At 56.4% G+C, this 124,707-nt stretch overlaps 7 protein-coding genes across 10 annotated transcripts; 3 read left to right on the top strand and 4 right to left on the bottom strand.

The window, feature by feature from the left end:
* Window positions 1–944: 944 nt before the first annotated feature.
* Window positions 945–11,814, top strand: LOC119099766 (B-cell lymphoma/leukemia 11B). The gene is made up of 4 exons (XM_037222831.1): window positions 945–1,360; window positions 9,491–9,735; window positions 9,992–10,579; window positions 10,815–11,814. The coding sequence occupies exons 1-4, from the start codon at window positions 964–966 to the stop codon at window positions 11,469–11,471; spliced, it is 1,887 nt and encodes a 628-aa protein (XP_037078726.1). The 5' UTR covers window positions 945–963; the 3' UTR covers window positions 11,472–11,814.
* A 9,789-nt stretch (window positions 11,815–21,603) lies between these two features.
* On the top strand, window positions 21,604–33,921 carry LOC119103680 (lysophosphatidylserine lipase ABHD12). Of its 2 annotated transcripts, none has more exons than XM_037227300.1 (10): window positions 21,604–21,689; window positions 23,059–23,163; window positions 27,254–27,372; window positions 28,122–28,227; window positions 28,554–28,756; window positions 29,174–29,306; window positions 29,746–29,863; window positions 30,241–30,402; window positions 31,276–31,397; window positions 32,896–33,921. In XM_037227300.1, exons 2-10 carry the CDS (start codon window positions 23,123–23,125, stop codon window positions 32,933–32,935), a joined length of 1,044 nt encoding a protein of 347 aa, XP_037083195.1. In that variant the 5' UTR covers window positions 21,604–21,689; window positions 23,059–23,122; the 3' UTR covers window positions 32,936–33,921. The 2 variants fall into 2 exon arrangements, with proteins under 2 accessions (XP_037083195.1, XP_037083204.1); XM_037227309.1 differs by lacking the exon at window positions 21,604–21,689 and adding an exon at window positions 22,498–22,528.
* Window positions 33,922–34,489: 568 nt separating this feature from the next.
* On the top strand, window positions 34,490–46,737 carry LOC119103660 (acetyl-coenzyme A synthetase 2-like, mitochondrial). Its single transcript, XM_037227281.1, is given in 14 exon segments — window positions 34,490–34,846; window positions 35,272–35,401; window positions 36,242–36,538; window positions 36,947–37,122; window positions 37,710–37,862; window positions 40,221–40,368; window positions 41,678–41,780; window positions 42,396–42,523; window positions 42,772–42,794; window positions 42,796–42,885; window positions 43,376–43,533; window positions 44,962–45,058; window positions 45,542–45,727; window positions 46,554–46,737. Coding segments are annotated over 14 exon segments (1,983 nt in total). The 5' UTR covers window positions 34,490–34,717; the 3' UTR covers window positions 46,719–46,737.
* A 3,590-nt stretch (window positions 46,738–50,327) lies between these two features.
* Window positions 50,328–80,243, bottom strand: LOC119103635 (cryptochrome DASH). Of its 3 annotated transcripts, none has more exons than XM_037227251.1 (11): window positions 80,219–80,243; window positions 79,845–79,957; window positions 79,149–79,321; window positions 78,393–78,617; window positions 77,733–78,053; window positions 77,124–77,249; window positions 76,703–76,806; window positions 53,059–53,216; window positions 52,322–52,441; window positions 51,681–51,836; window positions 50,328–51,080 (listed from the first exon to the last, which is right to left on the bottom strand). In XM_037227251.1, the coding sequence occupies exons 2-11, from the start codon at window positions 79,905–79,907 to the stop codon at window positions 50,973–50,975; spliced, it is 1,554 nt and encodes a 517-aa protein (XP_037083146.1). In that variant the 5' UTR covers window positions 79,908–79,957; window positions 80,219–80,243; the 3' UTR covers window positions 50,328–50,972. The 3 variants fall into 3 exon arrangements, with proteins under 3 accessions (XP_037083146.1, XP_037083138.1, XP_037083155.1); XM_037227243.1 differs by having other exon boundaries at window positions 80,194–80,234; XM_037227260.1 differs by lacking the exon at window positions 80,219–80,243 and adding an exon at window positions 80,144–80,168.
* Window positions 80,244–84,731: 4,488 nt separating this feature from the next.
* Window positions 84,732–87,382, bottom strand: LOC119099754 (uncharacterized). The gene is made up of 6 exons (XM_037222822.1): window positions 87,331–87,382; window positions 86,773–86,956; window positions 86,114–86,265; window positions 85,623–85,807; window positions 85,138–85,296; window positions 84,732–84,825 (listed from the first exon to the last, which is right to left on the bottom strand). Exons 1-6 carry the CDS (start codon window positions 87,367–87,369, stop codon window positions 84,732–84,734), a joined length of 813 nt encoding a protein of 270 aa, XP_037078717.1. The 5' UTR covers window positions 87,370–87,382.
* Window positions 87,383–88,823: 1,441 nt separating this feature from the next.
* On the bottom strand, window positions 88,824–91,364 carry LOC119099746 (uncharacterized). The gene is made up of 5 exons (XM_037222810.1): window positions 91,218–91,364; window positions 90,685–90,799; window positions 90,215–90,468; window positions 89,754–89,891; window positions 88,824–88,832 (listed from the first exon to the last, which is right to left on the bottom strand). The coding sequence occupies exons 2-5, from the start codon at window positions 90,755–90,757 to the stop codon at window positions 88,824–88,826; spliced, it is 474 nt and encodes a 157-aa protein (XP_037078705.1). The 5' UTR covers window positions 90,758–90,799; window positions 91,218–91,364.
* Window positions 91,365–91,878: 514 nt separating this feature from the next.
* Window positions 91,879–101,014, bottom strand: LOC119103653 (phosphatidylinositol N-acetylglucosaminyltransferase subunit H). The gene is made up of 4 exons (XM_037227270.1): window positions 101,002–101,014; window positions 95,937–95,961; window positions 93,959–94,174; window positions 91,879–92,380 (listed from the first exon to the last, which is right to left on the bottom strand). The coding sequence occupies exons 3-4, from the start codon at window positions 94,163–94,165 to the stop codon at window positions 92,072–92,074; spliced, it is 516 nt and encodes a 171-aa protein (XP_037083165.1). The 5' UTR covers window positions 94,166–94,174; window positions 95,937–95,961; window positions 101,002–101,014; the 3' UTR covers window positions 91,879–92,071.
* Between the last annotated feature and the right edge of the window lie 23,693 nt (window positions 101,015–124,707).

The following is a 124,707-nucleotide window of genomic DNA, read 5'->3' as shown; positions in this document are numbered from 1 at the left end:
GAGATGATTAGTATGCCCTGTATTATCACAAGAATTATCACCTATCACCGGCCGGAGATCACTAATATTATCGCCTTCATGCATGCGTTTATATGAGCAATATATGCCTCCACATGTTCACAGAACACCATGTCTCGAAAAGCTCGTCTGATACAGAGGTGCACTAGGTGTCTATCTGGAAGTGCGGGATCTCTCCCCCCCCCCCTCCTACTCTCTATCTCTCTCTCTCTCTCTCTCTCTCTCTCTCTCTCTCTTCTCTCTCTCTATCTCTCTCTCTCTCTCTCTCTCTCTCTCTCTCTCTTCTCCCTCCTCTCTATCTTCTCTCTCTCTCTCTATCCTCTCTCTCTCTCTCTCTCTCTCTCTCTCTCTCTCTCTCTCTTCTTCTCTCTCCTCTCTCTCTCTCTCTCTCTCTCTCTCTTTCTCTCTTTCTCTTGTGCTCCCTGCAATTTTGATCTTAACCAGTTGTGAAAATTTGCACGAATCAATCGAATCACGCGATCCGGAAACAGCTGCGCCCACTCGTTGCATTCCAGTGGTGTTTCCCTGGAATGCCGACCGCGCTTGTCAGCAGGGGATTGCCAGGCGTTGCTGGTCCTTGAGCGGCCGAGACCTACGCAGCGTGCAGTCAAGAAGAAAAATAGGCGCTACGGCGACTGGCTCTTCGAAATGGCCGGAGCGGTCTATCGTAGTCTGTCATTTTGAGAAGGTGTGTAGGACGCGTGCGTGCTGGCAGCTGTATGACTCACAGCTGCAAACTTGCACCTTACCTAAAGCGAGGTGTTTCTGATGAGCACTGCCCGCATTGCAGCTGTTTTCTGATCGGACAGCGCTGCGAGGCACACATGTTTAGCTGCAGCGCCAAAGCTCCTGTAACCTCCAATTGTGATTTTGAGAACGTCGCTCCATCTCCCGTATTAAGTGGATTCTGTGCTGTTTCCAGATTCGGGGCCGGTGGGCGAGGCGATGACGTGTCGAATCTGCCAGCGCGACTTTGACCTGGCCGACTTCATCCGCTTCATTCACCACTGGGCACTGAACTGTTCCGGCGAGCAGGCGGGGGGCGTACACGGCCATTCTGCGACCCACCTAACGCCTTCCGGCGAGAGCGACGACGAGTTCAGCCTTAACGGCGACGCACAGCGCCGCCTAGCGGCTAGCTTTCTGCGACAGCTGGCGCCCTCTTCCCGCGACCGCGAGAACCTCGAGTGCAACGGACTGTCACCAGCTCCCTCCAGCATGTCCAGTGGCTCTTCGGTTGTTAAGAAGGAGGACATACCGAAAAGATACAAGGACGAAGACACCGATCGGGAAAAGCGGAAACATCTTCTTGTCAACGCGGGTGCAAATACTGCCGAGTCAGGTGAGAACGGCGGTTTCGTGAGAACTGATTGACAGCGCACGAATTTCAAATGTGTGTAGGATATTTGGATGCTGTGCGATCATCCAAAAGCTTCATAAGGAGGGGAGGGTTTTTTGAAAAGCACGCACCGTCCGCCAGCTGAAACTGCGCAGTCGCCTCCTTTGTCACTGAGAATCCCATTTTCACTTGCGGATTGCATCGGAAGTCGACGAAACACCAACAGGGCTCGAACCTTTGTGCATGAGGTCCAAGGCTTCCAATTTTGCCATACATATTCCAGATGCCAGGTCCCATTGCTTATGGATTAGCACACTGACTGATTCCACAAGCCTCGGTGGTATAGCCACTAGGGCAGTTGCCTATCCACCATTTCCCCCGGAGTGCGCTGTTAAAAGCAGTTGTCCCACGAAGTCAGGAGAGACGGTTTACTCGGAGCGATAGCGCATTTGATTTCTTGAGGGCCTGTTGTATCCAGCATCTGTGGTTAACAGAGTCTCCACGCTGAGCCTCCAGAGCATCCACGCTCTACGCTGATATGGCGGTGCTGAACGGGAAACCCCCGGCTTATGTTCAGCTGCAGCGCCACCGCGGGCATCCGTCTTCGTGTCAGCTCCCAGCCGAAGTTCCAGAGAGAACATTTTCATTTTTTAAAATCTGGACAAGCAGTCGGCCTGGCACTGGACCGTGGGAGCGCCGCGGGCGGCGCAGTCGGCCCATCGGGCGACCTTACCCGTCCGCGAGCGCGCGTCATGACCGGCCCGACCGCGCCAGTCATGCCGGGCGGTCCGGCACCGCGCCGCTTCCGCCCCGTGACGTCACCGGCGGTCACTTCCGGCGCCGGTCAGTCGGTACCGGCGCGCCAATAGCCTCGCTTCCGGCGTGCTCCGCCAGAGCGGAAGCCGCCGGCTTCAACTGAACACTCGGTCGCGGAATCACTTCCGGCGGCGAGCGGCGGCGCAGCGTGCGCAGAGCGGTGGCGCGGCTCCGCCGGCCGCACGCCTCCTGGCCGGACTCAAGGTCATGTCATGTTTTGGCGCCCGATTTGAGGTTATGCCATCTGTTGGCGACTCTGGTAACTGAGCGGCTCGTGCGACGAGGATCCCCAGCATTGCGTTGTGGTTAACACACCACGCAGTTGGACTGTTTGATGATGCTGCATTTACGCAATTCTGTCCCGTTGGCAGGAGCATACAACTGAAATGTTTGATATGAAAACGATTCGCGAACATTTGGTCTGTGTAACCTTGCATACAGATCTCGGATAGGACCTGTCAACGTTCCGCGATGGGTTCTGGTATGCTCCATGATTAAGGGCGTGGGAACGTCCCCAGAGGAAAGGGGCAGCCGTAATCTCAAGTCCATGTTTACCGCGCATCCCCATATTCTGAATAATGCTCAGGTAACCGCCTGTGTTTATCGCCCACGACGCTTAAAACTACGGTTGATGCAAAAATGTCACTCTTAGGGGCAACGTAAGCAGGTGCGTTGGGACCAAAGCATCAGCGCACACAGCTCCGACACGTGCACCGTAGCCACTCACAGCTCCGGCCCGTGCACCGTAGCCAGGTGCGAGGATTATCTGGCAGAAGGAGAGAAGACAGAGAGAGAGAGAGAGAGGGAGGAGGAGAGAGACGGAGAGAGAGAGAGAGGAGGAGAGGAGAGAGAGAGAGGAGAGGAGAGAGGAGAGAGAGAGAGAGAGAGAGAGAAAGAGAGACGAGAGGGAGAGAGAGAGAGAGAGAGGAGAGAGAGAGGAGAGAGAGAGAAGAGGATGAATGAGAGAGAGAGAGGAGGAGGAGAGAGAGAGGAGAGAGGAGAGAGAGAGAGAGAGAGAGAGAGAGGAGAGAGAGAGAGGCTGGAGGGAGGAGAGAGAGAGGCGAGAGGGAGGAGAGAGAGGAGAGAGAGAGAGAGGGAGAGAGAGGAGAGAGAAGGAGAGAGGGAGGAGAGAGAGAGGAGAGAGAGAGAGAGAGAGAGAGGGAAGGGGGGGGGGACAGCGCCTGCATGACTATGCGACGACATCAGAGAGGGATAGGAACGCTCCGACTAGTGACCACTCCCTCTCCTCCCCTCGTTCCGCGCCGCCGTGCGCCTGGTGTGCTGGGGCGCCCCAGCCGCCAAGGTCCCGGTATTCTGTGCAGCAGCAGGAAGCCCCGTCTGTTGGCTGATTGATGACCCCGACACGACCCTGTGTGACCATCGTGGGCCGCCGCCGTGGGAGCGCCCATTCATCACTGTCATTTTCTGGCTTAATGTTTTGTGTACATATGAGGGCATTCCCGAGGCACCCGGCGAATATGGAAATGCATTCAGTTCGAAAGCGACAGGAAAAAACGACCTTAACACGTGACGATCTCAACCCACGGCTGGCCGGTGTTCCGTCACGTGACCTCAGGTCTAGCACCGTGCAGTGTCGGGTGCCCGACGACCCGGCCTGGCCCGCGGCCGGAGGCGGCCGGCTGCCTGTCCAGACGGCGCCCGGCGCCGCCGCCACACGCCGCTGGCCGGGGCTGATCGCGCGGACCGCTCGCCGCTACGACACAGAGCGGCTCGGCAGCAGGCGCCGCCGGTCGGGCTTGCGCTGCTGGTCTTAGCAAGCCGCTGCCGTCATCACACCACTGTGGTGTAATGACGCATCGCGGTGTCGGTGAACTGTCTCCGCGTCTCCTGGAACGGGGATGAAAAGGTGTCTTGTCTGTCACCGACGGAATTTAGAGCAGTCTAAATTGTCACCTAGTGCCAAATTTGTCACACACCGTTGCAAAATGACGCTAACTGCACTAGACCGCAAAAACAGAGATAAATGAAATGCAATGAGGCATTACCATCGAGCATCTTTGTTTCGGGAGTTTCATTTGCACTTTCATTTGCAGTTTCATTTGCTGGCCATGCCAAAAGTCGCAATGATTAGAACACAGGTCTTTGTGCACAAATGGCCGGAGCAGCGGGCTTGAGGCCGATGAGCACGTCAGTTTTGCAGGGTTTAGTCTGTTTACGAAAATCACTTCATCGCTTTGCTGTCCGCTCGCTGGGGCGTCGGTATCTCGAACACAACGGGCTGACGAATTTCATTCGACGGGCTGTCGAATGCCCGTCACAGGAGCGGCCGGGTGTCCGGCGAAGGAGGGGCCGCGTGTCCGATATGGGTGTAACTACGCAGACAGACACGCGTCAAGGAAACGCCGGCAGGTGTTCATGGTTGAGGCTTCTTTCAAAATCGTCAATGTCAGGTTCCATGGTAAAGGATTCTCCCAAAATCATCACCATCTGTTTGGGTTTTGTTTCAGGGCAGCTGCTGGGCTGGATGACTTTAAGCAATCCATCAGACACTGAATGATGGCTAAGACTAATCTAATAAAAATGAGAAATGAAGGCATACTTAGCATAACTAGCCCTAGAGGAGTGATGTTTCCTTTTCAGTTAGTGGGGATTATGTTTCCTAACCAGGGATGTACTTTCCTATTTTACTTATCACACTTTAAGGCGTCATTGTCATGAATCATTTTTTTGTGTTACGCCCCCCCCCCCCCTCCCTCAGCTTATTTCGAGATACTACGCCCCTGCTCCCAACCCTAAAAAGGAAGTGCGTCAAATCTGGGGACAAAATGGTTTTAATTGCATTTCGAAGGCATGGCTTGTAATTTGCAAAACTGGATCCCCGTAGCCCCACATCAAATCGCTGGCATAATCGGGGCAGTTCCCGCATTTCCTAACAAAGTCTCAATCAATTAGTGAAAAACTCATGCAATATTAATACCAGCAGATGAAAACGACATTTTTGAGCACTTCTAGTACTGCCATTTAGCCCTATATACAACATAATGACAATTAATAACGTTTTATCTCACGCCTGTCCATCGGTTAGTACGCGAAGTCCGAGATGCGGCGAGCAGTGAAAGACCCACACCAGCGATGCTCGGTTTCTTATCTCAAAGAGGCTGTGCCTCACAGTAGCAGGAAACCCCGAATGAATCCTTGACATGTGTTGCTCCAACGTCCACCGTGATCTCTGAGGCTGCAGTTCAGGTATGCACAGACATTTTTACGCTATTATCAGGGACGCCATCCAGTGCTTTCAGGGCTTTTTACGCTATTATCAGGGGCGCCATCCACGGCAGATCCTTAGGCAAGCCGCACAGCGCCTTTAAATAAAAACAGAAGTTTGGCTAAGGTCTTCAACGCAGTCAGCCTCTCACGACACTAACGAAATCAATGGCAGCCCACAGCCTCGCACTGAACCAATTCATTGCCGCGCAGTGGGCGTTCGAGCCCATCTATCTCAAATGGCACGACGCTATAAAACGCCGCATAGCAAGCTGATCACGTTCGTCGCGGGATGCTGTGGCCAGCCGCGATTCTAATGACTAGTTATCAGCAATTATTTCGCATCTTATTCTGTTAAGTTTGTGAAATGAATCCTGGCTAAAAATATGTGAAAAGCACTGATGTGAGATGCGTTGGAAAAACACTGTCGCCACTGATCTGTGCCGTCAGCATTGATATAGTATAGTTCGTAGTATATCTATGTCACCTGCTAAAAATATCCTGAGTTTGGCAGCAGCTTGTGGCTCAACTTGCCCACGTAGCGAAACGTCAACGCTTCAACATGTGCTCGACACAAGCTCATGTTGCAAGTGTTAGCGAGAACAGGCCAATACTAAGTTTTGATTTTCGTCGAACTGGAATGGTCTGTTGTAATATGGCTTGGTCTGTTGTAATTTGTTTCCATTTCAATTTTGCCACCAATTGGCTCACAAGTGTCCGTTTTTTGTCAACGATCATATCTGGGAAACCGGACGTTTTTCGCCCCTGCCTAGCAAACTGATGGAGCTGACTGACAGCAGCGCCCTGATGCGGCGATAAACTAATGAGTCTAGAATCTGCTCATGCCTATTGAATACACCTTGATAAGGTAGTATATATATATATATATATATATATATATATATATATATATATATATATATATATATATATATATATATATATATATATATATATATATATCATATTTATGTATATACGTTATATGTATAATATGCAACACACATATATATATAAATATATATATATATATATATATATATATCTATATATATATATATAATATTATATGTGGTGTTGGTGGGGTGTGTGTGTGTGGTGTGGTGTGTGTGTGTGTGTGTGTGTTGGTGTGTGGTGTGTGTGGTGTGTGTGTGTGGTGTGGGTGTGGTGTGGTGTGGGTGTGTGGTGTGGGTGTGTGTGGTGTGTGGTGTGTGTGTGGTGTGTGTGTTGTGTGTGTGTGTGGGTGGTGTGTGTGGGTGTGGGTGTGTGTGGTGTGTGTGTGTGTGTGTGTGGGTGTGGGTGTGACGAAGTAAGGACCATATTCCCAAATCCTAAAAATGAACTGATTTCTGCAGCCGTTTCAATTCCAGTGCCTGCAGAAAGCGGGTCCGGGCCTCAAATTGTTTCATCTGTGGCTCGGGCATTTTGGCAGTTCCATTCACTACTGAAGAATATTTATGGGAGGCGGAGGACGCCTCGCATATCATTCCCAGGTCTCCTGACGCTTTCGAGAACTGATGGCGAAACATTTGCATCGCGGCGAATACCGCATGGGAAAGAACGTCCGGCGCGCGGTTTAGCCGGGGCCCAGCCACGCATGCGCTGCGTAATACATGTTCGTGATGGGAGCCGGCAACACACATGCAATCTCTCTGGCCCCGCAGTCATTACGAGACTGTCGTTTCTATGGAGATCAGTCCATCGATAAAACGGAGGGGGGTCCGGCGGCGGGCCGGCAGGAGCAGACCGGCGATGTGACACAGGTCCGGGCCACGAGCGTGCGCCGGCACGAGCTCGCGTGTCCACGTGCCACGACATGGCCGCGTTTGATCGCGGCCCGCGCATCCCGCCGACCGCTCTGGCGTTTGATCAATTGCACGTGACGGGTCGCTGACGTGTACCGTCGGGGGGGGGGGGGGGGGGGGGGGGAGGGCAGGGGAAGTGGTCCAGACAGGGAGACCGTGGGACCTCCGCTAGCGCCCTGGGGCGCCTGCCGGCTACGGGGCGGAGCAGGGAGCGTCTCCCGGAGCAGCGGTGGGGTGGATACCGTCTCCCGGAGCAGCGGGTGGGGTGAGTACCGTCTCCCGGAGCAGCAGGGCGGGGTGGTTACCGTCTCTCGGGGCAGCGATGGGGTGAGTACGTCTCCCGGAGCAGCGGGTGGGGTGAGTACCGTCTCCCGGAGCAGCAGGGCGGGGTGGTTACCGTCTCTGGGGCAGCGCGATGGGGTGAGTATCGTCTCCCGGAGCAGCGGGTGGGGTGAGTACCGTCTCCCGGAGCAGCAGGGCGGGGGGGTGGTTACCGTCTCTCGGGGCAGCGATGGGGTGAGTACCGTCTCCCGGAGCAGCGGGTGGGGTGAGTACCGTCTCCCGGAGCAGCAGGGCGGGGTGGTTACCGTCTCCCGGAGCAGCAGGGCGGGGTGGTTACCGTCTCCCGGAGCAGCGATGGGGTGAGTATCGTCTCCCGGAGCAGCGGGTGGGGCGAGTACCGTCTCCCGGAGCAGCAGGGCGGGGTGGTTACCGTCTCTCGGGGCAGCGATGGGGTGAGTACCGTCTCCCGGAGCAGCGGGTGGGGTGAGTACCGTCTCCCGAAGCAGCGGTGGGGTGCGCGCCGCTCGCGGTAGTGCTCAGTCATCACCCAGAGCGCGCAGGCTCCGGCCGAGGTCACACCAGCCGAACTCGTGACAACCGTGGGTGCGAACAACAGAAAAAGTGAAATGGTGCTGAAAGAATATGTCTAAGAAAACGCAGCTGTAAAAGGACTTGAAAAAATGCTGTGCGAACCTCAGGCGTGAAACTTTCCAAAATAAACATGGCTAATTCTACCATCACCTCTCTCGCAAGTCTGTGCTACATGTTAGAGACACTGATCTGCCTCAGAACCGCTGTTGAGTGACGAATCAGCAACGAGGCGTCTTCACAAATACCAGCGTTGTGGTGCTCCTCAGCATAAAGGGGTGGGGGATGCCGTCATCATATGCGCCATCAAGTCCTGGTGTCTGGTATCCAAACCAATTCAGAGGAGCCATGGACACGATCCTTAACCCCAATCTAGCCCGCTGCAGCGAGCCCCAGACCTGCTCCTCAGCCCCAGACGGACTCTTCAGCCAACATCTGCTCCCCAGCCACAGACGGACTCCTCAGCCAAGACCTGCTCCCCAGCCCTAGACCTCCTCCTTAGCTCCAGACCTGCTCCTCAGCCTCAGCTCCAGACCTGCTCCTCAGCCTCAGACCTGTTCCTCAGCTCCAGACCTGCACCTTAGCTCCAGACCTGCTCCTCAGCCTCAGTCAAAGACCTGCTCCTCAGCCAGAGACCTGCTCCTCGGCCCCAGACCTGCTCCTCAGCTCCAGACCTGCTCCTCAGCCAGAGACCCTACAGACCTGCACCTTAGCTCCAGACCTGCTCCTCAGCCTCAGACCCAGACCTGCTCCTCAGTCCCATGCCGACTCCTCATCAAGACCTGCTCCTCAGCCCAGACCTGCTCCTCAGCCCCAGACCTGCTCCCCACCCCCAGACCTGCTCCCCGGAGCCGGCCGGTCCAGCGCCGGTCGGGGCCGGCGAGGCGGCCGCTCTGCTTCAGTTGGGCCTGGCTCGGTTGCGGCGGCGGCGGCGGCGGCCGGCAGCCATTATTAATGCGTGCCGGCAGCGGCGGCGACTGGAGCGCGGAAACAGAGCCACCGACGGACGGCTTCAATTGAATTAGCCGAGCCGTGGCGGCGGGCGGTGCTAGCCGGCGGCCGGCCGGCTGCAAAGCTCCCGGCCGCCCTGGCCCGGGAGCCGCCGCAGCTCGCCGCGTGGTGCTGCTCAGGCGGACTGCGGCACGGCGACGCCCTCAAGGCCGACACGCGCCGGCCATTCTAACGGCCTTCCACTGGGGAGAAGCGTTTGGAAGAGTGAAATGATCATGTTGCTTCAATCGAGCCACCTTATGTGACGAGTTTAACACTACTACGTGTCTCCGACGACTTCTGTCTTCTTCTGGTGTAACTGCACCGTAGGTTGAGGACGTTCCAACGTGTTTCACATTCACATGTCTACTGTGCTAAAATAAAATATATCAGCAGGTTTCTCACCGTTTCTTTTGTGCTTTTTCAGGACCCTGGAACTACGTTTGCTTCACATGCAAGGACAGCTTTCATTCGGCGTGGGCTCTGGTGCGGCACGTTCAGGAGCGGCACCAGGTCAAGATCTACGTGGAAGAATTGGCTGACTCTCGGCGCTCCCTGACTCCCTCCCCAAGGCCCGGCTCGACCTCGCCCCGAGCCGCGTCCTCCCCGCCGCCGGCGTCACCGTCGTCCCCGCAGCGGGGCTCCTCCTCGCCTCTCCGCAGTCCGCCAACGGCCGGGCCGCAGCGGTCGCCCCTCGCCGGCGGCGCCACCCCCGCCGCCGGCCGGACGCGGTTCGCCCCCGCCGCCGAGATTGGGCGGTGAGCGGCCACCGCCGGCCGGTCTCCGCTCGCCCGACGCCGGCCCGGTCAGCCGCGACTTCCGCGTGGAGACCATCCTCTCGGAGCGGTTCCGCCTGAGCCCGCCGGCGCCGAGCGGCGGCGGCGGGCGCGCGCCGCCCCCGAGCGACCTCTCGCCGCACCTGCGGCAGCCGGCCGACGCCGAAGAGTCGGCCGCTCAGGGGGCGCGCCAGCCGGTCTCCTGCAGCCCGGGGCTGGCGACGCGTCGTGAGCGGCCTCGCGCCTGCGAGTACTGTCACAAGGTGTTCCGCTTCCAGAGCAACCTGATCGTGCACCGGCGCATCCACACGGGCGAGAAGCCGTACAAGTGTCACATCTGCAACCACGCCTGCACACAGAGCTCTAAGCTCAAGCGGCACATGAAAACCCATCTGCACGACCTGGGCGGTGGCGCGGCAGGCAGCGCCGCCGCTGCCGCCGCCGCCTCCGCAGCCGCGGATGACATGTATGCCCGAGGTGACGACTCCAGCGCGCTCGACGACGACGACGACGAGCCGGACGAGGAGGACGAGATGGAGACGGCCGATGACGACGGCCCGGAAGACCTGTCGACGAGGTCGGCGGCCAGAGAGGCGAGCCCAGCTACCGACCGCACGTCGCTGGTGGGCGAGCTGATGGACAAGTTCGGCCTCTCCAGCATTAACGCCTACCGGGACGCCTATCGACAGGCTCTGAGCGAGTCGGGCAAGGAGAACACGTCGGGAGGGGTGGCCGAGCGCGCCTGCGGGCGGCGCGAGCCACCGTCGCCGCCGGCCGCGCCGCGCACGGCGTCCCGCCAGGCGGCGAACGAGCCCGAGTCTGCGCCGCCGCCGGGCCTCTGGCTGCCGCCGCTGCCGCTGCCGCTGCCGCTGCCCGGCCACCTGGGCCTCTCGTCCGCGCTGCCGTCCGGCTTCCTGCGCCACGCCAAGCTGGCGGCAGGTGGCGCGCCCCAAGCATCGCCGGAGGGGGCGCTAGGCGCTCACCGCCGACCAGTGTCGACTGACCGCCCCAGCGGACGTCTACAAGCTGCCCGCCGGACTCGACTCGTATAAGCTTCCAGGAGGGATGGATGCGTACAGGCTGGCGGGTGGTCTGGACTCGTTTAAGCTCCCCGGAGCGCTAGACGCCTACAAGCTCCCAGCCGGCCTCGAGTCGTACAAGCCTCCCGGAGGGATGGACCCCTACAAGCTTCCCGGCGGACTGGAGTCGTACAAGTTCCCGGCCAAGCTGGACCCGTACAAGCCCCCGAGCCGAGAGGAGGCCTTCGGGCTGAAGTCGTCGGCTGAACTAACCAGTGCACCGTCGTCGCCGTTGTCACGGCGTCAGCGGCGCGACACGTGCGAATACTGCGGCAAGGTGTTCAAGAACGGCTCCAACCTGACCGTACACAAGCGGTCCCACACGGGAGAGAAGCCCTACCGATGTCGCATGTGCAACTACGCCTGCGCGCAGAGCAGCAAGCTGACGCGCCACATGAAGACGCACGGCCGCATGGGCAAGGACGTGTTCCAGTGCCGCTTCTGCGGCATGCCCTTCTCCGTGGCGTCCACGCTGGAGAAGCACATGAGGAAGTGTGTGGTCAGCAAGAGTAACAAGTCCGGCTTCCGGCCGACGGTGTTGCCCAGCCACTGACCGCCACGAACTGGTGACGTCACGTTAATGCCCTGAAAACTATCCCGTGACGTCACTAAAATAGTCGTGCTGGTGAGATTGCGGTGTCTGGTGGGTTTGTGTGCCGAAGAAGTACAACTTTCTACGCAGTATTAGCGACCGGCAGCCTTAAGGTCACTTTACCAAAAACCAAAAAATGTATGCCTGCAGGCGGGTGCGTGGGACGCGAGACAAGTACCTTCATTTTTGAGTCCTGGGATGGTAGTAAACCACTTGAGTGTTCTCGTAATGTATCAGAGAGCAATTTGTGAATATCTCACCGCGTGTAGCGTTCCATTCACATATATTCGTGATCTAAATAGAACAACAGAAATCAAAGCGTTTGAGAATTGACCTCAGCTTGGTTTGAGCCCAGCGAAACCTAATGCATCACGCCGAATGACGAGACGCCAGCTGTGACTGAGAGGCTCTCCGACATACCCTGACAGAAAGCGAGTAAACAGGCGTCAGAAGGTACGAACGAACAGAAAGGTCCGAATCAACTACGGAAACACCTCTATAACAGAGCGTCCAAGCCAGGCCGCCATCCGTCGGAGGCGGGGATGGGCGTGCTGCTTGGCTGGGCACGTCGGTCTGCTGTCTTAAAACCCACCTCACACAGCATGTCAGGGTTAACACGGCGATCACCCGAAAGGTGTCTAGAACTGATCCAGATGGCCATTGTCTGTCGGGGGCAAGACAGTTGCGGTCAGTTGTCCTCAAGCTCCTGTGCAGCTGTGCAAATGCGGATTGTGTCAGGTCTGTCGTGCCCGTCGAGAGCAGGCAGCTTACACACTGACACTGTGGGACCGTCAAGACCACGGCCATGGCCTCGAGATAGCGGAGGTATCCACAGATAGGTGGCAGCACAAAGTATACGTGAAGGCGGCAGCACCATGCTTAAACGGCACGGATCTTCGCAGGGAAGAATACGAACACCTAGGAGTCAGATGGGAGTAGACCATGACACAGCTTTTGCTAATAATCAATTAACAACTCAAGTGCACTTCGAGCCTCACCTCTGAGCAGCCATCCAAAGATTGGTCGTTCCATTCCGGTAAGCATTTTAAAGGATTTCCGAGCATCAGCCATTGCCTAAACCGCAAATTGAAGTGCATATTTGCGCAATGTGCTTATGGTTGGAAACTGTGACATACTGCCCAGCGTTTCATGCCTTTGCTATGCAGGCCTCTCCCCAAATCGAACCATTAAAAAGCCGGGCAACCAATGGAGCTCACGCACGCAGTGTATGTACGCAGCGTGACCGCCGGGGGGCCGGAACAATGACGGCAGGGTCAGGAGTCCTGCTCGCCCAGGCTGCCACACCCCCTGGTACGGCCCGCTGAAAATCCGTGCCAGCGGCCTTGCTAGCCCCAGAAATCCATCTAATCAAATGTGGGAGCTAAATATTTTTACATTGATTGGCATTGCTGGCCGATAGTGCTGCCACAATGACATCGTGAGCGCAAGCCTATAGTGAGCCACCGTTGCCGCCGGCCGCGCCGCGTACCGCGTCCCGCCAGGTGGCGAACGAGCCCGAGCCTGCGCCGCCGCCGAGCCTCTGTTCTAAGCCTTCCGCGCATTGGTCAGTCACTTCAAATTGGACGCCGTATCTGTGCAAATCACCACACCTCACGGTTCACAAGCATTGAGCTGTACGCTAGTGCAAGTTGACCGAAAAAGACAGACACTAAAATCTGACGAAAATGTTGTATCAGCGGCTGAACAATGCAAACAGTCGGAATCGTTCGGTTGGATCATGCGTGTTGTTCTCTTGTCGCTGTACGATGGTCATCATTCCACGCACAATGCAGCCGCAGTTAGCGGTACGTCGCCAGGAAGTGTTTTGAACAAAAAAGGTCACGTCGATCGATGAGAGTTTTACAATGCCGGTCGCTCGTGCTCCCACAATGACGTCGTGTGCGCAAGATTGCACCTTCCGCAAACAACTCAATTATCTTAAATTGAACGCTGAATCTGTCCAAATCTCCGCTTCAGCAAGCTCCGAAACAATGAGCGACACGCTGTCGCAGGGTCGAACGATGAAACTCAAAGCCAAAATCCGAGTGCTTGTACTGGCAACTAGCAACCTTATACCAGTGCTATAGAATACACAAAGTCGCAGTCTTTAGATTCGATACTGCGCATTTCTCCCGGTCTGCCGTATTATGGTCACCACTCGATAGGTAAGCTGAACAGCAGCCATCATGCTTGGGTCGTCAGGAGGTGATCGGAACGAAAAGGGTCTTGTCGGCGGGTGAAGGATTTACCTTACCAGCCGATAGTACTTCCCCAATGTTGCTGTCAGCGCAAGCTTGCATTTGCCGCACAAAAGCAAAAACATTCTGAATCGGACGTCCGTGTCAGTGCAAAGAAGAAGGTCCCCAAGCATGCAGTGATATGATGTAGGTTAGCCAACTGAATAAAGTTGCAATCGAAATTCGACGGGTGTGTTGTACTGCCATCTGATATCCCATTGGCAGTGCCACTGAATACAGATAGTCGCATTCTTCGGACTCGAACAAAGGTATTTTTCAATCGCCGCCGCATTGTGGGCATAACTCTACGGTGGGACAAGCAGCAGGAAGCTACGCCCCGTCACAGAATGATTTTAACTGACAGGGTGATGTCGACTGCTGGGAAATTCCCGACGCTGGTTGAAAGCACTCCTAAGTGACATTGTGTGCATGGGGTTGCACCTTCCGCGTACAGCTAAAGATATTCCAAATAAGACGCTATATTTGTGTAAATCGCCTCCCCGTCCGGCCCCAGGCGTTGCGTGATACCATGCTGGTTGGTTAGCCGAATCAAACTGAGTTAGAAATTAGACGAGTGTGTAGTCCCGCTAAGTGATGTCCCTTTTCTAGCGCTATCGAATACACGCAGTTCTAATCTTTTCGTTCGAATAAAGCATTTTTTCCAGTCCACCGTATTATGGCCATAACTGTACAGGCCGGCCGGCAGCAGTTAGCGGTGGGCCTTCTAGGGTTGTTTTAAGTAAATATGTCTTGGCGGCCGATGATGGGTTGACATTGCCGGCCGATAGTGCTCACATAATGATATCTGTGAACGTGGTTGCGCCTTCCACGCCAAGTGCGGCATTTCAAGTTGGACGCCGTTCCTGCGAAAATGACAGGTTCGGCCTGCACCCAGTATCGAGTGATACACTCTCCGGGGTCGACAAAATGAAATCGAAACCAACATCGTGAAGCGTTTTGTACTAAGAACTGATAGCTGTCTACCAGCGCTACCGAATGCGCAAACTCGCAAACATACGAGTTCGACCATAAGTATCTTTCTTGGTCGCAGTATCATGGCGATCGCTCAACGGACATCCCGGCTGCAGTTAACTATGCGCTTAGTTGATATGCGCTCCATGAATTGTGATAGGTAGCTTTCCGCGCACATCTTAAAGTATGTTTAAGGGAACTCGTTCACATTTACAATGGGATTTGAACTGAAATAGCAGAGGATTGTATCAAAGGCTACATAATTGAATGTGGCGAAATAAATATTTCCTTAACCTCGGGATTACTGACACAGGAATAAGAACACAGATATAATTCAGTAGCGTCATTCTTTGTATGGCATAAGTTGGTAACCATTGTCAATCCGATTGGCGAGTGGTATGACGTCATTACTGCTACGCCATACGAGTTGACAGATGGACCAACCGTGCGCATCGCTCGGTGCGCTGAGTCCCGTGGAAACCGTGGCGCAGCTAGACAGCACGGCGTATCTGTGAAAACCGCCACTTCTGCCAGCCTCAAGTCTAAAATGATACGCTGTCGGCGGCCGACCGAACAAAATCGGAAGCCAAATCCGACCAGTATGTTGTACTGGTAGCTGATACCCACTGACCAGCGCAGCCGAATAAACACAGTTGCAATCTTCAAGGATGTTAAAAATATTGTTCACAGACTGCCGTATTAAGTCTTACGGGCTTCAGTATACGGCTGGCCGGTTAGCTATCCTACGTACAACGGTGATTTGAACATAGAAAGGTCATGCAGGCCAATGGGAGATTTACACTGCCGTCCAATAGTGCTCGCACAATGGCATGGCATGCACAAGTTTGCAGCACCTGGGCGCAAGCAAAACCTTTCCCAAATTGGACGCCAATATTTGTGGAAGTCCCCGATCTGGTCGGCCCACAAGCAGTTCGTCATACGCTCTAAGAGGAATAGCTAAGTCAAATGGATCCAAAAAACTGACGAGCGTGTTGTACTAGCAGCTGATAGCCCTATACCAGTACTATCGAATGGTCAAAGTAGAAATTACCCCAGAGGGACAGTTTTCGGTTCTGATATTCGCATTTTCCTCGCGTCACCGTATTATGGCAAAAGCTCTCCGTGCAGGCCCAATGCAGCCAGCAATGCGCCGTCAAGCGGGAATTTGAGCATAAAAGTCACGCCGTCTAATGAGATGAGGGATCATGAAAGATCGAGAGAGTGAAACGATGTAGGGGGGAACCGAATACAACTGAAATCGAAATCCGAAGAATGTGTTGTATCGGCCATAACTCTAATCATGGCCATAGCTCAGCGCGCATGCCTGCGACAGTTAGTGTAGCGAATGGTAATGCCCCGTACCGTCTATGACCCAACAAGCGGGGTTTTGATAATAGAAGTCACATCCGCCAGTGGGAGATTCTCATTGCCGGTCGATAGTGCTCCCACACTGATATCGTGTTAGCGATGTTGCACCTTCAGCTCACAAGTAAGCTTAGTTTAACTTAGACGCCGTATCTGTGGAAATCGTCGCTCCAGTTGACCCCCAAGCATTGAGTGGGGAGGGGGATGCGCTGTCTGGGGGGGGGGAGGGGAGGGGGTGGTTGCGGGGGAGGGGGCAACCAAATAAAATCGAAATGAAAATCCGACCAGTGTGCTGAGAAACCTATACGAGTGCTATAGAATGCAACCAGTGAAAATCTTCAGGGTCGAATATACCTTTCTGCAAAGGGCAGCCGCATTTAGCTATGCGACTTCAACGGGCGACGGTCAAAAGTCACGTGGATCGATGATAGATTCACATTGCCAGCCGATGGCGGCGACAAAATGTGCGTAAGATTCCAAATTCCTCTCACAAGCAAACCTCTTTTAACTTGCACGACGTATCTGTGCAATGCATCGCTCCCGCCGTCACAAAAGCGTTTGAAAAGGTGCTTGACCCCAGCCGAAAATATGATCCGCCGCCACTACATTGGGTTTGCCACTGCTGATGGAAAGTGGGTCACCCGGGCTTGCTGCTGCGCCACGTGCACATGCCGCTGCTGACGGAGCGAAACACGACACTCGGTCCCCCAAGAGCTCGGGAGTGACCGCTCGATTACCGGACCGGCCATGCCTCCTAGAGTAGTTCTACCTCGCCATGCGTCTGAGAGAGAGGACTGTTGTGAGGCTGTAGCCACGACTGCGCTGGGTCCGGGCGCCGGCGGCCTGCGGCTTTTGCGGCTGACCGGGTGGCTTATTTAGCCTGGAGCGGTGGTCGAGTCTTGAGGAGCGGTGACTGAGCCTGGAGAAGCGATTGGAGTGCCTGACATGCGCAAACGGTCCCCTGGAGCTGCGCGTCACGTGCAGTTTTCCGCCCACCCACTCAAATGTTGTTCCGTCACTGGCTACAGAGGGCCGTGCCGACACACCACCGGGCTCATACTGACATATGACAACGGACGTATAATGCATGCGACCGGACGGCAGAAGAGGTCCAGCCTAATCACAGTCGAGCACTACAACGCTAGCGCCGGTCCGCTCAGTCCCCTCTGTACTGGACGGTGCATCCTCGTGTGGGACTCCATGCCGGGCTTGTGGGAACGCACTATGGGCCAGATTGCCTTCAAAAGTGGGATTAATTCAAAAATCAGAAGTCGTCGGAATATAATTTTCGGGATGCAGACATGCTGCAAATTGAATGAAAAGTTGTGCACGAACCAATATATTTGAATATCCCTGCGCATTTACCCTCGCCAATCTGTCAAATCCGCAAAACAGGCATGCGCCGTTCACATGCAAGAAAACGGGGCGACGAGTCACTCAAGTTTAGTCAGCCGCTGTGCCTATTCCAGTGTACCTTCCTGTTCAAAAAGCAAATCGTTAGATTACTGAGGCGATTTGGAATATATCTGCGCAAAGAATAAACGCTTCAGCGGATATAACAGTTTTTGTGAGCCTGATTATTCGATGTGCATAGGGGCGATACCGTTTCACAGAAATCAAATATAGATGAAAAGATATGAAAAATGTTCCACCGAGTACCGCGATAAGTTCTATTTTGGTGTTGAGATAGAAGCATTGACTTTCGATCTCGACAATAAAAAGTTGCGCAAACTTGCGCGAAAAAACGTTATCTAGCGACAACCGAACTATGTTTCGGTGGCCTGTCATCTAGCGGGGAGAATAGTAGCTACGGCCAGGCATGCTCCTTGGGGCTTGGAAAGCACAAACGGCTTACTCTTGTCACTTAACAAAGCTAACTGTGATAGAATTAATGACTTTCCAAGCACTTGTATACGAAATTCCCTGGGGTATCGAGGTGTACACTGCGTATGAAAGCAAACACCGTCAACGCCACTTGATTTCCGCAATCGCTTCTCTCTCTCTCTCTCTCTCTCTCTCTCTCTCTCTCTCTCTCTCTCTCTCTCTCTCTCTCTCTCTCTCTCTCTCTCTCTCCTGTTGTGCCATGTGTGGCTGACCATTCCTTCCGGTGTTGTCGGAGTAGGAGTCGACCAGGAGTCATATAACATCTGAGGCTCACTTCGCTGCCTGCGAATTGCGGGATCAGATCACCTTGGGGTTACCTTACAGCAAGGCGCACGATTGGCGGTTAGTTCGCGCGTATATCCGGATCAGTGAGTGATACTACCTTTGCTACGATGTCACGGAGGTGCCTTTTTGATTTCACCCAGCTGAAGAGTGGATTGAGCGCTGTGACAGCCGGAAAGGTAAAAGCCTAATTCGAAGGCCTTGGTGTCAGTGCCACAAAGCTGGAACAATGCACACAGCTACTAAAAACATCTATAACAAAGTTGAAAGAAAGATAGGTGAAATCGAGCAGGCACACGGCAAGGTTTCTGTCGGAAGACGAGGGGTGGTTGGGGACAGAAGTCTTGGCAGAGGAGCTCTCAGCTTCCTCTTCCCGTGGTCGGGGCACGGGTGGATGGAGACCCCCTCAACGCAACGATGTTTACTCTGCAAGGCAGCGCCAAAAGTGATGAGCAATCTCCAGCATGTCCGGCAACTTGGAGTTAATACAAACCACTTGCAACTGGGTCTCAGCACTCTGCACGCCTGGATCCGGGTTTTCGAGTGCATATTCCACATCAGCTATTTTCTTGACCTACAGAAGTGGCCGATCAGGTCAGAAGGCGAAAAGGAACGTATGCAAGAGAAGAAGAAAGCAGTGCAAACAACATTTTGGGAGGGGCTTCATCTTCATGTATGCCAGCCGAGAGCTGAAGGAAGCGACTCGTCAAACGACGGCAACACAGCCGGCGGGCCCGCGCAGAGGAAGCGACCCTCGCTGAGATCACCGGGGTCGATGAGAACCTAATCCGGCACCTTTATGCTGTACTGGAAGCCGCGGTATCCGGATATGAAATAGACCCTGAGAAGTTCGGTACCTTCCGCCAGGAAACAGCCGAACTATATGTGAATATGTATCCGCGGTACATGTGCGCATACAGTTCCGATGCCAGTGGCTGTACACTGAGTACTTCTCCATGGAGCGGCCGTCATTGACGTACTGCTTCTGCCACTCGGACACTTCAGTGAAGAGGCACAAGAGTCTAGCAATACAGATTTACGATCGTACTGTGTGGACCATGCTAGGAAAGACTCCCGTCTGCATAACATCGCCGACCAGATCGGGCACCCACTGGCCAGCAGTGACGGAATTAAAAGTCATTAACCACTGTAAAGTTTTATGTTGTCTCGATTACAAACACGCTATTTCAGTAATTTCCATTGCATTTTAGCTCATCTCATAGAGATTGCTAGAGCGTGCTATGTTAAAAGTTTCGTCGGTGTTAATCTTATAACGATTGCTAGAGCGTGTTAAGTTATAACCTTTGTTGGTGTTTATCTCACAGCGATTGCTAGAGCGTGTTATGTTATAACATTCGTTGGTGTTAATATTTGTGAAGGCGTTTTATTTCATTTGTTCTAAGGAACTTATTTTATCGAACCGTTCAGACCATGCTAACGCAGTTTAGGCCAGCAGAGCTTCGGAACATTTGCACTTGACATGAAATATTAACTTCCTTCTCTGTTCTCACAATAACCTGTAAATTCTTTCGCGAAAGTCTGCATTGCTGAAATTTGAAATCTGCGTACCTTCTGGGTGCGCCGCGTGCCTGATTTTGAGTAGTAGCCCCGAAGGTGTTCACGGATATGCAGAAAGAGTTGTCCATACATGTCACATTAATCAGTTTGATTCGGGCTCAAGGTCACGCCAGGGCGAACATTGTCACGCCATATTAGGCCACAAAGCCGTTGGGAATTTGAAACAACATGGCTTGGCCGCGTAAGATCCTGCCATTGAGCCACTGCAGGTCGACATTACGTTAGGCCTGACAAGGGTGCTGCACGATTTATTTTGTCGGCATCGTCGCACAGGAAAATAGAAGTGTCGGGTAATCCAAGGTCATGGAATGATGCAGTGACATCACGTCAAAAAATTGAAATCATGGTGGGGGTTTCATTCATTCCAGAGGTATACAACGGCCTCATAACGTAACGCTCGTTGTATGAGGGGTCTATGATGAAAGCCCCCTGACGTTCTCCTGGAAGAATTTGTGAGCCAATAGGGTTAATCCGATCTTGCACCTGCACCTAATCCGACGCCTGCATGCTGTACTGGAAGCCATGGCATCCGGGTATGAAGTAAACCCTGAGAAGTTCGGTGCCTACTGCCAGGAAACAGCCGAACTATATGTGAATATGTACCCGCGGTACATGTGCACATATAGTTCCAATGCCAGTGTCTGTACACCGAGTACTTATCCATGGAGCGGCTGTCATTGACCCATTGCTACTGCCACTCGAACACTTCAGTGAAGAGGCACACGAGTCTCGCAATAAGGATTTACGAGCGTATTGTGTGGAACACGCTAGAAAAGACTCTCGTCTGCATAACACCGCCGGCCAGATCGGGCACCCACTGGCCAGCAGTGAACCTGTGATCAGCTCGTCGGCGATCAGTGTGCGGAGTCAGAGGACTGCCAGGGGCAAGAGAGCGCTGTCACAAGGGGCCCTCACCCTTCTACGAGACCCTCCCTGAGCCTCGTCATGTATACCTGAAAGCGATACTAGCGACACTGACTCCGACTAGACAAGCAAGAATCAGCGTGCATATCTGATTGATTTATTACGCCCAGTAGACACGGACCATGTGATGCTTCTGATTGTCAGTAGTTTGAAGATAATGCTTAGCTCGAATTCAGCGCGTAAAAATACCATACACACGCAATTTATTCAAAGTAAACTAGCAGAGATATCGTTTGAGATCAGTGACCTCAACTTGACCTAGAAAAAAGTCGGTAGTTTGACGGTTATGATACAAGTTGAGTGCAAATTCAAATTCTGCATAAGAAACTGGGGTGGGACAAAGGATTCTAACAAGTTATCTTCACTCACTGAATTAATCCCACTTTTGGGGGCGATCTGGCTAGTAGTGGAATGGTCAAAGAGGGGGGGGGGGGGGGTCATCGCGGGTATCGGCAGGAGGCGAAATCACCTGTCACACTTTCTCAAAGGACGCCTGTACTGGTGCGAGCGCCGGGATCTGCAGCTCTTGCGACCGCTTTTGACGGTCTCGCAGATTAGCAGCAGCGGTCGAGATAGGGTAACGGAGACCGCCTTGTCTCCGGTGGCCGAGTTGACCCTGGATTTCCGACCCGTACTCGGCATGCAGAACGATATGTGCCCCTTAAAATCGTGGTTTAGCCCAAGGCCTCCGGAGACCGAGATTTTGACCGCCTATTGGGTGCCAGCTGCGGGCCGCCGACGGGCTGAATTCCAGTGACGTCATGCGGCGGCTCGCGCAGAGTGAGAAGTGTAAGAAGATCACTTGGTGACTTTGTGCTTGAGGGGCCTGACTGGGCCTGCCCGCAGCGAAACGGCAGTCGGCTGGTGGAGAGCGCGGTGGCGCGTGGTCCGTGCGATCTCCCATAGGCTGGCTTAAGTCTCACTGGTTGTACTCAAGGTTCGCTGATTGTGGAAACACGGCTTTTTAAGTGTCTAATCCATTCGCGGCGCTCTCTGGAGCTAACGTGGTTATCCGGTTTTGTTAGAAGTTTTTTATCTTCCTCTGTAAACAAAGGATACGTCATTCCGGCTTTGTTTGGGAGGGGGCTGTCGTAATTTTTGCGCGTACTTTTCACGCTTTATTGTAGTTCAAAGTTGTATGCATGAGTTAAAATATCAGCTTCACCTATGCATAGACTGCAAGGTCTAGGAATCCTAGATAATAAGGGACTGTAATTCAAGTCATATTCAGGAAGTAACTACTGACAAGGCATGACATTACACAAGTCTGCATCAACTGCAGCATATAAATATGATATAGCTTATTGCAGTATAATCTGTTGCTGTTTGAGCATTGCTTATTGACCAATCTGGAAAAATATGACTGTGCCCAATGTCTGTATAGGCATTGATTAGTAAGCAGTCTACAAAAATATGCCTGTGCCTAATGTGTAAGTGATAATAATACACTGGTGACAATCAGGCACATGTTTGCACTAAACTTAATTTAGGTGGAATTGTGCTGATTTTTTTCTGCTGGAAGCATTTGTTGGGTTCTTGGCTCCCCATGGCCATTATACTCCATAAAACAGTGCTTTTCTATTTCTTGAACTTGGTGGTGAGTGTGCTGAGTGCCCCAGGTTCTGGGCAGAGACACTCAGGTTCACAATGTATATGCATTTAAACTGTTGCCATAATCCTTTGACCATATTTGGCATGTTTCTGTATTTTTTTTGCAGCCTAGGTTGTAGATAATTGGGCCAGAGAAAATCCAAGACACCGGAGTGAGGGGAAAAGGTGACAGCGAATGTTTGTTTCCCTACAAAAACATGAGATGATGGCATGCTTTGGGGTGGGCTTGGAGCCCTTGGTGTTAATACCAATGTTACAGAAATGTGTCATGTCTGCATCATGCCCACCACCACATTCACCCAGAGAAGAGGGTATTGTATGCTCTGGTCATGAATGTGCATCAGTATAACAAGCACTCAAGTCACTGTTCTCATGCATTATAAGCCTGAATTCCCTCTACAGGTGTAAGCCTGATGGTAGTCTTTGGGTCCTCTTGTGTCAAACTGTCAAGTAAAGGGAAGCAGACCATTCCCTTCCACCCAAAGACCAAAGTTAAGTTCTCCAACTGCGGGAATATGTCTGCAGAGCAGAGGGCAATGCTTTTAAACATATATGGGCTGCACTGTCTTGAAACATGCTTGCTACTTGCCAGTTTTGGTGAATAAATATATGCATGCTGCACAACTGCCCCCAGTTAGCATGGTATATAGAAGTTAAAATGTGTGGTCTTACCACTTTGTTTCTTCTGATTTCAGGTGAACAGGGTGCAAATAACCCATTCTTGTCATCTGGCCATCATTCTCAACTGTTAATTCTCACATGATTCCACTCCTTAGTCGTAGAAGATTTGCCGGCAAAAGGTGGGAGAACACAACATGTAACACTTAAATGCTGTGTTGTGTTCTGGGCTGCCTCACTTGTGTACCAATGTTGCTGTGATGTGAAAGATCAGAGCTGACCATAACACCTTGCCAATACTGGATGAGCAGTTAGCACCTTTGGCCCCCACACGGGGGTCTGGGTTCGAGTCCTGGATGTGCCACGGCCCCTGAGCACTAATATAGTCTCCACAGGTGTCAGTGCTCCTTAACAGGGTGTGCATCAACATGCACAACATTTTCTTTAAAAAAATAGCCTTTTGTGTTAACAGAGTGACATCTGTCCATGCCGTTCTTTTCAGTTTTGAATGCTGCTCAGGTGGCTCTTGTATTAGCACAGCCTGTGGATAGATAACCAGGATTGTCTCCTCATGTTTCCCTGCAGCCTGGCACATGTTATGTATGAGCATCATGTGTATCAACATCGTATGAAGCACGTGACGGGAAAAGCCTCTTCACTCTCAGCTGGATGTGAGACAACAAAACATGAATGCATGGGGGGTCAAACACCCTCAAATTTGTTTCATCATATGCTTGTGTTTCCTCCAGCATTGAATCAATAGCATCAGCATGGGTAATTCCATTCCTTAAAGTGGTACAAAGACCAAACACCCAAAATGCTAAAACCAAAACACGGGAGAGACCTTTAAGCCCGGTGGACATTGAGCATAGTGCAAAATGTGACCACTATGTATAGGACATTGTTAATATTCCCTCATCTCCTACACTGCATCCCCATTTTATTTGGGTGACATCATGCTTCTACTTTATTTGATGCGGGTTGCATCATACTTCTACTTAATTCGACGCACATTCATGTTTTTATGCTATCATGCATAGTGAATGGACAGTTCAGCAGGACTCTGTCTTTGCCATGCTGCCCCATGCAGGGCATGTCATGCGCCAAGTCTGCCTCTGCTAGCTGACGTACAGTTCTACACTTCCGCCCATAGGCAGAGGAACCTTTGAGAAAATGGGTGTGCCGAAATCAATTTTGGAGCCGATTCTCTTCATGCGTGATCATAGGGTTAATGGTTAGGATTGTCGGAAAGTGGGGCTGCCATGACACCCATGGACCGCCTCCTCCATTATTACGCCCATGCGACTCCGCCCGTTACGGTTACGCCTTCTGTTTGGGTGCTACATGGGAGGAAAGCTTATGGGGGGTGGGTGGGGGTGAACGCATTAGCTGTCCGCTACGATCGTCGTGCGACCCTCCCTTGGAACGATGGACGGCATTCCCGGGCGGGTTTTTGACGGTGTCCGTCACTCAGTATTATAGCATTGTTGTATCTAAGGTTGGGCAATATATTTGGTTTCAGCTGTACTGAATCCGCACTTTTTGGGAGTACGGACATCGCAGACGTCAAGGGACTTGACCGGGGTCCCCGTGGGGTTCCGGTGGCGCTCTTGGGATTCTAAGATTCTGCCGCTGTACATTGAGGAGGTTTGCTAAGCAAAACAGCCTCGCGCATCTCGAGAACGGCCACTATGCCGGCACAGCACGGTACCGCCGACGCCGCTGCTGCGGCCGGCGCACGCGCTCAGTTTTTGCGCGCCTGGTCTGATGTCTGATGCGCGCCATCCGGCCGGGCGGCACGCGCGCGCATGCTCAGGCCCGCTGGTGACTGGGCCGTCTCTGTTCGCAGGCTCTGAGCGGCCACCATGATCAAACGGTCGGGGGGTACTTGCTTGTCCTGGTCTTTGTCCACCTAGTGTTCGGCGTGTAAGTACCGTGCCGGGCGGCTGTGGGATGCTTACGAGGGGGGGGGGGGAAGGGCTGGAATCCCGCGGGGTGGCCAGAATCATGCGGGTTTTGACGTTTTTTGGGATTCATTATGGTTGCCGTGTGCCACGTCCAGTGGTGGTGCTCATGGTTTCTCCAAATAGCTTTGAGGGGGGGGGGGGGGGGACACCGGGTTTTGCCCCAACCCGTTATGATTTCGGCTCTAAATTTGATGGAAGGTTCTACTGTGCAGCCTGCAATGCGCTCATTGTAATTGCTAGCACGTGTGAATAGCCTTTTAGAATTTGGGGCGGATGTCATCTTTCCCATGTATAATATTTTGAGCGACATATTCGCACGCAATAGCTCTCAGTGAGATTGGTTCTGAAGTTTGGTTGGGGTTTTTGTCCTTTTGTAGGGTTCTGGCTCCCTCCCAGTTTGCCTGTACCTCGTGCACTCATCTCACTAAAGAATTGCGGGAAAACTCCTAACAGTAAACAGCATGTGTTTATCGAGCATATAATTTCAGCCCTATTTACATTTCGCGTGGTCCGGTTGGGCCAGACTTATTTGGTCTGGCGCGCTGAAATAGCTTCCCATCTTAATGACATTTTGTAGCTGTAAAGCTGCAAAATACAACGACAAGTTTCCGATCAGAGAAAAGCTTCCAGCCACAGAAGTCGCGCCAAATAGAACCGACAGCGACATTTTCATCGCAGTACTTGGCTCGACTCACTGTTCTCCATGTGTACCGTGCATGTGTGAAGAATCACCCGCGGCATTCGTATACGCTAGTGAAAACAAATTACCGTAGGCTCCTTTTTTGCAATGTTTGGATAATTTTCATTGCTATTCAGCTGACAACCCTGGTCCTGTTCAAACGATTCCTCACGCATTGTATATCTTGCGTGTGGAGATCTATTTCATCAATGACATATCATAAAAGGAATGCCTTCGGATATGCCGTATAAAACAACAGTTGTAGATCGACGGCGCCAGAAACGCTGCTCGGTGCCAAGATGTCTGGTACGGCTTTGCTCCTGCTCAGATGCCTGCTTGTGCTGGAGAGCACGCGGATTGCCTACTGAACGCGTCGAGGGCTTGGAGTTCTGGTCTACAGAGTGCCTACCAGCTTTGTGCGTCTCGTAAACAGTGTGGCGCAGTTACATTTGCGCCCTGCTGTTGACGCAGTTGGAAGGGCAAGAGAACCAGCTGCGGTGAACGTACTTCTGTGTAGTTTCAGCGTCATTTTTCTCGCCGTTCAGCGGCAATTCCACATGCGCGTGCCCACGTGGGTCGCTCAAGCTCAGGGATCATGAGAATTGAGCTGTGGAATTCGGAAGGCATTGGAGGCGCGCTGTTTCTACCCAAAGTCCGTGTGTGCGTCGATCAATAGTGTAGCAGCTGTGATGGCCCGAATGTTTTTGACATTGGCACACAAAAATCTCTTATGAAGTCGACCATTGTGTAGATTTTGCATGCGTGGTCTGCGCATATGGCACGCAAATGTTCAACGCAGAGTTGTACGGAGTGGAAAGAGCGAATCTGCCCACGCAAGATGTGGTGACAAGTATAACTATTCAGTTGATGTGGTTCCAACACGAACCCGTAAACACAGCCGGTAACAAGCCACACGTCTCCTTTTACGTGTCTAATCGACCGGTCTTCGTTGAAATCGCTCCATCGTATGTGGACCGTCGGGACATTGCATCTACAGCGGGCGTGGAATGGGGTGGTAAGAGCGGGGGGGGGGGGGGAGGGGGACTGTGACTCACCACCGGCTTGTGATCCGTCTGCACAGCTATATCGTGTGCTCGGTGTATGAGTAAGACGCTGCTTCTGTTATGCATGTTGAGCGAAAAGCTCCGATGAACATGGGGGGAGGGCGGGGGGGGGGGGGGCGCTTTGCCTTGCAGTCTGGACTTGTGTGTGATTCACTGCACATTTGGGTGGTGACATGCTACTGGCACTCGTCACTGACGTAACGCAGCATGCAGTTTTTGGTGCATAGGTGTGGTAATGGTGTGGTATTTTAGGGTGTGTCGGCGTGGGGGCCACTTGGCGTCCATTATGGTACATGATGTGGATTGTATGCTCCGTTTGCCATTCGAAAAGCTCAGCCGTCGGCCAGTGCCACAACGCCAGTGTGCAGTGTCTGCGTGTGCCTGGCGGCCGGTCTGCAGTGTCTGTGTCTGTGTGTCTGGCGGCCGGTCTGCAGTGCCTGTGTATGTGCTCGGCGGCCGGTCTGCAGTGTCCGTGTGTGTGTGTCTGGCGGCCGGTCTGCGGTGCCTGCGTGTGTGTCTGACGGCCGGAGGGGGTCGGACAGTGACCTGAGCCTGTCGGCAGGTCCTGGCTGACACTGCTCAAGGTCAGCCTGGCCATCGTGCTCGTGTTCTACATCGCGCTGCCGCTGGTCTACCACTTCTTCCCGACGGTGCCGCGCCACCTGGTGTTCCTGCCGTTCTGTGAGTCGCTGCCGCCGCCGCCGCCGCCGCCGCCGCCGCCGCCGCTGCCGCCGCTGCCGCCGCTGCCGCTGCCGCTGGCGGAACGCTTGGGCTTTTGTCTGATGTGCCATGAACCACGCTTTTGCGCCAGCTTGTACGCCACATGTGCTCCGAAGTGTACACAAGCTCACACTTGTATACACACAATCGAGTGTGCTGTGTGCGCCCCAAACCCAACAGAGCTGACTATGTGGCGGGGCTCCTGCTGGGGTGCCGGTAGTGTAGTGTTTAACGCACGCGTTAACCACTGCGTGCGTGAAACCAGAGGTACGGGGTTCGATTCCCCGCGGTGCCCGCCTTCCCTGCCAGGGCGAGAGGCAGGCGACACCATTTAGCCTCAGCAGCTGAGTGCGTCGTAAAGCCCCAATGACATGACACACGGGCTCCTGCTGCGGCGCTTCTTGAGTAGTACGTGGCGCCGGAAGCCCACATCCGTCGAACGTTTCGTTGCGTGCATAGACGCGCGCGTAGCCCTTGATGTCGCCTTGCGGCCATGGCCCGGAGCCTGCGACGCCGTGATGACCGACGATGATCACACCCTGTCCCAGTGACGGCAGCAGTGGCCTCCGGCCGGGCCGACTGACCTCCGGCCCGCTTAACCCCAGTCCGTGACCCGTGTCGTGTGGCCGACAGTGCGATGGCCCCGGGGCGCGAGCTTCACCCAGCCCGCACCTAACCCCAGTCCGTGACCCGTGTCGTGTGGCCGACAGTGCGATGGCCCCGCGGCGTGAGCTTCACCCAGCCAGAGCTCTCCGGCCTGGCGGCCGCGCGCAACTTCTACGTCACCACCACGGACGGGGTGCGGCTGGGCGTCTGGTGAGTGGCGAGGCTCCGCTCCCCGCCCCGCCCGCCGGACACGCTCGGGGGCCAGCTCTGCACGCCGCAGGACCTCAGCGCGCGGGACGCTTGACACGCCCCGGGCTGTCGCCGCCGCCGTCACTGTGATGTGGAGCGGGCCTGGTGGCCGTCGTGTTCTCGTTTCTGTCCGATCGGTGCATGCCATCCGCACTGACGACTGCTTGGTGCCGGGGCTGGTCTGCAGTAGTCCCCACCGCGGCCGGCCGGTGGCGACTCCCGACACGGCCGGACCGGACTGGACCTAAGCTGACCTGACCTGACCTGACCGGTGACCCGGCCGGCAGGCACATCCTGCCGGGTCGGTACGCCTCCTCAGTGTCGGCCGACATCACTGACCCGGCCGTGTTCGAGAGTCAGCTTAGCTCGGGCGTGCCCATCATCTTCTACAACCACGGCAACTCGGGCTCGCGCGCCGGCCCGCACCGCGTCGAGCTGTACAAGGTGCTGCGCCGCATCGGCTACCACGTGGTCTGCTTCGACTACCGCGGTGAGCGGGAGGCAGGGGTCTTGCAGCGCGGATGGCGCCGCCCACCGACCGGGAACAGTCCCGCACGGGGTCGGTGGAGGTTCAGAACGGGCATTGTATAGTCCACGTGGCTTGCTGCTCAGTCGCATGGTACGCCGACCCGCGCTCTGACGGCGCCGTCGGTTTGCAGGGTACACCGACCCGCGGCCTGACAGCGCTGCCCAGGTGCGGGGTACGCCGACCCGCGCTTTGACGGCGCCGTCCGTTGGCAGGGTACGCCGACCCGCGCTCTGACGGCGCCGTCCGTTTTGCAGGGTACGCCGACCCGCGCTCTGACGGCGCCGTCCGTTTGCAGGGTACGCCGACCCGCGCTCTGACGGCGCCGTCCTTTGGCAGGGTGCGCCGACCCGCGCTCTGACGGCGCCGTCTGCTTTGCAGGGTACGCCGATTCGTCGCCGGTGCCGCCCAGCGAGACGGGCGTGGTCGCTGACAGCCGGTTCATGTACAGCTGGCTGCGTCAGCGGGCCGGCCGCTCGCCCATCATCGTCTGGGGCCACTCGCTCGGCACCGGGTGAGGGGAGGCGACGCACGCTCAGCTGCCACCCGGCCTCGTCCTGCCGATCAAGGCCGCCGCGCTACTATGCGAGGGTTGTCGTTACACTGAAGTGTAGGGATCCCTGGTATGGATGCGCTTTCCCCGTATACTGTGATTTAACTCGCATGTTTCCTTCCCTCTTGATGCTGATCGGTGGGCAGGCAAAACTGTGATTTGTTTTCGCCGCGTAAAGCATTCACGAGTCGAAAACAGAATCGTGTGCGGGCACTACGTGCTCACCGCTGGGATGACCTGCTCTTTAGCTGAGGGCGTACGCGAGTGCTGAATGCTCCTGAGTGTATAGGGCCGTGCTAGCTGGCGGCACTGGACGGGTCATCCAGTGCCGGCCTGTGACGGGATGCGCGGCAGTGCGGGACGACTCGGCGCCGGCCGCTGACCCGGCCCGCCACCACAGGGTGACGTCACACATGGTGGCTGACCTGTGTCGGGAAGGCGACCCGCCCACGGCGCTCGTGCTCGAGTCGCCCTTCAACAACATCCAGGAGGAGGTGTCCAACCACAAGTTGGCCTCCGTGAGTTGATCCAGCCGGGCTCTGTCGGCTCTGTTTTGCCGCCGCGATTCGTGGTGCGTGGACGTCTGGTTTGTCCACACACGTTTGGTGCGTGGAGCTGCTATTGTTGTTTGGTTTTGAAAAGGTTCGTATCCATGGACACGAATCATTATACGTGGGGAAGGCATAATCGTTACGTTATGCATGCACGTTATGAGTACAAGCGTTCTATTTTGGTGTTACCAGAGCACCTGAATGGTGGTTAACATCAGTGTTATCTCGCACGAGGAATCTCTACATGCTCAACCCTTAAGGATAGCCGCCCTTTTCCGCCCGCCGTTCGCCGTCTGCCGCTGACGTGCTGCGTGGTGACGCTGTGGCGTCGGCCGCGCGCGCAGATCTACCGCAAGATGCCCGGCTTCCGCTGGCTGATCCTGGACCCGCTGATCGCTCACGACATGGCGTTCGAGAGCGACCGTCACATCGCTAACGTGACGGTGCCGATCCTCATCATGCACGCCGAGGACGACCTCATCATCCCGTACGAGCTGGCCGTCAAGGTGAGAGCACCGGTGACGGCCGCCGCGCCGGCTGGGCGGAGCGCCGCCTGCTTCGGCAAGCTCTCAAAGGTCGGAAGAAGTTTAGCCCACGGCCGTCCCACTCGGCAGCAGCACGTTGTCTTTCAGCTGGTCATGTTAACGTGGCCGTGGCTTTGGGCGTTGTGAACATGGTAGTGCCGGTGGCAGCGATTGTGGTCGTGCCGGTTTCTGCCCGTACTCCGGGCCGTGGCGGCAGCTGCGCGCGCGTCCGTGACTGTGATTGGGACCTCGGCCGTCGCTGGACTGCTACATCGACTGTGATAGGCGTGTGTCCTCCATGTGAACATGACTCTGGCCGCGACTGTATCTGACCGTGGCCTTGATCGTAGTCGGGATCGTGATCGTGCTTGGGCGTGACTGTGGCCGTAACTGTTGCTGGGACCGTAGCATGACTGTGAATTTGGCTGTCACTGTGACGGTGACCATGGCCATGGCCGTGGCCGTGGCCGTGGCTATGGCTATGGACGTAGCCATCACGGATCATGGCCATGACCGTGACGGTGACGGTGACCGTGACAGTGATTGTGACCGTGGCCATGGCCGTGGCCGTGACCGCGACCTGTTACCGTGACCATGACCGTGACGTTGACCGTGACCGTGACAGTGATTGTGACCGTGGCCGTGGCCGTGGCCGTGGCCGTGACGGTGACGGTGACGGTGACCTTGGCCGTGGCCGTGGCCGTGGCCGTGACCGTGACCGTGACCGTGACCGTGACCGTGACCGTGACCGTGACCGTGACCGTGACCGTGACCGTGACGGTGACTGTGACTGTGACTGTGACTGTGACTGTGACTGTGACTGTGACCGCGACCGTATCTGTGGTCGTGTTGCAGCTGCACCGGGCGGCGCTGCACCACCACCCGGCGGATCGGATCACGTTTGAGACGTTCGAAGCGCGTTACCACTACGGGCACAAGTACATCTGCCGCAGTCCTCGCCTGCCGGATATCGTCAGGTCAGTAGAGGCAGGTCGCCGACCCGGCCGCGGGTCAGAGCGGTCCGGCGCGGCACGCCACGCCGGCGCAGAAGCCCACACAGGGTACTGCGTGTAATGGAGAGGAGGGGAGGGGGGGGGGGGGGCAGCAAACAGTGTTGTCTGGTAGCCATGGGGACTGTCACCAATACCAAATCAGGAACTTGATAGGAAGGAGTAGTATACAGATGTCACCCTGCTTCTTATGTGCAATAAATTGGTTTCGCATGTTTATGTGGCGTAAACGGTTCAAATCTAACTGTTTTGTCGGACGGCATTTTCTTCCAGATCTGCATCATCTGTTGCGCATAACAATCACCTTATCACGCACCTTGGATCCCAGCATGGAGGCCAGTTTGATGGATGCCCTTTGTCGGCAAAACACAGTAACTTTACTGTATTAAATGTCATATATGTACACACTTGGGATAGTAATGATGTAGAGGTGTTAACAAAGCTAGCTCAGGTTACTGAATGCACAGTTGAATGCCGTGGCTATCATGGTGCGTGTGCATCGACTGCCACGTTTTCCGTACGTAGCATCAGCGTCGTTGCGGAACAGGCGGGTTGTTTTCCACCGTGCCCCGAATATAAACGCGCAGGCAGTATGACAGGCTTCAGCTATGATCGGCATTGCACCCGGTCCTGACTCTACCTTCGGAAGCAGAGAGTTGATCGTCGTATTGTCCCCTGGCTGACACGTGACAAAGTTGACAAGACAAAGTTGACAAGACGACAAAGTTGCACGCGAGGCGAGACCGCTGCTGAGCCTGCGTTAGCCTAATTTTAATGCGGGATCATTAATGCAAGATTACTAATAGATATAATAATATATTATATAATAATATAATAATATAGTATAATAATATAATATAATAAAAAAATAAAATTAGCCTAATTTTGATGCGAGATCATTAATGCGAGACCTGCGTCAGCCTAATTTTACAGTCTGCCATTCACAAACGCACAAGACAAGAATGCAAAGGGTCAGGCCAGGTCAGCAGAGATGCGTCTCCTGCGCAGGTGGGGGTGCTGGTCATGCTCACTCTGTCCAGAGGGGAACCCCACCGTCCCCCCTTGGTCCGGGCTTCGCGCTTCCTCTTATCTCTCTCTGACTCCCCATCCAGCAAATGAATGGCCAGGTACAGAGTGGGGTGACACGAAACACTACGCCGCCATCACGTGAAGGTACAAGACAGAATGCGCCGTCACCAGGCGCCAGCCCGCACCGATGGGCGGTCTGTGTGACGGCGCCTTCCCATGCACACCGTAGATGGCAGCACGTATTGTACCTCGTTCATTTGTATATTTAGAAGATCGGGGTCGCCCAACACTTTTTTAAGGCAGTCATGTAGCATATTATGGCAGCTCTAATTCGTGTGATTGCTTCTTTTAATAATGATGCTGGTAAGTTGTGTTTGCTCCTTGAAATGGAGTTCGGAAAAAGCAATGGCTCTGACAAACCTGTCTTCTCTTTCAGGGACTTCGTCAACAAGAGCATTCTTTGGCATAATCAATGAAGAGGCCAACAAATAGTCATCAGTTTTATTCCAGTTCACGGGCCTGATCAACATTTAACGGTCTTGGTTCCGACCTCCTGCTAGTATTCCACGATGCCTCGGTTTAACGGCATCGTACGCCTACTCTTGCCTTGTCAAACCCCCGCACACTGCATAGACTCGTGTATTGCCTAATCCTAACACGGATCCCGCGAGCGCACAGTTCCCGTACGGCGGAGACCAAAAGGCTTCTCGGCGCTCCGCTCCGGCACAGCACAACGAACCGGCGCACGCGCCCCGCTCGCCCGCTGGACAGGGGTGGGGGGTGGGGCCGATGAGTGCGACACGCGACCGCGGTAGGTGCCGCCGCCAGATGGTGACCGGTGACCGGTTGTCCCCGTGACGTCATCATGATACTGCTGTCATATCGGAGACGCCCGCGTTACCTGGGAGCCGGGTGTTTCCTTTCAGCGCTAATCGCGTGTAGCTGTGTCCCGGAGCGATAGCCACCTTCAAATTGGGGACGGACGCCTGCTGAGTCCATGTGCATAGTCATCGGCTCGACCATGCACACAATGTATGCGAATTCGGTTGCATGAGTGTTTGATAACAGTTGCCGTTCTTTCATTTTGGGTGGGAGACGTGCTTTTAGCGGCGGCGCGTCATTGATGACCGCGTGCTCAGTGATACCGCGATTTCCATGACCGGAGACGATACTGCCGCTGGCCGATGACGGCCGGGGTCCTCATCGCGGCGGCTCCCGCCTGGCGGAAGCCACCGCGTACCGCTCCACATCCCGGCCGTGTCGGCACAGCCGGCCGACCCCGACGCCTGGCGAACAGCGCGGGATACTCTGTCTCGCTGTGATGTGCCTCAGTGTTAGTCAGTTTGCTGGCTTGCCTCGTGTGGCTGCAAGCAGTGATGAATGATAGCATAATGTTCCTGATTATCTCGCGGGTGGCGCTGTTTTATTTTTAGGGCTTTAATAAAGTATCAGCAGTGCTAAAGTTTCTGTTTGAAGGGAGCCGCCGCGTGGATGGTCTGTGTACAGAGCTCAGCTCTGTCAGACTTATCTCTCTGAGGAATATGGCGACTCGTTTGGAGGTAAATGGGAACCGGTGAGACTCGGCTCGATGTAAGTAGGAGTCCGCGCCTTCTGCCAGCGCAGGTTTAACCAATCTCTTTAAAACAGTTGATATCTGCCAGAACCGATGCCACGCGATACGGTCTGGCATGATGTTCTCGGCGGTGGAATGCTGTGTCTTGAGGAAGGGTGTGCTACAGGTCGATCCGTGCTACGTGCCTCCGGATTAACGCTGGACTACCATCAGTCAGCTGTGGGGGTGAAGTTTTTCTGTGGGTGGGCAATTGCGATGAAGCTCTCCGGCGTGTGAGAGCAAATGTAAATACACTTCTCTGACGCTCACATTGCATTCGGGAAATGTGCCATGGTGCACTCATGCACGAATTACTTTTTTAACCGTATCGCGGCCCCTGCCATCCCCGCGGTACCGACGTCACTTTCACGTCACCGGAGGCGCTTTCACCCGCCGCCGTCCTGTCGTCCGCGTCGGCTTTCGGGTCAAGGCCGTTTATCGCTCACAACCCCGCAGTCGCCGGAGAGCGGGTGTCGTGCTGGGGCGTGCGCGGTGTTGTCGGGGTGGGCTCCGGTCAGGAGTTGTCCAGGAAAAGGTTCTAAATATTTGGGAGCTTAAACTGAGGTATACTTAAAATGCTGAACAATTGTCGCAAGGTCGCCTGTGGGCTACAGTGGACTAAATTACACCAGACCGTGCTTAGGCAATGCGCCCGAGGTTGAGCATATCGGTTGGAAGAAGAGGGGAAGCTGCCTCAACGCCTTTGCCTGAGATCACTGAAAAGTATCCTCATCTTAAAACGCACAAAGACCTGTATGAATTTAGCCTACAAAATGTAAGTTGAAATTGTCATTGTTAAGCACCATTATGTGAAATGGTACATGTACTGTGTTCTGAAAGAAATAGGATTGGCTTTGCACTCAACTCAGCCCTTCATATGTATGTTGTGGTTGTGCTTATGCATTTGACACAATTTTGTGATGAATAGATGTGTTCAGGCAATGTGTACTTCTTTTCCTGCCAGGCTCTCTGTTTAAATTGACCTCAGTTGTGATCCACACTATATCGCATGCCCACATGCTAAATTGGAAGGCCGCAGGTGATGTGCAATCTGGCCAAGGCGCAATGTTGTACATTACATGGTTAATCATATCTCATCAACCATTAAGTCATAATGCATGAATAGTTAGTGCTGATCAGGGTCCAATATTTTAATGCTTTTCAGCCCTAGATGCATTAGGTAACACTGCTCTTCCACAGCCCACAGAATTTTGGGGTGAGATTGCCAAGTCATATTTGGAGTGGATTGAACCTTTCCACACTGTCTCAAACTGTGATCTTCCAAATGGGAAGATATCATGGTTTGAAGGAGGAAAACTCAATGCATCAGGCAAGTAAATAGGCTTTCTTTATGAGGTTTGACACAGACCCGCTTGCAGCTCTACCACCTAATGTCTGCAATATTCTATGGATACAGAAAGCATCACAGTGTGTGCTGCAAATAATGTGAATTGTCAATTTTTAACAAATCTTATTCAAACCTTTTGAAGGGATGGATTTCAGGAATCAGAGATCATACTAAGCAGTGCTTGCTATGTGCGCCCTGGCCCACACCACCCAATCACGCAATTCCATGTCAAGGGCAAAATTTGGTGGAGAAAGCTTAATGTTAACTGACCTTTAGGGCAGCCTATGCAAGACAACTTAATATCAAGGGACCTTTAGCAGTGGGGGGGCTGATCAGAAGGCAGATGCTCAAACCAACTGAGCCACAGGGATGGACAAAGCTGCTTTCGATCTGCTGGCTCATCACCTGCCAGTGCATATACTACCCTCTACTCACCTCAGCCATCAGTAAAATGTTGGCCATGGAGCTGTCCACCTCAGTCCACAGTGAAACAGTGAACTCTATGGGTCTATGGTTATAGCACACCCAACTCTCCACTCAACCATGTAGACTAGTAAAGGTGATTAGCGACATCCATAACTGATCTGTTTGGTATTCAACATACCGCACTAGTGCAGTTGGCTGTGCCAGCTATGAATACAGGTCATATGCACAGATCGTGGTCAATGACACATCTTGCAGTGTTTCAGTGTTCAACATCATCTGAATTACACTTACAAATGTATGGCAGGTGGCAGTCTCATGCTTTCCTCACTGTGCATAAAGTGCACTGGGGCACAGTGACTCATCCTGCACACGCGTGACCACCGCGCCTGTCCACAGTCAACTGCGTGGACCGGCACATGCGCACAGTGCCCGACCAGACGGCGCTCATCTGGGAGCGAGATGAGCCGGGCACCGAGCTGCGCGTCACCTACCGCCAGCTGTACGAGCAGGTCAGCCGGCTGGCCTCGGCGCTCCTCCAGCACGGCGTGCGCCGCGGCGACCGCGTGGCCATCTACATGCCCACCTCGCCGGCGGCGGCCGTGGCCATGCTGGCGTGCGCGCGCATCGGCGCCGTCCACTCGGTGGTGTTCGCCGGCTTCAGCGCGCAGGCACTGGCCAGCCGCGTGCAGGACGGTGAGCGCGGCGCGGCCAGGCAGCCTCGCCCCTGGCGGCGGCGGGCCACCGCTGCGGCGCGATGCGTTGCTTTCGAATGGTGCTTTGTCTTGCTTGTTTTGACTGGGTGCTGTGGCCAGGGCAAGAATCATTCGTTGAATCGTCCTCACTAAGAACAAAGTGTGTATTCAGAGAAGAATGCGATGGATTTAGTCTTTTCATGCTGGTGTGTGAGCCAGCTGTAACATGGAAACCCACAGCAGGGATGAAGCGCGACCAAAGGCACACACCACCTCCACCTGTCTCCTCCGGATCCCATGCACATAGACATCTGGTAGGCAAAAGCTCGTCACCAGCGGCCTCCGCGCTCCCCCCCCCCCCCCCCCACCCCTCCCCCGATGCTCACCGGACGCCGCCGCCGCCCTGCAGCGGAAGCCGAGACCATCATCACCAGCGACCAGGCCGTACGCGGCGGCAAGGTGATCGAGCTCAAGAGGATCGTCGACGACGCGGTGGCCCAGTGTCCGGGCGTCAAGCGCGTGCTGGTGTCCACTCGCACGGGCGCCGACGTGCCCATGGGCGCCATCGACATACCGATGGAGAAGGTGCGTGCACGGACCGTGACGCAGTGGCGGCCGCTTGGCTGCGGTGGTGGCGAGTTAAAATGGATGCTGCATCTCAGACACAGCGGGATAGGTATGCGGTTTGAGACCAAAAACACCCTCGGTGACCAGTTGTTGAAAGCGTTGCTTTACAGCTTGAAACGGGCTTCATGGTAGTGCTATTGCGAGGACACGAATCATGGTATGTGTGATCGTGTCTAGTGCGGAAATTCAAAACGGCAGATGGGACTTGCACGTTTATTCTTTAGGATGGCGGGACTACCTTTTTCGGAGCCAGGTTTCAGATATTCAATGCTCTTTTCCTCCCAAGATCCAAATGCACACCAACTTCTGCACTTCACCCCAAATATGGATCTATCGTGTCAGTTGCACACTGGCTTGCAACCTTGTGACCCTCGATCCGTTGCTGACTGGTGACCTGATGACCCCCAGCCCGGTTTTGACCACTGACGTGGTGACCTTGGCCCGACGCGAATTGGTGACCCTCGCCCCACTGCTGACTGGTGACCCGGGCCAGGTGTCTGCGGACCCCCTGGGCCGTCTTCTCCTCACTGGTCCCCTCCGGCCAGGCGATGGAGGCGGCTCGGGCCGAGTGTGAACCGGCCGCTATGGACTCCGAGGACTTCCTCTACATGCTCTACACGTCGGGCAGCACCGGCAAGCCCAAGGGGCTCACCCACAGCGTGGCCGGCTACTTGCTGTACTGCATGTTCACACAGAAGGTGAGCGGACCGCCCACACAGCGGGACGGCAGGAGAACGGGGGCTGCATGGCCAGATCACGTTGGTACCAGGGCTTGAGGCCGACCGTTGGTTAGCTGCTTGGCGGCTATACAGTATAGATGTTTCAGTGACTGCATGGCGATTTTACCGATTAATGCCAAATATGTTATGATCAAGTCCGTTACGATGAGTTGCAGTATGGCGATTGAAATTTGATGCGCTCAAAAACGGCAGGTTTTGCTGCAGGCGGCTTCACATCCATGGGTTTGTATGACAGTCAGTGCAGCGGGGCGGTTGGATTCAGAGCCGATCACGCCGTGGAGCCAGCGTGTCGCTAGCCACAGTGGCCGCTGCCGGCCGGTTGACATGTTGGTACAGGCGAGATTGGCGTCCCCCCCCCCCCCCGCCAGTGACCGGTGGGTGTGACGGAAGCCCGGGGACATCGAAGAGCGGTGACAGGGAAGAGAGCAGGGAGGGGACGTCGATGCCGCACCGAGCACTCTCTTGAGCGGGACTCTGCGTCCCCTCACCAGAAGAGCGCCGTCTCTCGGGCGGTATCCTGAGAAGCGGAAACGGCACTTAACTCCCAGGTCGGCTGCGAATAGACCTCGTGGGAATACCGTGTCCACGCATCCACCAGGACCGCAAAGCCCACCACAACAGACCAATACCACCTAACTATGATCTGTCTCGGTTTTTAGCGTCGGTACCACTGTCGCCGGGCTCGTGGGCTGAATTCGGTACCGGCCGGGTTCCCCAGCCGGTGCTCCCTAGTTGGACCGGATCGAGCTGACGTTTACGACGGCCGGCTGGGCCGTGCACTGATACAGCCATGTAGTATCTGACGGCTCGAACGCCACCGACGGAAAATCATTCACGCAATTCAGCGTACTGAGTTGACGGACTTGTGGTTTTGCAGCACCCAATCCTGCACGCGTAGTCGGATCTCAATCAGTGAAAAAGACGAAACTATAAAACTGCAAAAAAGCAATACCAAAACAAAACAAGTGAACATTGATTCGGTAGCACCATCATTGGGTTCATCTGGATATGGCCCAGTGTTGCCCCCCCGCCGGGGCTGTGGGCCATCTGCGCGTGCTCGTCTAAATGACACGCGGTGCCCGCGTGGGACTGTTACTTATATTTGCGTTTGCCGAGTGCGGTGCCGTGTTTCTGTAGATTGCGCCGGCCCATTTGCGATTCAGCCGGTATCTCGGGACGATAGCCGCCTCGGCCGTCTGATCACCTGCCCCTGGCCTGTGCGTTTTTATATGCGCACAGCATGGCTACCACTCCCTCCCCCCCCCCCCCCCCCCCCCCCCCCCCTGAAGTCGAGTGTACGTGAGCGGCGTTGGCAACGGCTGCCGAGCAGTTGACATGTGCTGCGTTACATGCGTTTCATTTCATTTTTAGTTCATGTCAGCGACCGAGGGGATGCGCACGCAGTTCACACGGCTGACGCAGTGTACAGGGCGGTCCATTCACACGGGTTCACGTTGGGCTTGCGGGAATGGTTTGTCTTCTTTACGTTAACCGCATTGTGGGCTTAGTCATTGTTTTGGAGTACGCTGGGAAGGTCTATAGCCGCCAACACCGAAGCCATGCAAGGCGTCACCTCTGTGGCACAAACACGCGCATCACGCATTTTGTGTTCTGATTCTGTTTGTGAGCACTACTGTGGTGTTCACGCCCACCAAAGACCAAAAAGATCCTTCGTTTGATAATTTTCCACGCACACAGCAGTTGGTCGAGTCTCGATGATGAACGGTTCGCGTGGCTGTAGATCGTGAAATATTTCCATCTGCATCGTCGCGATAGGCCGTCTGTTTACATGTCACTGTGTGCCAGCGTTTCAACGAACCATTACTGTAAGCAGTGACTGGGGATCCCGTGCGATATGTGGGCTAAGACCCTGACGTTCGACGCTCGACCCGCGTGTACACAACACGTGCTGGAGCCGGCGAGGCCGCGGGCGCCCTGCTCGGAGGAACTGTTTCTACCAATCGCTGTGGACGCGCTGCGCACACGCTGGGATTTCGCGATTCGCCCCGCTAAGCAGTTCTGCCGCATCTTTGCACGTTTGGCTGAGGCGTTATGCCACTTGGGGGTTCGCGACGCATCTGGACCTCCAAACATACACGAATGATTCCTCTGGCAAGCCCCCTCCTCTCCTGGCGGCTTAGTTTAACAGACGTTTGATATGGCTCGCTCCCTTTCAGCGCGCCCTTCACTCGAACCCTGCTTCAACACACTTGAATGTGAACTTTTCCGGCGCGTTTTGCCTGTGCCTTGTTTCCGCACGCGTGTGGCCAAGGTCCGTGTTTCGGCACGTTCTTGACCTGTGGTGTCTCGTTTCAGCACGCGTTCGACCTGCGGCCGGGTGACGTGTTCTCGTGCGTGGCCGACGTGGGCTGGATCACGGGGCACAGTCACGTGGTGTACGGCCCGCTGGCGGCTGGCAGCACGGCCATCCTGTTCGAGAGCACGCCCGTCTACCCGGACCCAGGTCAGTGGACCGGCCGACGCGGCACGGACGGGCCCGTCTACCCGGACCCAGGTCAGTGGACGGGCCGACGCGGCACGGACGGGCCCGTCTACCCGGACCCAGGTCAGTGGACCGGCCGACGCGGCATGGGACACCCGTCTTGGACCGGCTGACTTGGCCCGGACGCCCGTCTACCCGAGCCCGTCTACCCTGACCTAGGTCAGTGGACGGGCCGATGCGGCCCATGCACCCGTCTACCGGGACCCAGGTCAGCAGACCGGCTGACGTGGTCCGGACACCCGTCTACCCGGACCCAGGTCAGTGGACCGGCTGACGTGGTCCGGACACCCGTCTACCCGGACTCAGGTCAGTGGACGGGCCGACGCGGCACGGACAGGCCTGTCCACCCGGACCCAGGTCAGTGCACCGGCTGACGCAGCCTAGACGCCCGTCTACCCGGACCCGTCTACCCGGACCTAGGCCAGTAGACCAGCTGACCCGAACGCAGGGCCAGCTGTGTGCGAATCTGTTACCAGGCTGGCGGGCCTTGTACATTGTGCCCAAATATAGCGTATTGGTCTGCCCACCGACGGCGGTCTGAGCGAAGCGTTCGGAGTAGCAGATACCAGGCCTGTGCAGTGTAGCCGACACGGTATTTACATTGAGCGAGGCCACTGGCCGGGCGGCTTATCGCTAAGATCTGCAATACACTGAGCGCTCGAGCTCGAGCTCGCGTGTGCTGCGCTCGGCGACCGCCTTGCGTGCAGGGTCAGAGTGGCTGCTGTCACGAACCCGGCCGGCTGGAGCCGCCCCCCTCCGGACTGACCCAACGGCCGTCATGGATGCCTGATGGTAGCCATGTGCGCTGGACTGATGCATTGGGCGGTCATTGCCGCTGCAGCGTGAGCGGGACGCCTGCTGAGCGGACGTCTGAGCGGAGCGGTCCGGCCGCCCAGACATCGGTGACGGTCGTGTGATGGATGGCGACCGTTCCGCCACCCCCTGCCGCGGCGTACCCTGATGACATGGCCGGCGTTGAGTTGCACAGGCGCCTCGGAAGTGGGCTGGTCGTGTGGTCGTGCCAGATCGTTCCAGCGCCGCTGGAGTGACAAGTTCTATACCAGCGCGTGTGCATGCGTTGCGTGAGAGCTGACACCACTAGTGACCCGGAGAGCTCACTGTGCAGCGTTTGTAATGCTGTGCGAGCCCGTCACCAGACCCCCACGGTGCTGTTCCTGACGCTGCCGGAGCGATTCGTGTGCTCTCGCCAGCCGATACTGGGGGTAGTGCGGCCCTCCCAGTCAGTGGATACGTGCGCGCCTGCCGTCAGGCCGGTACTGGGAGATGGTGCAGCGGCTGCGGCCGACGCAGTTCTACGGCGCTCCCACCGCGCTCCGCCTGCTGCTGAAACACGGCGACAGCTGGGTCACCAAGTGAGTGCCGTGCTGGGCTCCGCTCCGCTCCCCTCGCCTCGCCTCCCCTCGTCTCCCTTGGCGCCCGAGTCCGCACCTGGCGCCGAACGCAGCACCGTCGCCCGGCTGGTTTCCGGCGCAGAGGACCTCCACACGGTGTCCTGATCGTGATCGACCCAACAGATGTGCCACGGGAATCGTGTTGACCGTGTCCTGAATAGATCCGGCCCGTTGTTACCTCCCACTGGGCGGCTGGGTTAGTGCTGCTGGCGGCTGGGTTAGTACTGCTGGTGGCTGGGTTAGTGCTGCTGGGATGTTGTACCGCACGACTCCGCGTCAATTTTGTTTGAGATTCCGAGACTCAGTCCAACCAAATACCTCCAGTTCTGCCGCCAACACAACTTCCTGTCTAAAACGAAATACTTTTGTCACGTTCTTGGACAGTGGGTCGTGCTTGGTTTCATCTTTGCGCAGCACAGTAACTTCAGGCCATCACGCCTAAAGGAACACCTCACCCCGATAGCTCGCCGCAAAGCGATTTAAGGTATGAATGTGTGTTCCGGTGCTGGAGGTGCGCGCAACAACCGTTGGCCGGTTGTGTGGCCGCTGACTGGGCCGCCGCCGTCGCCGCCACAGGTACGACCGCTCGTCGCTGCGCGTGCTGGCCTGCGTGGGCGAGCCGCTCAACAACGAGGCGTGGCACTGGTACCACGAGGTGGTCGGCGACAAGCGCTGCGACGTCGTCGATACCTGGTGGCAGACAGGTGAGTGCCGGACGTGCCGCGGCCCGGGCCCGAGGGGACCGAACACGTGACGGCGGCAGGGCACCGCGCACACCGGCCGCCGCGCCGATGGTGGGGCGCACAAGACGATCGAGGCGCGCACAGCGACGGACTTGCCTGGTGTCGCCTGGCGGCGGAACGTGGACGCTGTGACGGTATGTCGGCGATGTCGGCGATGTCGGCGAGCTTGGCGCCGCCTGCGGTGACCGGCTCTGCGGCGCTGTCGGCAGAGACGGGCGGCGTCTGTCTGGCAGCCGAGGCCGTCGGAGGCCGGCGCCGAGATTGTCCCCGGCATGCCCATGCGGCCCATGTACGGCATCGAGCCCGTGCTGCTCGACGAGAAGGTACGCCGCCGCCGACCGCCGCTGACGCGCCGCACCCAGCAGCCCCTGCCGTGCACATGAGCAACATTACTCGATGATTTTTTTTTTGGGGGGGGGGGGCGGGGGGAGGAGGAACGGAATGAGTTAGTCGGAGCGCCTTACGACCCTTATCCAGCAGCACGCGATGGGATGGGCGCGGGGTTTTGCCAGCAGCTGGGGATCACAAGCGGCGATAGGTGGGGCCCGTTTCGCGTCACGCTCTCTTCGTGCATGATGATCACGGGGGACATCCGCGTCACGTCCGTGTGACGTGCAGTTTCCTGGCGTTCGTGTCTGCTGTAGAATCGGGCGGTGTTCTGCACGTGCTTCATGACCAGCCGTTACTGGCATAACTGAGCGTCCCATTGTGCAGCGTCCGGCCTTCCGACGAATGGCTGAGTGCTGGAGTGGAGCCCGGCGACCGGCTGCGGGCTAATCCGACTGACCTGACCTGACCCGCGCCACGCTCCAGAGCAACGAGATCGCGGGCGACGACGCGTCGGGTGCGCTCTGCCTGAAGCGACCCTGGCCGGGCATGGCGCGCACCATCTACGGCTCGCACCAGCGCTACGTGGAGACCTACTTGAAGCCGACGCCCGGCTACTACTACACAGGCGACGGCGCGCACAGGTGGGGCACCGCTCCGGCCGCCGTGGGACCGGGCTGGTGGGAGCCGCGTGTGTCGGGGTGTGACGTCCGCCTGTCTGTTTTAACATGGTGGGCGTTTGTAGAGAACGCTCTGCCTGTCGGCGTAACGCCGTGGGGTGTGCGGGCGTGTGCGTGTGTGACTGAACCACCCTGTGAACGTTGGCATGGTGGCGTGCCATGTCACTGACCTGGCGCCCATAACACTGCGGCCCTCGTCCTCCCCAACCTGCCCGTCTGTGTGGCCGCTGCCGGCGTGTCCGCGCATGCGCACACGCCAATCACTGTGGGGTCGCCTTGGCATGCCTGCGACGTATGGGAGCTGCACCAGCGGCGAGCGTTTCGGTGGGCGTCCCACCTGACGGACGGCCAATGTGCGGCGGCGGGTGGAGCGCCGAGCCACGGCGTCGGTGGCTGCTGGTCGGTTCTCCCGAGCCGGGGCGTCGCGTCCAGCCAGGGGTTTCGCTCAGCGCCGTGAGCACGGGACGACAATGGAGACGGGCGCGCGGTTCTCCGGCGACCGGTTGGCGTCCGCCGCTAGCTGCCGGGGTGCTGCTTGTAGGAGGCGGTCCTGATGACGCCAGCAAGGAACAGATGGATTAACAGCTCATCCGACGCCGTGAATATTTTTGACGCTGGACTGAGCCTCGGGGCGGTAGTGTTTGTCGTGAGCAGTGTGACTGGTTGATCCATTGTTCACATACAAACGTGACGCATTTCCGGTGCAAAAATTCAAACACAGTCGCATTCTAATTCGTGAGAGAAGTCTGAAGGTAGACTCGGATACCCCCTGTTACCGTTGTCAGTTGCGATGAGTCGGCTGTCACAGTTAAGCGATGATGACCCGTCGACCGTCACAGTGCTGACGGGAGTCAACGGGATGTAGAGGCGTCAATAGCTGCCGCTCTGGCCTAGTTCATAGCGATGCTCGTTTGTCGTGACATTGACAGTTCACCGTAACCGCGGCATTGACATCCGAACTAGTCAAGGGATTTGCATTTCGAAGCACATGAAATACGCCGTTCAGGTTTGCCGTTTTTGCCCTGGTGGGGCACCACTGATGTGTTCCTTGAAGTTCACGCGGGTGAAAACGTCGTTCAGAAGCCTCACAGGGGAGGGGGGGGGGGGGGGGGGAGAGGGCGTCAGGTTCGTCCCTTGTCGAGCGAGGGTTGAGGTATTCTGTGACGCCGCGCTTGTAGCCGGTTAACCCCTCACTTTCGTCACGGGTCACGTGAGCGGACCACGTGACTTCAAACGTTGCAACTAAATAACCGCCGTTCCCAATGCCCCAGACCGGGTTATTCCGCCCACTCCATAGCCTCGCCCCCCTCTAAGCCCGCGCGAGCGTAGTGCGGTGGCGTATGTGTCGGTCCGGCGTCGCCGCTCAGTCCGTGTCGTCCGCTGCCCGTCCAGACACCCGGGCGGCTACTACCAGATCACCGGCCGCATGGACGACGTCATCAACGTGACGGGCCACCGGCTGGGCACCGCCGAGGTCGAGGATGTCATGGTCAGTGCGCCTCGGCCGGACCGGTGACGTGGACGGGAGCGGTGCTCAGACATGCTGGCGGAAACCCGTTGCACGAGGGCTGTTTGTGCTGACTGTAATGGGAGTGGCTGGCTGGTGTTTGCGTTGTCCGCACGTGCATGCAGTGTCAACTCTATCGCGCGGGAAGTGAAAGCCCTTTGCAACCGATTGCCTGCGTCTATCAGCGCTTTACAACATGCCGTGATAGTTAATATGAGTCGGGACTTCGTAGGCTTCGATCAAGTATCTTTTGTTATCCCCATATGTACCTATGGTGTGTTCCCTTACACCCTGCCGCAACGCGCGTATGATCTGCCTGTTGGTGGTTATGGTGGTGCGTGCCGTCCCAGGCTTTGTTTCTGTCCACCCCCTACCCCTTCCGCGTGCGCATCTACCCAGCGCCCGGCTGTCGACCGAACAGCCGGCCCGCAGCGGCGCGTGACGAGCCGTCCCGCGGCGCCGCAGGACGAGTACGAGCCGGTGGCCGAGACGGCCGTGGTCGGCTTCCCGCACGAGCTGAAGGGAGAGGGCCTGTACGCCTTCATCATCCTGAAGGAGGGCGTCGCGGAGACGGACGAGCACATCAAGCAGGTGCTGCGCGCCGACGTGCGGAAGAAGATCGCCGGCTACGCCGTGCCAGACCACATGCTGGTCAGTATAGCGCCCCATCGAGTGTAATGTGTTGGCGGGGCCGGGCTGCAGGCGTGCTGTATCGACGGGGCTGGACATTATATGTGCTGTTTCGGTGGGACCAGATATGCTGTATCGGCGGGACCAGATATGCTGTATTGACGGGACCATATGTGCTGTATCGGCGGGACCAGATGTGCTGTATTGACGGGACCACATGTGCTGTATCGGCGGGACCAGGTGTGCTGTATTGACGGGACCACATGTGCTGTATCGGCGGGACCAGGTGTGCTGTATTGACGGGACCAGATGTGCTGTATCGGCGGGACCATGTGCTGTATTGACGGGACCAGTGCTGTATGACGGGACCAGGTGTGTTGTATTGACGGGACCAATGTGCTGTATCGGCGGGACCAGGTGTGCTGTATTGACGGGACCATATGAACTGTATCGGCGGGACCAGGTGTGCTGTATTGACGGGACCATATGTACTGTATCGGCGGGACCAGATGTGATGTATTGACGGGACCAGATATGTTGTACCGGCGGCACCAGATGTGCTGTATCGGCATGACCAGATGTGCTGTATCGGCGAGGCCGGATGTGCTGTGCCGACGGAGCCGGGTATCAGGTGCAATTATCAGTAGTGCCGGCCACCAGGTATGTGTCAGTGGTGCAGGGCTGGGATGTACGGCTCTACATGCAATGTGACCATTCTGGTCTCAACCGCAGCGCATCAGGTGTATGTGGTGTAGCGCGGCAGGGATGAGGTTGACATTAGGCCCCCGCACGTTCGTGCGCCCGCACGTGCATGCACTGACCGGCCGGCGCGACCGCCACACCGCAGATCGTGCCCGGCCTGCCGAAGACGCGCTCCGGCAAGATCATGCGCCGCATCCTGCGCAAGATCGCGGCCAACCAGCCGGACGAGCTGGGCGACATATCCACCCTGCAGGACCCGACCGTGGTGGAGCAGATCCTGGACCTCCACCGCCGGCAGACGGCCCAGTGAGCGCGGCCGGCGCCGCCGCCCGCCGACCGACCCGGCGGCGGCCGGCTGGCGGCTGGCGGCGGCCGGCTGCGGCGGACGCGGCGCAGGGCGCCTGCCGCTGCCGCTGTGGCCCGTCCGTGGCGGCGGGTTCGGGTGACTACGCACGCGCCGCTGTGGAGGCTTGTGTCGCGCGGCCGCGGATCGTCGACGGACTGGTGAGCTGCGTAACCTTCCAGCACTTACCACACAATCAAACTCCTCCAGGAGCTGGGAAGAGCGGCACCGTCTAGCACTGTCTTCCCGCCCGTTTTGCTCGGAATAGGGTCGCTTCGTAATTCGGAGCGGACACGTACGTTATGTCAAAAGGCTGGAATGAGGCCACACGGGGTGGCAGTGTGTCGCGAATGTTTGCGTTCGTATTGACGTGGGCTGTGCACGTTTTGTGCTGACGCGCGCTTGAGTGAAGCGGTGATACACCTGGGCGGCGTCATCGGAGCATTCCCTGCGGTGATACCAGCGATGGGGTCGTTTTGAAATTAGAGCTAGTTGATTCGTTGAGTCGATTTGTACCTCGTGGTGCATGTTGTGGTTTGATGGATTATTTTCCGCCAAACACCCTCCCGGAGCCGGTTTGCCGTGAAGGACGCGCATCTCCCCAATTAACTGCAACTTCTTAAAGTACCTTATAACGTTGTACAAAATGCTACTCGCCCGAACTTTGCTACCTCCTCGTTACCTGTACTGACTTCAAGATCGTCCGGACGCAATGGCGTTGACAGTAGTATCCTCATCTCTATCACTTGGATTAATTGCTGCCATTCCTGGTGATTTTCTGACGTCAGGAACACGGAGCTTGCCGGCTGCTGCACTAGCTGTGTTCCGCAAAGATTGTTGCGCGTGATTTCCTTATCAGCAAGGTTCGACCGAGCCCAAATACGTGGTTGAACTCCAGACAAACCTTTGATGGTCACGCGCAGCATCAATGCCGCTGACTTTGTGGATTCATTCAGCCGTAGACTTATCACCTTGCGCCCGTGCCATTTGACAAGTGTCGTACTGTTCCACACTGTCTCGGCGCCTACAGTCATCCTTACGAGCAGCATCTCCGTCTGCCGTGTGAGGACTCCGTCAACTGACGAAACCTTAGCCGTAGGGTGTTCGGGGTTCGTGGTTGAATGCGTGACCGCACGCAGAGATCTTGCGTTGTGTAAGGTTCTACGATCAACTTGTTGGTTAAATTTCCTTTTGTAGTGAGAGCGTGCCATTTGATGGCGCCGAAATCGTGTAGAAAGCGTAGTGTGTGGTAATGACCGAGCCTACGCCATGGGTTCATGGGAGGCCAACTTTGACCGGTGTGCTCAAGACGTGCCAGGTCATTTTTGGACAAAACTTTTGATCTTTTTATGGAATCCGTAGTTGATTGCTCGTGTCCCCCCCCCCCGCGGCGTCAATGCCGCGGCCCGACGCCCGCATGTCAGTGCAATCGTCCTTGGCGACGCCCCCCACTGTCCGGTACAAACTCTTTCGGCGCGCGCCCGTCCCGGTACGGTGGCCGTCTGGACACCAGTCCTCCGTCAGTTTTGTGTCCAATCTCAAACCATACCGTCCTTGTGCGGACGGCCCGGCCGTAGTTACACCATCTGGGCGTGGCGGCAGACCGCTCTGCCGCCGATTCCGTGTCTGCGATGCCGCGGTTCAGGGATGTAACGGCTCCCACGCTAGGATTAGGTTACCAGGCGCAACGGTCGGCTGGGGAACGGTCGCCTCGTTTTCGGCGTTAATGCTTTGAATGTAGCGTGCGATGCCGCTCTGTTGGCGGACTGTCGTGCGCTGTCTGGTGGTGGCGGAATACGTTTCGGATATCGTATTTTAATAGCACTGACATTTGTCGTGACTTGTCATGTATCGTGTATGCTGGGAAGCGGAATGTGATCATATTTAGTGATACGTGGGACTGGTGACAACATAAGCCTGGTGGAGCTGTTTACAAGGCTACGTAGGGTGCTGGGGTAGCAAGAGGCCCGCTGATTGAGTCGGAAGTGCGTTCAGCAGCGGCTGATGGGGCAGCAAGAAGCCCGCTAATTGAGCCGGAAGTGCGTTCAGCAGCGGCTGATACGGGGAAGCTGTGTAATCATGAGCTGAATCGCGGTGTTGGTGCGGTACAATAATACAATGTCAACCCTGACCCCGGCTCTTTACATCCTGCATCCATGAGACCGGCAAGCAATGCTGACTCGTGCGTGCAACGCGCCGGACGCGCCGACGCTGAAGGTGAACTACGGGCTGGTCCGCCCTGGACTCGATGCCGGAGGGGTGCCAACCTCATCAGAGGATGCCCCAGTGTATCCGGCTCTGCGCTGACCAGATCCGAGGCTCTGCCAGTTCAAGCACGTTGACGGAGGCCTCCCGAGCTCGGCTCGATGTCGAAGAGGTGCCGACCTCATCAGAGGATGGCCCAGTGTGTCCGGCTCCGCGCTGACCAGATCCGAGACTACACTACTGGGAGCCATTGTTCTGCGAATATCGAAAGTTCTAAATATCAGCGTGATACATTGCACACTTTCCGCCTCCGTCATTTGTTGTTTTAGACCTCGTTTCCGATGTCGCTCGCATGGTCAGTGCTCTCACAGTGTGATACGGTCGCGGACTGCTCTTGCCGAGCGGCTGTCTGCCGGGCCGCTGCACCAGACCCTGCCCGCAGCGTGAGTCCGCGCCGAGCTCGGTTCGGGCAAGAGGTCCTCCGCGAGGACGCAGGTGCTATCTGGTGTGGAGCATGGAGCCCCGTGGCACTCCGGCTCTCTCTCTCTCTCTCTCTCTCTCTCTCTCTCTCTCTCTCTCTCTCTCTCTCTCTCTCTCTCCAGACCACTCAGGTCGCAAACAGCCCTATGCTCGAATGCGGCAGCCCGACTCCTTCGACGTGATCGTCGAAGGGTACTTCTTCGCAGTACTTCTCCCGCGCCGCGACGCGCCCCCCCCCCCCCCCCCCCCCCCCCCCCCCTCCTCCCAGCACCGGCGGATTGCCGACGGTTGCGCCGACCGCTCCGGCCACGTCGGCGACGGCATCATCATCATCCTCCTCCGCACGGACCCGCCGGCCTCGGGGCCTCCCGCGGCTTGAGCTCGCTCGGACACGGTGGACGGCAACGGCCAGCCGCCGCTGCCGACCTCAGCGCCGGACCGTCCACTCTGAAGCTGTCCCCGCGAGCAGTAACGTTACGTGCGCACCTCCGCATATCCCCTCCACGGTCAGCCCGCTGCAGTGCGAAGCCGGCGAGGAGTTCCCGGCAGACGCACGGAGTGAAGCGGATAGTGCACAGTGTGGCGGATGACCTAGTCCCCGCAGATGTCCACCGGCCCTCGACGTTGTTTGGGAACCGTGACAACCTTGCCGCCAATGCAGCTGAGGTTGACACGCATAGTCCAGCTTTGAGCTTCCTCGGGTCGGCTGAGGTGGACCTGAGTGAGTGATATCGACAATAGTTTTGTGCGTCAGCTCCCCGAAAAACCAGCAGTGTGAAGCGAGGGCCGCGGAGGTAACCATCGCGTGATTCCTTAGTTCATCCAGTTCTCTGGCCACTCTGCTGAATTCTCCCCGTGTCCAGGCATGCACAGAATCCCAGTCTTACCCAATGTCGTTTTCCATATTGTAATAAAGGAACAGAAAACGCACATTTCTAGACTGTGACAATCGCAAAAAGGATACCAATATCAACACCTACCCACTGCATAAAAACAGGCGTCACTTACAAATAAAATGGGAAGCACTTCGACTTCAAAAAAGTTAAAAACCTGAATCCACTCGTAACACGCCGACCGCTGTCCTTCATGCATGCAGGCACAATACACCTACCGGTCGAAACGCCACACAACACGACCACACAGGATCTTTCATGACCAGCTGCCTGCCGTGCCAGGCAGGCGGATGATCAGCGCAGAGGCCCACAAGCTGACCAAAGGTGTAACAAACAAGGCAGTGTTCGAGACCTGAACTGGCACCGCTCCTTGGCAAAACACGCGCACTTGAGAAGGCTCGGCTCGGCAAGACGAAACGTGGTCCAGGAACCTTACGAGTTAGCTGTCACGCCGCCTATGTCGGCATACGCACCGCACACTGGACATCCTCCACATCTAGGGCGACCGCCGATCCAAGCTTTACCTGTACCCAGGCGACCCCTTCGCCCGCCCCTGTTCGGCACCGCGTGACCTTTGTCCAGCGGTGCTCCGTTTCAGCTGCAGTGACACGCGGCGGACATGACGGGCGCCGGCGCCGCCCGGTCAGTGCCGTCGGTCCCCTGATGCGCTGGAGCTGAAGTAGAAATCGATGCCACGCCGCTGGCCTCGGCCCGGCTGGGGTCCGCCCCGACCTCGACCCCGGCCCGGCGCCTGTCGACCGAGGTCACGTTAGGTCACGAGGCAAGGTACGCGTTCACCCACCGCAAGACAGCACAGCAGCCGGCCAGCCGCTGACGTGCACAGCTGGCCATGGCCGCCGCCACACTGGTTTGACTGGCTGCAGCGTGACGTGCTGGCATATATATATATATATATATATATATATATATATATATATATATATATATATATATACATGGACATGCCGCAGGACTGTAGCCCACTTCATAGTTGTATTACGCAAAACGTAATTTCGGGGGCTCATTGATACTTTGCTTTTTGTTCTGAACTTCTCTGAAACTTACCTCTGCTCTACTTTTGCCTGCTGAATGCTCTGCAACCATCTATCACGTACCTAAAACGAATGCTGCAATGCTCCATTCCACCGAACGACATCCTCTAAAAACTAAGTGTGGAGAAAAGCAAGAGAGGCTTTCGAGAACTTCTGCTCCGCCGCACACCAGCTGTGACACAGCGACAACAGCAGGTGACACTGGAGCTAAAACACACATTCCGCAGGACTGGCGCAGTGCTGGGCGAGTGCCCACTCCACCGACGGCAGTCGACGACACAGCGCAGCCCCGGCCGTACCGTTTTGCTCGCATGCCGCTGCCACTCGGGTGCCACCACCATCGGGTCCGGGTACTCCAGCTGACGCCGCGCCGCCGGCGGCAGCGCCCACGGCATGTGCACGCGGCCGTCCTTGACCGAGGCCAGCTCGGGCACCCACAGACGCACGTACTCGCCCTGCGCGGGAGGAGGTCAGGTCAGGTCAGGTCAGGTCAGGACGGGCAGGCCCCGCGCCCACGGCCAGGGCGCAGCACACCCGGTCCCCGTCACGACAAAAAGGAAACATCGCGCGAAAAGCCAGGGCCATTGCGATCGAATGCGATTGCGATTGAGATGCGCGTACGCTAGGCAATCTGGAAACACGTGTGCAGGCCGCGTAGTTTTCAAATAGTACACGATGCGCGCGCGTCAAGCCATATGATAAATACGCACATCCGTCGCAGTTGAGAGGCACATGTACCCAAACGCGTTTGCTTGGTTGGTTATGGCTGCTAGGGTGCAAATCCAAGACCAACCCGCTATTCCAACGTCCACCAGATATGTTCGGCACCCTACCCCCTGTCGACAATGAGCCCGAATGAGCCAGCCAAACAATGCGCACCAGTTTGTCGGCACGCCAAATGTCGCGCCACACCGTTGGCGGCCGGCTGTCACTAGCCCACCTGTGGATCATAGTCGGTGGCCTGTTTGATCATGTTGAACTTCCTGTTCTCTCGCGGGTCGTTCCCGATGCCGGCCGAGTAGTTCCAGTTGCCGTAGTTGCTGCACACGTCATGGTCCAGCTGAAAACAACGCCGATCGTGGCATACGCACAGCAAGGCCCGCGTCCGTATATGGCCACTGGCCACCCGGGATTAGTTTTGGGCGCGCCTCACCGCCCGCCCGCGTCCCGAAGTCAGCACTCGTGGCCGGCGGCCGGCAGGGAGTGTGTGATAGCACACACGGCAGTTGTGCACTGGCACGCCGTGCCAGTCACTCTGCGAGTCTGCAAAGAGTCTGCCCGGCAAGTCAGCCAACATCCCGCGCAGGCAGGCCCGGAGGTGTGGTGACTGCCAGCACACAGACCGGGCCTTCCCAAAACACACCACTCACTCCGTGTGTACTCAGGACGCTGACCTGCGCGGGAGCTCAGCATTCCCATGGCAAGTGTCTCGACTCCCGCCGTCCCACGCACGACTGCGCACCCTGCGGTCCACTTCGTCCATTCTCGGGGGAGGGCCGTACCTCCATCCCCAGCTTCCAACTTCCCAGCTATCACATGGTGCGGGCTGGATAAGCAAAGTCGACTTCCGGCAATATTCTATCTCTTCAGAGCTCGCTGACCACATCATCGAAGCCCGTCTGGCATCTCGGCACCCCGTCTCTAGTCCCCAGTCCCTGACCATGCAGCTCTACTGACCAGCAGTGACTCGAACCACTCGGCACCCAGCCTCCAGTCGAGGCCCAGGTCCTTGGTGAGGAAGCTGGCCACGTTCTGGCGGCCTCGATTGCTCATCCATCCGGTCAGCTTCAGCTCACGCATGTTGGCGTCGACGAACGGCACGCCCGTTGCACCATCTGCCGGAGGAAACGGAAACCACAAGTTGGCAAGCTGCGACAGATCGCGAACTTCGTATTGACCGTTGGATGTGGCTGGATGGAACGAATAAAACCACCACGATACAACAGGCGCCAATCAGACGCTTCCACGGCCAAGCCTGGCCGCTAGTCCGTTGTGAAACGTTACCGCACTTCACAAACATCAGAACGACAGAGCACACCCACCCCGCAGCGGGGAAGGTCGGGTTGTGGGTCACTCGTGACTCGACCGTCCACACTGATCACGCCTGGCCCCGTGGATCGGCAGCAGCAGCAGCGGCCGGCAGCGTGAAAACGAACACCATCAGCAACATGCTGATGGATATCGCTCGACATAGCATAGGGAAAACATGGCCGGGAGCGACAAACATTCAGCTTACTGAGCCCGACGCTGATGGACTTCCCAACACCGTCGATTCTCTGTCAGCACAGGGATGTAAATCAAGGTCAGGTTACCGCGCAGCTTGTTCTCATGCCAGATGCTCTCATGCTCCCAGCCCATCTCTCCTGACCCCATGTCAGAAACGTCAGCTGGAGCCAGATAAGCTCGGTTTTGGTTGGCATGAGATCCGTTTCGACCAGCACGGAGCGTTGCAGAACTGTTGGGATGAAGGAGAGGCTAGTGGAGGGGCACGACTGCGACACCTGGGATTCCTCCACCCCAGAGCCTTACCCCACACAGGGACCCGTCTTTGGGCTATGAACGAGAGCTCGGGCGGGCCCCCGCCCGGGGGTCGTGAAGCCGGCCCGTAGCTGATGGCCGCGGCTGGCTCTGGAGAGACGGGACACTGTTGGACTCGGGACGACGCGACGCACGAGGAAAGAAGGGCGAATGCAAGACAGGCAAATTTCTTGGCCGCCGCCGGCACCAGCGCGGGCCGGTCTCCGCCGGGTGTGCGACAGCCCCCCGGGCGCGCGTGGCCACGGTTCAGGGGCATGCTGACGTCAGGTGCGGTCACCTGACGCGGCCGCCACGCGTCAGTCGGCAGCCGACTAACGACTTCACGGCAGCCGGACGGCCAGCCACTGTCCACCGCTCGCCGCCGGCGGGGACGGCTCGGTCGGGCGCCGCAGCGCCGCCCGGCCTCCGGCCACTGCCCAGCGGCGCCACTAAAAACGCCCCCCCCCCCCCCCCACCCGTCGCCGCCGCCGCCGTCGCCGGAGCCGCTGACCGCCAGCGCTGGGACACAGCTGCTCCGTCGGGCACGCGTCGCCGCACGTACAGCACGCGGAGCACGCAGGGAGACAGGGAGATGGCGCACAGAGGGCGGGAGCACGGACGTGAAGAGGAGCAATGACTGAGACGGTCATGGCGACTGGGGAAAAAACAGAAGACCGCTACGCGGGAACGGGGACGGGGGGAGGGGGGGGGGGTCAGGGACGGAGGCCAAGGGAGGAAGGAAGAAAGGAACAAGGGACAGGGGACGGACATGGAAGTCGAAGATGGAACAAAGAGAAGGATGGAAGGCGGCAGACAGAGGACGGGCGTTGCATGCAAAGCATTGCACGATAAGCGCGTGCTGTGTGCAGTGCCATGTCGTGTGACATACGCTGTTCATCATTGCCGAAAGGTTCGCGTTGTTACATCTCACTGCCCCATTCACATGGCAGCGAATTTCCTGCACCTTTCTGCAACATATCACGGTACGAAATATAGGATATTGAATCTGTGTTTGCTTACGTGGATCAAGTGTTACAAGCATACACTCGAGGGCTTTATAATTTAATCATAAATAATTACGCAAGGACCCGATTCCACATCGTAGAGGAGAATGCCATAAGCCGTTCCAAAACATATAAGCATGCCGCGTAGGCGGCATTACAAACCAGTCCTTTTGACGGCGTACGGGCGAGTGCTTCTTTTCACAGTGCGAGCCCTCACTTGAAATTCATATGTCAATCGGACGTTCTCGTCGCAACACCTCCTCCACGGCAGGATTGGCATCACGACGCTCGTTATAGAGCACGATAGCGAGAGGCGCTCGGACGCCGCGCCTGTTCTTGGCGACGGACCGCTGCGCCGTCCCGGCCGGTCGGCCGGCTGCTTAACCGTCCGGCTGCTTAATTTAGCGTTCTTCAACTGCGCATCCCGCCTTAGTCGCATTTACAGCTTTAAGTACCTTATTACTCCTTGAAATTGCATACGAATGATGCCCATACTTCGGGCCTTCGCTGACCCACGTGCACCGTCTAGTGACATGTGTCGCGATGACTCGATCGGCACGTCTCATGCAGGTGTTTTGTGCCGTTTCGCTCGGCACATATATCGCAGTGTTTTCTGTGGCCGTCTCGCTAATTTCCCGCAGCACTTGTTAGCCGGCGGTGAGCCGCTGCAGCACGCTGCGGACGGCCAGCCACGTTATCAGCTGCGACAGCGTTGGACAGCACACATGTATCATCCAAGGCCATCCGCTGCACGTGGAGTCTTCTCGCGCTGCCCGTCCTGAGTCAAATGAGCCGGAAACGTTTCAGAAAATCAATATTCTTCTTGATATCACGTAAGTTGTTAAGCGTATTTTCGAGGAGCATTATTCACACATATAAGACAGTGTATTGCCTTATTCCTCGAAGAAAAAAACAGGGGGAATGCATATAAGCATGCGCTATACGCGCATCTACATCTCCAAACCAAACGTAAATAACGCAAACCCAAACTTATGCCAAACAAGTTCATCAAAACGAACCCCAGTTCCAATCGATACCGCGCTCAACTGAAAAACCGTGCAACCCCAGTGGCACTGGTACAAGAAGACGAGGCCATGGCTTCCATGCATCTTTTCAAGCGTCGCCGGTGGCATCTCTAAAAATATTCAACACGACTTTTCATCGACTTTCCAACCCAGCGCAACGACGCTCTTCTGAAACTCTTTCAGTGAAGGAAGGCTTTGAGCTTTCGTGTGCTTCCCGCCCAGTCAAGTGTTTATGCACCAAACACAACGTTAGTCTTGGCTCGTTGACTGCTGACTACCACACGATGCTGCTAACGCCGCCGCTAGCGTCCGCGATGTGTCAGCCCAGCTCCCGCCACACCCCATAACTGGGCCGGGCTCACCTTGGTGAGGTCACTGCCCGATAGCGCTGCTGGCCCACATCCAACATAGACAATCACGGAACCAGACGCCCAAACGGCTGTCCTATCCGGGCCATACGCGCATCAACATCGCGCGCTCATGTTGACCCATCACCGCATCACACATCCGGTGCGCGGTAGCCTGGCTGGGTCACCGCTCTTGCGACTGCCGCAGGTCGTCTGAACGCGTCCACGACCCTTCCTGCTCGCATCATCAACGGCAGCAGAAAGCTTCATCAGCAGAAAAGGTCAAACAACTGTTATGCCGATCTCCTGGCGCACGTGCCTGACCCCAGGTCAGTGACGTGTGCTGTCACGTTCTTTGTGGAGGGGAAAGCCGGAACACCGACAGCACCGCGTCACGAGCCTACGGTCCCGCTGCTTTCGTCACAGGCCGAGCATACCGATGTGCCGTACCACGCAAACATTACAACCACGCGCACATCCCCTTCCCGGACGTAAGTTCCTCACCAATGAGAGCCAGCCCACAGCCAGAAATACCTCCTCCATCCCAGCATCGTCTCAAACCGCCTGGACACTTTAAGGGCCATGTGACACCGGTCTGGACACAAACAGAGGCGGCGGGCGACCCTACGGTCAGCTGACGGGTCAGCCGGTGACCATGGCCCGTGAGGCAGCGGCCGGCGGCGCCGCCTGCGCCGTTGGCCCGCTGACAAGGGTCGCCCTGGCCGCCTGAGAATAGCCATCCGGTGGCGGCGTCCACCAGGGGGCGGCGACACCGTTTATAGCGGCTGACGGCCCCTCCCCTGCCGGAGGCGCGGCCGAGGTCGCCGCCAGCGCCGCGTCAGCTCATGTCGGCTCCACTGACGGGGTCAAGGACGTCCGCCAGCAGCGGTCACGTGCCGCATGTCAGCGACACACGCCCTGAGGCTGGCGGCCCTTCGTCTTGCCCTCTGTTCTACGGGGACAGCGCGCGCGGTGGACGGCAAAACGACGGACTGGAAACCGCCCGCCTACCGTCACGCCTCGCCTCTCTGTCCCGCAGCCGCCACGGAGGACGTCGTCACTGCATGCGCATGACGGATGAGGTTCGTCCGGGAGGCGACGGCGCCGTAGATCAGCCCCGGGTCCGTCAGGGAGACTGATCGATGGGCACACGCTGAGCGCCTGGAAGGCGGCCGGCTCGCTCGCCGTCGTCACGGAAGTCGGGTGCTGGTGGCCTTGGTCCACCCATGGTCCCGCAGACAGAGTCGTCGCGGAGGTCCGCGAGCTATCGCACCTGGTACACACCGTACGTCTGCGGGGAGGTGCGGACACTTGCGTCGCAGCAGTTCAACTTTGCTTGGTGGTTTGGGTGTTCGAATATCGTTCCGGACTTGACAGCGGCAGACGCAATGACTATGTAGCTCATCGGAGGTAACAAATCGTGAGAAAAGTGTTAATTTAGTGTGACGTGACATATACCTAGTATTGTCGCATGACAGCTCCTTACCCACGACTGGTCACAAAGCTCCACCTACGACACTACTACTGCTGACACTTCAAAGTTCGCCATTGATCACAGGCGAGTCAAGTTGACGAGCAGCTCCGGCCATTTACTGTTGCGCTTGTTCGGCTGTTGCCAATTGAAACTGGCTGGTTCGTTGATGTGATCCTTTAAAGCTGTGAGAAGCCAATGCCATGCAGGAGCGACCGAAGAATCAGGGCTCATCAGCTGACGACATAAGAGCTTGCTTAACAGGACATGCAGCCACATACAACGTTTGAGAGGGACAAAACAAAACCAATTCCGATAATCCAACTTAAGACCCAAGCTTTTCTGCAATACGTCAATGAAGCCTAGGCTGTCACATTCAGGAGTGAAGTACGTGCCAAACCATATCAAGGGCAAGCAAACTGGCTCGTTGGATTTAGTAACAAAACAATTTTTCCTACAAACAGACGACACCTAAATAACGCCCACCACCACAGAGCCGACCGTGTTTTGGCAGTTGGTGTTTGGGCCTGGCCACGGTCGTACTCCGGGCGCCGCTGCCCACAATCCACACATTTTCAGAGCCCCCCCCCCCCCCGCCCCTCCCGGCGGGAGTCTGGCGCCCCTCCAGACCGACCGGCCGGACGCCGCGGAGCAGACGCCGCCCCTCCGAGCGGCCACCGTCACCCGCGTCGCCGCCTCCCAGGTCAGGGCAAAGCAAGCTCCGGAGCACACCGCCAGCTGAGCTGAGCGGGAGCGGCCCCGGCTTCGACCGCGACCGACCGGGCCCGGCCGGACGGCGGCGGCGGCGGGCCGGCGGACCCGCAGCGGCGCCGCCGCGGCCATCCGTCTGACGCGTCCACAAAAACCGGCCCGCCGCCCGCGGTGCGACAGACACGGGCCCGGCGGGGGACCTCGGCCGACCGACGGCGCAGACGGAGCGACAGACGGCCCCGGCGGGAGCTCAGCAGTGCTGTCAGACGACGCCGACGTACACCCCCGGACGGACGGAACGGAACGGAACGGAACGGAACGGAACGGAACGGAACGGAACGGAACGGAACGGAACGCGGGACGGGACGGGACGGGACGGCCGCCAGGCTTCACCACGCGCCGGCTCACGCTCACGGTGGCGCGCGCCGTGCCCCGACTCGCGGTCTCGGACGCCGGCATCGGACCGCGTCTATTCGGGGCTGATTTGGGCGGCTGTGAATGAGCCCTGTTCACTATGATGGGCTACCCGTTGATACGAAGGGCGCCTCGGACAGACCTTGTCTCAAAGGGAGTTGGCGTGCTTCTCATGAGTCATGTCTTATTTTCAGCTTCATGATCGGAAGGGAACGATCCTATCAAATGTATTCCGGCAGTCACGACGACTTTAATGCGTCGTTAAGGCATAACACGAATTTACAGCTTTTGATACGCGTGCATAAATCCGGAAAAATGGGCCATTATGTTGGCCTGAATGAGCACCCGACACACAAATGATCATAAGGCAATAAGTTGCGTCGAAAAACCACGGTACAAAAAACAAAAATGAAAATCCAGATATGAAACACGGTGAATTTAATAATCCACGACGAATGCAACATTAATTTGCCTGTAACCTGATTGAGTAACGGGGATTTTAACACCATTCACCATCACAGGCAAAATTGTACTGACCTGCCTAACTCAAATTGGAAATGTAAAATTTCTTAACACAACAAGTTTAAAACGGGCCCCAATCTGACCCCACCCTCGGCGGGCTGGGATCACGATGACCACAGTTACTTGACTCGCACAGCTTGGTGCGTGAGAGAACGTGCGACCGCCTCAGCAGGAGCGTGTGTCGACGTGAGCAGTTCACCGCGCGCCCGCCAGCGCTAACACTGAATCCGCCGGTCTGGGATGGCTTGGAGGATCGATGTCGGGTATCGGCACCCAGGGGAGATGAAGACGTGACAACAGCTGCGTACTGCAGGTGAACATACCGTCTACAAAACAATAAGCGAATCAAACACTACCCACCCCACCCAAAGGCAGCACCAGTAATCGACCAGCAAGCGGCCAACGCCATCTTTCTGAGACTCGGTCTCAAACATCACGCGGTGGAACCTGAACTTGGAGGTTGGGTCAAGTTAACAACACAGGCGAGTACGCCGGTACAATGTGTTCAGCACCCATAAAAAACTATGTTTTTTTTACAATACTTAAGTCTTTGTCACCAAGAACGTTAATGCTTCAAAATTAATCCCCTCGGTGAATTGAAATGATGGCGTCTCACAACGTCTAATGCCGGCTATTCTTTTAGGAATGCTGCCTGCTCACCTGCGCATAAACGCTGTACAGTAATCCGACATTGATCGGGCTCCTCAGCAGCGCACCATTGAACGGAAGCGGGGGGGGGGGGGGGGGGGCAGATTTGACCATCCCTGCTAATCCCAAGAACGGCCGGGCCGAATAAAAAAAATCGCAATCGCTAGCGCCGTGGCGTGCGGTTTCAATACAATGAACCTGAGGCCGGAGGTCAAGGTCAAGTGATTAAAATTTTACTTTTGAATATCTGACCGCTTCCACGGCGCACTTTATTCAGAAGAGTATCTCAAGGTGCGAAATTATTGCGCCCTGATCAAACATGCTATATAGGAAGGTACCCAATGTTGCGCGCCGTACCAGGCCTAGAGCCAAGGTCACGTGCCGTGCAAATGAGGACGGACACATTGATCTGTATGTCTATTTTGATTATTTATCTCTGTCACATATGAAGCAGCTTAACACGAAGTGGGGGTGCTTAGCAACCATTACGGATATCAGACACGTGAACAAGATCTACTACTTGTCCACAAGCCTTCTAAGGTCAAGGTCAAATGAATAACCTCGGTGATGAATAAGCGGCTGGATCGATTTTCGCGCTATTTTTGAGGGTTCAGTCCTGCTGACAGTGCAACTTGGTGCCCATCAAACCCGCTGCCAGTCGCATGGCCGTTGGTTTGCGTGTGAATCCGATAGACGGCTTCCTCCGCCCCGTCACGTGTTGCTGCGGCAGACCTGAGGCCCCGCCGCCGCGCCGCTGCGGCAGACCTGGGGCCCCGTCGCCGCGCCGCTGCGGCAGGCAGACCTGAGGCCCCGTCGCCGCGCCGCTGCGGCACACCTGAGGCCCCGCCGCCCATCGCTACGGGCCCGGCCCACCTGGGCATGGACAAGGTGTGATGCGATGCATTTCAAGCCTTAACTCAATCATGTACAGATAAGCGCTTGAAACTTTGTACACACATCCTTCAAAGTCGTATCTAGAACACCACCTTGGTGTTTTCATAGTTTTGAGAGTCAAAAGCCAATAAATGTTGGGTGTGCTCTTTATCCATATTTTGTTATTTGACGTGCCGATACTTCGATGTGCAGCATTGAAACAACACGACAAGGCATATGAATGATGGAGAAATTGGCTCACATTTCCCGTTTCCAGGTATAAAACATGTTGTTTCGTTCGGCTTCTGTATCACTTGGTCTACGACTACGCGCTTTTGTCAAAAATAGGCAAGCATGACATCATTCTGACGTCACTCACGCCTGATCCATCATGGTCTCTTAGCGGTTATTCTGGCACACGGCGTACAACTCATGCAACTCACCCTGAATTTCGCAACGATATCTTAAGTTTTTTGGACTATCGCGAATATTGGACAAAGGGGGCAGATTTGACCCCCGGTCTACACCGGGTCAAGGCGTCTATACCAACTAAAATCATGAAAGCGGAACGCCCTAACGCATGTATGCCGTCTAGTCACGAGCGAGGCCTTCGCCGAGCGTGTTTTACTTGAACGACGAAATAATTTTTCAGCTTAAGCGACCTGGCCTAATATAGTCCGGCCCTTACGTCATCCATGTACATGTCTTTTCAACCAGCTGTGGCTTCGAGCAATTTTCAGCGACGAGAGACGTTATTCAAAACATTTACATAAATACTGTCCAATTGGGCGTGGATTCACGCAACGTTGTATACTGCCATACATGTGCAGGAAATGTACAACAAATTTCACCTTGATCCAAAAACATATCATTGCCTGCAGCTGCACTATTCTGACATAAAACAAGGTATAGCTCCCATATATCCATTAGCAGTAGAAACGTGACATGTAACTTGCAAAAACGCTACACAATGCGTACACAAATCGGATGCACAATCCATTATCATAAAGCACAACTTCATCACGGACGAAAACTTTATCGTTCGATTTAGAGCCGCTCCCCATAATAAACGTCTCGGAAAACAAACAAAACAGAGTATTGCGTAACAATATAAGAACGTTCAGCACGTTTTTTAAGGCGTTTAAAACATACCAGTTACGCAGAATCCTGCGAAACGGCATAACAAACAACCTAATTTTAAACGGCATAACAATGTAACTTTACTTCAGAAAAAAAGCCTCCGATTCCATTACTCCGAAGTAGTAAAGAAGCGGCCAACACCGTTCGACGGAGGAGCGTGCGATCGTACGTGCGCAGGCATCTGTGTGGTGGACGCCCGAGCGCGAGCTCTGGGTTCGCCCATCGTGTGGCCTTTCTGAGGCTTCTCAACACCGACTACCATTCCTAGCGTATCTTGGCCATAAGAGCAGATACAGACGTGAAAGGGGTCACGATAACATGGGCACATGATTGCCTAGGAATCAGTAAGCGTTCTGGAAGGCTGTGCGAGACATACCACCGCCAATGGTCTGCCTTGTCTCCTAAAAAACGGAGTCTCGAGCGCCACTCGCAGCGGCCTAAGCCGCGAGAGACTGCTGGAATGACACCTTCAGATGCGCCACAACTCCATCATTGCGGCTGCTGACCGACTAAACATTGACGTTTTGCAATACTTTCGGCGCACTCACCGGAGCAAATAATTATAAATCCACCCATTGCACGGACATACATGGCTTGGCCTGACCAGGCCGCCGGGTAAGGACTGCTGTGGCCAATTTTCAAGCGACGTCATGTCTTAGTACGTGCGTGGACACGGCATAAAAGGCTATGAAAGCAATGCTGTATCAAGGGAGTCCAGCCCTCTCATGTAGGACGGAAATGTACATTCGTTCGTAACACCCATGCTACATATGCATTGGTTCCATGCTCAATATTTTTATCTTATTATTTTGTATTTCTGCGGCGCTTTTTCATCCAATTGCATTGTTTGGTTGCATTTATTTTCGGATTTCCATTTGTTTGTATTTGTAAGATATCGGGTTGCATCCACCTAGGTCTCGGCATAATCTGGGTTATGATAGCCAGTCCCTTTCAATGCATGCCGCGTCCCACTGCGTACAGGACACCGCACTGGTCCCGTATCCCGTTGTCCGGTTAAACGGCGTCTGGCAAACATGTACCGCCGTCCAATCACACATCTCGTCTCCCAGTTTTGTGGCAAATGGAAGATGGAAGACAATTTACCAACAAGATTTGTAAACGAATGGGGCCGAACACAGAAATGCTGCTTGTTGCAGAATGGCAAGCCAACAACGCTGGTCCAAGTATAGGCCGAAGGTCGGAGAATGCGTCTATTGTCTTTCACAACAGATGCAGGACCTCTGAACACAGCCCGTGCCGCCCACCACCTCACGTGACACGTCGAGCGCCAGTCCCAAGGCACCAGTCTTTTTGCCTGGATACTGTGCCAAGCCAAATGCTGAACCGTCCCGCGTCGCTGCATTAATCAGTCGCCAGCCGCGACTCACAGCACCCAAATCGAGCACGGAAAACGCGACGGCTCGCGTGCCGGGACCAGTCTGGTGAAGATCAGTAAAACATTCCGTTTTGCGATCACGAACTGCCTACGGCGATACAAGAAAAGAGGCACTCATGCAAATCAAATGTAACGGTTTGGAACACGGTAAAAAATGGGCTTGACACGACGACACCGTGCGGACCCATAAACGAATGGCCGTGACAAAATAAAAAACGGTGGTGAAAGGACGTTTACCTAAGCGTGATGGAGCGATTCAGCATGCTTAAGGCGCGCATGCATGCAAGCAAACACGCATGAAGCACGGTTTGGCACGATCTTTTCGATGATCATATATCGCACTGCGTGAAAATTGTTGGTCTATCATTTCGTGCATCGTGCAAATTGGGTGGATTACGCTGGTATGAAAATTCGGTAAATCTAACTGCATTAGTCTCATACATTCCCTCATTTACGGTGTTTTTCCACAGTGCAGCACTTTCCCAATCACAATTCTAGTGTCCCCACGCACATATCCGCTGCACGAAGACGTGCTGTACCGATTTCGGCACCCCACGGACCACTCGGTGCGCAACCACATCATGAACGGCAGGTCAGGTATCCACGCTCTGCCGCGAAACCAGCTCAATGTGGTACGTGTCGGACAATACACACCATGCGCGCGCACGCGCGCGCGCGCGCGTGTGTGTAATAGCGGACCGATCAGAGTAGTTGACGCACCCTAAAACAACCAGCCCATTTAGGGCTCAGGTGACTCCCCATCTGCGTGGCAGCCACCAAGTGCCGACCGCACCAGACAGGCGCGTGATCACCTCAGCCACATACCGCGGACGTGCGACAATGACGAATGCCGACATCGGTACACACTGCCGCGTGCGACAGGCGTCGAGCGGAGACCGAGCCGCGCGCGCGGCGCGCGTCGATCGCCTCACCGGGCCGGCGCCGTGTGACGCGCGTGCGACAGGCGTCGAGCGGAGACCGAGCCGTGCGCGCGGCGCGCGTCGATCGCCTCACCGGGCCGGCGCCGTGTGACGCGCGTGTGACACGTGTGCGACAGCTGTGCCGGCAACACGCCGTGCCATTGTTGCCGGTAACGAGCTGCAATCTCGGCGTCGGCTGGCAGCGGGCCCAGCATGTGGCGGCCAGGGCGGGACGGCGACCCTGTCGCGCTGGGGGACGGGTGTCGTCGGGACCGTCGGGAACAGCTCGGCCGTCCGGGAGGGAGCAGTGTCACAACGATCCCCCAGAGGAACGGGTGTCGTCGGGACCGTCGGGGACAGCTCGGCCGTCCGGGAGGGAGCAGTGCCACACGGATCCCTCAGAGGAATGCGGGTGTCGTCGGGGACAGCTCGGCCGTCCGGGAGCGAGCATGTGCCACACGGATCCCTCAGAGGAACGGGTGTCGTCGGGGACAGCTCGGCCGTCCGGGAGGGAGCAGTGCCACACGGATCCTCAGAGGAACGGGTGTCGTCGGGGACAGCTCGGCCGTCCGGGATGGAGCAGTGCCAACACGGAATCCCTCAGGAGGAACGGGTGTCGTCGGGACAGCTCGGCCGTCCTGGAGCGATCAGTGCCAACGGATCCCTCAGAGGAACGGGTGTCGTCGGGGACAGCTCGGCCGTCCGGGAGGGAGCAGTGGGTGTCGTCGGGACCGTCGGGGACAGCTCGGCCGTCCGGGAGGGAGCAGTGCCACACGGATCCCCCAGAGGAACGGGTGTCGTCGGGGACAGCTCGGCCGTCCGGGAGGGAGCAGTGGGTGTCGTCGGGACCGTCGGGGACAGCTCGTCCGTCCGGGAGGGAGCAGCGCCACACGGATCCCTCAGAGGAACGGGTGTCGTCGGGACCGTCGGGGACAGCTCGGCCGTCTGGGAGGGAGCGATGCCATGCGAATCGCTCACAGCGCCGAACAGGGTGCAGTTACGGCGCGCCGGAAATGGAGCGGCGTTCGTTAAGCTTCGGATTAACTAGTCGATTTAAGCGATATCATGAATTGCATAGCAGAATCGGGCGACCCGCTGCGAGGAACGGCACGTGAATAATACGACCGACACGCGCTGATTTATATTCTCTAATACAAGGAAACAGCCACGCCTCCCATTGTCAAAAGCCATCACAAGCGCTATTAAAATTCAGTCCTCACACATTCCTTGGCCTCCCAGGCGGACGGCTGCGAAGCTTGGCGGGCGGGCCGAGCAGGACTGCGGAGCACGTGGCAGAGGAATGGTCGTCGCGTTCGTCGCACGCGTCAGACGGGCCGCCCGACTACCGCGTCCGCATCGCACCGCACAAAAAGCCTTTTATCTGGCCGATCGGTTTGCATTGCACAGAGAGCGATGCCAGCCTCGCGCTGAATGTAGGCCCGCGACCCCCCCCCCCCCCCCCCAGGCACTCGCGATGATCTGCCGCCCATCGCTGTCTCACTGTCTACTGGCCCTGCATCCAGACAGGATGATTGGCACCTTGCCTTGATCCAGACATGGGTGGATTGCATCCATGACATCATACATACTCCAAGCAGCGGCCGGAATCTCCTGCACACCGCACCTTTACCACGATGTCGCGTCTGAAGTCATCGCCAACAGTGGCCTTCAACCGCGCACGCTGACCGTACCTGCAGACAGCACCTCAGACACCACCCTTCACCCGGGCCAGCCCACCGACGCCTTCCCCGCCGAACCCCCGACAGGGACCGACAGCTGACGGGGCCGATGACCGCCGGCCGACCTTGACGCGTGCCTCACGACAGGCCAGGGGACCGCGTCTGCCCGCCGCCGGTCACGACCGTCCGCCGACGTCACGGCCCGCGTCTGGGACTCACCGCCGGGGTCCGCTGGGGTCGGGGGGTCAGCGGCGCGGAGGGGGCGGGGCCGTCTGTCGCCAGGTGGCGGCGGCCGGCCGGCTGACGGCGCCGCCAGTCCGAGGCAGCGGCCGGCTCGGCGGCGGAGGGGCGGCGGAGAGCGGCCAGTACACGCCAGGTGGGACACCGCACGGCCGGCTTCACAGGTGGGACACCGGACCACGGTCCTAACAGGTGGGATATCAGAGGACAGTCCTCACAGGTGGGAAACCGGAGGACAGTCCTCGCAGGTGGGACACCAGACCACGGTCCTCGCAGGTGGGATACCAGAGGACGGTCCCCACAGGTGGGACGCTAAAAGACGGTCCTCACAGGTGGGATACCAGAGGACGGTCCTCACAGGTGGGATACCGGAGGACGGTCCTCACAGGTGGGATACCAGAGGACGGTCCTCACAGGTGGGATTACAGAGGACAGTCCCCACAGGTGAGATGCCAGAAGACGGCCCTCACAGGTGGGACACCGGACCACGGTCCTCACAGGTGGGATACCAGGGGACGGTCCTCACCGGTGGGATGCCATAGGACAGTCCTCACAGGTGGGACACCAGAGAACGGTCCTCACAGATGGGACACTGAAGAACGGTCCTCATGGGTGGGATACCAGGGGACGGTCCTCACAGGTGGGATACCAGAGGACGGTCCTCAAAGGTGGGACACCAGAGGACGGTGCTCACAAGTAGGACACCGACGGACGGTCCTCACCGGTAGGATATCAGAGGTCGGTCCTCACAAGTTGGATGGTCCTCATAGGTGGGACATCGGATAAGGTCCCCACAGATGGGACACCGAAGCACGGTCCTCACAGGTAGGAGGGACAGCACGGTCCTTACCGATGGGACCGCGGAGGACGGTCCTCACAGGTCGGGGTGGACGCGACAGTCTTCGCTAATGAGATGGGACGACACGGATCTCGCGGGTCAGACATGGCAGTACGGTCCCACTAGGTGGGACACAGCGGATAGTCCTCACACGTGGAACACGGCAGGGCAGTCCTCACGGGCGGATAGCAGTGGGACGGCGTCCCCGACAATGGTGATGATTTGGGCTTTAGAGCGCGCCGACTGCAATGGTCGTGTGGCGCCCATGATATTTAGGACGCGGACAGGCGTTCGTCGCAGGTGAGACGAGCCTCGACGATACCCATAGTCTGGACGAAACGGAGGTCCTCACAGGCGGGACAGACCCGCGCCGTCCTCACCCGTGGGACGGCCCAGCTGCCGCTGGCGGGTCTGACCTCCCGGCCTTGTCTCGGCCTGCACAGCCTGGCCGGATCGATCCGTCCGTCAATAAAGGTGCCAGGTGTGTTGACAGTGCCCAGGGCTGTGCACCATGGCGTGCACAGCCAGAGCACCCGTCCCGTGGCGGGCCATGTGCTGCCCAATGCATTCGACACGAGGCGTCACTATTTCGCGCGCCGTCGGGTGCGCTTTTTTAGGTGGACCGCGATCACGAACCCTTTCAAGGGGCGCCAGCGACTGGTGACCATGCTAGCGCTCGGGGGCCGTGGCGGAACCGGGATCGAACCCGGGCCCTCCACGTGGGAGCCGAAGGAGCTGACCACTCGAGCGTTTTCCTCGAGCGGTCGCCACTTCGCCAGAGCATCCGCTGCCAGGCTGAGCTGGAGTGTACGTTCGTGTTCAGCCGGCAGAGCGCCTCCTGCGGAGTCCAGTTAGTGCCGACCCGGGACGAGCCAAGATCGCAACGATGTAGTTTATGCTTTAGTGCCAGCACAGGTTGGTGCCGTCAATTTAAATCCTAACCTTGATATCTCATACCTACTGCAGGGTCGGCAAGAGCGAGACAACTTTCTTCTCTGCTAACCCACGGAACTAATATTGGCTACTCGTGATGGGTTTGTAAATCAACGCTGTGCACAAACAGTGCTGTTCCTAACTTACCACATTCAGACAGCGAGTTCGCAAATGCAAAAATGTAAATGCAATTTACTGAGTCTGTCTGAAAGTCCGTGACACGCGCCCCTTCACTGAAGACCCGCTGACCAATATTCAGCGCACCCGCATGATTATTGACGAGCAGTCGCCTCAGATAACGATGTTTCTCAGGTTGGTAAGCCTGAAGATCGAAGGTCACCTTAGCAGTAGCCTAGAACGGCTTAAGTTCAATGCCATGAACTCATCTCCATGAATCTACCGCCCCAGTCCCTGAGTGGCGGAGCCTCGCAGACAAAGGATGCGAGATAAAGTCGTGCAACGATCTGGCCACGTTTCCCCACTGACCCAGGCGGTGTGGATGCACTGATCGAAGCCCGAGGTAGTCACATCGCGTGACGATTTGGTTTGAACCCTCCCCGTTCCACATAGCTCATCGGCAGTGGCCGGTTGTTGAAGCACGCTGCACCGCTGCTTGTTTGCTTCGAATACCTTATCTCCGATCATGACGAGCGATCTAGGGGAAGGGTTATGACCCCCAGATTACCACACAGCAACATCAGGTCCTCGACGAACAGCACATACCTTGAACCAAGAGGACCTCCTGGACCACCAGCGTTCGAGGAGATGCACAACGTCCCCCACTTAAGTTATGCAGGCCTTGTCATGGCGGATGGATTCGCGCGAAAAGCTTAAGGCAACACCACTCCCATCACAACCCCTGCACCAGCACGACTTCATGATGCCGCGCTTGCCTGTGGCAGATTACGTCACCTGGATAAAGCTATGCTCGCTGGGCTAATCTGAGCAAAAATGTGGATTCCATCACGATGACTATGTGCCGCCCGTGATCAAGCTGTTGACTACAAGGTGGATACGTGTTGCTGCGCACTACACAGGACATCAATAAATGTTGTGCGATTTTATAGAGCCCTGGCCTTAGCTAACAAGCTTACGGGACTGGCCTTTGACACTCTTGAACAACCTACGCACCTGGAATGGATCAAAATGCATTTGGAATGCATGACCATTTTGATCATTACGACAGGTCTTCCAATAATTTTGGGTGGCCGTGCAAATAAAATAGGCAGTCAATTTCTGTCCGCGTTGAACTATTGACATCTTCAGCGGAGGTGTGGCGAAATAAAGCAGGAGAGCACAGCGTGATGCCCCAGCGGCACCTCACACCAGTGACGCCCAGTCCGTCCGGCAGACAGCAGCCATGGCCGGCGTCGACATGGCCGACCTGTTCAGCCGCGTCAGCGAGGAGCTGCGCACGCAGGAGGGCAGCCTGCTGCACCGGCAGCTGCGCGAGGCCAGTAGCGGCAGCGGCCGGCTGGCGGCGCTGATGCAGCTGTCGGCCATGTCGGACGTGACGCCGCGCGGCCCCGGCCGGCTCTCCAAGAGCCAGCCGGACGCGGCCGAGTGGCTGCTGCGCGAGCGCGACGCCACCTCTGACGGCGAGCGGCTGGCGCTGCTCAACCTGGCCGTGCAGCACGCGCCCACGCCCGGCCCGGACGAGGCCGAGCCGCGCGACCACGGCGAGACGCTGACGGCGGCGCTGCTGCGCCGACAGCGCGTGCTGCGCGCCTGCGGCCGGCCGGCCGACCTGGCCGACAACGAGGCCTACCTGCGCCAGGTGATGGACACGCTGCCCGAGCCGACGCGGCGCAAGTACGACCGAGAGCTGCAGGCCGAGCTGAGCGACGGCGGCGGCGCGCTGGCCGGCCCGGCGCCGCCGCCCGCCCGGCTGCCCAAGATCTACGGCGGTCTCCACTACAAGCTGAAGCGCGTCTCAGCCCTGGTCAACGTCGACTTTATCGAGGGCAAAGGCCGCTGCCTGGTGGCCAACGAGGAGATCCCGCCAGGTGAGCGAGCCGGCCAGCGGCCACCCACCGCCCACCGGAGCCGCCTCTCGTGTCATGGTAATGCGGCCTGGTGCCTGGGCTATAGTGGAGGAGTGGCTGACCACCTACCCTGTGGATGATCATTGGGTTTGACAAAGACAGGACGACACGTATTCCCTAACAACCTAGCTGGGGGAGGGACAAACGCGTCTCCGTATCCGCCGAGCAGCCTTCTTCCCACAGTCCACCGCGCCCCAAAGGATCCTGAGCGTGCCCGTGCCTGCACTGCCTGTCGTTTGTTGCAGGCTCGGTGCTGATCACCGACTCGCCGTACGCCTGGGCGCTGAGCTCGGAGCGCTGGCCCACCCACTGCCAGTCGTGCTGCCGGCGCACGCTGGCGCCCGTGCCGTGCACGCGCTGCGCCGCCGTCGTCTTCTGCAGCGCCAGCTGCCGGCAGACGGCCTGGACGCGCTTCCATCGGGCCGAGTGCGGCGTGCTGGAGCACCTCCGCGCCGGCGGCCTGACGCCCATGGCGCTGATGGTGGCGCGCACGGCGCTGACGGCCGGCATGGCGCGCCTGCGCCCCTACCTCGACCGCTGCGACACGTACGACGTCGCCGGAGTCGACCCGGCCGCCGCCTACGACGGGCTCGATTACGAGGCCGTGTTCGACCAGGTGCCCAACAGCGCGTTCCGCTCGATCCTGGACGCGATCCGGCGCGGCACGCTGGCCATCTACCTGCTGCGCTGCCTGCAGCTGACGGAGCTGGGCGTGGCCGAGCTGGACGAGCAGCAGCAGCTGCAGCTGGCCGCGCTGCTGCTGCGCCACCTTGAGAGCTGCGCCTGCAACGGCTTTCAGCTGAGCGAGCTGGTGGCGCCCGAGCCGGGCGACGAGAGCGAGCCGGAGGCGCTGGAGCTGGGCGGCGCCGTCAGCGCCACCGTCAGCCTCATGAACCACAGCTGCGACCCGAACGTGACGCGCGTCAACCACGGCCGCCACCTGATCGTGGTGTCAACGCGCACCATCGCCGCCGGCGAGGAGCTCCAGGACAACTACCGGGCGCTGTTCCACGAGGCGCCGCGCGCCCAGCGCCAGGCGGCGCTGCTCGAGCGCTACCACTTCAGCTGCCGCTGCGCAGCCTGCCGCTTCCACTGGCCGCTCTACGACCGGCTGCCGACGGTGGCGGCGCGCGCCCAGGTGCGCCAGCTGCTGGCCGCCGGCGAGGAGTACGAGGCGGACGGCGAGCACATCAGTGCGGCGCAGGCGTTCGGCGCCGCCGCCCAGCTGGTGGAGCAGGAGCACGACGACCGGCTGCAGCCGTGCCGACTGCTGGTCGACTGCCAGGGGTACCTGACGCGCAGCCTCTGGCTGGCCTACCGCCTGTGACGGGCGCGGCCTTACAGCGCGGCGTAGCGGCGTCAGTCCCGCCGGCGCGTCCGCGGACGCCTCAGGCGGCGGACGTCGTCCCAACGTCGGCTCGCCTGATTCCAGGCTTGAGGGCGCGCCCAGCCTGGGGAGGCGGCCGACGGCGGATCCGCCGCGGGAAGTGGTGGGCCCAGCTGAGCTAGTCCCCGCAGTTGGCTGTTTGGGGCACCCGGTAGCGTGCGAATAGCGCCCTCCCAGCGGCGGACGGCCGCGTCCGATCGGCGAGCGCCACATAGTGGCGAGTCACTTCTGCTGTGATCCTGAGTGGTGTCTGAACTGACGGCATGCCCCGCCGCCGCCCCGCGCGGAGTCGACCGCGGCGAATGTCCGGTCGGCGCGGCCCGCTCCCCTCCTCCCCGCAGCGGGCAGTCGCTCCGGGCGACGAGGGCGCCTCCCCGGCCGGAGCGCCGCCCCGGCGCCTGGCACGGTGCCGGCGCTGACCGGAGGGCGTGTGGGAAGGTGTGCCGGCCGCTGTCCGGCGCGCCGCCGCGACCTTGGCGTCAGCTGGCCGGTCTGTGCGGCCGCGGCCGGCCGGGGAGAGGCGGGCAGGACGGGGCGGGGCGGGGTGCCCCGGCTCCGGCCGCAGTGCAATAAACCGGTCGCCGAGGGGCCCACAATAGGCTGACATGGCTTGTGTCGAGCGACCGGACCGCCACGGCGGCGAATGCAGACGGATATCCGGTGTCCACGCCGCGGCACGCGGCCAGTGCGAGCCGCAGCTGCCAGCCCGCCGGGCGCCGAGCCTCAACACAGCGAACACTTGGATACGGCCTTTCCAAGTGGGAATCGCGAGAGAAAGGAATCGGACTCCCACCAGGGGAAACCCGACAACGTTCATTTTTCTGTCAACTCGACAGGGGTCACTGGCGATGACCAGAATTGAACACTTCTACAAACGTAACATCGATGTGTCAAATCTGGCTGAAATGCACAGGCACCGGCCTAGAGCCAGCAGATTATTGCTCGTATGACCACGAAGACCGGCTATCAATGTGTGCGATACGGCCCAGTTTTGAAGCAGTTTATTTCGATGCTGCGCATGCCCAACACAGCTCCACTCACGACATTCACGGCGCCGGCGCCGCTCAGATACGATCCATACACGGTATCTTCATCTCCAGACTCCGCAGATGGCCCGGCCAGCCCACCAGCCGCTATCTAACGGAGCGGCGCTCGGCTGGAACATATCAAGTTCACGGCCAGGCCGCCCGCGCCCGTCCGGTCGGCACCAACAGCGGCTGCACGGGGACCAGGCCAACCCCACCGGCCAGACGCTACCGCGAGGCAGCCCATGGCTCCGCGCCCCCCAGGACATACGACGGGGCCATTGAGGGGGGGATCAATACCGAGTCTTAACACGCGATCCTTGCTGGGCCGCGTGGAACGGCAACAACAGCGCGCAGCGCAGTCGTTACTGCCGATGCAATGTAAAAACAACGGGAATAACGGCTACAGCGAGCTGATGGGCATGACCGCAGGACGCTGAAGGAGGCCCACTTAGTTTAAGTGCACCAGCTAAGCTGGCATGCACCCCTGCGGGTTTCCACCCCGTGTCCGTTGTGGAAGCCCTGTTTCTGTTGCGGGCCTCCGATGAACGACCGTGTCGTTCTGGAGAAATATATACGCAAATATCGGCGCCTCTGCATAACACCGCAGACCATTACACTCCGTGACTGTTGTGCTCCGATCGAACGACAGCGCCTGGTCAGTTGTGGATCGGGCGCGTAATGAAGCCAAGGACACTCACGATTATTTATTGTGGATCAGATTGAGTAACAAAACAGTCGGGCGCCCGGTTAATGTCACTTACAACGGCCAAGTTCTTGATTTAGGGACGCTCGACACCACGCCAAGTTACGAGCATTGGCAACATCGCAAGCCAACAGCTCAAAACGGCAACACGTCTTCCGCAATGTAATAGATGACGACACATGCATCACTGGAAGAGACAAATGGTGACAGTTATGGCCCCGTTCACCACGCGCCTATCAAGGCTGCGCCGAACACGCTCCCTGATTAACAAGGTCGATAACATTGGGCATCGAAAACCAGGCGGAGATATAACTGCCTAGCTCTAACAGCTAAGTGAGCAAGGCCGGAGAAGACTGCCATAATATGTTAGCTTACGCGCAGAGCCATCCCCCTCCCCCCCCCCCCCCCCCAATCACCGTTCAACACCTTGCCAACACACAGCTTGGACCAAACAATGGGCCCCCGTTGGTTAAATTGTAGCTTGGTGACGGTGATTATCAGTAATTCACGTCAGCAGATCACTGCCATACATGAAGTACTAGCACAGGAACATGAGTATCACAATCGTTAATATGACGCGACATGTCCTATCTCTTCACACCGCCGCATGGTCTCACGTCAGGAAAATCCTCCATTAATGGACTTGGTCAAATCCAACACGCAGAGCAAAGATCGCCAGGTCAGGCGTTGTGTTGCGCTCGCGTTTGCTTTCTTTCTCATCATTAAACTCTACCCAACACACAGCACCTAATACAGATGCCCGGAGACCACAATATTGTGCGCTGCCCATGGCGCCAAAACTGTAGGCTGCTTTAAGTCGTTACCATCAACGCCCCTCGTGTTCATTTTTGCTGAGGTAGTGGGAGCAGCATAAATAGAAAAACGCATACATCACGCACTGAGCTTAAATGAGTTGGAGTTGCGCAGCTGACAAGGAATGCAAGCGCAAAAATCGCGCCCTTCGAAATCACGCCACTGTTTACATCACATTGGATAGTGGCGAAAGCCAATTTTTTGCTTCCCCTAATGTAACATTCCGGTGTCAATTCTAAAATCTAATTCCTTGAAACCTGCCTGGTTCCACCTGGGTTGTCAATTTTAAGGGACATCAATAAATTTGCCATGATTTACGAATTTGACAATGACGACGAGAGTGCATGGTCGACTTGATAAAATTTGTTTGGGCTTGAAATTAATCATAATCGACAAGAACATGTTCTCCAAAGTTTTGGTGCCTCAACATCTCCCAATTCATGCCCACTGTCTTGCATTCCAAGTGGCTTTCGATTTTCGAAGGCAACATTCCGTTCGCTTACTGACACACCTTTGAGCTCGACAGTTTTGAAAAGCGTTGGTGGGTTATAGCGGGTACATTCGCCAATAACATGTCGATTCGCGCTTTCAGCTGCCCTGGTTGCTAAGATCTGACCTTGATAAAGAAAAAAAACTTACCAAATGGGAGGAACCATGGTTTGCGCACGACCGCGCGACCTGGTCTCCACGCACCTACCCACGCTTGTGCGGAAACGATCGTCTGTTTTTCCCTCAGCTAGTTTTTGCTAATCTCGAATTGATGCGGCCCCGGGAAGTCCATACCTGGGCCTGGTTTCGAGGCGTGTTTTTAAGCTTTTCTATCAGAGACGTCCATTCGATCACCTTATTTCTATTTCCAAACACAGAAACTTTCCTGCCATAGATATCTGTGGTATGATACATATATGCTCACTGTAATTTGAATTTTTTATTCTATCACGTTACCTCGACGGCATATCAAATCTTGGTGACATTGCAAGTGTTACAAGAAAAGCCCACCTGATCAAGTTTACAGGCATACGTCTAAAAATGCATACATCACAAGCTTAGTGAGTTGCGCTTTGCGTTGCTGAAGAAGCTTGGACTCGCATCCAGGGATTGCAAATACATTAGCTTCAAGGCAGCGTGGCATGGGGGCCGAGCAGCGCGGCACAAGTTGACAATGTTATCATAGTTCAAGTGATACCCGGCCTACGGCCTCGCTCTAAATCACCATACACAAGCCATTAGACATTTTTTACCATTGCAACCATGTGTAGAATCACAAAAACAATCTCTGATGTGGGGCCTTACCACTTAATGAACACGCCTTGCACATGTGTTGAAAAGAGTCGGGTGAGGACACAGGACCAGCCGGGTGGCCGGCTGATATTCTCCAGCGCGGCTTCTGGCACACCTTTTGGAAGATTTGGTCACACAATACTTGTTTTAAAATCCACTTGCGGCCTTGGACATTGTGATGGGTAAGTGGCGATGAGTTTTGACATGCCACGGCCCTCCTGGCCCCGAGATGCCAGAAGTCAGTAAGACAATTCTCTGCACAGTATTCTGCTCACCCAATGCTATCCTTTCAGTGAAACCTGACTACCATATTTAGCGGCCCCTTTACTACGAAAACAACATTTGGATTGCAGAAGGGCGTCATTCCTCGACTGCCGGGGCTCAAAATGGACCAAATCGGACACGGTTAGAATTTTCGGCGTCCACAGGTGTCTATTCGTTTATGCATGCACATGGGCTACATGGATTAGGCTGCCGTGTATTAACCTTCCTCGCACACCACATGTAATAATTACGCGCCCGAGGCAACGGGAGCCAAGTTTATCTGCGGAAATATGATGGCAGGGGCGCACGCAGGCTCACGCTAAAGTGGGGGAGGGGGAAGGGGGACTCTAGCACGCCACAATCGCGCGACGTCATGCTTATGTTCTGTTGTGAGGTCATGCCGTGTTCGTGATGTCACGTTATATTTTACGACGTGATGTTTTGACGTCAAGCTAAGTTACTCTATATACCTCTGATTGGTAATTGCCCGTATTTGTTCACACGCACGCACACCTTAATACATCAATAACCTTAACGGCAGGGGGGGGGGGGGGGGGAGGGCAGGCGTCCCAAGGGGCCACTACTTGAGTACGCCCAAGGGTGATAAGAAATGAAACGATAATTTGCCACACCGGACCATGACAACTTGGACTAATTCAACTATTCCAGCACGATGCAAGGCATGTGAGCACTCTAGCAGCCATTATCAAATATTCCGGAACTGCTCTTTTTAGCCGGACGCGAAACTCCATACGCCAGCAATGTCGTCACGGTTGACAACAAGTGCGCAAATGTGGGCGGTCAGCAAGAGTATTCGATTGTTAGCATATTGCTCAAGTGTCCAGACCCCACCAAGTCCAGCCACAAAGCCTGCGGACAGCACACAAGCCGCAGCCAGAGGGTCGAAGCCTTTGACGGATCGACATATCGATGATTGCCGTCAGCAGCGGAGCGAAAGCGAGGCAGAGCAGGGTATTGATCGCGGACAGACGCGGCTGGGCATTCGCTCTGCTTCCTGAGTGATCCCCTACCCGGCCAGGCGCCTGGAATGAAACCGCAACCGCGCCGAGTTGGCAGGCAACGTTCATCTACAGTACTGCGGTCCACGGTCGTAGAACTCACCTTTCCATTGGTCGAATGCCACCTTGTTGTTCTGCCACGGGACTTTTTTGTTGAGCAGGCCCGTCTCGAAGAATATCCGGTTCCCAAACTTCAAAGCGACAAACCTGAGGGCCACGACAATGGCTTGCTTGGCGCAACATACCCGAAACATGATCTGCATCACTCACTATGATAGTCCGGGCTAGTCGCAGAGACAACATGCCTCAAATCATCACACGCAGTTGGCACAGCACATGGTGCAGCCAGAAAGCTTCGCACACTGCAAAGCGTCCTAATTATCTGCAGCTACACCCTGCTGTAAGACATAATTGGTATCCACATCACTCGCAACTCCCCGCCCACGTCGAGCGAACAACCAACCCCTCCCGCTCCACCATGCCGTTCCGTGCACCAGTCACCGCGGCGCGTCCCCACCACTGACCTGAAGTAGTCCCTCCAGATGAGCTCGAACAACACCCAGTACGTGGACTTGTTGGCGGTGCGCTCCGCCTCGTAGCGGCGCACCTCGGAGTGGATGTGGCGCGGCGACAGGCAGCCGAGCGCCAGCCTGCGTACGGCACGGGACGGCTCAGGTCAGGGGCAGCGGCGGGCAGCGGGGAGAGGAGGCAGCCGAGCGCCAGCCTGCGTACGGCACGGGACCGCTCAGACCGGCAGCTCGGGGCGGGGGCAGCGGCGAGCCCGTGGGGGGGGGGGGGGGGGGGGGACGGTGGCGCGCTGGCCATGTGCGGATGACCCACAATAGTTGATGAGGTTACCGCGAGCGACACTGCACGGGCATGGGGCCAGAAGACGAAAAAACGTGACAGCAACGGGCCCCGGGGATCAATTATACGTCCTTTTACGAGACTTTCAAGACATTCAAGGCAAAATATCCCAGATGACACCTTTCATGACACCTGCACCAATCAGGAGTATAAATAAAGAAAACTTTACAACATACAATTCGAAAAAACGAGTGCAATAAGTTCCTCTACGAAACTGGCTGATAACTACCCGGCCGCCGCCAGCGCTGGCATCGCGCGCCACGCACCAGGGGCTGAATTTGGTGGAGTAGTCAGCGCCCACCAGGCCGTTGCGCGTCTCCTTGTAGGTGGCGACAGCATCCGTCTGCCAGAGGTAGTGGCGCAGCCGGTCGAGCGCGGCCGCCTCGCCGCCGCGCCACGGGAAGGCTGAGCGCGCGTCAGGCGCCGGCGGCGGGCCGTCCGGCAGGCCGAGCGCCGCCGGCGCCGGCAGCGGGCCCGGTGCCACGCCGGCCGGCAGCGGCCGCAGACGGTCCGGCATTGTGAGCGGGGCGCGCACGCTGGCCCGCGACTCCACCGCCTGCCGGAACTGCGTGTAGACGTCCGGCACGCTGCCGGCGGCGCCACGCGTCAGAGAGAGCCGTGATAGGGGGCGGCACACTCGCAGGCACTGCGAAAAAAAGCTGCACCGGATCAAGAGCAGGCAAGCTGTTACCAAAACTTTTCTGAATGGTTCGCAACAGTGAGTGGTTCAAAGTACGGCAAACGTTCCACGTAGCTTGTTCGGGCCAAAGGACAACGCATTAGCAGCAGAGGCGGCATGGCGGAGGCAGCGACGGCGGACCAGACATAGGCCTGATGGTGTTAACTAATACTGGCCTCCCTGGCACCTGACTGCATAGATTTCGCCACGCTGTGGCTTACGGCTGCACGAGCCGGTGGCAGCTGACCTCTGGACCTTGAACGGCAGGTCGTCCCGGTGGTAGAGCGTCGCTCCCCACACGGTGTGGACGGGTACGCTGAGCCGGCGGCACGCGTCAGCCAGAGCGCGCTCCACCCGCAGCTCCTCGTCGGTGGCCTCCTGCTGCAGCACCAGTGACAGCCGGTGGCCCGAGAGTGACGACAGCAGGTCCGGCACCGCCGACTCCGGACGACCCTCCCGTATTACCAGGTCACTGGTGATGGGCAGTGCCGCAGAGGTCAGAGCTGTCCCCTGGCTATCAGTATCAACAGGCCACTCTGAGATGGGGCATGGTCACAGTGCCACTCATGCTGATGGACTTTCTAAAAGCAGACAAGTCAGACTTCAAGTGAGCTTAACATGTAAGAAATGGTTCCTTCAATTTACAGCAGTTGTGAATTCCCTGGTGATCAGTACGAAAATCTTTGCAACATACCTCACTCTGTGCCAAAAATGGATAAGCCACTCATCCACATTGCAGCTCCAAAATCCCATAACAGTTCATGTTCATATATTTTGTAACTTTCAACAAGATCTGGTGGCTTTTTAAAAGTTACATGTCACCATTGATACATATGGGCATAAAAGAGACCATGTAAACCCTAGTACAAATAGCCTAACACATCACACATCAGTCAAGGGATCATTTTGGTGATTCACACTATTGCACACAATACCATACTATAATCATACTATTCCAGAACAGCATGCCAACAGATGCACATGGTGAGAACTTTGTCCTCACCTGCCATGCTTTGTTAGCTGGGCCCGCAGGTCCTCCAGGCTATGCAGCAGAAACCTAGCCCTGTGTGCTCCTGTCTTGGGGAAGCCGAAGTGGTATGTTGTCTGGAAGTGACGGGGGTCCAAACAGTAGAGTGGTACAACAAAATCTGATGAGCTATGGGCCATGTGAAGTACCTGCAACATCAAACATCATCAGCCAGCATCCAGAAACAAAGTTCATAAAGGGTGGTTGAGGAAGTCCTTCTCCTTGCAGGATTTCTTCAGGACTATACTCTCCACCTTGCAATTGGTAACCCTCCTAACAGCAGGCATATCAGTCCAGTTACTTCTATCTCTCCTCCAACCTTTGAGACATACATTTCTCTACCCACATCTCAAATTGTACTAAATTCTTGAATTATTCTATATTGAAAATATTGATCTAAGTATTCCTTCTAGCAAAAAACTCTGAAACATCATAATCCACTCTGAAAATGGGTTTCTAGGCTTTGATATTGGCAGTAACCATGCACAGAATCCTGTAAATTCTTGACTTCCTAAACAAACACAATTTCAGCTGGAATCTACCTGCTGATGGATATTATGTTTCCTACATTGCCAGACATGTTCTGCATAACATGAGTGTTTTACTACTTGGGCACATTAAAACCATAAAATTGTTATCTTAGTGAGCACTCTTGCATGTCAGATACTGTACCTCATTATCCAGGTACCGGAGGTCATTTCTCAGCAAGGCAATGGCAATCCTCTTTCCAGACATCCTCCCCACCTTCAGAAAGCTTGATCACAGCACAAAATACGAGCGGAAACCTGAAGCAAATAGAGAAGTCAACTGCATGCATATGGTAGGGGAGTTTGTTCAATTTCCATTTGATACCTTCGACTGTGGAGTACAGCTTATCCCTGCCAATAAATATTGCCACCACCAACCCGAATAGCACAAACGTGCAAAAACGTGCCCCAAGTGCTTATGGACCAATATATTAATTTCCCAACCCATCTAATAGCAGCCTGACACCACAGCACCAGACCCGTGCCAATATTACCACAGCATGCGCTCCGCAAGTTTACGTTACATAATAATGACATGATTGCGTGCCGCGCGTTCATTGAGATTCAGTTTACGCACGGGCGCACCATTACTGCCGCAAAATCCGGGAAGGACTAAACGGCTGACAAAACCTACTGATAATCCATACTCCGAGCCGATAAAATAAATCACAACAAAATTTCACCAGTCGATGCAGCATTCTCAAAATACTCGTATTTTTGGAACAAAGTGGCCTTGGACTGAGTCCAAAGCAAAAAAAAAAAAAAACGCCGAAAGCTCCAGTAGTGAGATGCAGACATCCCCGCTCTCCCAGCCTATGTGACCTTACCGATGTCACAAAACCTTAAGAAGTCGATTGTCATCGTCAAAAATCTATGCTTTCCAGAACTTGGTGACACCGACTCATGACAGCGATCACCGGAAACGCTCAAACGAACAAAACATATTTTGGAAACAGTCCCATGCTCCGAGCCTATGGCACCGGTAGGCACAAAACCTTCGCCAATAGATACGCCATGATCCGTACCATATCATCCATCCATTCCATCCATAACATCGAGGTTTTGAGTCAGATCAAACCAAAAACGCCAGAAACCATCAGAAATTTGCTTCCAGACAACTCCATGCTCCCAGCCCATGGGATCGATCGCCACATAGAAGTCACCAATCGATGCGCCATGGTTCATTACTTGCGGCCCAGGGCTCCAGGACCAATCACAACAAATCCCCACCAGTCAACGCGCATAACCGATATCTTCTCCTTTCCAGAAAATGGTAAACTTGTGTCAGATCAAAGATGACCAAAAATGCGCCAACTCACCTGAAGCTAGCATGCAGGACGCCCTTTGGTCCGAGCTGATTGTACCAACCGCCACAACACCTCCACCAATAGATGTGCTATAGTTGATCATCTGGCTTTTCCAAAAGCATATGATGACTTGAGTCACGTTAGAGGTCGCAAAAAATGAAAAAACGGAAAGGCAGTAGTTTGTGGACAACCTTATGCTTCGAGCCCGTGGGGGGATCAGCACAAATCGTTTACCAATCGATACGCCATATGACTTTATACGCCATAACATTAGCCCCATGCCCGAGTCTACGAAAGGCTTCGGCACGAAACCTTTGCCAATCGATATGCCATAGTCGATCACCAAACCTTTCCAGACCATGGTTTCCCTAGCTTCTGCCAAATATCAACCAAAACGTCTGAAACTGACAAAAATCGTTATGCTAACAACCCTAGGCTCCGAGCTTATGGACCGATCATCACAGCACATTTGTCAATCGATACGCCAAAATTGATATTTTACAGTTTCCAGTTAAGTGATGACCTTTGATTGGGTCAAAAGTCACCAAAAACTCCAGAGGCACCATTTGGCTATTTGTGTCTTCGGCGAAATTTGACCGGACTCAGTCACCTTGTTCTGGAAAGGACGGATTATCGACCATGACGCATTCATTGGTATGAATTATGTCTACCGTTGTTTTAAGGCTCGCAGCAGTTGACTGTCTGCAGTCAACTGGGGTGGGTTAGGGCGTTCTTGGTGACCTTTGACCTGACTCAAAGTCATCATCTTCAGTACATGATAGGTTATCGACCATGCGGCATCGAGTGGTGCAGGTTTTGTGTCATTTAGTGTGCTCGGGATCTGGGATCATTTGCAAACCAATTTCTGGCGGTTTGGGGCGTTTTCGGAGACCTTCGACCTGACCCAAGGTCACCATGTTCCGGAAAGTATAGGCTATTGGCCATGGCGTATCAGGTGGTAAATGGTTTGCGATGATCTGGCCCATAGGTTCGGAGCATGAGGTTCGCACAGAATCCGTCTGCAATCCAATGTTTCCGGTTTTGGACACTTTTTACTTTTGACTCGGCCCAAGGTCATTTTCTGCTCGGAAAGACAGGTTATCGACAAAACGGCATCGCATGGCAAAGATGTTATGTCGGTCAGGCGCATAAGTTCGGAGTATGGAGTTCTCCGCAACCAACTTTTATGATTTGGGCGTTTTTGGCGACGTTTGACCGGACCCGAGGTCACCACTTTCTGGCAAGGATTATATATTTACTATATCGCATCGATAAGTAAAACCTTCACGGTGATGTTTGGACTCTGAGCATGGGGTTGTCTGCTCACCAATTTTTCCGGTTCTTGCAATTTTTGGTCATTTTTTATCTGCACCAAGGTCACCATCTTCCGGAAAGAATAAGTTATCGACCAAGTGGTATCGGATGATCAAGGTTTAGTTTCAGTCGATTCCATAGGTTTGGAGAATGGGACTGTCAACAGGTTTTGTCGACCGTTTAGTCCTTACGGGAGCAAGGGCTGAAAGAGCACATACAAATTCTAATACAAGGAATACATATAGATGTGAGGATGGAAATACAAGGAACACGGAAATTTACCAGAATGTCTTGTAAAAAAGCTTTTAATACGATATGTATATATATATATATATATATATATATATATATATATATATATATATATATATATATATGTATGTATAGATAGATATAGTTCACCAAAGTTGTGATCCTCGCCATTCACCACCTCAGTCTCGCGAACCAACAATCTCCAGCCACAATCGGGCAGGAAATCACACATGCAAATGATTTAGTAAATTATATTGTATCACACCCGTACAAAGTGACTTGCCAGGCGAAACAAAAGGCTTAACGCACAGGAGTTACGAATACTGTGGTAATGGACAAATACAATGCTGAATGAACCATCGCAGGTCCTCTCGCATCTGACTAGATCAAATAAAATGGGAATGGCACAACACCCACCTAAGACACGGCACAACCCTCACTGCGCAGCTTACGAGGCGAAGTTCGGAATTCCACCAATGAAGAGCTCACCGACGATCTCCTCTCGATGCCTCATTGGCGAGATGGCGGGCTGACAATTCAACGACGATACGAATTCGCACTCACACCGTAAAAAACCGCCATCGACGATATGTTTGGAATGCTGTCTTAACATAACGGATACACTCTTAACGCTCTAGATCGGTGGAGGTATTTCTCCAAATTTTCTCAGGTAGGAAATACGTAAGCAGACTTGCAACACTCATAACCACATAATGATAGATAACTGCGGAACTAATTACAAGTTGACAACATAACAGCGAGAGCATAAGACACGCGAGCATAGCAGTGAACGTCAGCACTACATCCAAGCCCATCCTCGGATAAGCAACACACCACAGTACAGAGGCATTGGGAAGTGGTCAGGTGGCTAACATGCCACCCACCAGACACCGGTCCTTACGCATCGGGGGGCACGATAATTCAGCAACAGGGTCTCTCTCTCTCTCTCTCTCTCTCTCTCTCTCTCTCTCCTCTCTCTCTCTCTCTCTCTCTCTCTTCTCTCTCTCTCTCTCTCTCTCTCTCCTCTCTCCCTCCTCTCTCTCTCTCTCTCCCTCTCTCCCTCTCTCTCTCCTCTTCTCCATCTCTCTCCTCTCTCTCCTCCTCCTCTCTCTCTCTCTTCTCTCTCTCCCTCTCGCTCTCTCTCATCTCCTCTCCTCTCCCTTCCCCCTCCTCTCTCTCTCTCTCCTCTCCTCTCTCTCTCTCCTCTCCTCTTCTCCTCCTTCTCCCTTTCCCCTTCTCCTCTCCCTCTCTCCTCTCTCTCCCTCCTTCCTCCTTCCTCTCTCCTCTCCTCTCTCCTCTCTCTCTCTGCTCTCCCTCCTCCTCCCTCCTCTCCCCTCTCCTCCTCTCCCTCCCCCTCTCTCTCTCTCTCTCCCTCCCTCTCTATCTCTCTCTCCTCCCCTCTCCCTCCCTCTCTCTCTCTCCCCCTCTCTCTCTCTCTCTCTTCCTCTCCCCTCCTCTCTCTCTCCCTCCCCCTCTCCCTCTCTCCCTCCCCCTCCTCTCCTCCCCTCCCTCTCTCTCTCTCCCTCTCTCCTCTCTCTCCCTCCCCTTCCCTCTCTCCTTCTCCCTCCCCCTCTCTCTCTCTCTCTTCCTCTCTCCTCTTCCTCTGTCTCTCTCTCTCTCTCCCCTCCTCTCCTCTCCTCTCTACTCTCTCTCCCCCCCTCTCTCTCTCTCTCCCTCCCCCCCTCCTCTTTTTCCCTCCTCCCCCCTCTCTCTCTCCCTCCTCCCCTCTCTCTCTCCTCCCCCCTCTCCCTCTATCTCCGCCCTCTCTCCCTCTTCTCTCCTTCCCTCCCCCCTTCTCTCTCCCCTCCCTCCCCTCTCCCTCTCTCCCCCCCCTCTCTCTTCCTCCTCTCCCCTCCTCTCTCTCTCTCCTCCCCCTCTCTCTCTCTCGCTCTCTCTGCTCTCGCCTCCCCTCTCACTCTCTCTCTGTGGGGGTCCGCACCAATCCCGAAAGGCCCCTTATCTCGGGTTCATCATCACAAGTCTGCGGTCCTGGCCGACCTGACTGGGAGAAATCCTCCCATCCACCTCTGCGTCCGCGCTCTGCGCCCCTTTTGTTACAGCGTTTACCACAGCCCCTCCCTCAACACCTGATGGCCTCCGCCCCACCCCGTGGCTCCCACCCGACGTCAGCGCCCTCTCCTCCCCGCCGCCTCGACTCATCACTCAGCGGCTCCGTCCAGAGGCCACGTCTGCAGGCGTCCGTCCAGCAGCGCGGCGGCCAGGCCGGGCCGGCGCGGGTGAAACGCCACGTCACTGACGCCGGCCGCGGCGGCGCGCAACTGCGCCAGCGGGCCGCGCGGCTGGCGCACGTCCCAGAGCCGCACGTGCGCCGCGTCGGCGCCGTGCGCCAGCAGCCGGCCGCACGGGCTCACGTGGAAGCCAGCCGGCAGCGCGCGCAGCGGCGCCGGCAGCCGCTGCGCCAGACGGCCGCAGCGGACATCCCAGAGGCGCACGCCGTCGGCCAGCGACACCGAGCCGACCAGGTCGTAGAGCGGCAGCGCGGCCGGCACGCGCGCCGAGCCCTCGCAGAGGCGCGCCAGGTGCGGCGGGTGCGGGTGCGCGCGCGCCAGTGTGCTCGCCACGCGGCCCGCCTGCACGTCCAACAGGCGGAGCGCGTGGTCCGAGCAGCAGACGACGGCCAGCGTGGAGCGGAACTGGGCGGCGCCGGTCACGTGCAACACCTCGCGGCAGGGCAGCCGGCACTGCAGTACCGGCCGCAGAGGGCTGGCGGCACGCGGCGGACGCTGTCACGGGGTGCTGGTGGAGCACGTGTACGTGGATTGCAATGTAGCGCCAAGTCGGAGCCAAACGTACGGAGCAACGCAGTTTTGGAGAGACGGAACAATGGCGGGGTAAGCCTGCTTGTAGTGTAACCGGATGCATGCTGCCAATGAAAATCTGGGCACATGTTATATTTGAGTGCACTGATCCGAAACAGTTGGGCTTCAGGTTCATAGAAAGCCTTTTCACGCATTTTGTTATGAAGATCAATAAGGTGATTCCTCGACACGTCCGCCCAGGAGCGCCAGGCAGTACTGGAGGCTACTCACCTTCGCACGCCGTCACCGTCGGCCAGACGGAACAGACCGACAGTGTCGCTCCAGGCCGACAGGACGAACTCGTCCATGAAGAAGAACTGGGCAGCGGCGAACGACGCCTTGGCCGGCGGCCGGAGCCCGATCGTTTCTCCCGAGGGGAAGCTCCACAGGTGAAGGCCGGCCGCCGAGGTAGCCACCTGAGGACAGCAGAGACGCCGCGTCAGCACCCGACACACAGCTGGAGGCCAACACAGCTTCAGCGGAAACAGCATGGCACAGACAGACAGCGAGTCAGCCACTGAAGCACACATAGGCGACACTATAAAGGGCCTGGATTGTGACTTTAAACATATTCAACGCGAAGCGGCCACACTTGACCTTTAAAAACGTGAGCGAAAGGCTGACCACCTACAAACACGCTGTTCTTCCCCGAGACCGACTGCAGTTAGCTACGGCACATAACAAAACGCAAACGCCCAGTGCATAACATAGTCACCGCTGACCAGTCTGTCGCTGCCCAGGTTCCAGGAGACGGACGAGACGGGCCCCTGCGTGCCCATCAGGAACTTGTCCTGGGTCACCGCCAGGCCAGTCAGTCGTGCCACCTCCAGCGAGCGGCCCAGCCGGCTGGAGCAGGCCACGTGACGCCCGCAGCCTGCAGAAGAGGTCACGCCACGCCACGGCGTCACGCGCGGCACCCCGGTCACATACCCGCGACGTCGAACAGGTGAGCCGTCACAGATCGTTAGTTGTGGAGTTTTACGGGCGCGTCGACTGCATTGGCTATTTGCACCCGTCTCAGATCATCACCACGTCATTCCAACCCATGAGAAGCTGAGAACCGAAGTCAACACCACGAGCACTAGCCGTGTCCGTGGCATGCCTCGGGAACGATGAAGCGTGCGTGCTTCGGAAACGGGAAACGGCGCATCGCAACATCACACAGGACCACGGGCTGACAAAAGCAAACACTGGCCAATGGATGGCCGAGCGCTGCGCAGCGCTCATCACATGATACTCTGAGGTGGGATGAATGCCGCAATCCAAACAAATGGCCACTATCTGCCCTCAAAATCCGCCATCCATACCAGACCGTCCCTTGAGCCCGAACGAACACCACATGACCGAGCGCAACAGCGGGTGCAGGGCTGGAGCTACTGACCGGAGACGGCGATCCTCAGCAGGGTGTCGCCCTCGCGGAGGATCCTCAGCGGTCGGCCGGCCACCGGCGCCGCCACGTGACACCGGTACGTGGCGCTGCACTGCGCCAGCGGCTGGTCACGTGACGCCGGCGGTCGCTGCTCCGGCGATGGCAGGTTCGAGAGGGACAGCCGAGACGGACCCGGCTGGGGAGCAGTGTCTATGAACTACACGTGGTGACGGTGGCGGCTGGTGAGGGCTGGGGTGTCAGCCGCTTCAAATGCACATTTACAGGATAACATCGAGCTAGCTTACATGTGATATGCATCGATGCCGGCGGTCTGTGACGATCGAGACTCTAGCATGTGTCTCCTGCCACCTCTGTCCGAAATGAGAGCCGATTCTAAACAGAGCAGTCGTGATGCATTGACATTTCCCACACCACACTCACCCGACATCCCATGAACCTGGGCATACCACACACGCCAACCCCCAGCGCTCCTCTCCTGCCGCCCCTCGCCAATGGCCAGTCAGCCGCGCCTGTCTTGCGCCACTCCCCCCGTGATGTCCCGGCGCCCACCTTGGCGGCGCGGCCGGCGTTGGTGCGCGGCTGGAACATGGTTCGCCGCGGCGCCGAGCCGTAGCCGGAGGAGCGCACCTTCCGGGCCGGGGCCGCCGGCCGGGGCGGCGGCGCCGGCGCCGGCCGAGGACGCAGCACGGAGCCGACCGGCAACGGCGACCTGGGGGTGCGCCTCACGTCAGCGGTGAGGGATTGGCCCGCGGCCCAGCGAGGAGAAAGAGACGCGGGAAGGATGGGTTAGAGCAGTAGAATCTCAGTGGATATGCGTGATCCATCGCGCGATTCACTATGTCGGGACCATTGCAGAAATAATATAACCAGGGCTCAACTGGTAACGCTCTTCTTTGTTTGGCTGCTCCCTTACACATGATATGCACTGGAGGTTGTAAAGGCACGAGTCTTTATTTGAGGCCCCGGAAGAACGGCCGCCAATCGACAGCTGTCAAACGTTGTACAGTGGCAAGGCGGACATCAGCTCGGGCATAAAACGAGCCATCTGCACCCATGACATTCCATTTTCTTATCACTACAAGCGGCCAAGCCGCGCGTCGCTGCCTTCAACCCCCACTTGCTGGTCCTCGCGAGGCAGCCCCCAACAGAGACGGCGGTCTCGACCACGGCAGCACACCTGCAGACGATGGAGAGCTCGCTGAGCTGATCGTCCACCACGTCCGCGAGCACCTCCAGCGAGAAGGCGGCCACGCGACCCTGCAGGGCCGACCGGCCGCAGACGACGGCAGCGCCGCCCGGCGTCAGCGACAGCGAACTACCGCCCCACGGCTCCGGCCCTGCGGCCGCGGGACGGCGGCTGATGGTCACAACCGCGAGCGTGCACACACCGGCCACCAGTCCCACAGTGGCACCAGGGCAGCACGAGGACACCACACACGCGAGATGTCACGAGGATGTCACGTGACCGGCCATTTTTTAAAGAGAACACGACGTGCATCATCTCGATCCCTTTATGGAGCGCCAGCGACTGCGTTGGGCATATTAACGTTCAGGGATCATGGCGCAACTGGGATTCGAACCCGGGCTCAGCGCGCGGGGGTCCGACGCACCAACCAACCGGCCATTACGCCTTCTGACCGGAACCCGACGAGCCGGCCGATCGCGCCGCCTTCGCTCACGGCAAACCCATTCACTCGTATCGAATCCCGCGCCGCGTTTGACAGCCGGCCACGTGCGTCGGAATCTCCCGCGCCATCTGTGCGCCGCTCGGCCCACGCCGGGACGCCGCGCCTGGCCGTCCGGCCGGCGGCCGCTCGCGAGGCTCACCGGTGCCGGGCGCCGAGTAGACGGGCAGCCAGGTGCGCGGGCTGATGACGCGCAAGCCGTCGGTGGTGGCCGCCAGCAGCAGCGAGCGCGGGCCGAACAGGGCGGCGCTGGGCCGCCGCAGCGCCAGCAGCGCCAGCAGCGCGCACTCGGGCCGCGGACTGGCACTGCGGCCTGGCGGCGGCGGCCAGACAGCGTCAGGCGGCAGAGAGGCGGCGTCACGGAGCCTGGACAGTGTCAGGCGGCGTCACGGAGCCCGGGCAGCGTCAGGCGGGGGACAGTCGGCGTCACGGAGCCTGGATAGCGTCAGGCGGCGTGAGAGGCGGCGTCACGGAGCTCGGACAGCGTCAGGTGGGGGACAGTCGGCGTCACGGAGCTCGGACAGCGTCAGGTGGGGGACAGTGGGCGTCACGGAGCCCGGACAGCGTCAGGTGGGGGACAGTCGGCGTCACGGAGCTCGGACAGCGTCAGGTGGGGGACAGTCGGCGTCACGGAGCTCGGACAGCGTCAGCTGGGGGACAGTGGGCGTCGCGGAGCCCGGGCAGCGTCAGGTGGGGGACAGTCGGCGTCACGGAGCCCGGGCAGCGTCAGGCGGGGGACAGTCGGCGTCACGGAGCCCGGGCAGCGTCAGATGGCGGAGAGGCGGCGTCACGGAGCTCGGACAGCGTCAGGTGGGGGAGAGGCGGCGTCACGGAGCCCGGGCAGCGTCAGGCGGCGGAGAGGCGGCGGCACGGAGCGACTCGGCAGGTTATTACAATGACGGGCAAACATATAGTATGCTATGAAGTGATACGAAGCGACGGCAACCCGTCGCTAGCAGATAGTTAAGATGAGTGATAGAAGACATCTAGAGCCAGCGGGCGGCGACACTGGGCCCGATTCGAGGGCCAGTTCACAGCCAGGTGATCACTAAGGCCATGGCGAATGGGGGCTCCTGCCACGCACGGCGGGCGCTCTGACGCCAACGCTATTCACCCCGACACATTCAGCACAGCCAGATACAAAACCCTGCGCCGTCTGGGAGCCATGCCAGACGACCAGCGACGGAGTGCAGGTCGGCGGCCGGCAGCCGCGCCCGCAGCCGACCGACCTTCTGGGGCGGGCCTCTCCAGCTCGGCGGCGGCCACCTCCGTCCAACGGCCGGCCACCTCGCCCATCACGGCCACCTGGGAGCCGCGGCCGGCCGCCAGCAGCCCGGTTACCCGGTCAAAGGCCAGGTCACCGGCAGGGCGCGGGGTGACCGCGTGAGAGGTGTAGAGCAGGGTCGGCCCAGCCGTCTCCCACACCTGGCCGACAGGGAGATCGGAGTCAGACACGACGCTCTAAAGTCCCTCTCAGAAAGTCCAGAGACCAAAAGGTTGGCTGATGTAGGAGCTGTGAATTGAACCAACACACTTAAACGTTCTAGTGCGAAAACAAGACACGAGCCCGTTTTGTGAAGACGCAGTGTTGTGGAAACAATGCATGTGCGCATGATCCTATGATACATTTTTATTTAAACTGGTGCGAAAAAGCATAGGGATGATGAATGAACTAGCCAAAGAAGAAACCGGGACCGTAAGTATGGGGTTTTGTGGTTCCCACAATATGGTGGAAGGGGTTGTCTTACCTTGACCTCGCCCGATTCGCTGCCGGCCGCACAAATGGTGCCCTCGAGGCGGACGCAGGTCAACGTACTGTCGTGACCTCGCAGGGTCATCAGGTGCTTCACGCGGTCCGTATCCAGCAGCCAAACATGTTGACCCACGCCGAGCGAGAGAACAGCAGCAGCGTCGGCAAGCTGAGGTTCGCCACCAGACGATAGATGGCAGCACGCCACCGTCGAGAAGTCCTCTCCGAGCATCACGGGCGCTCTGGTTGGCTCTTTCGAAAGATCAAACAACCAAACTTCAACACTTTGAACACGAAATCCAACACGTTTGACATTCATTAAAACTTATCGAAGAGCTTGCAATATAACTCAATCGGAACAAACAGCAGGATGGCACACAAGGCCTCCAGGAATTCCAAATAAGCTGCAGCATGTTGGTGTAATGCTACGCAGCACGACATGCCCCGTGAAAAATATGCAGTACTTGCCTCGTAGGTCCCACAGAAGTATGTTGCGGGCGCACGTGACGAGGAGGTGCCCCGAGCCATCCTGGAGCGCCATACACTCCACGCGGGGATGTGGCAGCGTCCGGCTCTCCACCGACTGAGAAAGTATTGAGTATGAAAATGGAACAATGGTCACCGAAGGATATAAGGCATTGAGTAAACATTTTGAATCCTTAAGTACTTATCATTTAGTTATAATGACGCACAAACCTCATGCATCATACAGCATTGAGACCATTTCAATTAACAGGTCACCCCTTGTCAAAGCACAAACAGGTGTGCACCACCTTTTCATGTACATGGCGTGGGCGACCGTCACCATGACCTCCATGGCAGCGTTAAAATCGTGCGTTATCACGGCGCCTACATGGGATCCCGACCAGCCTCGCCCGCATTGATCGCTCTCCTCTCTATCACCATTTAACCATTTACCCCGCCCCCTCCCCCAAGTACTCTCTCGCCACTTTTCTGCAGGTGTGGCCGCCCTTGACGCCAACCCGCCGGCACCACCGTACCTGTGCAACCAGCGTCGTCCCCTTGTCCAGTCGCCACACCAGCAGGGTCGCCGCGGCCGTCTTGGCCACCACGTAGCGGCCGTTGCTGTGCACGTGGCGCACGTGCTCGTCCGGCAGACCGGGCAGCGGCAGCGGACGAGGGACGAACAGTAGCGGTTCGGTCAGCGCCGGCCCGGACGAGCCCTCGGCGGGCGGCGTGGCCAGCACGCGCGAGTCCTCGTCGGCAGAGGGCGCATCGGCCGGGCCCTCGTCGGAACGAGCGGCAGCTGCCGACGACGCTCCGGTAGGGTGCGCTGGGGCACGCGCTGCGCCCCGTTTATCGGGCGAAAGGCGGCCCGCGGCCGGACTGGGCACCCGCGGCATCCCCGCCAGGGCGGCGGCGGGAGTACGCAAAACTCACTGGCGTCCAGACTACCGACGCCGCGCTGATGAACACAGGACAGCGCAGATCAGCACAGAGTTTCGAGGCTTCTACCGCGTCGTCCGCTGATCTATGGCAGGCGACCCAAGGCGGGGATCACAGCTCAGTGCCACCACCATCAGCCCCTGCAATCGCTAGCGATGTGCAGGTAGTCCTCTTCACTCGACCTGAGTCTAAAATCTGCGATAACTTATCACTATTGTTCCCGTACTAAAGCAGTCTCACCCGACTCACGAGTCGAAGCGGGGGCTCGCCTCAACTGTCGCGGCGTGCAGCCTCACGCCCATTCGTCACCCGCAGAACCGCCGGTTCTCTACAATCAATCACCTCGTGTCTCGGACCTCTCGCCTCCGACCCGCTCGCGGTCCTCAGCACCACAGTCAGCCCGCACCACGGCCCTTCAGCGAGCCGCCGCCGCGCCGCGCGCGTCCGGTTAACTGCTCGCCTCTCCGTCACCGCCGGCGGCCTCCTCCGGCCGCAGGATCAGCTGAATGCCGCGGTACACGTCGCGTAGCTGCGCCACGCGCGGCCACGTGTGGCGGAAGAGCGGCACGAGACGCGGCGGGTGGCGCAGCACGATCGCCAGGTACGCCACCACGCGGTGCATGGTCAAGGCTTCGGCGATCACCACGTCGCTGAGCCGACCGCGTCGGATGAAGAGCGAGGAGCGCCGGCCGCTGGCGAACGTCGTGGTCAGCTGCACGCCCAGCGACGACTCGACCAGCAGCGTCTCCCGCTTCACCTGCGAAGGCCGGAGCGCTCGGGTCACGAAGAGGGCGCAAAACAATGTGGGTCAGGGACGGCGCGGTGAAATGAGGCTGTCACGAAAATCCGGGGATAATTTTAATAACTCCGTGAAATAGCCTACTACCATTGCACCATGGCACGAGCATAAACAAGTGGCGAAATAGCGCGGCGGTGATATCAGCAGCACGATAGCAAGCTTGCGACTGAAGGTGAGCATTTACACTGGAAACACGTAAGTGATGTCATGTCGAATCACTTGGATGAAAATATTCAATAGCATCCGCTACAGCCTTTGGAGCGGCTAAACTAGGAACCGCCCGATGCAATAAACGATGTATATTTAGCACCTAACAAAAAAGGTGAAAACCAATTACGACATCAACCTTACAACATCAAAGAAACGCAATCCGCGCACAACGCACACATCCCCCAAATAAAATCGGTGAGGCAGCATCATGCCATTTTTATTGGGCACTTCCAGCATCCGTATTTGCACAGCTTCGAAACAACATGCGACTAAATCAACCCAAGCTTGGATGGAATATCCGTATTTGCACAGTTTCAAAACAACATGCGACTAAATCAACACAAGCTTGGATGGAATCGATTGAACTATCATTCATCAGCGGCACTGACAACACAACTCCCACGCGTATATGTGCAGCACACGCTTCTGCCTCCTTCCTGTCCCGCGGGGGCCTCGCATCCGTCCGGTGGCGGCAGTGAGAGCAAATTCAATTGGAGTAATCCTGACCGATACGACAGCAAGCCATTTCTCCGATTGCATTGCGCAATATGAGCTGTCATAGCGGCCATATTGGCCGTGTCATCGAGCTGAACGGATGAGAGAGCTGCGAGTTCCGGCGGCGGCAATCTGTACCTAAAGTGGTGCTCCGCGGGGTGGTCAAGCGACATATGGGTTCAATAGTCCTTGAAGAGGATTGTGAACCCACTAAATCCATCCACTGAGAAGCACGGACACACAAACTTTGGGAATTATGTCTCAGCCAATTCTAGCCGATACAGGGACAGCTTTGAGTAGCGATAATGTAGCGTGCTGCTCCAGTTTACGTGATACATTCGCTGAGACTGTTCAGACACCGAAAACGCCACACGGTTCATATTTCATGACATGCAGAATGCTCCCAACGCACTACCACATGAGGGATTATCCCCCCAAAAAAGACATGCTAAATCGTAGCACGCATCAGAACGAATGCAGAACACGTTACCCAGGCGCCAGCAAGACGAGCAATTTGCTCATTGCTAGACTTGCCGGAAAGGCCCCAGCTTTTTAAGTCAATCCTGAGAGCACGTAATCGTTGGTGGGTTCCAGTCATTACCAGAGACGCACAAACGTCCTAACGAGTGGGCTGGCCAAAATCATCTCAAAATTCCTCAAGGAATCACTACGATGCTATCCTGAGGCTGCCCTCCTACGTCACGGCAAGGAGGCTTAACGGTCCACCCGGTTCTCCCCATCCCGTGCCCATTTTCGGCAGAATCAGCCCTCCTTGCGCACCGCTGTAACACCCCGCCGCGTCGCCGAGCGCGGCCGGCCGCCGCCCCTCACCTTCAGGTGGAGCTTGGCCAGCAGTGCCGCCGTCAGGCCGACCAGCAGCGCCACCAGCAGCCGGTCGTCGAGCGTGTGCAGGCCGAGCCAGAAGAGCAGGGCGGCGATCAGCGCCGTCAGGTTGAGCCAGAGCGAGACGCTGAACGGTGCGCCGCTCACCTCGTACTCGGCCAGGCGGCCCGGGACACAACGGAGCACGCGCACCATCCCCGCCCGCTGCCGGGGCGCGCCGGCGGCGGTCAGGTGCGGGGCACGGCCGCCTCACTGCAGCGGAGCACGCGCACCATCCCCGCCCGCTGCCGGGGCGCGCCGGCGGCGGTCAGATGCGGGGCACGGCCGCCTCACTGCAGCGGAGCACGCGCACCATCCCCGCCCGCTGCCGGGGCGCGCCGGCGGCGGTCAGGTGCGGGGCACGGCCGCCTCACTGCACACGCAGGGCAGCGACAAGAACGCGGACAGCGCACACAAAAAAAAAACAGCTACGGTGCGTTGGTGATCGTGAGGGTGTGCGTCTACAATCAGTTGCCAATTCCTTTCACGCTCTTGTAGTTGGAATGTACATTTCCGGTGTGGTTTGGAAGGGCAAATCTGGTGCCATTGGCAGCATTGTGTCATTACGGTATATTGTCCATGCCCAACCAAATGAATTGGACGGCTAACGTAATCTATGATATTATCCGATGTGTGGAATTTGTTCTTCAAAATAACTAAGCAAACATTCTGACACTGTACAGTGCATATGACTGGAATCTACTTCACTTTGCGATAGGTTTGGAACCGACAATATTGACCTTTTGCATGGCATTGTCCGGGCGAAAATTCACGCATGCAAAGGAAGAGGACAGCCGCTACCGAACATCGCCACCAATGGAGGTAAATGGCAGACACTGCTGCTGCGCCTAAAATAATTGAGAAGATGAATTCCCCGTCCACCATATGTCCTCTGGGGCGCAAAAAACCTGCGTAGTTCATGTGCCCTTAAACCAAAATACATTTCTTATATATATATATATATATATATATATATATATATATATATAATATATTATATATATATACATATATAAGAAATGTATATATATATATATATATATATACATATATAAGAAATGTATTTTGGTCGGGTGCTGCAGCTGAGCCAGCCTCGCCGTGCCGCGATTGTTTTCGCCCGTCCAGCGGCGGGCGCGGCGCCCCGGCCGCCGCGCATGACGACCGTAACCAAGCGGCGTCCCCACCACCGAGACACCCGTCGGCCGGCCGGGTCGCCGGGCCGGTCGCGGGGTCAAGACCGGCGGCAGCAGTGTTACTATACCCCTCACTGGGTCACCCCTTACCTCCAAAATGGTGTAAGATGGAGCTAACGCAGGACCCAAAACCAACGCCAATTAACGTGTGCTGTTCGTTAGCCATCGGTGGGCCCTCGCTGATGGGTGGGCAGTTCCTTTCCTGATATTTCAAGATAATTATACATACTTAAGTCATCCGTACGAACATATGCAGCCAGTCTTCGAGATACTATTCAGTGCATCCGCGTGCTGCAAGTCTACACCAGTGACAGCACCGGAAAACAGATCCATAATGGAAAATTCAAAATTGGTCCACATCTATCTCATTTATTACACCTTTGTCTCATTTATAAGTGTTTGCTGGTTGAATAAAAATACACACGCATGCACACAGGCATGGGCCCACACATGTGACATTTCAAGTATGGTGCATTACGGGTGCAATTGCGGATATATAATTGCTGTCCATGGGGGAGACTCGCCGCGATTTATAGGACGAAAATATGCATAAGTCACCCATGCCCCATGCAAACTGTTTGGAACAACTCACTTAAACAAATAAGGATGGGTGGCTGTGTGCAAGATAGTGAGTGACTGTGCGAAATGGGCTTGAAATAAGCAGTGTTATTCTTTTTCCTTACGAACTCGGAATATTTCAGGTGTGCTGAGTGGTATTCACCAAATAGGCTCACCACGGGCTCCTGGTATGTCGCATGGCTCTAAAAGAAAGGAAGCAAATCCTCAGTCTCATAGAGGCTCAATGCGCATCAACTACGCTGCGCTAGACCAAATACACATCGCATTGCAGTGCCTGCACAATTACTACAGCGTGTTGATTCGGGTTGCAATGGGATCAATACACTTCCAATATATCAAAACCCTCGCACATTGCAAACATTTCCGTATCAGCTCAATGACTAACTTCCACAATGCGGTACTCAACGGCCTACCTGCATATGGCTAATGAATGGAACAGGAATACCGACATGCGTCTGATTCCAAATCAGTAAAATCTATTCTCCTTCTCTCGAACTCCATCACCAACGCACCCTTTCGAGTTAACCATGATACCCACCCCAGAATATTTAGCCACATTATGCGATCACCTGCGGTAGAGCGGGTTCCCTTTCAGACTATGGACAGCGTAAATGCTAAATGCATCGGTAAAATAGCCTACACACTACTGAACTCGTCATTCCCCTCACTAGACATCGTGATATGTATAATTATTGACACGCTTCTGATTATGAGAAAGCCCCAGGCCAAGGAAGTCTGAAGGCCAACTACGCCGTAAGGTTAAATGACTGGACATCGTACAGCTTCGACGGTGTGGCCCGGACCGGTCAGGCATGTTCCGATGAGTTTACATCTTTTCTTTCATTGCTAGTACTCCATTCAGTTTTCAACAGTTGGGGAAATTACTTGTGGAATGTTGTGGAATGTGTTTGTGGAATGTGTTTTGTGAAAAGTTGTGGAAGGTGTTTTGAAGGCATTTTCATTCCAGCCGTTTGATCAGAGTACCAGTTTTTTTTTTTTTGCTTAACCCATAAAGCCATAAAACTGTTACATGTTTTACATCAATATCACAGTTCCAACATGGTTTCACCTGGCTGTCTGATCGGCATAAGAAGCATATAACCATCATACTGTGAAACACTGTAGCACATGTCGGAACCAGGCTCAGATCTTGACAACCGACAACCCGACGTCGCAACGCCGATCTTGATCTTGACAACAGACAACCCGACGTCGCAGCGTCGATCTTGATCTTGACAACCGACAACCCGACGTCGCAGCGTCGATCTTGATCTTGACAACCGACAACCCGACGTCGCAGCGTCGATCTTGATCTTGACAACCGACAACCCGACGTCGCAGCGCCGATCTTGATCTTGACAACCGACAACTCGACGTCGCAGCGCCGCGAAGCCGCCACAGTTTCTCGGACGAAGAACGGGCAATCAAACTCAAACAGGCGGCGTCGATGTGTGAAACCGACCAAATGCTCTCTTACGCAAGCTGCTGACCCGCCGGCTGCGGCGCAGTTCTAGGGATCGATGTTGGATCTAAACAGCCAGAGCAGATAAAGACGTGAAACTGAAACGAGCAGGTGAATCGGAAAGTGTCATCTGCAAGTAACGAGGCGATCTCAGCGCTGCTCGACCCAAAGGTATGCCAGCAGTGTGCCAGTGGGCAGCCTTTCCCGAGCCCAGCCTCGAATTCAACAGGCCACAGCCTAAACCGAGACAGATTGGGGAGAGAAAACGTACATAGGCATACAGGTCACTAGGCCATTCCAAATATTGGGCTTCCTTCATTAAAATTGCTACGTCTTGCCAAGCCTGAAGCCATCCGGTTTTCAAGAAGCGCCATTCATATACGCGTTCGTGAACACCACACATCAGTGCACATCCGCCTGTGTCACAGCCGTGGAACACCTAGACATCTCAATGCAATGGCATGGTCAAATTACGGACGCGACCGCAGGACGAGCAAGTCTTACTTTAACAGTGCTGAAAAAGTCCATGTGGGCGGCCCCACCCAGCTTGGTGGACCCGGCAAGCTGTCGCACACGCCATGTGTCATGTCATGTCATTGGGGCTTTACGACGCACTCAGCTTCTGAGGCTATATGGCGTCGCCTGCCTCTCGCCCTGGCAGGAAGGGCGGGCACCGCGGGGAATCGAACCACGTACCTCTGGTTTCCCAGACGCGCAGTGGTTAACGCAGACCCCTTAACCACCACACTACCGGCACCCCTCGCACACGTTATGAGATAATATGTTTGCAACCACTGGCCACGGCTTCGGGAGATTTTCAGCAACGCAAAGCACAATTCTTTGAAGATTGCTTTAGGGGCACGTGAACAGTGCTATAGGTTTTTATTTCCGAGCATTTGCGTACACACTGTGTAATCTGGCATGATTATGTCCTTGAAGCATTACGATATGACCAGAGCCGGGATTTTCCTAAACGGCTGACACCTGAGACGTAAAATTTGGCATTTGCAAGAAAGCTGGACTAACACAGTCGAGACCGGAAGCGGATTTTGACAGCTTGGCGTCGCAGCGATGTGGAGCGCTTTCGACGATACAAGACCCACAAACTGTGACCGAAGACAGAATGAACGATCTCATGGACACAGGTGTCAGTCACATAGGTCACATGCCTGATCACATGGATAGCATGCCCTCAGGTGCAAACCACGCTCCAACCATTCTTTTCGGGGAGCGTTCTTAAAGGGGCTGCTCCACATATGTACGGGTTTTGAACTGAGACAGCCACGTTCATGATCATTCTCTGTCGTTCACAATCATGCCATTTTTACGATTTCAAAGCCACTCATCTTTGGGCTAAGACGCGCGCGAACTTGTGCAGCCCATTTCGCGCCGCGTATTTGAAAGTCACCCACCCACGTGTGTCCTCACTGAAACGTCACACGAATTCCCCACCTCAATAGCCACATTGTGTTCAAGATCCAACACAGCATAGTCAAACCAAATTCGTGTCTGGAGAACGTAAGCACGAATAGCAGCATCGACAGACGGCGCCCTGGTAACAACCAGTATTAGGCTGGTGTTTTTTGTTGTTGTGTGTATCGAGCACAAACCGCGTTTTGAGATATAGCACAAGCACTTGGGTAGTTTTGCTGGCTATGCCGGGCATGAAGATGAGAATCAAAGAACGTAAGAACAGCGCTGTAACCGAACATACAAGTGCAAGTAAAAAACAACATACAATCGCGGACAAATCTACACGAACACCACGAGAAAACGCCAATCACACGCTGTACCGCTTATAATATAAACACACGCACAGACACCAACGCCATCTTGAGGCGCTTGAAGTACCACAAGTGAGAACACCGTTCGCTACAGCAGCAATTCTGACACCGCCAAGCTGGCAACGACTATGACGTCATAAAATGTGTCATGATGTATCCAAATGACAATGTATTGAGGAGCAGTTTAGTTGATACTGAAATTTTGTAATATACGGCAGATTTTTGAACTTAAAGATATATCAATAGCCACAAGTAATATTCTTTCAATTACATTGGATGGGTGTTTCAATGTCGTCAAATGTGGAGCACTGTCTTCGAACGTTAACATGCGCTCGGGTGGGAATTCAATTCAACCCCGAAGGTTTTTCCGCAATAGTTTCCGAACAGCGCGGCGTAACTGTGCCAAATTTTTCAGAGATGTAGAACATTAAATAGCGGATGGCGTGGTATCAGATTGTACAGTACGGTTGTACGGTTTATACCTTGTGCGGTTGTTGACCTGCGGCAGATCCAAGTAAGGCCATGGATTCAGCAAATGCAATTTCTATGGAACTGTTCAATCTGATGTAGCAACAGTGTTAGATGACGCCACACATCGCTGAGATGGTTTCTCAGGCAATGCGACAATGAAAAGCACAAAGTCCATTGACCAAAGGCCAGGTATGAAGGTCAGGCCTAGGTCAAAACCAACTTATTTTATTACTCTAAAGCTTTTGTATGGGGGAGTTTCTGGTACTCCTTTCAAATTCATGGACAATGGGAACCACATTATGCATCTTCAATACACTTTATAAGGGTCAGGATGGGTTACTGGCCTTAAATGACCTGGGTCAACATTTTATTTTCAGGAACAAACAGCCTGGCATAATCTTTGAAGCTTATTCAAAAGCAAAGCTCTGAGCAGTCTTGCACGATTTTGGTCATCGTGACCTGCAAAAATTCAAACAAGGTCACTTAAGTCATAAAAGTATCAGTAACTTTTTGGTCAGAACAGGCATCTAGGTTCTGGGGCACTTTGAACACCAATTTGGAGTTTGACCTTATTTGACTTGACAGTTATGATTTGGGCACCACACATTTGGACACAACTGAGTTCACATACAGGCCAATACACCCTGCCAACTTAACACCTTTAGCTCTCTTAGTTTCTGAGATCTCAGGGGGTCAAATTCAATGATTCACTCCCCACCCAAGCAAATGTTACTCAACTGGCAGGTGCATGTCATGCATAGCACATATATTTGTCTGCCCAAAGAAGACCTCCAAACTCATCAAATACTTTAAGTTAGTGACTACCCATAAGTTTTGGTATCTATTTTTGGCCACTCCTCAGCCCTTTCCATTCCTGGGTATGTTCTGAACATGCTGAGTGGGCACCCTACTGCTCATACTGTGTTCAGTCTGCACAAAAATCCATCCACTGCAATGAGTTCCACAAAGAAAGATATGTGTGTGTGTCATTGGGGCTTTACAACCCACTTAGCTACTGAGGCTATGTGGAGTCACCTGCCACTTACCCTGGCAGGAAAGGAGGGTACTGCAGGGAATCAAAACCCTGTACCTCTGGTTTCCTGGAAGAACTGTGTAGCCCCTGGTTGAGCTAAGATGCTGTAATAACAAGCATGCTCCTTACAATAAAGGGAAGCCAATAGCACCTGGCCTTACAGTTAACACTTTTTTATACATTTCAGCATGACTTACGGCTGCACCTAAGTGTGACACTAATTGAGGGAAACCCTGCTCCCTCCTTTTGACACATACACATAAGAGCACCACAAGTCAGTAAAAAATGCAACATAAAAATTGTGGCAGAAACCAGAGGCAACCACCATGAACCCCTCCTGAATGGAACGTTGCTTCTGGAATTTTTATATCAGACCTTACAGTTCGCTTCACGAAGTCTGCCTGGCTACAAAACGCCAATCTAAACCTGACAGACCCACGACGTAGCAATAACAAACATCCATATCTTACCTGATGATTCCGGTTGTTTGTCTTACAAATAAGCAACGTTAAATTTATTGAACTTATTACAAATCCCGCAAAGAAGACCGCGTCCCACGGCATTTTCGTCAGCAGCGCCACAAATGACTTTGGTGCTTCGTCATTGTCAAAAACCTCATAGTCTTCTTTTAATACTGGACCTCTGCCATTAAATACCCGTAACTAAATATTGTCCGTATCAGTAGGACGTAGATTAAGTTCGGAGAAGCCGCGTCATGTCCCTCCAAACACGCCAGCTAATCATGTTATTGCTCACTACACATTTCAAAACGACTGTAGTCTGCAGGAAGACTCTCTAACAAGAAAGGATTTCAGGACCAAAAGAAACGCCAAAACTTATATTGTCATTTTGTCAATGCGGTGCCCGATTTCACAACAGATCGTGGCCGGCCCTAGTCTCACAGATTTAAACAAAATTGGTCTCGACATTTTTTTCTGCTGCATAACCGTTCCAGGTAGTTTTTGGAGTGATTAAACGGTCTACAAAAGCTGTTGACAACTCCTTGCTCCAAGCGCATGCAACCAATGGACATGATGTTTTCACCATTTCATGCCGCTTGATCAATAGTCTACCCTGTCTAGAAAGTGGTGACCTTGGGTCACGTAAAAAGTCACCAAAAACTCACAAAAGAGGAAAAACCGGTTTGCAGACAGTGCCATGCGGCGAGCCTATAGAGTAAATCTCCACAATACTTTCACCGATCGACGCGCCATGGTGAGCATGCTATTTTTTCCAGAACATGATGGCCTCGGGTCAAGTCAAACGTCACCAAAAACGCCCCAGACCACCAAAATTAGCTGCAGACAAGCCCATGCTCACCGTCTATGGGCTTAATCGGCGCAAAACCTTTACCAATGGATGCGCTATAGTCGATAACCTGAACCTTAAATTGCTGGAATTACAGCACGTGGCGACTTTATGTCAGGTCAAAGATCATCGAAACTACCCAAAACCGGTGCAAATTATTTTTCAGGCAACCCCATGTTTTAAAAGATGTAATCGAGTCCCATAGCCCACGAGCACATGGGGTTGTCCGCGAAACAACTTATGGTGGTTTCGGGCGTTTCTGTAGACCTTTGACCCGCCCCAATGTCGCTATGCTTTGATAAGTACAAGTTACGGACCATGGCACATCAATCGGTAAAGGTTTTGTGTCAATTGGTCCCATAGGCTTCAAGAATGGCTTGCCCACAAACCAGTTTCTGATGGTTTTGGGGCATTTTGGCAACTTTTGACCTGACCCAAGGTCACCATGTTCTGGAGAAGATAGATTGTTGACCATGGTGCATCGATTGGCTTATGTTTAGGGCAGATTAGTCGCATAAGCTTGGGACATAGAGTGTGCCGAAATGAGTTAAAAACCGAGCGAGGCCATCCCATGTATGCCTAAAACGTTCACTCTTTTGCAGAATCGATTAGTGAAACAAATAAATTATATCAAAAGGTTTGAACCTGCGCGCCCGCAATCTCGGAAGCAAGGACAGCGATGGTCTGGGTTGCAATTTCCGTGAAACCGAATGGCGTTGGCCAGTGCAAGTACCACCATACGCCCCGCACCAGAGAGACCGTCGTGAAGTGATCGTTCCGAATGTCTTTCAAAATTAAGTCGTACCGTTCAAAGAGTAAACTGAGCGTACCTTTTAGTATTAACGGCTTAGTATTAACAACAAAATCGACACTGTGCGGCCTATGGAGACTGCAGCGCCGGGCATCGAAGTTTTGACTAAGAGTTCCGAACGCACATGTTCAAAACTACGTACACAATTTGTATCCCCAATCGACTTTGACTGGAAGTTGAACATTCCCGGGCAAACGTGGCTTGGCCAAGTTAATACAAATTATTTAGCCATTTCCATCTACAATCTACATTCGCGGGGTCCCTTATACCTCTGTAGAATCAATATAAAAATATAAAAATATAAAAATTCTGACCAAGCTTCTGATACCTATCGGTTTAAAAAGAGTCCACTGGATCATTGAAAAATAGTGAGCACCGCCGATTGATTTCATGCACTCGCTTAACGTATTGTTTTATTCAGTTCATTGACTACAAAATTCAGTCAGCAGTTATCTATCGTTAGTTTCTGGGGCCTGTCCCAGCTGTAGGGAAAATAAAGAAAGAAAATATAAAAAGCGTGCCCTCATTAGCAAATGGTCTATATCTGACGATCTTGCTTTCCTTTGGGGAGGAGTTCCATGGTTAGGGGGGCCATTTTCAAGCCACCCCCTGTGCCCCCTCCCCTTGGCAAAGCTCTGCCTACGCGCCTGGCTAAGAGCATGGAGCATGAAGCATAAGAGCATTGTCTGTAAACAACCGTCTTGTCTGTCCCGTTTTGGGCATTTTTGGTAACTTTTGACCAGACCTGAGGTCCCCATCTCCTGGAAAGGATTAGATATCGACTATAGCGCATCAACTGGTGAAAGCTTCATGGATATCTGTTCCGTGACCTCGGAGCATGCGGCTGTCTGTAAACCGATTTTTTTCGGTTTTGGGCTTTAGATTATCATATTCGCATCATCATATTCGCATGTTGACCAAAATGTTTATTAACATGACGCATTCCACAAAACTATTGTATTGTAGTTTACCTGAGATCTTCATAGTTTGTTCACCTGGTGGTGTTATTCCCTCATCATCCAATGGCACGCCATGGCCATCATTGACTTTTGAACCAACTTGACCTTACACTTTGGCCCCGGCAAAATCCGCTCTAGTAGCCTAATTTGCTGGCTTTATTAAACCATTATTCAGAAACTTCGCTTCTTCGGTCGCTAACAGCATGGTGACCTCAAAGTTAATTACAGGTCACTAACCCTGTTTGACCTGAAGGTTTTCAATTTGAAACATCGTGCACCGTGTTAGGAATTTGATGGTCACATTTGCTCTTTCGCTCTGTAATATGATTTGCACACTTTTAGTGACAATGATAATCTAAACATCGCATAATGGGATAGCGAACAAATTGACCTTATATGACATTGACATATAATCTACGACAGAGACGCAGGCTGGCAGTCAAAAGCGGAGGTCCGCAGTTCGGTTATTACGCAGTACGTCAGTGTTTTACTTTCTGTCCAGAGCCATCCATGGGAGAAACCGAAACAATCCGGGCCTAAGTGCGCCGCACCTTGGCTGCGCCTCTGATGTAGGGTTAGCTGCATGACCACCGTCAGTGAGCGAGCTATCGTGTAAGCAGAACAGCACAGATCAAATAGACTGAGAATTCACGGATCTTCAAATAGAATTCGCTAATCTTATTACCAGATTTGAGGACGTTGATCTGGTCACTGCAGCCATCTCTCCAGCCTGGTCACACCTGTCGTCCTCGGCTGCGGTCACCTCCCGCCTGAGATTCCAGGCACGAAGCCAGTAAGGTAATATTGATCTGGTTCTGTTATCACCTCGTCGACATGGCCTCAGGCAGCATGCGTATACTACTGCACTACGTGGACGTAAATAGCACAGGCGATGGCTCGGGCTTTCAGGCGACCCCCAGCAGAATTCAGGCCGCCGGTAATTTCCCCCAGACAATGCTGTCCCAGCTCCAACTGTTTGTGTAGCGAGCTTTGGTCCATCGCTGTTGTTTGGCTCATCAGTTCGAGCATGGTTCAGTAGCTACACAGTCTGCAGCTCTGACAAAACCTTTGCAATAGCTCGGCCCCAGTCCAGCCTCCAGACGGAAGTCTTGTTTTGCACTCGAAATGTGACGTTCCTTGATGCCAGAGCTGACAGCAATCTGTTTCTCAACCTACTGGCCAGTGCTATCTACGTCACGCCCTGCCCGTGTCGGGTCCGATCAGACCAATGCAATGTGGCGGAACTAAAACGCAGGTGTCAACGATCAGAAAGTGAAACAATGAGCGCTCTCCGCTAAAGCGAAACGCCGTTTGATGGCTGGAATAAGTGGGAAAATACTGGTAAAACGACCAAGCGTCTAACTCGAGTGCTGTTTTTGTGATTAACCGAGCAGCGTGACAGGGGTTTTAAGTTCTTTTCTGTCGTGTTTACTTCGCTTATCCTTCGATCCACAGCCACATCCAACTATTCATTCGATTAGCTCACTAGGAAATTACGTATCGCTTCACATTCAGCTGTGCAACCATACCAAATTCAGCGTGACCACTGCAGCTTCACCTCTCGCATCACCAAGGTGGACAGCACTGAATACTGTTCCTAACTCACCACAGCGCCCGTGTTGGTGCGCCCCGCCAGTGGACGCATCAGGGCAGACAACACATACTGCCTGTCACGGCCGGCGCCGCCTCATCCGCCCGGCGCCGCTCTCGGCAGTCCGTAAATGACCTGTCGGCGCCGGGCGACGGCGTGCCGACGCCGCGTGCGGCTCCGGCGCGGTGTAATATCCGCCGCGCGACAGGAAGCATAGCACCAGCGGTCGTCGGCACGCCCGAGCCGGCGGCCGTCGGCTCCTGGAGGAGGCGCGGGCCCGGCTGCGGGCGCAGGGACGGCAGGCGCCGCGGCCTCGGCTGTCGTCAGCGCGCGCTGACGACGGCAGTTCATGGGGCGGTGCGAGCGGTCCGGGTCGTCGGGCGTTTTGGCTGATGTCAGCCGAGGAGTGGACAGCTCTCACTGTGCCCTGGCCTGTGCAGCGACGCGACGTGGTCGACGGAACACGTGTTGTAATCGGAGCGTGCGTATACTCTTGCAGATTAATCGGCTTTATGTCGGAGTCAGTCCCAGATGCCTGGACAGACATGCGGTGGCAGATCACGGAGATGTGACCCGCAGTCACACGCCGATCCGATCAACTTTGCAGATTGCTTCGTTGGTGATGCGTTGCAGCCAAGCTGAGAAATCGATGCAGCGTGCATAAAACACCATATATCGGACGCGATGTAGACCAATACAAACATACACGATCAATTAAATATTAGCCAATTTTTTCGCACGTTCTGAGCTGCGGTTGGCCACCTTGTTACGAGACTTACGGTATCCGAAATTTATGAAAATGATGGTGCATAACAATCGTCAAGCACATCATTGCAAATATTACACCCATAACACACCATGCAATTGATATAAAACTAACCTAGACACGACGTCTTCCTTACTTACTTGTCCACACGAACCGACGCAGCATCAGGCCCCGAAATAGAAACCATTCCAGCAGCGCTGCTGTGGATTAGCCTGCACCGGGATACGCCGACCTGTTGTATCCTGCTTTCATCTCCGTTATGGGATTTCCCACTGTCGTCTGGCCTCCGCAGAAATTCCCCGCCGTCATCAGTGACGTGCGGACTGTTGGTAAAAAGTCGTTTATTAGTTTACTTTTTGCGAAAGTTCTGAGCGGCTTTAGCCAGCACCGATAGATATTGACCAGTTTAGCACCGTCGATCAGCGAATGATCATGATGGTCACATATTCCGACCAATGCGAACGACCGGAATCCTCGCCAGTGTTCTCATTAGACCGATGCTTGCGTGATGCTCGCATGCAATGTACACTCATGGCGCCCGGAAAAAAGTGTCGAGCACTTTTGTGTTGAACACAAAAGCGCGTGAGCTGTGTTGCACAGAGATCATTTCAATGGAAACGCGTTCACCTGCACATCATTTTCTTAAATGTCTAGTGTCTACTCAGCATAAGCACAGGGTACAGGCAAATTTGATGGCCCAGAGGTCCCTGCACAATCGCTATCCTGGTCACTTTCCAATGACGCGCTGGCGCAAATGCAACGATATTTCCGCGTGAGAAGCGGGGGAGTGGGGGCGAGAACGTTCTCTTCTAAAATAGCGAAACTAGACATCTAGTTTGGCTTTTCGATACGCAGACTCTAGATGCATATTCTAGAGCTTGGCCACAAGGTTCGATTTTCAATCCGTCCTTGCGCCAAATCACGAGCATGAAAATGCCCGCAGCTCTGGAGGGTTCAGCATCTGTGGGACTTCTGCACCAAAGTCCTAATAAATATGCGGGCGTGTACAACTAATATGGACTCTTCAAGTGCGAAACGTCACAAAATTACTGTAAACACAACTATAATGCTACAAATATTATATATATATATATATATATATATATATATATATATATATATATATATATATGTGTGTGTGTGTGTGTGTGTGTGTGTGTGTGTGTGTGTGTGTGTGTGTGTGTGTGTGTGTGTGTGTGTGTGTGTGTGTGTGTGTGTGTGTGTGTGTGTGTGTGTGTACGTATTTAAACTAGTATTTAAACGGCCCACTGGGAATGACAGGTCATGCCAGTATTTGGCAGAATGGCTTGAGTGGACGGTTTGGTATGTATATAATAATGCTTCTCGCAAGTGTTCCTACCACCGCGTATGTTTGGAACTTCATCATAGGTTTAAATATGTCAACATGAACTGTTTTTAGCCGTGTGAATGTGAGCGACGAACGCCAAGCCTACGTTTATTTTGCAGCCAGCACCACAACTGAACTTCATGGACAAGAGCAGGTCATGCGCATATGACCCCACCCAAACCCCAACCAACGCTAAGGCCCTAAGGGTGCACGCTGCCCTACGACCACTCCGTTTACAGCGTCGCGCACAGTGCCAGACGGCGGGTCGCGTTGAGTGTGCATAAAACTGCTTACATGAGCTGTTTGAAGTTTTTGGAGAATGCAAGAATTAGCGACGCAAAGGACGGCGGCGTTTCAACTTTCAGCTTTCATGTCAGTACATGATATAATCACACCCATGATGGTACCACCTACAGGCCTTATGGTATCTCAGACACCTAGCACCATAGGCGTAGGAACATCTCACAAAGCGTGTGCGTGGGACAGACCCCATTTTTAAGGCTCCCATGCTCTGCCATGTTTACTGAATTATTACCATGCTTCGCCATAGAGTTGACTTGGGAGCTCATCAAAATCAGGGACGGTGCCCCTATGTTCCACGTCCAACGTGTAGTTTCACCAAGTGGCGCAGTATGCAGGCGCGCTGTGGGGCAACTTTGTGGGGCTGGCCAATCCCAGGGTTTCGTGTCTTGGCCTCTTCTCCCGAAAGCCGCGCAGATCGCCCAATCGACGCGGGGGCAGTGGCATTTCGGCCGCACGGTCGGCACCTTAATGCAGTGGGCGGTTCAAGTTGTCGGCCGGCCGGCCCGCCTCATCACCCGGGTCGGCTCTCGCCACCCACGCCTGTGCGGGGCCCACGCCGGCCACGGCCCGGTCACTGTAGGCGGTCGATCGGCCGCTCTATCAATACGCCATCCGGCCTCATCAAATGTTTGTCTTCCATCTGGGCGGCCGGCGGAGCCGCCTTTTTGCGACGCCGCACCTGCGCCAGGCGCCGCCGAGCCGCCATATCGATTCCGCGGCGGTAGCCGAAGTTGGCCGCTCGCTCGACAGATGGCAGTGGCGGTCGGTCCGGCGCGCGGCGCGCGGCGCCCGGCGCCGGCGGCCTGCCCGCCGGGCATACACCGGGACTGAGGAGGTGACTGCACGGGCTCCAACAGGTGTAGAGAGGCGGGCGCGCGCTGCGGTGCGAGGCGGCCCGACCGGGGAGCGCACGGGGCTGTGCGGCGGCTGGAGCGCCACGAGACGTGGGCTGTGCACGGGAACAGCGAGACTCACCGAGAGAGTGACTGGGCGCGCGGACACTGGTGATCGTGACTTTGAAGCGGCATGTTGGCCGGCCGCGGGATCTAGCGTCGCGGCGCGGCGCGGCGCGGCGAGGGCGGCGTATTTGCATCGACTCAAGGTGAGCAGGCGGCGGACCCACGAGCGCCCCTGAGCTGCGGGGCTGGGGGTGGAGCTGCAGACGCAGGCCAAATGCACCCGGCGTAAGCGCCGCGTTACGCACCAGTACCTGCCGCTGCTTCTCAAGTTTAAACACCCATGAACGCTATTTGTCCTGCCGTTGCTTAAACACGTGGCGTAGTTGCCGAAGGCTCGTCGCGCCGGCGTTTCTTTCCTCTGCAACCGCGGCACGACCGAATCCCCGTCGTAAAAAACGTGAAAGCTTAGAGGCACGTTCTTCCCGGAGTGTTTACCACTAATGCGGCATTGTGGTGCGGCGCCGTCCACGCCATGTTGTCCACGGCTGGCTGGCTGCTGCCGGGCACGCCATATGTGTGGCGTCGCTCCACGACTGGCTGGGCTCCGGGCTCCGCGCGAGGGCGGCGCGGCGCGGCGCGTCTGTGGGACGGCGGAGCGACGCCGCGCGGGGCCACCGGTGCGGTTCGGAGCCCGCTGCTGTCTCCCCGTCCGTTAGTGCGCCGCGCGGCTCGCTCGAGATGTTGTCGAGGGTGGGGTGTTGAGGACTTGGAGGAGCGGGAGTCCGTGGTGGGGATCGTGCTGGGGAGGCAGCCGATGGAGCTTGAAGTGGCCCAGCGGGGGAACGGTAGCGGGCCAGTTGTCATCACATGTCACGCCGGAGGAATATTTCCTGAAGGGCGGCACAAATCACAGGCGTGAAACGACGTCCAGAAATACCAGGCTCTCGTAAGGGTTATTAAAACCTTGTCGAGTTAAGAGTGACCATTCGTCAAATAAGATAGCCTGCCGCCCATCATTCTGTCAGTTATGTCGAGCTGAACCGACGTATGCCTTCTTAAACCAGGTCGGATGTATTAGTAACTCAGAGCGGCCGTCATTTTCGCCAGAACCCACGCGTGGCGAATGCGTCAGCCAAAGCTCATCGTGTGGTTCACGTCGGCTCGATGTGGGTCTGTGTTCCGTTCGGAGATCAGACTGTTCAATTATGCATTCAATTTGTGAAATCCGTCTGACGTAACTCGCATGTTGGCTACGTTCAAACTAACACACACATACGCATGGAAACAGAATTAATTAAGACGAGCGCCGTGATTTGCAAGTGTTCTCGGCCCGCAGCCCGAGCAGACGCGTCAGGTACGAATGGAGTTAAAGGTGGATCCATGTACGCTTGTCAGCTGTTCATCTGGGACGTGACTGTTATTCGGCAGTAATTTGCGCGAGATGAGTGTTGTTAGAGGCGATTGTTCGCTTTCAATGGTGCGATTGTTCGCTTTCATTAACTTCGACGGGTGATTACAGCGATAATATAATAGTAGACACTTTTTCAAATTACGATGCCCACTCCAGCCATTCATCTTTATCCGCCTGTGAAACATCGTCTTCTAAAAGCCATGCTGAATGTTTTATCCACCCCTCTGCAGCCCGCATTCCTTTTCACTGGAGCGATTTCGCCCTCCGTGTGTGAATCTGTAATTCGCAGCTTGCGGCGGACGCGCGGGGGCGGAGGATGCCGGAGAGTGGAAGCCACTCTGCTGCAGTTGGCTCTGTTAGCCGGTGTAAAGAAATGGCGGCATTTGCTACAGGCTCCCGTGAAATGCTATCCGTTAAGGCGACGGGTAGCGGGCAATATGAGGAGGAGCGGCGCTGTTTGGGTGAAGATGAAGTACACTCGTGCCTGTGCAGGCATCGGTGTCAGGATTACAGAAATGCTGCTTTGGCCTTCAACGGGACCAAACGCCGTGAACTTATCCAGCGCCCGTGCCGTCAAAATGAACGTTAAAACGGGCTCCGTGAATAAAAGCGAGCAAAAATCACGGCCATGTGCAGGCGGCACATGCCTTCACGCTCAACAACCTGTGATTCATGCAGTGAACGTTTTGACAAGAATATACTACCTAGTGCGCGCCCATTTGGCATGGGGCGCAGACACGTCTTTTCAAACACGACCGTGTTATATCACGGGGTGACGTTAAACTGCTCACAGGTTCGGAGGCTCAAGCCGGATGGTTCCCCGGGGAAGGGACAGCGATCGCTTCCTCACTCCCAGTTCCCGCGGCATTGAACATGGGTTCTGTGATATGCGCCCAAAACGTGCCTGGGAAAATGAATATCGCCTGGCTTAAATGGTGTCGGTGTGACGAATATCTACGCGTCACCAGCTTCTGCACAGCCGGCTTCACTGCACCAAAATCCGCTGCGGCAATAAAGCGAACCTGCTGCAGACGCCTGTGGACCCCAGGAAGTGCTCGCTTAGTGCGGCTGGCGGCTGCGGCGGCTAACACAGCCGTTCATGTCATCGTTCATAAAGGCTCACCTGCCTTTGATGCGTCGCAGATACGCGCCCTCAGCTGACAGCGTTGATCCGACATTTCTTGCGGCGGCGTCCACCCGCTCTCCCCGACGGAAGCACCCGTGGGGGCCGTCACAGGTCTGAACACCGCAGCGCTGTTTTCACCGCGCTGTTTACACTCCGCCGCCGGATTTGTCGCCGTTGCCCTATTTATGTCCCTCCGACGCCCCTCTGTTTGCCGCCCCCCGCCCCACTCCCCATTGGAATCAGTGGTCACCGGGCGTCGACGCGGCGGACCAATCAGCGCGCGGCGCCGTGCCCTCGGGCTATCAGTGGGTGGGCGCGCCGCGGGCGCCTCTCTGTCAATAGGTCACCGCCGGCGGCGGCTACGACCGATCGATCGTCGTTGCTGTCCGCGCGGCCCGCGTCGCGTTCCGTCGTCGACGCCGACGCGACGCGGGCGTCGTCGTCGACCCGACGGGCCGACGGCCGCCGTGGCGGTTGAGTCCGGAGGTCGTCACCCGCCGCTCCCCAGGACGGTGCGCTGAGCGCGCCCCTGCGACGGCCCCGCCCCGGCCTGGTCGTCGTTTGTCACGTTCACGCTTATTTGCGCCGCGGCGCGCATGATTGCCGGTCGGCCTCCGGGGATGGCCGCGTCGGGCCGTCGGTTACGACGCGGCGGCGCTGGGCCACCGAGGCGTCGAGTCCGACCTCCCCTCCCCCCCCCCTCCGCTCGTGACCTGGCCCCGGCCGACCCGGCCGGGGCGTAAGTACCTCACGCGGCGGGCGGCGCGGGGCTTCCCACTGCCACTGAGAGGAGGCCAGTGTCGGAGCAACGAAGTGTGGGCTGGTGGCCTCTGCAGTCTGGAAAGAGGTCAACGGGTTCGAGAGGTGGCCTTCGTGTCCCGCTAATGGTGAGCTATGTCGAGGCTGGCGCTGTGGGGTGGGCGAGCTGCACCCCTCTGAGGTGCGGGATGGGCCTCCGCCAGCTGGCACTACATTGGGCTGGGGACATAACCACATCGGCATCCAGTGCCAATGATCTTCACTCGTCATCTCGCGGTGGTTCGCAATGTTATTGCGGTCAAGTATGTCGACCTGGGGCTGTGAGCATCGACGCGTCCCTTTCTGCTGGCTGTGATTGGTGATAGCTTCACCGTTAGCAGGATCTGATTGGATATTGGTATTGCATGAGCAGTGCTGGATTCGATCCGAAACGGCACGTAACGCGACGGTGCTTTTCGTGACTGCTCACGGCGCCAGGTTGTGAAACGGCGAACAAGACTGAAAGTGAATTCACTGGGTGTGCCGCTATCTCGAATGGTTGCGGTCAACTACGAAACATTTCGCTAATCGTATCGATCACGTTTAGTTTCGCTTCACTTTTACGCTCGATCATTCGCTTTCAAGTTCGTGGCGGTGGTCGGCACGGCGAGCGGCAGCGCCGTTCACTTCACTCGGTGCAGACGAATTGCTGCCCGAGAGGGGACGTTCGTGCCGTGTGAACGGGTCCCCAAGCACTGCTACCTGGTTCACAGACTAATCATTGCAATGACCTCTCAGTTTTCTATCGCAGAACTCACTCGAAAGTAGGTGACCTTGGCGTTCTTCGTATGCATCGAACATTACGGGCACCTCAGCGAAGGCTGCACAAACCGCAGAGCTAGGTCGCATAGTTCCGCGGCTTTAGCGTGCAGCGGAGGGCAGGGTCACTGGTCGTTTAGCCAGCGCTCTCACCCACATACGTCAGCCGTACAACTTCTCCGAGCGCGCCGGAAATTCTCTCTCCACTCCATGACGCTCGAGCAGACTAACAAGTGCATTTCAGAATTGTCCCGGCTCATTCTTCCTAAAGTCTGAGGACACTCGTAAAGTTCTTCTGTTTTAAAAGGTGGTGGGTTATATAAGGCCCATAGCGTTTCCGGTAAAATTTCTTTGGATGGTGAGTGGTGTAGTTGAGCTAATGGCTATGTGAATGAAACGGCGAGCTCAATATGGTCATCATCGATTACTTGCCGATGGATAGTCGTTGCAAGCTGCTGTTGGCAGGCATATGTCACCAACAAGCCTTACATCTTCTCATGTTCTTTGATACTTTTGTTGTTAGATTTCCGAGCGGGTTGTTTCTTTGTTGTTTTTTTCAGATCTGAAATAATTTTATTAGACGGTTGGCTGCGAAACACTTGGCAACAGAGAACCATTATGCCAATGGTGGGTTCTCGATATTATAGCATCAGAGCTGGTGCGCATATTTGCGAGCCTTTCCACGTTTCCTCAACCTCAACATACCTCACCTTGTCGCGAATACAAATCTCCCAACTGGCGAGTGCGCTCCATCGATCTGCCCCCACGCTCCCTGCAAGTCTCCGCCACTGGTTCCGCCGCGGTCCGCCAGTGCATGAGCGTTCCACCGTACTTCGCCATCGCCTGCCAGTCCCGTCCTCCCGCGCTCCTGACGCTCCCTCTCCGCGGTCACGCCGGCACCGAATTAATGACGGCTGATGACGGTGGCCCAACAGCGGCGCTACGCTATTCATGGGGTCCCGCCGCCGCCCGCCGTCCGGACGGACCGCACAGGCCGTGCCGGCGGTCGGCGACGGCTCGCGGCGCTCGCGGAGCGGCGCAGCAGCCAATCAGCGGCTGCGGTGGCTGCGGTTCGGCTCCGGGTACGGCTCCTCCAGGGTCCGGGAGTCCCGCTGCCGTCACGTGACGACGCCGACCCGATGCCGGCTGGTGCAGCGCGGTATGTGATGTGGCTTCCACGGCAGGAGGTGAAACCAGACCTCGCATGGCCGGCCTGCGGACCGGAAACCACCAGTTTAGCACCGCCATGCTCTCAAATCACTTTGACTGGACTTCGCAGCCGGGGGGGCTAGAATTCCTGGACGTGGCCGGTTGGCTGAGCCGCGTTTCTTGTCGATCGCGGCGGGGGAGACAGTTTGAGAGGTCGCGATGGGTCGCGCCTAGGGCGTGCCGCGCCCATCGTCGGCGCGCCGCCACGAGACGCCGTGGCCTCTCATGCCTGCGGCCACCGCATACGATGAGCTCACGCTGATTTATGCATGACACCTCGTTGTCGCACGCCGCTGCCTGCTGGAGGGCAGATGGTGGCGTGCGGCTCGGTCTCGGAGCGGACGGAGAGGCGAGACGCCGGATGGCACCTGCTGGAGCCGCCCCTCTCTCCCGCCGCCGGCGGCGCCGGCTCCTCCGCAGCGGACCGCACGCCTTAACACGCGTCCCATTCAGCGAGAGACCGACGCGCGGCGGGAAGTGGGCGGGAAGTGTCGTCCTCGTCGCCGGCCAAGTTTCTACGCGACGACTAATCAGCCGCGCCGAGGAAAGTTGCCGCAGCGAGACGCCAGCGTGCGGCCTTTGTTTCCGAGAGCGGCGGGTAGTGGGCATTGTTCGTCGGTTTTAAACCAGAGCTGCTGCAGTGCGAGGTCCATATTGCCGCCGAGAGTGAGTCGAACGAGCCTTTGTTATGGAAATGCATTGCCGACGGTGTGTCCCGGTGCGGTGAGAACGCGGGTTTCAATCGTTGCGTCGCGTACCTGACAAGCGCCGAGTGTGCCGGGCTGCTGTTTACCGTACGGCGAGCGTGCCTAGGCGCTGTTGACTGTACGTCGCAGCCGGATTTTGCGCGGCTCCGACGGGACGCCGGAGGCGGTCGTACACCGCCTGAAACTCGGCTTGAATCGGTATTACTCCCGACGGTGTTTTTTGCCAGCGTTCAACCTGGCGTAAGAGAACTCCCAGCTGAATCGGCAGGGCCTCGCAGGAGCCCGCTGGACGTCGGGCGCGGAAAGGACAAGTTCGCGCTGGAACGTTGCGAGTGCTCGCTGGGATGGTGGACGAGAGAGGCGCAGTGGGCTACGAGCTCGTGCTAGACCGCGAGATAATTCTGTCACGGATTTTGTGGCGTTATCTCTCTCGTTTCACTGCTCTCTCTCTCTCTCTCTTTCTCGGCTGAAAAACATGCCGCGATGGAATGAGCGGCCTCGGTTTCCCGTGCGGATTTCCAATTAGAGCGTTTTGTGCGTTACACGTGAGAGAAAGTAAATTCCAGTAAAAAAGAAAAACGTTTTCTCCTTCACATTTGTATGATTCGGTTAGGTGGTGTGCATTCCCTTATCTCAGTCCCAGCTCTGTTACAAAAGCCCGTCTATCCGCCACTATCAAAACAGCCACTCACGGCACAAAAGCGCCACCGAGTGGGGCCGGAGGAGGGACACCATCCGCACCGCCGCTACCGCCGCCGCCGCCGCCGCCACCGCCACCGGTCACCCGGTTCCGCAGGGGGCCCCGGGGCGGCGGGCGCGCGGCGCTGAGAGCCGTGCACTGTTGCAACGGCCTCCTGAAGGTCGCCGACCCCGCTGGCCGGCCGGTCCGAGGTCCACACTGGCCGGGCAGCGGCGGAGGTCGGCGGGCAGGGCCGGCCGCCGGACCGGCCGGGCCCGGACGCCGGGCGTCGGCGGGGAACGCGGCCGGCCGGCGGGAGCCCGCCAGGGGCTCCTGTTCCGGCGTCTGGTGTGATTGTGAGGTTCGACCCTCCTCTCTGGTGGTCCAAGCTGAGATCCTCCCCTGCCCGGTCCTCCGCTCCGATGACTTAGTGTTCGGTTCTCTCCTTTGGTGGTCCGATCCCAGATCCTCCCCAGGCCGGCCTTCCACTCCGATGATTTGAGGTACGGCCCTCTCCGCCGGTGGTTCCCTCCTCCCCGGTGGCCGCCGCCGTCGCCGCCGGTGGACGCGGGAGCAGCCCTGTGACGGACGACGCACGCTTCGCCGCGCGGCGCCTCCTCCGGCCGCCGCCGCCGCCGCCGCTGGCAGGTGAAGCGTGACCGCTCGTTCCCAGCGGCCCCGTCCGGCCCTGTGTGACGTTCTGGCTCAGTGGCCGCCGCGCCGCGCGCCGCAGCGCCGGCGCATACGAAAGCGATGCGCCGCGCGCCGGCCAACGGACGGAGCAGGGGTCGCGCAAGACCGCGTCCCCCAGATGCCCGCGGGTGTCCCTCGAAGCCCGCGGAATCGCGCCCGCACCCACAAAGGCACGCGGGCTGGCCGCGGCCGACCCGCGGGGAGCAGCAGCCCGCGGAAATGGAAAGCGGTGAACGGTCCGTCTAAGCATACACAGCTGTCCCGGGAGAACATATGCCGACGTGTGTGGGTACACAGACACAGAGACTCAGCGCGGCAACAGAACTCCCGTATCATCCGACGTTTTGACGTTCATGGAGCGCGCTGAAGGACCATAAAACAGAATGACTTACACCTGTTCGCGCGCTCCGCCGCGCACGCGCGCCAACGCAGACGTGCCCGGCATGCGTTACGCGGTATGCATACGTCCGAGGTCACGTTGCACGGACCCAGCCCGAAGGCCGTTTGTATTCACACGGCTGTCGGGTCTCAACGGGCACCGCCATTCTGCGCAGCAAAGGCCAGGTGGGGCCCGTCTCAAGATATCGGAGTGCCGGGCGATGTCTTCGTTGACGTGCAGCGAACCTAAGTGGAGCCGATTTGCGTAATCACCCCTCGTCAGTCAGCCAGCCGCGGTTACGTTCCCGAGAAGCGGGGAGGGGAGGGGGGCGGAGTGAGCCGCAAGTGTCGGTCCGGCGTCCCCCGCCCCTCCCCATCAGCTGACCCTCGGCGGTCACGGCGCTCTCCTTTCGCTAGCGCGGCGCGGCGGCCGCGGCGCCGCGGCCGGGCGGCTAACGAGCGCAGGTTACCGTTGTTCGGGTCACAGGTCGGTGCAAGCGCCGGCCGACAATGGCTCAGGCAGTGGCGGACGTCCGGACCACATCCGACCGGCGCGGCGCTGAGAGGAGTCGGACCTCCGGAGGAGAGGAGGTCACGGGGAGGACTGAGGAGTAGGGAGGAATAGAACGTGATGAAGCACGGAGGACCGGAGACAGAGGACATAGGACAGAGGACAGAGGATGGCGGAAGGAACGCAGGACAAAAAATGAAAGATAGGGAACATGCGACAGAAAACATATGGCGGAGGACAGCTGATGGAGGATAGAGAGCAGAGGACAGGTCCGGGAGGACGGAGGTGGGCTCAGATCGGACTAGTGACGAGGGCTGAGAGACGAGTATTTCCGCCTGGTTGGCCAAGGAGCCGGCCTATGCAGACGTAGGATAACAAAAGCAGATCATACTGACAGGACAGGAAGAAGCCGTTCTTCCTCGTGCCAGGCCCATTGCAGCGCCGGGGGAACTAAGGTGCGTCAAACAATCACACCAAACAAACCTATCCGAGGCTCAACAAAACGTCATGGGGTTTCTGGCCACAGCGCCGTACCACATTCAACACTGAAGCACCGTTTCACCAGGGTCAATTCGTGTCAGCATCTCTGACGAAGGCTGTAATCTCGCGAACGCTGTGCCCATTCGTCCCACCCGATGCGCCTATGTCGCCGTCGGTTTATGCCGCCGCATGCGCACGTGCCGTCGCCACCTGCTCTGGTACGTCCGCCCCCACTCCACCGCCGCGGCACCCATCGACCCTTGCGATAGCTCCTGCCTCTCGCCGCCTGCCCGCCTCTCCATCCTGGCGGCCGGCCCGCCTGACCCCGACTGCCGCCGGTGCTCCTCTCCCCGGCGCCGCCGGCCGGCCAGCCCATTCAATCTGCATTCATGCCGGTCGGGGCGCGCTATCCGCGCCCGAGACGCTCGCGCCGCGACGGACGGCCGGCCCTGCCGCTCATAATCGCGCCCAGCTCGCCGGCGGCCTCGCCTACGCCCGGCCGGTCACCGGCCTGGGGGGCGCGCCGGACCCGCCGGCCGCCGCCCAGCCGCCCGGCCGGCCGACGGCGGTGAAGCCGGGCGGGCCAGCGGGCGGCGGAACGGCGCTGATGGACGCTGGGCGGGGTGATCGCGATAGCGGGCGTGCCTGCGCGGACCGGTCGATGGGGTGATGTGTCGGTGATGTGTCGGCGACCCGCAGCGTGCGGACTGACCTGACCTTATGTCCTCAGGACAGGGGGCTCTGGATAGTGCTGAGCTTCCGTGGGGGGCCGTGCGGACGCCTGTGGGTGGTGCTATTCCAATCCGGCGCCTACGTGGGTAGTTCGGCCCGTTTAACGTCCGGTCCGTTTGCCGCCGAATTTAGTGGCCTGTCGCTGCATTACAGTATTGCTAGAGCGACGTGGGTGGCAGTAAGCGAGCTTTCAACAGGCTCGTTAAATCAAGTCTGGGGAGTTGGCTTTCAAGCCAAAGGTCACTGACTTGTGTCGCTGAGGCTTTAACTGACGTCAAACGCCAGCTTATAAAGCCGTGCGCTCTGTGGTTACAGCGCTGTTTGACGTGGGCTCTACAATCGAAACTGTGCGCGTGCAGGTTGTGACTCTTGACTTTTTTATGCGTTTTGACATGCAACCTTTGGCACCCTTTCCATTCCAGCTTTTCCAAAGTAACCCGCAAAGTATAAATTAGAGGAAGCCTTCACGATGCCGTCACCTGCTGTTGTTCTGATGCCCGCTGTTCCAGGGCTTTAGGAGTGAATGCCGCCAGAAGCAGCAAACCATTCAGCCTCGTCAATATGCATATATACATATGCACACATGTGTGTGTGTGTGTTGTGTGTGTGTGTGTGTGTGTGTGTGTGTGTGTGTGGTGTGTGTGTGTGTGTGTGTGTGTGTTGTGTGTGTGTGTTGTGTGTGTGTGTGTGTGTGTGTGTGTGTGTGTGTGTGTGTGTGTTTGGGGTGTGTGTGTGTGTGTGTGTGTGTTTGTGTGTGTGGTTGTCGGGGAGATAAAATAGTCTATGCCTGATCACCCTCAAAACATGGCTTCAACATCGCATGCCTTGACATCAGCGGCGCTCAGTTGTACATATACACCCATGTGGCCGACGTGATCGCACTTGTGTGATTCGTCCCTGACCCTAGGTGCATTCAGGGTTGCCCGCTGTCGAGCTGCAGCTCTTCCTGTGGCTGTACCCAGCTCTGGACCTCCACCCCGGCTGGAGGTCGGCGTCACTTCAGCATGTCATGGTGCGGGAGGATTTGTCCACAGATGTTTGTCGGCACCGCCCCGACGGAAAACCTCAGCTTCCCACGTTTTGCTATGTGGATGCGATGAAGAAGCCGCAATGATGCCATAGAGTGCAGTACTCACGTTTGGGAAAACATTAACCTCGATATACTTAGAAAGTGGTGAATTTACAAAGTTATGCATTTAACAGAATTGAATAACTGCGCTTAATAAGATTAGGGTCGTCATTAAGGCCTGTGTGCGCGATGTTTTACACGCTAGGCGGGCGCCCACGGCGCTACTAAGCCGCTGGGTGAGCAATTCAACACCACAGGGATGCTGACGCGTTCGGTATCATCTCAATGATTTCCACTTCTGAGCTGTTCAAATGTGAGGTTTGGATGAAGTGTTCGGCCCGTCGAAACTTGCCACTTAATATTTTCAAGCGGTCGCGTTCCCGACGACCTTTTCAGCATTGACATTTTTACGTCTGCCATGTTCGTTCAGAGTAAAAGCCGATCTACGCATGACCCTGACCCCAGACGTCTCTTCCGTCCCACCCAACGACGACACCAGCGCGGCGAAACAATGAGCGCGAGACCCCGCCGCTCCATCCCCTGGCGCCGGCCCAGTCGTGCGCCGCCCGCTCCCCCCCCCCCCCCCCCCTCCCGCCCCTCCTCCGTTCCTCCGACTGACAAGCACACGGTCCGCAGACAGTCGCCGCCGCCGCCGCAGCTCCCCGTCGCTGGCCGTCTACAGGGCTCCGGCGCACGCGAAGCTCATTACCCGCCATCAGCGGGTAATCGGGCGCCACGCGGGCATTGTTCCCCGCGGCGGCGGCGGCGGGCCGCGGCCGGACGGCGCGCGCCGGTTTCGTCACCGGCACGTTGCCGCCGTCGCGCCGGCCGCCGCCCGCTGAGCGGCCGGGAACGGTGCGCCGAATAGCGAAAGTGCATTACCGATGGGGCCGAGCCGGTCGAATCGGACGATCTGCGGATAGAGAGGCGGGCGACGCGCTTCTGGGTTGCGGTTGGATACATATCGATGTTGAGGCTATCCCGGCCGGCAGCGGGCTGGAGAGCGCGGCTTCCTGATCGCAGGGCCGCTCGGCGGGCAGTTGCAGACGGGATTCGGGACGGAGACGGGAAGAGGGGACGGGGCAGGCCTCCGGGATTTTGGCGAGTGGCTCATAATGCATCGGCCCCTCTCTCAATGTTTTGGCTCAGAACGCAAAAATGAAACAATACAGGTGTTGGGGGACATCGGCACACATTTGAAAAAATACAGTACCAAGAAGTACCCAAGTGTCATTTTGATTTTTTTAAAAAATGTGCTGCAGGTAGATCAGCTGTGTTTTCTTCGTGTTCTGAGTACCCAACGTCAAATTCCAGCGCCTACGCTGCCGGGTGTTGGCCGGCCAGCGTCGGCGGGTGCTGACGGCGTGTGTCCGGTCCTTCCCGACCCCGTCTGCGCGCAGCGGCCGACGGCTCGCCTGTGTTGGGCTGCTCCACATCTGCTGGTGGCCTGTTTGGGTTGCCGATCGGCATACTGATCAGATGGGCCGCCAGCCGTTGACATTGAGCTCTTACCTGCGCTGGGCAGCGGCCAAGTCGCTTTCACTCGTCGAGTTTTTCTTGAACGGCTTGGCTCCCCCGCCCGCTCGCGTGTTCATTAAGCCGGTGTTGCATACACTATCATAAGCGCGGAGTTTTTGAATGGCGTTTCGGAAGGAGTCCAAGGCATCGCATGATGTGCCTTGGCCATTGATTTGAGGGTTGTTGCGGGTGTGCGCAAGGCTCGAAATTGACATAGTTCGCTGCTGACCTTGCTTTCGCCCATGCTCCGTACTTCAAGACTTTGTCTCTCTCCTTTTGCTGTCAAGTGGTCGAATCCAGCAACGTATTCGTATATCCTAAACGTATATTATATATCCTAAAAAATAGTGGGGTTTCGGCATTTCATCAACGTGCGATGACCTAACGACTGCCAAGGAGCCGCTATTCGAAAGAAGAAGAGAGAGAGAGAGAGAGAGAGAGAGAGAGAGGCGAGAGCGAGAGCGAGAGCGAGAGCGAGAGCGAGAGCGAGAGAGAGAGCGAGAGCGAGAGCGAGAGCGAGAGCGAGAGCGAGAGCGAGAGCGAGAGCGAGAGCGAGAGCGAGAGCGAGAGCGAGAGAGAGAGAGAGAGAGAGAGAGAGAGATGCAAATTTTACCACTTCAGTATACTTTGAAAACAGGAATGTTTTGCCGTAGAAAGCCTTTCGTTCATTGCCACGTCCTACGCACTAACGAAGTTAACATCCACGTCGACGACGCACTCAACGGAGGATGACACATCGCTGCTTCATACGCGGCTCTACCACGCATGTCTTGCATAGGCTCTGTCGCTCCTGGAAACACTTAGGAGCCTCGCCGTGAAATTGGCTGCATAATTGACGGCGTTCACGGGGCGTTACGCGCCGGGCCGAGAGCCTGCTGCCAGCGAGCCTGGCGGCTGCCGGACGGGCTTACCGCCCTGTCTTGTCGGCTGTAGCAGCTCCGGGACCCCGGCTTACCGACCGAGTCGGCCGTGCTGTGGCGCCGTGCTCGCGTTCGGCGAACTTGCCCGTGCCGCGGATTAGGACGAACTGCGGGCGGCCCGGGCGGCGCAGCGGTCGGCCCCCGATCGGGGAGATACGGCAGCAGGCGTCGCACCGGAGCCGCGCTGCGCCGCGCCGGGGGCCGCGTGCAAGGCACCTCGGGTGCATCCCGTGGTGCTCCATGGGGTGGCATGGTGCTCCCGCGGTGCTCCATGGGGTGGGAGTGGTGATCTTGTCCTCATCCCCGTCGCTCTGGCTGCGTGACCTTTCAGGCACGCGGCGGTGTGATCGACAGATGGCAGGCGTGGGAAGTGCGTGGTCTCGAGATCGCGCCGATTTCGTCACACGCACCGGCCCACCCCCGAAGCTGGCCCGGCGCGACAGCACCGAGAGCTGTCGACAGCACCGACAGCACCGAGAGAGGCCACACAGGCGCGCAGGGCGACAGGGTTACACGGGCGCCCCAAAACAGCGCCACTGCCAATATAATGTCAAATCGGACCATCGCACGCGCGGCACGCCGCCGGCTTCCGACGGACGGGCGGCCAGGTATCGGCACGCACGTGCCGTCACGTGCCATCACGTGCCGATTCGGCCACCGCGTGGTCACGTGCCGCATGCGCCGGGCCGAAGGCAGCCGCGCGCGCTATCTCATGCCGTCGTGCTCGCCCGGCCTCGTTGGGCGCCGAAAAACGCGGCGCGACTGGCCACCGGCGGGACGAGCGGTGATGACTCAGATCGGGATAGCCAGCAGGTTGTACGAGCGACCCTGGTAGTGACAGCCTGTGCCCCGGGGAAGGTACCGGTTCGGTGTTATTCACCGCATATGCTGCCTGGGCCGTAGCGTGGCCGTAACGTGACGAAACGTGGTGGTACCGCAGGCGCCAACAGACATGCCACAGGGTGCGGCAACGTTTTTAACGAGAACTTAGAAAAGTTTTAAGGAATGGGGAAAATTCCAGCTGCTCCGCTGATTCTCGCGCGCCGTACACGTGCAACTATTAAAAAAATCCTTGACATGGGCCGTCGTACAGTGAATCGGACCAACACAGCCACCCCAAACATTGTCCCCCGGACGCATCGGCAGTGTAAGGCGGCCATCGTTCCGGGGCAGGCGCGTGCATGACGGCCACCCCTGTCCGCGTGTCCGCACACCCGAACCGGTCCAACCGGACGCAGTCACGGTGCCGTCCAGGGCCACGGCACCTTACTCGGCACGTGCTGGGTGGCGCCCGCGGCCGCCGTCGCCCCTGCACGCGGCGGCGGGCGGCGGCGGGCGCCGGCTGCGGTCCGGACGCCGGCGGCCGGTGCCTTTTGCGGAGATGTGGCGCCGCTCAGCGCCGGAGCAGATGCGGCTGAGGGGAGGAGCCACAGGTGGTCACCGCCGCTTAAGCGCCGGTGGATGGCTCACGCTCGTGGGCTGATGGGGTGTTGTGAATGTGTTCCGGCGGTGGATGCAGAAGCGTGGGAGATGGGCTGGTGGGACTTGTGTTGTGAATGTGCCCGAACGGTGGATGCAGGGGCGTGGAAGAGCTGAGAGGTGAGTGAGGCGCAGTGAGGTGCAATAAGGTAAGAGGCGCAGCAAGAGATGCTGTGTCAGTGCCTTTAAAACCAATGGTGTCATATTTCGGCTTGCGTGCTGCGAGTGACAACATTTGATCGCAACGTAGTTCCGCGCGTTCGAGGTAATGGCGCGAAGCGGTTTTTTTAGCGCTGTCGCGCACCGTTTTTCCGGTCCATTTTTACATGCAGCACTCACAACGAGAACTGAAATAGTGGCGCGAACGAATACATGAAAGGTCCGAATATAAGTTCCAGTAACTCAAGGCAATTTACGGTCCGGCTTCCCGCGGGCGGCTGCTCCGAATTCCCGCACATTTACGACCGCTGTTAGCTTGACAATGAAGCTTAACTGTTCTCGTGGACTCGTTTCTCCATTTTGGGCTGGTCAGCGGCCAGCGCCGGCCGGAGCTGAACGGACGGTGTCCGGGACAGACAGGCCCCGCCCCGCCCGATCGACCCGTGTCCGCCACCGTGTCCGCCCCGTGTCCGCCCCGTGTCCGCCGCCGTGTCGGGCTGAGGCTGGACTGGGCGAGCGGCACTCCGTTAAAGAGTCCCGGACCGCGGCCGTGTTCCGCCTGATCAGCGCACAAATGCCGGCAGTCAGCCAGCCGCCGAGGGTCGTCCCAAGACATAACAGGCATGTCGCAGCATGACACACTGTCGCGCAGGTCCGCGCGACACCCCCAGCCAGAAAACAGGTCTGGGACCGCGCTTTCGTCGGCCGTGAAAACGCTGTTCCCACAGCTAGCTAAGTCATTGAGTAAGCGTACACCTCCCGCTTGAACACATCTTGATGATCCCGTGTGGGTGGCAGGCTCGGTCATCTGCGTCACGCACCTTCACCCCAAGAGCATCAATACCGGTCGCTCGGAACAAAGCTCCCATAAAAACCCGTCGTCGGCGTGGCACGCGGACGGGGCCAGATGTTTGATGGGGGCGGCGGCCCCCGCCGGATGGGCCACGGCAGGCTGGGCCCTCCGCGGCGCCGAGCGCCGATGAGTGACGGGCGGGCCGGCCGCCGCCGGACGGCGGGACCGGCGGGACCGGCGGGACCGGCGGGACCGACGGTCGGCCGCGGACGTCCGGTCACGCCGGCCGGCTGCACCCGCTGGGCGAGACTGGACCAGCGGGCCGGAGCGCGACCTGCTGGACTGGGGAAGATCAACTGGACTGGACTGCACGAGGCGGACTAGACTGGACTGGACCGAGCGGGGCCAACTGGATTAAGCGAGACGGACTGAGCCGGGCTGGACAGGTCCAGCGGGGATGGACTGGATCAACTGGACAGAAGCGGGCTGGGTGGAATGTACCAACGGGGCTGAACTGGATCAGCTATCATACGGACGGTGGATCATACGGACATACGGACTCTCTCTCTCTCTTTCTCTCTCTCTCCTCTCTTCTCTCTCTCTCTCTCTCTCTCTCTCTCTCTCCTCTCTCTCTCTCCTCTCTCTCTCTCTCTCTCTCTCTCTCTCTCTCTCTCTTCTCCTCTCTCTCTCTCTCTCTCTATCTCTCTCTCTCTCTCTCTCTCTCTCTCTCTCTCTCTCTCTCTTTTCCTCCCTCTCTCTTCTCTCCTCTC

Source organism: Pollicipes pollicipes, unplaced genomic scaffold (genome assembly GCF_011947565.3).
Source record: "Pollicipes pollicipes isolate AB1234 unplaced genomic scaffold, Ppol_2.1 Scaffold_2555;HRSCAF=2994_pilon_pilon_pilon, whole genome shotgun sequence".
NCBI classification, from domain to species: domain Eukaryota; kingdom Metazoa; phylum Arthropoda; class Thecostraca; order Pollicipedomorpha; family Pollicipedidae; genus Pollicipes; species Pollicipes pollicipes.
This window is presented reverse-complemented; position numbering and strand designations above follow the sequence as displayed.

Bases quoted from the DNA above. Each gene is read 5' to 3' on its own strand.
- LOC119103653 (XM_037227270.1), bottom strand. From the start codon at position 94,165: ATGGTGCGCGTGCTCCGTTGTGTCCCGGGCCGCCTGGCCGAGTACGAG. The intron at 92,381-93,958 runs GTGAGGGGCGGC...CGGCCTTCGCAG, and splicing joins TGGCCAAGCTCCACCTGAAG to GTGAAGCGGGAGACGCTGCT.
- LOC119099754 (XM_037222822.1), bottom strand. From the start codon at position 87,369: ATGTTCCAGCCGCGCACCAACGCCGGCCGCGCCGCCAAG. The intron at 86,957-87,330 runs GTGGGCGCCGGG...ACTGCTCCCCAG, and splicing joins ACGCCGGCCGCGCCGCCAAG to CCGGGTCCGTCTCGGCTGTC. The intron at 86,266-86,772 runs GTCAGTAGCTCC...CCTCTTCTGCAG, and splicing joins GCTGAGGATCGCCGTCTCCG to GCTGCGGGCGTCACGTGGCC.
- LOC119103635 (XM_037227251.1), bottom strand. From the start codon at position 79,907: ATGTCTGGAAAGAGGATTGCCATTGCCTTGCTGAGAAATGACCTCCGG. The intron at 78,618-79,148 runs GTGAGGACAAAG...GCCCATCACCAG, and splicing joins CAGCTAACAAAGCATGGCAG to TGACCTGGTAATACGGGAGG. The intron at 76,807-77,123 runs GTCAGTGGTGGG...CGTGGCCCTCAG, and splicing joins ATCTGGAGGGACTACTTCAG to GTTTGTCGCTTTGAAGTTTG.
- LOC119099746 (XM_037222810.1), bottom strand. From the start codon at position 90,757: ATGGCGCTCCAGGATGGCTCGGGGCACCTCCTCGTCACGTGCGCCCGC. The intron at 90,469-90,684 runs GCAAGTACTGCA...ATCTTTCGAAAG, and splicing joins ACTTCTGTGGGACCTACGAG to AGCCAACCAGAGCGCCCGTG. The intron at 89,892-90,214 runs GTAAGACAACCC...CCTGTCGGCCAG, and splicing joins GCGAATCGGGCGAGGTCAAG to GTGTGGGAGACGGCTGGGCC.
- LOC119099766 (XM_037222831.1), top strand. From the start codon at position 964: ATGACGTGTCGAATCTGCCAGCGCGACTTTGACCTGGCCGACTTCATC. The intron at 9,736-9,991 runs GCCGGGCCGCAG...CACCTGCGGCAG, and splicing joins CTCTCCGCAGTCCGCCAACG to CCGGCCGACGCCGAAGAGTC. The intron at 10,580-10,814 runs GCCTGCGGGCGG...AGGGGGCGCTAG, and splicing joins CGGGAGGGGTGGCCGAGCGC to GCGCTCACCGCCGACCAGTG.
- LOC119103680 (XM_037227300.1), top strand. From the start codon at position 23,123: ATGATTCCACTCCTTAGTCGTAGAAGATTTGCCGGCAAAAG. The intron at 23,164-27,253 runs GTGGGAGAACAC...GCCTGTCGGCAG, and splicing joins AGAAGATTTGCCGGCAAAAG to GTCCTGGCTGACACTGCTCA. The intron at 29,307-29,745 runs GTGAGGGGAGGC...CCGCCACCACAG, and splicing joins GGCCACTCGCTCGGCACCGG to GGTGACGTCACACATGGTGG.